General features: G+C 40.0%; 4 protein-coding genes across 4 annotated transcripts; 2 read left to right on the forward strand and 2 right to left on the reverse strand.

Moving 5' to 3' along the window:
• Window positions 1-4,563: 4,563 nt before the first annotated feature.
• On the reverse strand, window positions 4,564-10,152 carry LOC139728266 (uncharacterized). Its single transcript, XM_071639228.1, has 4 exons — window positions 10,003-10,152; window positions 8,364-8,522; window positions 6,428-6,590; window positions 4,564-5,304 (listed from the first exon to the last, which is right to left on the reverse strand). The coding sequence occupies exons 1-4, from the start codon at window positions 10,145-10,147 to the stop codon at window positions 4,767-4,769; spliced, it is 1,005 nt and encodes a 334-aa protein (XP_071495329.1). The 5' UTR covers window positions 10,148-10,152; the 3' UTR covers window positions 4,564-4,766.
• Window positions 10,153-12,199: 2,047 nt separating this feature from the next.
• Window positions 12,200-35,884, forward strand: LOC139728277 (CXXC-type zinc finger protein 1-like). Its single transcript, XM_071639237.1, is given in 15 exon segments — window positions 12,200-12,270; window positions 17,087-17,328; window positions 18,432-18,532; window positions 20,004-20,335; window positions 22,192-22,266; window positions 25,788-25,862; window positions 26,679-26,795; window positions 28,314-28,550; window positions 30,470-30,654; window positions 31,495-31,702; window positions 32,400-32,507; window positions 33,026-33,075; window positions 33,662-33,755; window positions 34,402-34,554; window positions 35,558-35,884. Coding segments are annotated over 15 exon segments (2,169 nt in total). The 5' UTR covers window positions 12,200-12,237; the 3' UTR covers window positions 35,717-35,884.
• A 9,174-nt stretch (window positions 35,885-45,058) lies between these two features.
• Window positions 45,059-64,289, reverse strand: LOC139728443 (NACHT domain- and WD repeat-containing protein 1-like). Its single transcript, XM_071639388.1, has 20 exons — window positions 64,269-64,289; window positions 62,223-62,358; window positions 60,903-61,105; window positions 60,033-60,333; window positions 59,453-59,570; window positions 58,234-58,965; window positions 57,592-57,818; window positions 56,643-56,841; window positions 55,764-55,967; window positions 55,282-55,393; window positions 54,817-54,969; window positions 54,105-54,256; window positions 52,332-52,558; window positions 51,839-51,964; window positions 51,434-51,663; window positions 50,392-50,637; window positions 49,475-49,658; window positions 48,038-48,921; window positions 47,148-47,216; window positions 45,059-45,297 (listed from the first exon to the last, which is right to left on the reverse strand). The coding sequence occupies exons 1-20, from the start codon at window positions 64,287-64,289 to the stop codon at window positions 45,103-45,105; spliced, it is 4,719 nt and encodes a 1,572-aa protein (XP_071495489.1). The 3' UTR covers window positions 45,059-45,102.
• Window positions 64,290-74,301: 10,012 nt separating this feature from the next.
• LOC139728688 (dynamin-1-like protein) lies at window positions 74,302-109,255 on the forward strand. The gene is given in 18 exon segments (XM_071639628.1): window positions 74,302-74,445; window positions 81,950-82,007; window positions 84,541-84,630; window positions 91,113-91,234; window positions 91,417-91,503; window positions 92,544-92,706; window positions 93,668-93,748; window positions 94,425-94,492; window positions 95,146-95,250; window positions 96,233-96,438; window positions 98,557-98,677; window positions 100,840-101,076; window positions 101,544-101,726; window positions 102,196-102,375; window positions 102,377-102,400; window positions 105,702-105,762; window positions 106,685-106,896; window positions 108,165-109,255. Coding segments are annotated over 18 exon segments (2,157 nt in total). The 5' UTR covers window positions 74,302-74,343; the 3' UTR covers window positions 108,222-109,255.
• Window positions 109,256-120,509: the final 11,254 nt, after the last annotated feature.

Here is a 120,509-nt window from a genome sequence, read left to right on the forward strand (position 1 = left end):
AATGTATACTTGTATTTGTATTACTATTCTGTCAGATGGAATTCAAACTCAATTGAACTGAACTGAATTCAATAAACCTGGTTCCCGGACATAAATTACTTCATCTACTGCTTCTCCTTTCCAATTCTCACTTTCAGGGAAGATTGAGTTCTTCTTGAGTGCACATTCACTGTAGTAAAAGGTACTGCTTGCATATTAAAGTTGACCAATTTAAGATTGACAGTCATTCTCCTAATACCCTGCATTGTAGGCCTGAGAAATAATAAACTATCATACACCAATTGTAATGGATGTAGCCTATAATCTAGGCGGAGGATGCAGCTTTGTCTCTGCCATTACGCAAAATGTTTGATGCAGCGAGACTATTGTCTTTGCTCTGCAATATGTCTGATAAGGAGAGACTGCAAACAGTGGATGTGCCTTAAGCATCCACTGCCTATATCCACTCGTCTTGCTTTTAGTCTTGTTCTTGTTACCGACTATGAATCGGCGGCAGTGTTTCGTATGAAAACTGCCACCGATTCATAGTCGATAATAAAAAAACGACTAAAGCAAGACGAGTGGATGTAGCCAGTGGATGCTTCCACTGTTCATAGTCTCGTCACATCAGACATTTAGCCTTACAGCAAAGAAAATAGCTGCATCCTCTGCCTAGATTATAGACTATAATGGATGTGGCTAATAGTCCCTTTGCTCAGGATCCAAGAAGGAAACCACGAATACAGATTAATACCAAGTGCAATATCAAACTGCCTTCACTGTGACTTGAAAAATGATTTGATATCATTGTGCAGTATGTTATATGTGTACATAAACACCCAGCCAGAATATGGATAAAGAAAAGAAAAGAAAAATTACCAAGATATTATATTGAAGTGATGAAAACATACAAATTTGATCTACACTACAATCTGACCATGACAGATTGATGTCTTTTACTCTATGAAAAAAATATGAAAAACAATGACAAAGCCATATTAAAAAGAAACCACCAAAAGTATGAGTTCATATCATGTCTCTTTATTTTTAGATCATTTGGTACAGCCAACTGCTTTTCCTTGGTTTCACGTCAGCATTTCCAATCGCATTTGAAGTTACTTTAATAATGCAAATGATGATTATAATCCTTTGTCCTTGTTTACAATCTTGAGGCACATACCAACAAACAAACAAACACACACACACACATACACACATACACACACACACACACAATATGCAAAAAACAACAACAAACAAAGTTTTGAAGTGCCACATCACAAAAAAAGGGGGGGGGGGGAGGATTACTACACAGCTGCAATAAAACAAATCAACAGTTTCTGCCTTCCATGGCATATTCCAGCCAACTTCTTGTGTGAGAGTAATCATTTGTGAAAAAAATAGAAGTATCTGTTCCATAGCACATATAATACATCAAATAACGCAAATTCTGATTGACTTCTGGTATTCTATAAAGCACAACGCATCTGTGCAGACATAAATATGGCCTTCTTCTCCATGTACAGAAATATGTAAAATACCACAAATGACACAAAAAAATTATGTGCAATACACAAAACTAGAGTCACTGAACCTTTCAGTATGCTCCAACCATGACTACGGCCATGGTTAGTGCCATCGTGATATGAAATGAATTTTATATCATCAAAGCATTTCGCTTTGATTTTAATTCCATTCTTTCTTTGTTTGGGAGGGGAGAGAGGAAATAAGATTGGAAAGAAGTAAAATATTCGAATAAGAGTGTGTTTCTACTGAACACCTTGTTTCAATTTGAATAACCGCAAATGTTTCTGAGCGAGACATACGTGGTAATGCGTAAAGCGCGGGAACTTACAAAATGGGGTGCACCAGGAAGTCACACGTTAAAAGGTCACAGATCAGGTCACTGTGATGATCAATTGAATAACGTGCTGAATCTCTCTGTAAGAATTTGAGACTTCTGGTACACTGCAAATTTTCTGCTTTTACTGGAAATCGTCCCTTGCATTACCTAGCATCACCAACTGAAAAAGGTGGACAATGGATCACTGTTCATTTTCTTGCATCGTCTACTGCCTGATGTGTTTCTACTGAAGGAAATTTAAGCTGATACCCACATTATCTTGATCTTATTTTTTTTATTTATAGTAGAGTAGAAGCCCACTCCATGACACTCGCAATAATTTCTTGTTGGGTGTGAGCAAAAGTGTCGATTAAAAATTGAGATGTTTGAGGATTAACAAAAAAAAAAGGTCAATTTCACCATACATTACTCACAAACTTCAAGAGCTGTCACTACCCAATGAAGCTGGCCATGTGTATGCTCTCTTGCTGATTCACTCATTTCATGTTATAATTTATGGAAGTTTCCATACTTTAAGATTTCAACTGAAGAACAGTTGCTAGAACAATGAATTCATGATTTTTTTTTCCACTTTAGATCAAGAGCCATCACTTGCATTAAGAAGCAAGAAGTGACATAACAGCTCTATTATACTAGTACATTATGCAATTACAAGATATAAATATAAGATCTTCCTCAGATCGTCAGCTTTTCCTTTCACAGACGTGACTTGAGTATAAACATGATAATTTTTGAAGAAAAAATAAATATGACAATAAATACAAAGTAGCGGCAATCACACTAGTCTGGCACAAATTTAGTGAAGAGTGTGAAAATTCTTACCTATACTGGATTTCTATCAAAATTTAAGTTATCAACACAATCCAAGCAATCTTTTGCACATTATTTTCAGCAAAAATGATCAACCATGATTTTACTGTGAGAGAGCCACCACACAATCTCTCCCAATGATTGTTCGGAGGAATTTTTTCCACCAGTGCACAAAAGTATGCACAAACTTGTGCTAAATATTTCATCCATCCTCTGTTTTCTCTTTAAAAGTGCCTGCATCATGATAAGTGGTATAATTCTGGATTCCCTCATTCTGAAATAATGGTGCCATGGTTGGTTTTGATGTTCATGACTGGCATATTCTACAATGTGAAGTAGGCAGCGAAACCTTCTGTGCATGTATTAATCATAGGACCCTGTCAGTGTCTCTATCTCGTAACCACATTTCTGGGCAATAGCGCTTTGTGGTGAAAACGGGAATTCTAGTGTAGTGATCATAATATGACCAGGCCCGTGCAACTCCTTGCCTATCAGAATAGTTTCTTTCTGTAAGGCAGGAGCTTATTTGGATATGCACAGCAGTCAGAAGTTTAGCATCATCATACATTGCCATAGTCCAGCAACCCAAAAGCATCTTAAATGGAGTTCGTGAATGCAATCGCCTCCATCCATGCGTTACTTGGTAAACAGTTACACATTTAAGATTCAAGACAAAATGATGTCCAAGTATGTGCCACTCCAAATTTGGATACATGTACAAATCGACTCATTGTTTATGATGACAAACATTGCAGGTGAAATCTTTAACCAACACGACAGTCAAAGTGGTAGCAATACTGTAAAAGTGGATATTTTCGAGTGACTAATTTTTCATGCTCAGCTGCGTAAGAAAAGTTTAGCGTGTTTTTAATTCTGCGGAATCAAGACATCAACTACTGGAACATATGGCAAGCAAATATATTTGTGTGCTTTTATTTTCGCGCTAACTTCTGGTTGCGCGAAATGCTCGAAAATTTCAACACTGTGAAAATTTCCATTTTTACAGTACACAAAATTAGCATATCAAGAATGACAAACATTCACTATGAATATTTCCACAAAGTAATGAATCAGAAGTGTGGAATCAATGGAAGAATGTGGAGCAAACACTTAATCAAATATGACCCTCAACATCTTTGAGCAGGGTGTGCATGAATAATCACTGTAATGTCTGAATAAAACATGCATTATTTCATCTCTTACAAATAACATGGATTCAGGTAGCAGAATCGAAGAGCACACAAATGAACAGAGAAAAGGAGGGGAACACACAAGGGCATTCAACCAAAGTGGAGTTAGAGAGCAACCCTATCATGAAATGTGTACGAACAATAAAGCTAAACAATTTGCCAGATGAACTAAAATCCAACATTCTGAAAGCAAAATGGCCACGATGATGTGATATAAAACTAGGATGAGTTGTCAGAAAGTGGAATGATCTGTTAAAACAACACAGGGAAAAAGACAGAAAAATAAATCATGCCATTAGATCATTGTTAGTGAAGCATCTTGGTTACATTTTTAGCGAATGGTTTTGTTTGATGATGAGCAGAAATATCAACACATGACAAACTCCGTGAACTTTGTCTCTTGATCATGTTTTAAACTCTGTGCAAACAGATCCCAGTGGGTCAACTCTATTTTGTAATATTTGTACCTTGGAAGAGACGACATGGGGCTTTTGGTCGTCTTGATTGGTGGGGCATCGGAATGCTTGTTGCGTCCGCTCAAGAGATGGAAGGTAGTTTTGGCAGTCTTTGATTCGCTGTGGTTGCAGCAGCTAAGTCTAACCTTTGCCTCTCCATAAAGAAACAAAAATTGCAACCACATGTATTACGACATTGTCAGGCTTTGATGACATGCTTGCTCTACATGGCTATGATGCGAAGATGTGGTAGTCTCGTCGTGATTTGCCAGTCAGCCTAAAATCTGAATTTATATATTTCAACCTTTCCCCTTTCCTCCGTTTTTCTGCCCTTTGGTTACACTTTATGCAGTTAACATCCTATGCATACAAAGTAAGGCCCACTGTTGCCGCAAAGGTTCTTCAACGATCAGAATATCTATCCCCATCACGGAGAAGAAGAGGAGCTCGGGAAATCTGCATGAGACTTCACCGTCCACTGAACTCCAGGTCGTGCAGAACGGACTGGATTTTGATTCTGGCAAGGGACTGTTGGTGCGGAGGCAGGCGTCTCATGGCCGGTGCCAGACTAACAAGAAAGTGCATGACTTCATCGAATCTCTCCGCCTCCTGATGGAGGGAGAAGGAATGGCTCGCGGGGGAGCTACTGGGCACTGGAGTCGAAGTGTTGTTTGGCAAGGTGGTCAGAGACGGTACACTGTCCAGATAGCTCAGGACACGCTCGTTGCCCATGTCCGTGCTGGGAACGCTGATGCTGGGAACGCTGATGCTGGCGCCGCCGTGCTGGCCGTTGTTGAGGTGCTGCTGGTCACTGCTGGTGTGGTGAGAGGACTGTTGGGAGACGTCCTCGTTGGAATCTTCCATGGCAGACCATCCCTGCAGGAGGTCATCGTCGTCATCCTCATCGTCGTCGTCCTCTTCCACTTTTGTGATATCAGTGATGGACAGTGAAGAGTCCTGGTCATGGACACCTTTGCTTTCTCCAGGATACGGGTAGCTTGGGGGTCTGCTTTGACAAGGGAAACAGAGACAGGCCCAAAATGTGGTTAGTTGCACATTCCATTTACTGTACTATGAATCACACCTTATGTAAAACAAACCTTGGTATGAGTATCAGTAAGAGGGTACATTTCAAGGTTCATTGCTTAGACTCCAAAAACAAAAGTTCTGTCTCGACATTAGTCTACTTGACAGAAATGCTAATGAATACTTATTGTTTTACTCCAAACACATCTAAATAACATTGTCCATGCCATCACCTCCTTAGGCTACATAGCTGATCTTTTTTTCAATACAGTCCGCCCTCTCGTACCCAGACATATCAGGACCGGCACTCATCCGCTTAAGGGATTTAGCCGCATAAGGGAGACTCAATGTTTAGATGAAAATTTGACATGAATTTATGTTAATCATATTAAGGATGATATGTATTTCAAATGACTTTGTGTAGGAATTTTGTTTGAGTTTAAAATCCCCCTTTTCCCAGTAATATAAGATTGAAAAACATATCACGGCAACATCGCATCTGGATAATGGAGAAATTCGGATAAAGGGAGGCCGGATAAGAGAGGTTGAACTGTAGTGCCTGGAGCAAGAGAATTGAAATCACATAATGTAAATGAAAAACCAAAATAAGCATATCAGTATTTGAATTTATGCCACTTATTTTGTCTGTCATGCAAAAGGATGGGATTAATTTCTTTAGTGAGAGTAAATCTGATATTGAAATGTACGTTACCATTGATTGAAAGGCCATATCAAATCTCTACACATTATTTCACTTATTACTATGCACCCTCTTGCAGTTGAAAAAAAAATGATAAGCTAAGTCAACAACTCTTGTGAGTGTCAACATAAGAATGAATTAAATGCTGCAATGAATCTATAGTATAAATCAAACTTACTTTGCATTCCAAAGTAAATTAATCCCCCCCCCCCCTGCAGTATATCAGACAGAAATAACTACAGTTCTTGACAGACAGACATTTTGCATTTTGTATTGTGTGTTTTTTTCGGCATGATATGTTTTGTACACTTACATTCTTTGTTGAAAATGAAAATGAATAGATGAATAAATGAATACATGCAACATTACTCTAAGTAACTTCACGCTGTCTATAGTCACTAACCTATTTTGCTTGCGAAGGTGCTTCTTCAAGAATCCCAAATAGTGTGTGAATCGGTACGGCTTGAGGGTCTTCCTGTACCCGTTCATGCCATTGACGCGTATCTCCTTCTGCGTCTTGACGAAGCGATCGCGAATGCTCTTCCATCTGAGCTTGCAATACTCCGCTGAGAAGGGAGAAAATGAATAGGCAGGTATTAAGTGACTGACAATGGTCACCATAAATTTCCTGATTAAGCTGAGAGATTAATGAAAGATATGAAGACAAAGACACAACCATACACGAAGAACTAGCCTTTTTTTTCTGGATGTGATGCTACCGACAGGAGAGGCCCCTCACTGTATCAAAATACTGTAAAACAAGAAAAGTTCATGTGCATTCTAATTTTGTGAATTTCGCGAGGGACAAGATTCGCGAAATTAAAATGCATGTGAAAGTTCTTGTCTATATGCATTGAATGCCAGTGGCAAATTCGCGAAAATTTCATGCCGCGAGAAAGGCCGTCAGCTCCAATTTGCAAAAATTTCAAGCTGCGAATATATCATGTTTTACTGTAGTCTTTGCAATCGGGTACAATCAATAGGGTATCACTGATATACTCAAGAGTGATTTGAATGATCACTGTGATGTAAAAGTCACAATTGTTTATTTTTTCAATCACCTGAGCGGTGTTGTCATCATCACCTCAATATTTGAATGCATGACTGTCATAACAGAGTGACCTTAAAAAATAAAGTAAATCAAATCTAATGGTGAAAGTGTCATCCAAATTTGAATCAAAATGTGAAAATTTGACAAGTTCAAAATTTCACAAAATAGTTCTGTAGTTACGACTACATATGCAGAGTATATGAGTTGATGATGTCATTGGGTGTGTTCGAGCGCTCTATAAATCAAACCAAAGCGTACCGTGCCGTACCGTGCCAGTTTTGGAGGTTCGAGCGCTCCGTTGAGAAAGCGTATCTTATGAGCTATTTTTAGAAGAGGTCACGCGTGTTTGTAGCAAGAATGTCATTCACCTGTCGCTTGAACTACTTACAGCTGTCCCGAACAAAGAGAATGATGTCTAATGCATTGTGACGTATGTGCATGATACGTGCATGCTTTACAGCAAACTTTCGGTATGCTTCTGGAGCACATCGGGAAGTGGTCCACTTTTGGCTCGGTGCAGTATGGTACAGTACACTTTGGGAGTGTTCGAGCACTCCTCTGGTGCGGGTACGGTACGGTACAGTACACTTTAGGAGAGCGCTCGAATGCACCCATTGACTCACCACTTTCCCACTGGCTTACACACACACAAATCATGTTTTAGGGCAATCACTTAAATCTAGCAATCCATCCGCTATGTAACAGTGCCAGTCATCAACGCTTAAGGACACACCTTATCTTTTCTTTTTCTCTCTAGATTAAATTTTAAAGATAAGAATCTACTGATGACTTGTGTGCAGGTTGATGGAAGAATCCCAAGGTCATGATCGTATCAAATATAATTTCCATGTGAAGAGTTTGATCATAAAATGAGTTAACTCCTTTTTTTTTCAATTTGAGATAATTGCAATTGAAGCTGCTAACAGACAAAGAAAATAATGAGAAAATGTATGATATTTTCATCATACCTTCAAGAAAATCCCTAGTTATGTCACAAGTGAGGTATAAGTAGAAAGGTTTTACTTTGCTCTACATTATGATGGACTAACTGTAAATTATATAAAGATGACACTTATCCTGCTCTACAATCATACTTATCATAATATGTTTCTGTGAATAATATCACTGCCTCAAGAGAACATCCAACATGCAAACTGTATAACTCCTCATGGCACGTCTGGTTTTTATGACACCTATAACATGCTGCATTTATTCTTTTTTTATCTTACCCAATCCACAGGAAACAAAACAAATTTGGGGTGTAATTGCATTTTAAATCTGTACTCACGGCACACGTCGATGTTCTGAGCTATCTGTTGCCACGTCTTCTCCTTCACAAGAGGATCCCTGTTGTGGGGGTGCTGGGGGTTGTAAATGCACGGATGACGCCGGACTTCGTGGATGAGTCTAATGTCTGTCTCCCCCGTCCGTACGGCTGCACCGTCACCTTGGAAGCAACAAGACACGTAGATTCCGGCTAACATTTCATGAAAACACTAAGAAATGCCGCTATAGTGACTGGTAAATGTATGCCTCTCACTATATCACATTTATTCTCGCAACAGGCCTGCAGTACATCTTGCCAATGTGAGATGACAGTTTCACACAAATGGCAAGTAATCACTATCTAGTAATTAGTAAATACTAATTCTCATAATATCACTTAGAGCCACTTTTAAAATATGGAAGAATTAGTGAAATTTTAGCATAATCAGTTGACCTTAGACCCCATGACTTAAATCATTCCCTCCAGAATCATTGTGCAGTAACAAATGTATACCACATTTTAAAAGTTATTTCCAAGGTACGTACGGAGAAAATAGACTAATTTCTCCACCGAGTATTGCAATTTTAGCATTTCAACCAGACCTTTGACACTTGACCTCATGACCAAACATAGACGCCTCACAAGAGAATCATTGCCAGGCAATACATAGATATAACTGTATACACTACTACATGTAGTTTCCTGAATATACCTGGAGCCATTTCAGAGATTAGAGAAAAAAGCAAATTTGTAGCATTTTAATGACCTTTGACCCCATGGCCTAACACTTTCTTCCTTGTGAAACAGACTATAATTTCCAGGGTTAAAAACTTTCAGAAACCTTATAAAAGTTGAACCTCCTACTGACAAATGATTTTACATGTTCATGATACTGACTTTACCCCTAATCAGGCTGGGCTTTTTTAGCTATGCCAAAACGAGCGGGGATCCCCCTCCCCCCCCCCCCCCCCCCCCCCTTCCTATCAGGTGTGCGGTTGCAACAAAATTTGACATGCCTGTCACCCACATTGTAAGCTACAAGTTTGTGCCTTAAGATTTTTTTATATTATCAATGTCTAATATTTTTTAATTAATTAATTCTTATATAATTTATTGTTTTTGGAATTTCTTTTGTATTTCTTTATTTTCAAATTTTGTTTTTCTTTGCTTTTCATTGAAAAGTGTCACTGACCACTTTTCTACCATTACTGGCATTAAATTAATCAATTAAAGCGATTAATAGTAAAAATAATCAGGTTTTTATGAGTATCATGACGAAGCACTGTGTTCCATAGAAAATGTACACAAAATCATAGAGAGAGCTTCTTCTTCAATGAATTATGCCACCTAAGTATCCACACAGAGATATGATTTCAAAAAAGCAAAATTTCAATTGGTTTCTGATGTACCCCATGAAATTCAATTCTTTTAGGCCATGCCAACATTAAAAAAAAAAAAAAGTGTCTTCTCTTAAAAGTGTAACTGGTAACAAGAAACCACTGACTTGGATTATGGTTTTCATTCATATTGATGTGGCTGAAAAGACTAAAAAGAATTAATTTTCCATATGAAACAGAGCATTAAACTATGGGATACAGCTCTACTCATCTCTGCAATGTAAGCTTTGTATGAATTTTGCAAGCTTTGTGAGAATACCCACTGTTGTTCTCTGCACTGTGGTCTGCTCTGGTCCTCCTCAGGACGGCACCTTGAGCCTTTTGAGGGGACTCATCGCTGGCATCGGCTTGCTCCTCTGTGTTCAGCAATGTCACAGGTTTACGATCCTCACATTCCTCATCAGACATCTTGTGCAGTCTGAAAAAAAAAAAGAGAGAGGAAAATTTCATCATCTTACCTCATGTCATCTGGTCCCACTGCCTTTTTTACGAGGGATATCTGGCACTGACAGCACATTGACGAACTATGTATGTCTGTGATCCATCAAGAACTCTTTGCTAAAATCATTTTTAGTATGGAACTTGGAGTTTACTCATGTACGCAAGCATTAAGGTGTAATGACAATGTCTACTCAAATCCACTGCTAATGTAATTTAATAAGAAAAAATTTTAATTTCATCATGCCGATGGCTTTACTTGCTGGTTTTTCTCTCACTTTGTCAACTAGAGAAGCACTCTAAGAGCGGAGAACTCTGCCAAGCAGCTCATTTCTACCAATGGTCTTGTTCTTCAAAAGAGATCAGGGATTTCCACTCATACGTATGCACGCTGAAAATTGCCCCATTTCCCAATATAGAAGACTTTTGTTACGTTATCAACTTCAAGCTGCGCGCACGCCTTGCCCTAGCAGAAACTGCACTTTAGTGCAAGTATGAAACCGTCAAAAATGCGCAGCTTGAACTCCCAAGTTCATTGACCCTATGCTCCTGCCAAAATATTGGAAATCCTTCATAAAATCAATAAAAATTTCCGGATCACTACCAAAATTTAATCATCTGTTCCTAGTGTCATTCCCAACCTTTCCTGTAATAGTGTAAGTTTCATTCAAATCCCTTTGTAATTTTGTTAGTTATTTTGTACACAAACAAACAAACACAGATGAAAACATAATCTCCTTCCTCGGCAGCAATAAATATTACTGGAAAAAAAAATGATAATGAACAATAGCAACTGCAAAACAATGATACCATATAGGGTAAGCCTACCAGTATTTGGTCACCTACGTGTACTGTACCGGAATTCAATCCGGATACAACTGTATTTAACAAAAAAATCGAAATTGAGATTAAAGAAATTTGATATATCTAACATACATTGCTGTAGATATGATATAGACATGTACATTGTACTTTTTTAGTTAAAAAAAAATATTGCAGAAAAGCTTAAATGACCGATTACCGGGGGTTTTACCACAGACTATTAACGTAAACAACCCTATATTTACCAGTCAGATTAGTGGCAGTGCAGTGTCAAGTGATAGTATTCCAGTGATACGTTGCAGTTGGTCGTTGCCGTTCGTTCGTTGGTTGGCTTAGCTAAGCGACTATTATACTATTAATCTCGATTTGATGGCCCTCCTTTTCTTCCAATCTCACCCGAAATTTCGTGCAGCGACACACTAGATGGCCTTTTGAAACAGCAGAACGGGAGAGGTGGAAGCTTTAGAACCTTGCTAGAAAAGTTCTAATGCGTTGTACATGCGTCGTCGGCTTGTCCGGCCGCGGCCGGCCTTGTGTTAACACGTACACATACACATATCATCAGCGTAAACCAACACAAACGAAGCCGCAAAATATCGCTCCCGTACGGGCCGTAGCGTAGATAGATGCCCGCACATTCATATTTCGCGTCTACTGTATCCTGGCTGGATGATGAGTGGACGATGAGCATAAAACATCGAAGCAGCGCAAAGCTTTGATTGAAGATGGATTTCTAAATATCCTTGGACGATGATCATGGGAGAGATCGGGTTATGCCAATTTAATAAAACATTTATCTTTCACTATGTTATGGTTAATGTTTCCTTAATTTAACCTATAAAATTTATGTTTTTAGACTTATTCATTTATTCAATATAATTATTTACAATTTATTAAATCTATAGGCTGTTAAAATGTAACAAAATATTTTATTATTTTCTTTTATGATGACATGAAGTCAAATCATTAGCACCAGGATATTTCATTATTCCCGACTCGGCGTCGCACGCTTTTTCAGTACGCTTATACTGTACTGTAGGGAACCATACTGTACTTGTGACTTGGCGCTCGCTCCTTCTGGTGTACATGCACTGTATCGTAAAACAACTTGATTTGTAAGCGTAACGTACGACGCGAGGGAAGATCAAGAGGGTTGTATTCTACCAGGCCAGGGGTGCGTGAATGCCGCGAATGGTGAAATTGTAAAACGTTCGACAGGGCGAACTTTGATTGTGAAAATGGCAGATTCGACGGAGAAAGGAGAATCTAGCGTAAGTCAGCTATCATAAACAGTCTTTACATCCATGAAAGAAATGTAGTAGTGTACATGTAATTTATGTTGTATGCATGTAGACTTTTCTGTTGCGATTCTGTAATAATGGATTGAAATGTCGTTCGACTCGTTTGCGTAGGCGGCCTACCGCCCGGTATGGATCTAACGTTAGCTAGCCCGACCAGGCCTTGACCGAAAGATCGGTCTGTATAGCTGTCCGTCGGGGAATGTTCCGCGGAGACTGCGTCTGGCTTCACGGATCCCCTCAGTATGGAGGACAGCGTTAATGGCAAAATATCAGTCCGGGAAACCCGCTCATGAGGACCGCTCCCGCGTACGAGGACTGTCCCTCCTCATGAGGACCTCCCCCCGCCTCATGAGGCCCCCCGGGGAACGCCTCATGAGGCCCCCCATTCACTTCTTATTCATCTCACATCTGACGTTAACTGCGACCAGCCCCAACACGCAGTGTTGGGGCTGCGCATTGTAGCAGACATGATCATGACAGGCGAAGTGTAGCGCCTAAAAATCAATATGAAATCGCAAAAATTCTGCAATATGAAGACTTACAGGTGAAGATGTAATGTTGAAGACTGACTGCGTTCAACTTTTGGTTCTGGCAATAGTCCCTTTCTGCTCGGTTTGATGAGTTAAATGCGACTCGGTCGAGAGGAACTCGGGAGAACTACATCTTATACGGTCAATGGATTTGAGATTTGTGCGCATGCGCTGGCCGTCAAGTCGTGTAGCTTTGTGGCAAGGCTTTATCATACTGTTGGCAAACCCTCTCGCTGTATATTGCGTTGCTTTCTGGGTGGGTGCGCGCGCGCAGGCCTTGTCAGAAGGCTAAACGCATTGCGACTCCGCCAGCACATGAATATTTACGTGCGCAGTGTACTGCATACTGATTTCGAAAATGGTGAATGGGATGGGGAGCTAGGACTACGGACCCGTATATGGCCGTGAAAAAAACGTTTTTTCAAGATCATTGGACCAGTGTGAACAAGAACAAGGTGAACGAAGGGTATTAATTAGATAAGAATCTTATGTATACTATAAAAGTACGTTTTTTCCTCGTGATATTCGAAACTTACGGAGGTGCGAAAATCTGTGACAGACTGTGTATGTTTTTCAAGCTTACCGATATAGCACTCTATTGACTCAGGACGCTCCCACAGTGTGTAACTGTGTATACGGAGCGTCCCGGGGTTAATCTGACGTATAAATTGTCGCAACTTTGCATGGTGATTTTTTGTTACACACACATGTCCACTATCCATGATGAAAAGAAGAAAAAATCCTGTCTTTTTTTTTTCAAAAATCGAGTTTTAATCAACCGATGCAGAGCGCCCATCAAAACACGGGCGCCAGCGCGTTCGCACAATGCAAGACTGCCGCACCTAGCGACCTGATCCGACTAAATATTTTCAATGCTTTTTTCTGCGGCTCTCACCTCTCCGCGCACGAATCAGCCTCGTGAAGCTGAAGTCTGACATCTTTTTACACAAATTCGTAACGAGAAAAATTAAATCAGTATGGTAGGTGTTCAACCCACCGACCGGGTCCATAACGACCGGCCGCGCATTATAATGGCATTGCGCGTACAGAAAGAAAATGTACGCATGGGACTACGCGCAACGGTGTTCGATTCTTCACTGGGCTACGCTACCGAGTAAAATGTGGCGAAAACAACTAAGTATTCCTTCTAAATTACTGAAATTTAGCAAAATCGAATAAGGTTTATCGTGTAACTACATATAACTAGGCCTACCTTTGCTGACTCGTTGTTAGAAGTAGAGTATCCTTCCGTAATAAATTTGACGATTTTGACCGCAAAATTGTCACCGCCGCTTGTACGATCGTGCACACACGTTAACCAGTTACACAGTACACATGACATAAACATTTTGTCGCCCGCTACGACCGTACGAGTTGATGCAGAAACGAGAAATGAATGTGAAAAAACATACCAACTCATCTAATTTATTTCAATTACGATGAAAAGTTTCCTAATGAAAATCAAGTCAAATTCATCAAACAGTCCTTCAAAAGTAATATCGAAGGATTCAAAATATATTCAAATATTATTGGGGAAAAAATGACGGCTTGAAAAAAACAGCGGCCTGTCGAAAAAACGCATTTAAGTGCCCTTTATACGTATTGTCAGGGTGGTCGGTCGATATGAGCAGGGCAACTGAGTGCGGAAAAAATGACACCCCACGCGTTCGAAGCCGCCATCTAGAGCGCGTACCTCAGATCGCATTTTCAGTGCGCGCTTGTGAATCCGGAGTATTTTCTCCACACGTGAGTAAAATTTCAGGCAAATTGTGAGATTTTTCACGTTTCTATTGATAGAAAAACGTTAGGTGTCCGGTATTATGAACACCCAACCATACTAACCTGATCTTGTCCATATATTCCAAATTACTATTCCACACTGATAGAGTAGGTGGGTAGATGACATACTCCAGTTTGTTAGCAAAATAATCACTTTGTAGGTATGACGCGTTCACTTTCTTCGTCAATTCCGCCCACGATTCCGCCGCCCGCTTACCGTTTGGGCGCTTTTTCTGGAATCATCCCGCGACGCGACGTATGTCGCATCACATCACGCATCCAGCACATACCAGTCTGGTATGTGCTGGATGGTATGTACCAGTCTGGTATGTGCTGGATGCGTGATGTGATGCGACGACGTGCAAAGTTGCGACAATTTATACGTCAGATGTGAGATGAATAAGAAGTGAATGGGGGGCCTCATGAGGCGTTCCCCGGGGGCCTCATGAGGCGGGGGGGAGGTCCTCATGAGGAGGGACAGTCCTCGTACGCGGGAGCGGTCCTCATGAGCGGGTTTCCCGGACTGATATAAAAGAGTCCTCTGGACAGACGGATCTTTCTGTCTAGACCAGTGGGGGGCGTTTCATCAACGAGTTCGTCGGAGGTTTTCACCGACAAATTTGCAATCAGCCAATCAGACGCAAGGATTTCAGTAGCTTTTCAAATTTGTCGGAGAAAACCTCCGACGAACTCCTTGATGAAACACCCCCCAGGCCTTGACCGACAAGTAATTTACATCATACATGTCTAAGGCGAAAACTTCTCATTTATAATGACATTTGCTGGGTCAGTTGTTCGCTTCTTGACTGACCCAGCCAATGTCATTATTATAAATGAGAAGTTTTTCGCGGAATTTGACATAGACTACTACTTGTCTGTCAAGACCAGGCCGCCCATGTCCATGCCACAGACGCCGTGCTCCGTGCGACTTCTGCCTGTAAAATACAGCAACAGAGCTACCAATACCATGTACCAAGTCTCACGCATTCTGCGTGAGACTCAAGCATTTAGGGGCCATCTCACGATCTAACGCATGACACCCATTTTTCTCACGCATGCATCGGGTGAAGTCTGCATTATGGGCCTATAATAATGAGCGTAGTTCAAAAGATTAAAGTGATGGAGTAACTGCGGCAGTAAGCGGCCATGCAGCTGTTCGCGGCAGGTACAACATATTTGGTAATATACCGCTAAACACAGCATTGCACTGTTATATGCACAATTACTAACACATGTCACTACCAATCAACAAAAGCCAACGGATCAAATGGGCACGATCTCTGACGAAAGTGAAATTTTCTCACCTAAATGACAACATATCGCATCCCAAAAAAAATTTCGGTACTTCTTAACATAACAATTAAGAAATAATGGTCCAAGAAACTTGATTTTTTGTCGTTTTCCCGATGTTCATCTGACATGGATTTTGAAAGCATATCCTCACATAAAATAGAACTTTCGCGAGCCGATGTGGGCCGCCACTTTTTTTCGGAAAGTGGATGTTACCATTAAAAAAATTCAGAAAAACACGAGAATGACATCAAGATCAACAACACCGCCAGAATTGCGATCTTGTTTGCGGCCAATGCATGTGCGCCCGCTATTTTCACATGCTTTCGCAATGGGAATTGGTGCTTACGCAATGTTCGTGAGACATGTGAAGGCGTTCAGCTAAAGATCGCGGAGCACGCGCGTATTGCATAGGGATTGTACATCGTGCCGCAAGCAGAACTACTACGTCGCATATCGCCCTTATCGGCGAAAATTGTGCCGGGTTTTGCCGTGGTAAATCATGAAAACTGCGTTTGTCAATGGTAAATTTCTTTTATGAAAACAATTGCGTTAATGAATAATCTTGTCTGTGATATATGAAATGGTTGAAAATAATTTGCCTGATTTGTTTACAAGTTGGAAAAACCCTTAACAATGCTTAAACTGCAGCAAACGGGATATTTTACTCTAGTTGCAATTGAAGGTATTTCCCTTTTGTCTGTCAAAATAAGTAGAAAACAGTCACTTAAGTATGCACCTGATCGCACCATTAAGAGCTAAAAATTGAAAAGGCTCCCTATCATGGGAGGCCACAGGGAGGAAAAACCCCTCCCACACCCTCGCTCGCGTGCACATTCGCATGCCGAGATGCCGAGTCATGAAAATCTCACTCATAATTTTTTTTTTAACTTGGCATCCCTGCAGCAATAACATTTCAAAGGGCTGTGAATAATTAGCGGAGATCTTTGAGTAATGTTAGACATAGTTTCTAAATTTACATGTAACTATATTAGAGAAAACACAGGAGTAACGATAATAAAATAGGAATACTCATAGATCTAACCGTTAGAGCGAGCTTAGTTAGGGTTGGGCGTGGGGGCATAGATAACTACTACACGCAGCCGCTGTCTCCAGCTCATCTGTTCATGAATCCATAAAGTCAATGTCTTATGTTTGGTGTCCATTTGATTGAACTCTCTGGTTAGGATGACTCCCAGCTCCAGATGTCCTCATCATACCCCTTTGCCGTCTTGCCCGAGAGAAAGGCAAAGGTGGCCACTCTGGTCAGCATGATAGAGAAGACGGACAAGGACAAGGAGAGGGAGGTGAAGGTCAAGGCGGAGAAGAAATCGGACGACAGCAGCGGGCCAGGGGGCGTCTCCACTGCCGACGATGAGCCAATCATCTACTGTCTCTGCAGAAGCTCGGATTGCTCTCAGTTTATGATGTGCGTACATTGCTCGAGTATTTCTCTGTTTTTTTTATTATAGGAAAACATGTCCCTTTAAAGGACATGTCCACCTTTGTATACATGTGGATTGAGTGAATGCAGCAATATTAGTAGAACACATCAGTGAAAGTTTGGGGAAAATCGGACAATCCATTCAAAAGTTATGAATTTTTAAAGTATCTGCGTAGTCACTGCTGGATGAGAAGACTACTACAGTGTATGATGTCATATGCGTACAACCATATAAAGAAAATAAAAAGAGAATTTCACAAAACTTTACTTTTTGAATAAAGTGCACATTTCCTCGACTTGTTACTGACATATGTTAAAGGTAATATTATTCCCCCTGCCTTCTGAAAGAGAGAAATCATGTGTTCGTTTGTTATGCGAGGAAAGTGAAATATGTTGAAATTTCTTTATTCTTTCTTTATATCGTTGTACTCATGTGACATCACAAGCTATAGTAGTCTTCTCATCCAGCCTTGAGTGAGCATAAACTTCAAAAATTCATAACTTTTGAACGGATTGTCCGATTTTCCTCAAACTTTTAATGATGTGCCTTACTAATATTGCTGCATTCACTCAACCCACATGTCTATGAAGGTGAACTTGTCCTTTAATACGGTGTGCTAATTTGTGTACACCTGCACGATCTGAAAATGCTAGAAGCAACCTCCCAGAGTGATTAAGTTGTCAAAGATAGATACAAGTTGGTCATTCAAGACCCCTACATGTACATGCAATCTTTTGTGATGTTCTGAAAACAATACTGAAAGTTATCAGGAGACAAGACAGTTGTCAAACAAAAAATGCTACAGTTATAAGTCACAGACCTCAGTGTTATTATTGTGAATGAAGGGGATCTCATTAAAGGCTGTCAGATATTTTTCATACAAAGATAAAATGTGCTCGATGCTCTTCCCTTTACAAGACGCGATAACAATAAAAAATACTGAGTATGTCATTATTTGTGCCTTTGCTTTGTACAATTTCACCAAGAGTGCCACATGTACTAGGCCAGCAGAAGAAAGCTATAGATATGAACTAATCATTTGAAGTGAATGATTCACAGTCATGCCCTCTATGTTGTATCTTGGCAGAGCCTGTGATAACTGCGAAGAGTGGTACCACGGCAGATGTGTTGGCGTTGAGGAGGCAGCCGCCAAGTATATTTTGAAATATGCATGTCCACCTTGTAAAGGTATGCCATATAAAGTGTGCTATTCTCTTCCCTGCTGCTCTTTCTCTCTGATTGCATTGTTATATTTGTTCTGCTTCTCAAAAGACAGAAGCTAATTAGTTTTTCTAAGATCTAAGTGCTGGTGCTTATGATAAATCTTCAGTATCATGTCACAAGCAGAGCTTCCAACTGCTACGTAAAGCTTGCATTTGTTACAAAAGTTGGAAGGGAATCTGAAAATTTGAAGGTGCATCCAAAAAGTACTTATTCATAGGGGGAAAATGTTTATAGATAGATTAATAAATGTACAAAAAGATTGAGGCATGATGCATGCATCCAAGACGTGTGGACTCATGTTCATGAGATTCACACCTGAATTTCTGTGACATACAGCATTGCACTGAATTCAAAAGCACACTATGCACAAGCAAGCCACCACAATGAGTGACTTCCAGTGCTAACTTCTTGAATAACTCCTTTGGATGTCGGTGTTGGGTTGATGGGATAACTGTTGAAACTAGCTTCCCTGCATTGCTTTTTCTCGAGCAGAAAAAGAACACAAGTTCAGATGTTGGATTTTGGATGTATTTCAGACATCACGTAACAGCAGGCCTCGAATTTCGCCAGTTTTAGGGACAGGCAATTTTTGGTTTTAGGGGCACTCTCTCAAGATTTTTTAAGGGCAGCAAGGAAAAGTTGCAGTAAGCATGGTAATTTTGAGAGAGGCATTGGGGCAAGTAGATAGGGCATTGCGGCAAATTGCCTTTTGCCTCCCGAGTAATTCGAGGCCTGTAACAGTAAACATGATTTTTAAAAATTTTACTGGATATGTATATAGAATATTTCATCCACTATGATTTTGTATCTGACATACAAAAATTTTGTTCTGCCTGCTGAAAATGCGACTATTTTCTGAGCGCCTGCTTGCACTGCTTCCACGCAAGCTGAAATGAGCATGAATCTTATTGTGTGATTTTGAATTCCTTTCAGGCATCACTTATTTAATGGAAAATGAGTTTTATATCAATAGATTACAGTGTACATGTATATCATTCAGTTTCTGACTTTTCATCTGACATATTGGAATTTGGAGCTTATCTTATGACTCTTGTAAGACACTCTCACTTGCTGACACAGAAGGCGATGTCTTTGGCATCAGTACATTTATGCTCTGAAACAACTTTTTCAGATTCACTTTGACCACTGATACTTTATGCTCTATGCTCATTGAGACTTGTACGTTGTATATATTCTTTCCATGTCTGTTGCCTGTTATTGATGCCTTTGACAAAAGCCATAGTGATCACTGTGACTTCTGTTTATGGTAATAATCATTGTGATTAAACAAAACCATCATCATAACCTTTTTGGTCATCAGCCTAACCTGTGATAAGTTTAGATCATATGTAAGATTTAGAATTCATTCATTGTTCAGAGTAACGAAAGTGACATTCATTCTTTTGATACTATATTTTTTGTGTCTATCATACAGAGAAGCATCCAGATCTTCACATAGTGTACAAGGAGAAGAAAGAAAAGAAGGAGAAGAAGGAGAAGCCGGAGAAGCCGGAGAAGCCGAGCGGCAAGAAGATCAAGAAGAAGAAGAAGCAGCTCCTCAAGGAGAAGAAGATGAAGATGAAAATGAAGATGAAGATGAAGAAGAAGGAGCGGGAGCGGGAGAAGCGGCGCAAGAAGATGAAGCTGCTCAAGATGTCCCAGAAGGAGGGATCGACCGGAGGGGAGAAGACTGGTGCTTCGGAGGCCGACGCCTCGGAAGATTACACCACCTCAGCCCCCGGACTGAAGCTGTCCAAAGCCGCACAGGTGGGCGGGATTGCTATGTGTGCTTTTTCTTTTTCTTCATTTGTATGTCTGTGTGCCTTTAATTTATTCTGCATAATGGCTTGAAAACAGGAATTGGTTTGACTTGTGCTAAATAACAAAATATTTACCATATTGGTTTATAAATCTCGGAATTGGCCCCAGAAAGACCAGTGGTCTATGTTGATCGCCCCACTTACTGAAATACCTGTTTTGTCTCTTGTCAAAGTGGTAGAGTACTTTTTATGCCTCCGCAACGAAGTGGCCGGAGGCATTATGTTTTCGGGTCGTACGTCCGTCCGTCCCGTTTTGTTTTTGTCGATATCTCAAGAACCGTGTGGTGGTTTTACATCAAACTTGGTATGAGGGTATATCCTTGGGGGATAATACTTTGTGTGGATTTTAGGGTCACAGGGTCAAAGGTCAAAGGTCACAGGTTATTTTGTGAAAAAATTGAAATTTCATGTTTTTCTCCATATCTCGCAAATGGTTCAAGGTATCTTCATGGAACTTAGTATATGCTTGTACTGATGGGCAGTGATTATCTAGGGAAGTTGGGGGTCATGGGTCAAAGGTCAGGGGGGTCAAAGGTCAAGGTCAACTCCTCAAAATATCACTACTTTCCTTAAAATGCAATATGCCTGAAGGTTTTTTTTTTTCTAAAACTTGATGTATGGCATGTATTACCCAATATATATTTTTGGGGAAGTTTCTTGCCAAAAGGTCAAAGGTCAAAAGGTCAAAGGTCAAGTGAAAGTGCTAAATTGCACTTTTTCCTCCATATCTCGAAAGTAAGTCAAGGTATCATCATGAAACTTACATATTTATGCATGTTCAACCTAACAGTGATTCTCTTTGGAACTTTGAGGTCAAAGGTCAAAGGCCAGGTGTAGATAATGCTATTTTCCCATTTGATATTTTCCCATTTGATACTGAAATTATACTTTTTCTCAATACCTTGAAAATTACTCAATGCATAAACTTATAAAAGGGTCAAAAGTCAAGTAAAAATCATCAGTTCCCCAAATACCTGTACTCTGACATTTTAATCATTCATCCAATTGAAGCTAGTTCTAGGAAAGTGAACATTCAGCACATTTGTGTCAAACCTGTCATTTTAATAGTTTGCCAATTGTGTGAAACTGTCATCACACATTGTCAAGACATTGTACTATAGACCTATTAGGAGAACCATGCATTAAGGCGGAGGCATATCAGTAGCCGTAGCGATATATCTAGTTTCCTGTATTCCCCTATGTTCTATGTATGATTCTTATATCCTTTGTTTATGCTTTTTATGTGTTGTCGAAATGAAATTAAATGAAATTAAATATTGTATGATCGTATATTGCTGACAATCGGTGAAATAATTAGAATGTATTGTTTAAAGGGACCACTGGTTACATAGTCTTTTAACTTCAAGGGTACAGAATACACATACCCCAAAGACTTCTGAACATTCTGTGAGTGTAGTGTGACAAAAGGAATGATCAGAGATTCATTACAATATTTCGATGCTATCAAGTTGAAGAATTGAATAATTGGCTGTATGTTGGAGTAAAATAGGGTTTTATGATACACCAGGATAGATGGGTTGATTGAATGAGTGCTAGATGGTTATATGATTACATAAATGGGCCAAGGCGCTTTCAATAAACAGTTTTATAACTGCTCTATTCTCTTGTTGACATTGTTGAAACTTTCAGTCTGAGCCTCATTATCTTATAGGTGGCCTGTTTGTCAATGAAGCACACAGAAAAAAAAAGCAGTTTTACTTGACTGGGAGAGCAATTGTATTTTGACTTAGGTGTTTTATAATTTTTCATTATGTTCTTCCCATATGTTTCTTCTGCCCAAAGAGAGCAAACAGGAGGTGTGGGGACTGTGACGCATGCAATCGAGTAGAGGATTGTGGAGAATGCGACTTTTGCAGGGTAAGGTGCTGAATCAGTGCTTTTTAGAGTGATGCAAGATTTGTCAATGCCAGTGAGGGTTGAGGTCCTTTGTTTTTGTCATGTGACATTAACCCGTTGAGGACGGACTGATTTTGCTACAACACGCATTTCCCATAGACACCTGCCCGAGTATACTCGGGACTCGTCCTCAACGGGTTAAAGGTACTAGCCCACATTTGTAAACCTGCAGCAATTGGTCTCATAGTTAGCATGGAGTTTGGGTATGATTGCAGTAACACCTGTGCAAAATTTCGTTCCAATTAGTCCATTACTTTCATAAAAATAAATGAAAATGCACCGTATGCATGCGTATAACGCTCGCTAGCTCCGGTCCACGTACGTACTACTTGCATGCGATACATGTGTAAGTTACATGTACGTACTAGTAGCTAGCCCCGGAGACCGCGCCTTGCGGCGCGGTCCTGGCGGCTACCTCGCAGCTGAGCGGGAGCAAAAATCACTGCCACATTCATGGCGACTTCACAAATAAAGCACGGCTAAATTTCTATCATAAACACAATGACAATTAATACATAACCTTTTCGACTTGGTTTTTCTCCCCCATTTATCTAGAAGCTGCAAAATTTTCTACATTTTTTAGCTCACCTGAGCCAAAGGCTCAAGTGAGCTATTGCGATCGCCCTTCGTCCGGCGTCCGTCGTGCGTCGTGCGTCGTGCGTCGTCCGTCGTCCGTCGTCCGTCGTCCGTCGTCCGTCGTGCGTCGTGCGTAAACTTTTTACATTTTCATCTTCTTCTTGAAAACCCCAAGACCGATTTTCATCAAACTTGGCAGGTAGCATCCCTAGGGGGTTAGGAACTCAATTTGTTAAAATGGGCACCATGCCCCACCCAGGGGGCCCCCAGGGGGGCCCAAACCCCCCAAAATTAAGGAATCTGTAAAAATCTTCTTCTCTAGAACCAGAAGTGATAGAGCTAAGTTAATACTATGAGTTAGTACATTGATGACTGTAGTTTCAAGTTTGTTCATGGCAAAATTAGGGGTGCCCCCCTTGGGACCCAGGGGAGGGGGGTGGGGAGGGGTTCTAATGGGGCCTAAATTGTACATTTTCATCTTCTTCTTGAGAACCCCATTACCCATTTTCACCAAACTTGGCAGGTAGCATCCCTAGGGGGTTAGGAACTCAATTTGTTAAAATGGGCACCATGCCCCACCCAGGGGGCCCCCAGGGGGCCCAAATGCCCAAAACTTAAGGAATCTGTAAAAATCTTCTTCTCCAGAACCAGAAGTGATAGAGCTAAGTTAATACTATGAGTTTGTACATTGATGACTGTAGTTTCAAGTTTGTTCATGGCAGAATCAGGTGTGCCCCCCTTGGGACCCAGGGGAGGGGGGTGAGGAGGGGTCCTAATGGGGCCTAAATTGTACATTTTTATCTTCTTCTTGAGAACCCCATTACCCATTTTCACCAAACTTGGCAGGTAGCATCCCTAGGGAGTTAGGATTTCAATTTCTTAAAATGGGCACCATTCCCCACCCAGGGGGCCCCCAGGGGGGCCCCAAACCCCCAAAATGAAGGAATCTTTAAAAATCTTCTCTAGAATCAGAAGTTATAGAGGTAAGATAATACTATGAGTGAGTACATTAATGACTGTATTTTCAAGTTTGTTCATAGGAGATCAAGGGGTGCCCCTCTTGGGGGCAGGGGGGGGGGGGGGGGGGGTTGGTTGGGAAGGTCCAAATGGGGACCTGAATTGTACATTTTCATCTTCTTCCTGAAAACCTCATGATGTATTTTCATCAAACTTGGCAGGTAGCATCCCTAGGGGGTCAGGATCTCAATTTATAAAAATGGGCACCATGCCCCACCCAGAGGGCCCCAGGGGGCCCCAATCCCCCCCCCCCCCCCCCCAAAAAAAAAAAAAAAAAAAAAAAAAAAAAAATTAAGGAATCTTAAAAAATTTGGGCCCTTATTGTACAGTTTCATCTTCTACTTGAGAATGCCTGGTCAAATTTTGGTAGAGCTGTGAATAATTTAGATTAGTGACTGCGTGAAAGGTGAACTTGCGATACTCAGGTGAGCGCTAGACCCGCGGGTCTCTTGTTTAGGAGTAGTAAGCAGCCTGCCCTAGTGCAACAGTGGAGAGACTTGCTGCTATATCCATTAGTACGCATTACGCATGCTCTCAATGCACTGCACTGCATGCATGCTGTGCGCCTGTGCAAGTGATTGTGAGTTTCAGTGAGCATCGGTGAGCTGAAGATATTCGCGTTATAAGACAACATTTTCTGCATCATAAGCAATGAAATGCATCAAACAGTCGCCGAAATTAATCATTTAGGTTATTTATCAATTAAGGAAATATAGCGCCGAAACGGCACCCGTTTTGTACAACTCCTCAATCTGAATGCGAAAACGGCACAGCCCCAACGCTGCACGTTGGGGCTGGTCGCAGTTAGTACGTAGCTAGCCCGCGCTCGTAATTCGATTTTGGGTCAGGTTGACCCGGTTTGAAAATTGATTTTAAAACGACGATTTTCTCTCTTTTATCGAATGGTATAGACAAAGAGCAACAGGTGAGGTATGTTACTGTTATAACTTGTACTTGAAGTCATATTGGACCTGTTTTATGCAGTTTTGATTTTCGTGGGTTTGCAAATGTGGGCTAGTACCTTTAATGATGGAAATGGAAGCATTCACATTATCCATTCTTTTTCTGTCATGAAATGCCTCGTAGGTCAGCAGATACAAAGTGAGCATCTTAATCATTGCCATATGCCCTTGTGCTTTGTATCGTGAAATCTTTGCTTTGCATTCTTGTATTCTTAAGTTGTTGTTATTAGGGTCAAACTTAAAGGGACTGTACAGTACTGGTTGAGGTGGGGATTCATGGTTTGAACATTCCTAAGTGAGATAATGAGAAACCTCTTATAAAATATGAAAGAGTATGTAATTTTAAGAAGGATTCAACGTTTATTTGATGAAAATTGGTTTTCAAATGGCTGAGATATAAAAAAAAGTGATAATAATAAAAGGCAACAGGCCACACCTTTTATTAGGATCTCTTTGTTTCACCTTGTTTTTGGATATCTCAGCCATTTCAAAACCGATTTTCATCAAATAAACTTTTGATACCCCTTAGAATTGCATGCTCTTTGACATCTCATAGAGTGGTTTCTGAATATCTCGCAAAACGTTAAAAGCTAAATCCTCACCTCGACCAGAACTGTACACACCCTTTAAAGGCATATAACGTTGCTCAAGAGGAATTTGATAGTGGTGTTATGCACAATTCAAAATTTGTATGTTATATGTTATATAATCCTTCCTCAGTTTTCCTAAGCATGCAAGTGAATGATCAATAACAGTAAGAGTTTCAGGGATGCATATGCTATCAACTGTAGGATTGATGCAACAACATATCAATTGCTAGCAGCAAGTTGTTTCAAGTGACTACCGTGATACCAATATTTTGTTGTTTCCTTTCGTGAAAGAAAAATGCTTACAGCATGTGATACTGTACCTCTCTGACTATTACAGGATATGAAAAAGTTTGGAGGGCCAAACAAGATCAGGCAGAAATGTCGTCTGAAGCAGTGCATCAGAAGAGCAAGCGTGAGTACATCGAATCCCCATACCATCCAAAGATATGAATCCCACATCTCAATGTGGCTGCTGTGACTTTGAAAAATCTTGATGTGACATCCTGGATTTTTGATGCCTCTAAGATACATGATTCATAAACAATGAAAGGCTTGCTTGTTGATGTGTAGTGTAACTTGTTTGCAGTTCAGTGCTCTGAAAATCTGTTGCTGGTCTTGGCTCAAGAATTTCGAGTAATGTGATTACCGTTTTACTCTTCAGGAGTGGATTGGAGCAGTACAATATGGAAATGTAATTTTTGATCATAAACTGCTTTGAAACACATGTGCTTTAGCTGTGGAATGTCATTCTGGAAGTAACAGAAATGAAATGACAGGCATTATTTACCATTTGCAGATGAAACAGTAACCCAGCTTTAGTGCTTCAAAATAGTTCTAAAATGTGGGTTAGGGATAGAAACAACCAATGTAAAAATTTGAGTCAGTATAATCAATACTAATATTGTTAAATATACAAAATGAGAACAATATATATAATAAAAATGTTTCTTGACTAAACTGCAGTTATGGTTTATTGAGAAAAATTGGGATATCTTCTTTATTTAAGGCTTTGTTGTGAAATCTTTATATGGTAGGATATTTGGTGATACAACTGACCTACACATATGTTTTGTGATACAACTGACCTACACATATGCATCAAAAGTGATATCTCGAACATTTTTAAATCACTGCTGCGAGAGAGGTCTTTCAAGGGATGGTTAACTTGACTGTTTTGATACTTGCTGTATTTTGCTGTTGACTTTGGCTGTGTGTCCTGTCCCCACAGAAATCTTTCTTGAGGCCATTCTCCAACAAGAAGAGCAAGCTTATGGGTGCCGACGGCAAAAAATATGATTCTGCCACCAGTCATGATACGGACACAGAGGGGGTGAGTTAAATGTTTGTTTGTTTGTTGTTTATTTTTTATTTATTTATTATACCCCCGCCAAATGAAGTTTGAAGGGGCTATATAGGAATCAGCGGACGGTCGGGCGGTCGGGCGGTCGGGCGGGCGGTCGGTCCGTTGCAAATCTTGCGTCGCGAACTACTTCCTCAGTTTTCAACCGATTCCCATAAAACTTGGCACAGATGTGTGCCTTGGGTTGTAGATGTGCAAGACGTATTTTTTGACAGTACCCAAAAGTATGTTGCCATGGTAACGGCATATTATGGGCAAAAATGGGTACAAATCTTGCGTCGCGAACTCCTCCCACAGTTTTTGATCAATTTTTATGAAATTAGGTACAGATGTTCATCTGAATATGTTAATGTGCAAGACACATATTTCCGCAGTGCCAAGAAGTGCGTTGCCATGGTAACGGCATGTTATTCGTAAAATATAGGGCAAAATGCTTCTTGGCAAAACTGCTTCATCAGTGTTCTTCCAATTCTCATGGAATTCATATTGAATGTTTGTCTTAGGATATAGGTCAGCATGACACATTTCTTGACAGTGACAAAAAGTATGTTGCCATGGTAACAGCTCACATATTATGAGCCAAAATGATGGAAAATTTTGTGTTGCAAACTACTTCCTCAGTTTTTGCCCAATTTCCATGAAACTTGGTACAGATGTGTGCCTTTGGTTGTAGATGTGCAAGACGCATTTTTCGACAGTACCTGAAAGTACGTTGCCATGGTAACGGCATATTAATGGCAGAAGATCAAGGAAAGATCTTGCGGATTTAACTACTTCCTCAGTTTTTTGACCAAAGCTTATGAAATGTTGTTTTGACCAAAGCTTATGAAATGTTGTTTGGCGGGGGTATAACCAGTCGCTGTAGCGACATTTCTAGTTTATTTATGTATTTATTTATTTATTTATTTATCAATTCATTTATTTATTCATTCATTTATTTATTCATTTATGTATTCATTTATTTATTTATTTATTCATTCATTCATTCATTCATTCATTCATTCATTCATTCATTCATTCATTCATTCATTCATTCATTTATTCATTTATTCATTTTTATTCTTATTAGAATGAAAGATGTAAGTCTGGAAATGATTTCATGTTCCTATCTCTTTTTGGCAAACTCTTCAATTTTTTTTTTCTGTTAGTACAGTCTCCTCGGTTGGCCTTTCACTCTAAACTAACAGACAATTTGGAAGAAAAATGCCATTTTTTCCCCCCGAAAATTTAGAGAGTAGGGTACTAACCGGGAATTCAAAAACACACAAAAATGTTGACTGTGATCATGACATGAATGTGTCATGCACGCATACATATCTCTATTCAATACTGTACTCCTTAATTGTGAATCTAGCCATTTGGGGAAATTGTTGGGAAGTCCCGATTCATGCACACACACACAAAATCAGACTTGCTAATTATGTGGCCTGTACAGTAGTAAATAATGCAAAGGGCAAGGAGTGGATTAATGTGGAACTCTTGTGTTTCTGTCGTCTCCTTCAGGCTCGCGCTTTGCAGTTAATGCACCACCACCATCACGACTACGCCATGCCACCCGAGTTCAACCCGGCGATGCGAGCCCAGCTGCTGATGCAGCAGCAGCAGCAGGAGGAGAAGAAGGAGAAGAAAGTGGAAGAGAAGAAGGTGAAGAAGAAGAAGAAGATGAAGAAGGAGAAGCTGCAGAAGAAGAAAGAGAAGAAGGAGGAGAAGCAGAAGAAGAAGTTGAAGCTGAAGAAAAAGGTAGGGCTCGTGACAAGGCATTGAACTTTTGAATTATTTCCCCAGCAGACTTATTAACAAGCACTGTGGAGAGTGGAGGACAATTGAATTTGATGGTGGCTGGTACACCTGATGCCAAAAAGTTTTTGTGTGTGATTGACATTCCTGTATTTTTCTGAACCTGTGGATTTTAAGCTTCAGCTTCGAGGATGAAGTAAGCATGAAAATGTAGCTCCACAGCAACTGTGCATGAAGCGAAAATGTGGAGATATTGTGTGGTGAAGAAATGCGAGAGAAGCATGACGGACTAGTAGGAGACGAGGCAAGATTTTCAGTGGAGGATGGATTTTTTTGCGACAACTCCGGTGCCTACGTGCAATACCAAGTGCCATGAAAGAGATTAGCGTGCATTAGAGAAAGAACATACTTGAGACAAGACCCTGGAGGCATGTACTGAAGGATGGAGATCGCAAAGTGATTAGCTTCAAAATGTAAAACAGGAGAAGCGCAACCCTCCCAAAGTTGTCAGCTGGTAGTACAGCAGGAGCGCAGAGGGCAAAACGGAGGTGATGGAACATTGGATGCAATTACAAGAAGGTGTGTGCATGCAGACAGAACAGAACAGCTGGACAGGAGAAAATCACGACAGTGGCACAGGAAGGCCAAATGCAGAAGGTTTCTATGATGTGTGGATGTGTGCTGTAGTGACAAGGGTTGCACATTTTCTATGCCACTAAATTACCGCAGTTGCCCCGCATTTCTGGTTCAGATAACTTTCCCTGCTCTTGGGGGCGGCTTTTATCTAGACAGTTCTCTGCGTGCCACATTATCTGAAAGATTCAACTAAGCATATTCAATATCTTTTTTTTTTTTTTTTTTATTCCATCTCATCTTGAATGCCTTCCCATGAATCATGGCAGATGGAAAACGTTCATGATGTACATCTTACAAACTCTGTAAAGCCAGGCGTACCATGCACCATGATAATGGGCTAGATTTTGCCTCCGGTATCTTCATCTGGCTCCGTTGACCCCCAAATTATTCTCGTAAGTGTTTGACCTTGCAGTGACATTGTCCAAAAATGAGTCCCTGTGTCTGTGCATGGTACAACGCCAAACAACTCCAAAACATTGTCAAGTATCGTTCATATTTTACACATCAGGGAAACAAATAACAGCCCTACTAAGTATGTTGGTGTTGAGACTACCAAAGATTATTTTGTTCTTTCTGTGGTTTCGAATCTCATGTTATTTATTTTGTTACCACATCCATACCACTGTCATTGCTGTGATCATTTTTTTTTCGTATTGAGTCATAGTCAACTTGAAAAAAAAAAAAGAAGAGAACTGATCAAAACGTAGGAGGGATTTGAAGATTGATTTGTAGAACAATTTAAAAAACAAAGAATGTTGTGTTCCATGATATGTGGAGAAACTTTTGTATCAAAGCCTAAAATGACAGTACCAAAATTGGTTTTGTGTTCCAACTTCAATTTTCGTAGCTGATATAAATCTCAACTGTGATGCATTTTTGACACAAAGGAATGCTTACATACATGTATTAGATAAATTTTCAGAGTAGATAAATTTGTCGAGATTTGAACAACATGTTCAAGATGAAGGGATACTGGCGAAATTTGTCCAGAATTCAACAGCATGTTCCAGTTGAAAAGATGATGGGAAGCTGCGGAAATTTGTCCAAAATTTAAGAACATGTTCCAGTTGAAGAGATGAAGCCATACTGCTGAAGGGTCAAAGTATCCAAAGAGAATAGGGCAGATAGTCAAGAAATAAATGGAAATACAGATTATTGATTTAGGCACAAGAAAGCAAAGATGTGCATAATTCTTCGAATTTGAATGCGATGTAATTGTACTTAATCAGATAAGAATGGTCTTTGTTCACATGCTTTTGTGCTGTTTTTTTTCATCTAATGTACAGGTGAAGGTGAAAAAGGTCCAGGTCCGGGAGCTGCGCAAGAGATCGGCAGACGGTGCAGTGAAGCGCTCGCAGGAGCAGAAGTCCCTCAAGAATCAGCAACAGTGCTACGGCCCCGGCTGCACGGAGGCCGCCCGATCCTTCAGCAAATATTGCAGCGAGGAGTGTGGTCTGAAGCTGGCCACAAAGTGAGTTGCCGTTCAAAGTTTTGTCTATCTGATAGCGGGAGAAGCTATCAGTGGCTCGTCAAGAGCAGTTGCCAAGATTTCCAGAGTCTCACAAAATATACACAAGATCTCCTGATGTATTGAAAATGTATCTCTTCATGCCCTGATGAGAAGGTGTAAAAGCCTCTCTGATTTTGATACCATTCATCATCGTATGAGTCCATCAAATCAGCAAAGTGTATGGGCCCATTAGCTCTGCACTTGCCATATAGTGAGTGCATGTTTGATTTTTTAAATTTATCTTTTGGCATTATTATGTTAATGGAAATGCTCTTAGTGGCAAGCCATTGGAGGATTCGTGAACAAGATAATATGTGGGGCTGTAGAACACATCATGATGTCTGTCTGTTGCATCAAATGAGGCTGCAGTTGCACTCGGGAAGGCCAAGTACGTCAGGGTTTACGGGAAGTAATGCTGGTGCTGTCCTGAAACAGTTGCCTCGAAATCAATTCCTGTGTCTCATTCTGTTTGCTCTTATATGTGATTTGCTCTTATGTGTGATGTTTGCTTTGTAAGGAAGGGCTGTATCACATGAAATTGATTATATGTTCTTACCAAAAAAGGAAAACAAAAACTTTCATAAGTGAATATATACAATTTCTTCAAGGTACCTACCCAAGTACAGGTCTGTCAAAAAAAGCCAGAACTTATTGGAAACACTTTCTGATTAGATTGATTTTGAAGAAAGGCATTGATTTTGTTGTCCCACCCCAATTTCACATATTTATTGACGGGTCTCTCTTTTTTCTCTCTCTATCTCTAATCATTCTCTACCTCCCTTATCGCTGTGCCCGACGCAGCCGCATCTTCGAGCTCCTCCCGCAGCGCATCAAGCAGTGGCAGCAGAGCCCTTGCATCGCCGAGGAGAACAACCGCAAGTCCCTGGAGCAGATGCGCAGCGAGATGGAGAAGGTGAAGCATAAGATCGCCGAGCTCGACGACAAGATCGTCCGGCTGCAGAAGATCATCGCCCGGGCCAAGAGCGTACCGATCAGTGCCGAGCAGGACGTAAGCACAAACGTGTCGATTGCCACTGCTCATACCTGAGAATGTTTGCCTAGGGCCAGTTTTGGCTGAGGGAGTGACTGCAATGCAATAGAGTATCTTTTGTTAAATTGCATGTAAATGCAAGAACCATCATTAACGTCTTTGTGATCTGTGCAAGGCTAGAGTCAGATGTTGTTATGTCAATGCATATTTTGCAAGAAAATGCTATGTAGTCATGCCCTCAAGTTTGCATATCTGTAAACTCAAAGTATATATTGATGGATTGCTCTTCTGTTACTACTTAGTCTCTATTATGTCATGTTCAAGAAAATATAGCGCTTTTGTACAAAAGAGATTGTCTGTGTATTTCAGTGAAAATGAAGGAAAACTTCTGTGAGTACATGTACTTGTTGGAAAAAAGTGACTTTGAAATATTGCTCTAGCCCGAATAGGTACTGTACTCACTTGTACCACTTGAATAATGCCATTAAAGAAACTGAATCTATAAAAATGACACGATCTTAAAGTTATACTATGTGCAGGAAGTAATTCATTTGTTGTTATTTCGTTCATTCTGGATACACCCCTTGCTCCCCCACCCCCCCACATTTACACTCACATGCACACACACACAAACACACACCTGCTTATACACTCCCTTCTCCACACACACACACACTCATGCACAAACACGTATACACCAACCGCCCCCACACAGAGTACGGACAATGAGGATGAAGCAGAGGCCAGCGTCAACTGCGTCACGTGCGGGCATTCCATCAACCCGGCCAAGGCTCTCATGCATATGAGCAAATGCTTCAGAAAGGTTAGTCTGGTTTCACAGGAAATTGTAAAACAAATACCAGCAGTGTTGATGAGGATTAATACCAGTGTCTCCATCATAGATTGCCATGTTCAGTCGATTTTGATGATAGTTGTGCCACTGATTTCTGCTGGTTGTGAATAACATGATTTTAAGAATCTGTGCTGGGAGATTTCTATTCGAAGAGAGGAGTGCATTTGTTTGTTTGTAAGTAAGAGAAGTAGAGCTACTGCAACATACGAAATGCGATAAGGAGTAACCAAGATAGTACTTGGAAAAAGCGGGAGGCAACATACTCGAGAGATGAAATTTCAGAAATACTGGTTTACTCACAATATCTGCAAAAATGAGACTATAGGTCTATCACGTATATGTTGATATGTAGTGGTATCAAATCAGTCACAGCTTGTCAATCAAAATAGATTTAAGGGAAGATAGCACCTGGACATTCTATAGTATCTATCTGTTGCTGATCAACGTTTGATGTGAATGTATTTCTAACTTGGTACACATTATCACAGTATGAGAGCCAGACGTCCTATGGATCAGCCTACAAGACCAGAATTGTAGGGTAAGTCCCTTTGCGTTTTGTTTTCTGCTCATTTGAGTGGAAGGGGCATGTTTTCTTTGAGAGTGTTTCTTGAACTAGGCAGCCACCTACCTGGAGACAAATGAAATTAGTACATAAAACAGCAAGGGAACGAACCAAAACATGACCTTCCCCACCCCCACCCCCCCCCCCCCCATACTATTTTATCCACTTCCATTCAAACAATAAAAAATAAAAAAAAACAGCAGTTGATTTGGTATTTTTAGTGACAAAACTGACCTTGCCTACCAACACATATTCACACACACAAAGACACACACACAGACACACACACACACACACACACACACACACACACACATGCACTTACAAAACAAAACAGTAACAGCAAAGCAGACAAAATATTTGTGAGATCAAATTAGTATGAGATTTGACTGCTTGGAATTATCAGCACATTGTATTTCATGTACTCCAATTGTCTGTATATCTCTGCCTTTATAGTGGCTTTGTTCCCTACTTCAAAGTCAGAATGCATTTTTGTGGTCCATATATTCTGCCAAAAGTATATCTCACCACATTCCCACTGATTCACATTTTTCATCCGCAGGGAATCAATGTTTTGTGACTACTTCAATGCCCAGCAGAACACATACTGTAAGAGGCTGAAAGTTCTCTGCCCAGAACACACCAAGGAACCAAAGGTACGTAGGGTGGCAGTGTGATCACAAAATGCTGCATAATTTGCCCATGGTTTGTTACTTGTGTGTCATAGATATAGTTTTGCTTATGCATTTGTTGTGACTGCATGTCATGCTTTAAAGTAGTAACAAGAAACTCCCCCCCCCCCCCACCAAAAAAAAAGTAGTATTAGATGAGTGAAAATGTATGAAATTAACAGAAGTAAGCTGGCAATTGTGATGCTTTATTGTATGGATTTGAGATAAACAGTTCTATATCAGTAGTGGTGACACTGATTACACTTTCAAAGAATAAAGAAAATTGTGTATTTAAAGCACATAACATGATATTGGCTGTGAATGTACCCAAAATTTGGACCTGTCATTGACTGACCTCAGTTAATACCGTGATGTATAATAAGAAGGCAAAGTTTACCAGTTCGTTCTTCAGTGCATTCTGTAGCAGTAGGTAAGCTCCCAATGCAGATTAAAAATATCCCATTATTTCTGTTTGAGCATATTTTATTTTTCTGTTGATCTTTCCATTTCATATGGAAAAACTTTTAGAGGAATTTTTTTGAGAATCATTTATTTCAGTATGTTAGCATCTGAACAGGTCTTCAAGTTGCACTTTGCATTCAGATGAACTTCTTCATTTGCGTCCCACTAGGTGAGTGAGAAAGAGGTGTGTGGCTGCCCCCTAGTGGCCGATGTCTTCAAGGACACTGGTAAATACTGCCCTCTACCCAAGCGGAAGTGCAACAAGCATCACAACTGGGAGAAACTGAGGAGGGCAGAGATTGATCTGGAGAGAGTCAGATGGGTAAGTTTGATCTTTGCTTGAATTGTGACGTAGTAAGGCATCAACACAAAGAATCTGGCATTATTAGGCCAAGTGAAAAACAAAAGGTTATTAATTTCTTGTCCTAACTTTTTGAAAAAAAAAGGATGAGGGCACTTTTTTTCCCCCATCTTCCAAAACAACAGTTTAATCCCTGAAGAAAACAAACCCTAGCCCAGTCATTTTTAAGTACAATACAATATGCAGTCTGTGCTTATGGGAGGTTCAATGGCTGGAAATGGCAAAAATCTATCAAAATTTCTTCGTTATCTTGTAAAAAAAAAAAAAAAATCAACTTTTGATGCAGTGGCAAAAACTGATGTGGGTGAGTACGAGAAACTAATATTCTTTTTTTCTCTTGGCCTTATATCTATATGCCTAAACACAGGATTCTCCATGGTTCCTGTAAGGTGCATGTTGGATATTAAATGCTGTGTTTAATGACATCAGTATTTTCTTGCGTAGGTAGCACTCTTGATTTTTTTTTTGTAATTACAATCAATAAATGAAAAAATAAAATGATCAAAAGTATCCTTTCCACTATTCCTCCCCCCCCCCAAAAAAAAAAAGAGAAGCAAAGAATTGTAGTCAAATGTTCGACTACCGGTATTTTATGCTGTCTTCTGTAGATCTTAACCCGCTGAGGATGGTGTGATTTTGCTACAACAGGCATTTCCCAGAGACAACTGCTCGAGTATATTCGGGACTCGTCCTCAACATGTTAACCAGCCGAACAATTTCCATAAACTATGCTTGTGGTGCAACATGGGTTGTTCAACCTGTTCTTATAGCCTTCTGAGCTCAAATCACATGATCTCCCAAAGGGAAGTCTCTTGAAGAAGTGCTGAGTTTTGTCCTATGGTAGTAATCTAGCTCATGATACCTTGTGCAGAATCTATGTATTGCCAGTGGCAAGATGCAAAGTTATTACTGATTCAGGTGTAAGTAATGGATGAATGTTTGCCACCCCCCCCTCTGTCCACAGTGGTTACGGCTGGACGACCTCTTGGAGCAGGAGAGGAACGTTCGGACGGCGATGACCAATCGGGCGGGCGTCCTGGGTCTCATGCTGCACCAGACCATCGACCACAGTCTCATCAGGCAGGTCCCCCAGCACCAGCAGGCTGACGTCGCTGCCAAGTAGCGGCGCCACGGCAGAGCCCTCTGCAAGACTCAGTTCTCTGGGGATACCATGGATTGGGAAGGGTAGCCCCTCTTGGATATATTCTAGAAGCTCCTTAATGAATTGTGTACATCTTTATCACTGATCTCCTGTTTGATTACACGTATGGCTAAAGAATCTTGACTGGAGGTGACCGTTACTGATGGGCATATGCTTTGATGCACATATTTGCTGACCGGTGCTATTTGTGGCTTTTTCGAATGTGTCACAGTTTGCAGCGAATGAAATGGGCCACCCATGAACCCCCACACCGCTGGGTCAAGGGGGGAAGGATGTGATTTTTGTTGCATGAAGTGGACACTGCATACTCTGATCTGCTCCTTCATCACTCAGCCTAGGGATGTGCACTGCCTTATACAAGCCCTCCACCCCCACCCCCTTCCCCCACACACATGCACATGCTGTAGCCATAGAGTAATAGTGCTGCTTAATGTGTGTTTTCCATGTGCAGCCTCTTACAGACACGATAAAAGCCAGTTAGTGCAGATGGGTGTGGCAACCCTCTGCCCTTTTCATGTTTGTTTATTTTTTAATATTTTTTTTGAAAGGGGGGCACAAAATCGTTGCTACTATCATAGGAGTTGAGGTCATCTATTCCACACACCATCACCCTGGGAAGAATTGTCAAGCAGTGTATAGAACTTAGTGGAGCATTGTCCTCTCTGTGTGTCAAGAGGCAAATGTGGAACTTCAGAGGCAGAAGTTGCTGTTGTGGTGTCCACTTTGTTCCGATCCAGAGTCGTTGCCTCACCTCCCTTACCCTTGGCAGTGGCAGTGACTTTCACGAACTGGTTTCCAGTGGAAGGGCAGCCAGAGCACCCCTCTCTGCAACAGCGCCCCCTGTTACTGGCTGTATCCAGTCCCGTCGCCTGCTTGTGAAGGTGACGCACGAAAGTGGTGCTAACAGTACGGGAGTACCTCCTTTGTGATTAGTCCAGGGTAGAGATTTTCAAGCAAGGTTTGCACAGCACAAATCTGAAAAACTGCCAGTGTAAGAGGAGTTTGTGAAGATATAGCAGTTGAATGAGATGTTCCCAAAAATGTCTCATTTACATAGTATTCATCAGTGATTGTAAGTAGTCTTGTTTTGCAGACATTAGACCAGTGAACACTCTGAAATACTAAAGGTAAAGATCACTTGCATAACACACCTCCTGAATTAACTGGACCAAAAGTTTTTGTTGATAATGAAGAATTTCATAGTTTTGTATGGATATAGAAATAAAAAAAACACCTCAAATTTGTCTTTCCAATGGAGTAACTGCCCAAAAATCACCATGATTACAAACTTAAGGTATATATTGCGGTTTGATAATTGTCTCGTAAATGTGAATAGTTGTGCATCAATAAATGGGCGAATTGTAGAAGAAATGTGTTTAGATATGGATTTATGGGCTCAGCTAAAACACCTGTTTCGTATGTTTGATTATTCTAATTTTTCTTTTCATAAAGCAATATTGCAAGACAAACAAAACAAAATAAAATACATGGTCCACAACAGTATTAAAATCTTTATTAATTGATCCTTGTATAGTCTGTTGAAAAAAAAAAACATGTCTGGCCTTTTACCTATCTCGAAAGAGGTGTGTCTGGGATTATTACGGTCAGTAGAGGGCAGTTTTTGATCCATGCAGAATTGCTCCAAAGATATATTTATCCCTGACCACTGTTATGCATGCATTTTGTCTCTTTGGGGTCAGAAGAAAATGTCACGTAATGCTGTGTTGTGCTGCGCATGTCTTCAGAATTTCATTGTGGAGTTTGTGGGTTTTTTTTTACCCCACATTAATGTCTATCACATTGTTGAAATTTCTCAAACAATCTGCAAACTGTTGTGTTTTTGCTATGTAAGGAGTGCAGACTATTAAGAACTCAGTTTGTTTGTTTGTTTGTTTGTTTGTTTGTTTGTTTGTTTGTTTGTTTATATGTCTGTTTTTGGACGAGTGAGAAGAAACAAAAAAATGAGCAGACAAAAAATAAGCAAACAGATGCATAATCGCGTGCCGTATATACACTGTGACCCGACTCTGATCCCCTACGACCAAATGTAGAGCCATTATGATGTGATAATCTTGTGTGTTTGCCGTCCATTACAAGTGGGTATCCATATCAACTTTGTTGTGAAGGCTGTTGTCATTCCTTGTAATGGCACGACGTTAACCACTTGGCAGTAACAACATGGAAGCACTTCCGGGTCTCACTTTATGAAAGATGTTATTGTGGCAGTTCTTGCTATAGAATGGCAACTTCTCTTAGCGACAGCCAGTCAGGAAGCAGGATTCTTGTAATTTCCATGACTCTTGTCATTACATCAAAGCAACTTTTTATGGTTTTGTTGGTGACTGAATTGTTGGCCACATGCACATTGCGGAATGACTTTGTGTACACCTCAGCCTGTAGGTCTGAAATACATATAATATGTTGTTCTATCTGGCGTGCTGAATGATTGAAATTCAGACTCTTCCAGTTAAACATCAGCAAGAAAATGAAAGACAACCGAAAGAATCACTCTGTATGGCCAAGATCTGCGGCAACATTTATAATCAATTGCATTCATGACAACCATGGTACTAATGCACAATTTCATGCCTAAACATACCTGAACATCAATTGATTAAAAAAAAAAACACAACAACTGTGGAATAATCTCCCTTTATGATATTATCTCTGGAATTTTTAGAGAAAATTTGGCATAGTGTGTAACTGCAATGATAGCGTGAAATTTCCAAGTCAGCATTTGCCTCTCTGCTGTGAACACAGTTTTGAAGTGAGAAACTTTGCCATGGGATAAGGGATTGTTCTTGGACTGTACAGCTGTACATTTGAATGGCAGTACCTTTGTTTGCCGGGTCGACAAGATCTTATCGGTGACATCCGATTTATAAGCGCAACAAAATGCAAGAATCTGTCTTAATCTCAGATGACCACGAACGTGTCAAATGGTTGACCCATCATGCTGTATGTGAGGAAACTGGTAGTGACTGCTATGTGTTTTATAGTTTTCAAAATTCTTCCAAGATGTCTCATCTTGACCAAAAAGTGTTCACAATCACAGCGCATGAAAGTATGGCTGTGCTCATCTACCTGTATTTGTCACTTGGCTGCGTTTTGTAATGCTTTAGCCTCAAAGAGGAAATGTAAAAGCAGGCAGTGGTGGGACTGGTGTTAAAGGACAAGTTCACCTCTGTATACATGTGGATTGAGTGAATGCAGCAATATTAGTAGAACACATCAGTGGACATTTGGGGAAAATCTGACAGTCTGTTCAAAAGTTATGAATGTTTAAAGTATCTGCGCATTTACTGCCGGATGAGAAGACTACTTCAGTGTATGATGTCACATGCGTACAACGATATAAGGAAAATATAAAGAGAATTTCACAATATTTTACTTTCTGAAAAAAGTGTACATTTCCTTGACTTGTCACTGACATATGTTAAGGGTAATATTAATCTCCTTGCCTTCTGAAAGAGAGAAGTCAGGTGACCCCTTTATTAAGCGAGAAAAGTGAAAATATGTTGAATTTTCTTTATATTTTCTTTATATCGTGGTACGTATGTGACATCACAAGCTGTAGTAGTCTTCTCATCCAGCAGTGACTGCGCAGAAACTTTCATAAAATTCATAACTTTTGAACGGATTGTCTGATTTTCTTTAAACTCTCAATGATGTGTTCTACTAATATTGCTGCATTCACTCAATCCACCTGTCTACGAAGGTGAACTTGTCCCTTAAAAAGGATGAAAAATCACTGAGAAGTAGAATGAACTACAGTTGTGTGTATATATAAGCATGTTGCCAAACAAGATTGCTACATATTCAACTACTTTGTCTTTTCTGTAAATTTGTTGGATTGCTCTGTACAGTATGTAGATATGTAAACAGTGTTCCAAAGATATCACTTTTGTTGTTGTTGTTTGTTTGTTTATTTGTTTTTGCTGCCAATGACTGCACTAATAAATATTGAAATGTACTATATATGTCTTTTGCGTGAGTTAGCTTGTTTGTATTTTGTGTGGAAAATGGAACCCCCAAACTTCAGCTCCCAATCATTGTCAAAGTAAAGTCCCACCTGGCATGCACTGTCTTTAGTACACAGGGCTCTTTTATCATCTTATTTTCATTCCACATCATGTTTTTAGTTGGCTGGTACTGAAAGTTAACTGTGTGATTTGAGTGCCAATGGCACCAAACAAATCAAAGCAAAACACACACACATACACACACACACACACACACACAAACAAACAAAAACAAAAACATGGAATTGTACTTACTGTTTGAAGTCCCTGGCACAGAAAGGGTTAAATCAAGACAAACAGATTGGTAGAGATTTCATAAAAAATTGGATCTAGAGTAAGAAAGTTATGGAATTCTAAAGATTCACATGTTTTTAAAGGAAACAATGATATAAATAGCAACAGTGCACTCCCGTTGTAACAAAGACAGTTATGACAAAATTCTCTATACTAGTAAAAATTCAGGTCCCAAAATTATCGTCCATACAATATCTTTATGTACTTCACAGTTCAGCTATAACGAAATTTCGATAAACAAAAGAAAAACGTCGGTCCCAAGATCTTTGTTATAGCGGGAGTGCACTGTTCAAGTCCTCTTCTCTTTGGCCCGAATTCACAAAGGTGGTACACATGAAACCATGGACAAAAACCATGGAGCGCCAAGTGTTGCACGGAATATTTTGTTACGAAATTGGTCATTTCGTCGACAAAGTGACCGTTTTGTTTACGAAATTATCATTTCATCGACGAAATGACTGATTTCGTAACGAAATATTCCATACTACACTTGGCGCTCCATGGTTTTTGTTTATGGTTTAAACCATGGTTTCATTTGTACCATCTTCGTGAATTCCTGCCTTAATGTTCTATTGATTTTAACCCCTCATAAGTCGAATTTTCTTGGAAGTCAAAGCTATTTCTTCAGTCCGATAGATTCAACTTTAGGCAAGGTTGACTTTATACCGTGCTTACACAACCCTATGCTGTGTCTATGCTGCCCAAGTAGCTGGCATCACTCTGCTGTGTGTTCAACCCTTGCTTCACCTTTCTTTACCATGATAATTTAATCTCGAATCAGTTACATGGCATGGAACGTAAACCCAAGTTATGAGGCCTGAAGAAAAGGCTAATACTTCCTTAAAATGCTGCAAAAACTGAGCAAACACATAAAAGTTCAATGGGACACTTATTAGTTCTTTATGAAGATATCTTTGCAGAGCAGGAGAGAAAGAAAAATACAAACTTTTGTCAAGACAGACATCAAGCACAATAGACAACAGATTTTTCATGCGTTAATTGTCAAGTTTATTCCAATACTTTGCATAATTCAGCAAACCCTGATTTAAAAGAGATATATTCTGCATTCTTGGTAAAAAAGCATTGTAGATTGCATTATTTTCGAAAGACATGGTAAGACAACAAAGTGCTATGAACATATTAATAGATTGTTCTGGTAATCATTTGTCACCTGTTCAACTCATTCCATATCAACAGGTTTGTATATCAACACAGGAGGTCAGATGTGTGTATGCACAACACTTGTTAAGTACATTATCACTGGGAGGTATAATCACTACATACAAGGTATCTCGCCGTTGCTCTCTTAGTCTTATTTCAGCCTTTTGCATTAAATATATATTACCATGGAAAAGATAATTTCAAAGACAAAAAAAAAAGAAGAAGAAGGTAACAGCTCATTTCCAAAACTAAGTTGAGGATGCAAATAAACAATTTTCATATCACAGATTACCATAAATGCATCAAATTACTTATCTTTCCAACCAATCTATTTTGCTTCTACAAGTGTACGTCTAAGCATGGTCTAGGCTCAGTCTAAATACATATTCATTTCATGTAGGAGAGAAAACAGATTAAGGTAACACACGATGTGAATTTGCTCCAAAACAAAAGATATTTCTGACAAGCATTATGTTTTAAACTCAATTTGTTTTTGTCATGTCACTTGCTATTAAACTACAAGGTGTTAGTTTACACATCAAACACCTTATCTTCTACTCAAATGCATGCACACATGCGATAGAAATGCCTACCTGTACAACATACCAGTGAGAAAACCCTGCTACAGTATCAAACAGCAAATGTCCCAAACAGTGAAAAATAAAATGCACCTTCGGTACAAATGTACACATGCTAAATGTGCTCCTATTTCATAGGCAATTTCTCACAAAATAGTTCAAATTCATACCAAAAAAACCCCAAACAAACAAACAAACAATGCAGTGCCTTGCACAGATATTTAATACACACTATTGACAACATAATAATTGAGTTGCAAAATGGCGTATGTTACAGAAAAATAAGTGTTGTACACTTTCCTCTTTGGCAGTGCACAATAAATGTCGAAATGATAATGCACTCTAATAGAAGTAGTAGATAATCGAACTTTCTTGAAAGACGCGAACAGCGAAAGACAAATCATGTATTGCATACACTGTATGTGGCCACATATTTCACAAGCATACCAGTATTTCACAAACATGTGAGCCAATGTAATTCAATGTGGGTAAATTCATGGTAGAGAATCAGGGCCACAGAATGAGAAATAAGTATTACTCCTCATAAGGAGAAAAGATAGCAAATGTCCCCTTTGGAGACAATAAGACACTGTATTCCGGCACAGAGGGGCAATATTTTCACATTGTGTTAATTTCACAAATATGAATAGTTAACTCACAAAAATTTACAGAAATAAAAACATAAGTGTACAAACAAATATATAACATATACAGTATCATGCATCTTATCATGTTCACGAAAGGGAAAGAGAGAGGGAGAGAGAGAGATAGAAGGAAAAACTGCATGAAATGTGTATTCTCTGGCAACACAATCGGCCCAAAATACTTCCATATCATTATCTAGAGAAAAATCTGATGGATATACGATACAAAATAATTATGATATCCAAACATTTCATACAAAACCAATTAAAACAAACCACAATTACAGTATTTTCAAATATCATACATAAATAATACATCAGCCTCACAATTTCAAGTACACGATCTTTCTTGCATTATTTTCTTTGGGTGACATGACATTTAATCCTGTGACAATTGTTCCAGTCTTACTTTCTCCAAGGACTTAGGGTTAGGGTTAGGGATGTGATAAGTTTTTCGGTTTAATTTGACATGAGGATTAGATTTAGGGGTAGGGTTACATGTATGTTTGTGGGTAGAATTTATGTTTGGCTCAGCGTGCGGATATTTCATGGGAGCAATTGTTGCAGGAGCAAATGTCATGGAACCCTTTCTTTTACACATCACACTTTATCTGCAGATTGCGTGTAACAGTTGGAAAATAAAGCATATTTTTCCCTTCTTTTTCAATAATATGTTCTCACATGCCAGGAGGTCTTCAAGCTGGGCGGTGTAAGGTCGTTAAGCTGTAATTCTTAGTTTTCCAAGAAAATAGAGTAAACATGAACTGAATAAAGAGACATTCCTGTCACTAACCAGCCATCAGAGTTGAACCTATAGCAGGTCTTTGTCTATTTCAGAGCTTTTCTTTCTATCAACAAATAATGGTTACTATAAAATCTATAACAAAAACGCATAAACAAAAAAAGACACTCTAACTAACTTTCCCTTGATAAGGCTGGAAGACATTTTGATGCATAGATTGGATTTATCCAATGACAAAACAACAAATTTTCATCATCTTTTCCTTTAAATACTGATAAATATCCACAAGCCTAAATATCACAAAGAATTATACAATATTTTCAATTTCCAAAGACATGGCTGCTCCATTCCCATTAGAAGTCAGCCTAGACACACAACAAGTACTAATTGAAAAAGAAAGTGAAAATATCATTAAAGCTCTGACTGCCTAAACCTTTGTACTACACAGCTTAAAGTGCAAACACACTAATTTCTAATATGTATTGCACCCTCGGGGATTGTCAATAAATGTCACATTCTATGATTGCAAAGCAAGTCACGTTCCATTGAATGATAATACAAATACGGGGCAGTACTCTCTGCCTTTTCAGGCAGGGTCATCATAACATGTGATATTTTCTGCATATTTGTAATCTCCGCCATCAGCTACTATGAGCCACAGGTTTGGAATACCTGTCTAAGGCTGTATGTATAGTTCCTGCTTTTAAAGTTCTGCCACTCAAAACAAATGTCCCCATGTGCATCCATGTATATTGCTGATGGTTAGGTGCATATTATTGACTCAGGGTATATTATCTACTAGACACTGGGCACTGGGCAATGAGGTAGTTCAGGAGAGCCTGACTGCAATTATCAAGAACTTTCACTTGAGGGATCACCACCTCACATTTAAACAGCACACACTGCTCAGGATGAGCTGGCTTCATTCACTCGTAATTTGCCTGGCTTGCTCTTATCACTATGAGGCACTCCCTCACTTCCTGGGAAGGTGAACCTTTCAGTTTCATCCATCACATGTCATTAGAGGTAGTGCTTTCTCATCTTTGTGAAAAGTACAATGTAAGTCATGGAAGACGGCATGGGATCTGTGATATCAACTCCACAGTAAGATAACACAACATCATTTATACAGAGGATGATTCCATCACTCTCACTACGAGTAACTAATCTTAAAATCCAAAATGGTATTACAATCACGGTAAGTAGTATAAATATGAAAATATATACACATCACATTAATCACAAAATATTACAGTCAATGAACATGTTTTGCACTTTGGAAAGACTTACCCTGATAAGTATATCACAAACAACAATTATTTGAAGTATCATATATGCAATTTTGTACCTGGTTCAGGCAACAAAAGTACAGCAAAAAAAGGACATAATTTACTTTGATTATACATCTAAGATGCCTTTGCATCCAATGCCATACATCCATCCCATTCTGCTTCCAAGAAGCATTGGCTGCTTGAAAATTACCAACCAAATGCAGTCAGTTCGCATTTGGTATTGTAATCCAATTAATTTATCATGACCTCTATAAAGTCATTCTCAAGTCATCAAAGCAACATGAATTGAATATGACAGACAGACAGGCAGAGATACGGACAGACAGACAGACAGACAAACAGAATGACAGACAGAAGGGCACCCTGAAGACAGGCTGTCACTTGCACCAATGCTTGGAAGAATTTTTGAAAAATGTTACAAAAAGACCTGAATATTTCCATGAAAGCACAAGTTACAGTATTAAGTTTAAGCTCACAGTATTCCCCATTATCAAAAGGAAGCAAGCTTTACTCAGTTACAGTCTATCAAAGCCCATTAAGGAACCTTGATTGTCGTGACGATTACCCGTGTTTAACACAACGTGCCTACCAAGGAACCCTCAGTACGGCAGATTCTACAAGATGGCGCAAGTTCTTGACATCTGCCTCTTCAGAGCCCTCCTACGGACCTTGATCGTCATGGCGACGACCTGACCGATCAGGGTGGTACCTACCAGGGCGCCCTCTGTGACGGCCAGGCTGGTCAGGTTGGAGTAGACGTAGGTCTTCAGCAGATGGCTGCCGTTGCTGCGGTGCCAGACGTGGATGGACTGCGGGAAGTACACAGGGAAGAGATGAACAAGGTAACAGCAGGCAGAAAAATGTTTGAAGGGCGAGCCAATTTTTCTCAGATTATAAAAAAAAACAACTAGAAATGAACACATACAAACAACAAACTGAGGGGAACAGCTGCAAATGGTGGAGCACGCTGTCCTGCAAAGATTACTCAGATCCATTAAAGAACTAGATATATCGCTACGGCTACTGATATGCCTCCGCCATAATGCATGGTTCTCCTAATAGGTCTATAGTACAATGTCTTGACAATGTGTGATGACAGTTTCACACAATTGGCAAAATATTAAAATGACAGGTTTGACACAAATGTGCTGAATGTTCACTTTCCTAGAACTAGGTTCAATTGGATGAATGATTAAAATGTCAGAGTGCAGGTATTTGGGGGAACTGATGATTTTTACTTGACTTTTGACCCTTTTATAAGTTTATGCATAGAGTAATTTTCAAGGTATTGAGAAAAAGTATAATTCCAGTATCAAATGGGAAAATAGCATTATCTAAATCTGGCCTTTGACCTTTGAACTCACAGTTCCAAAGAGAGTCACTGTTAGGCTGAACATGCATGCTGTAAATATGTAAGTTTCATGATGATACCTTGAGTTACTTTCGAGATATGGAGGAAAAAGTGCAATTTAGCACATTCACTTGACCTTTTACCTTTTGACCTTTGACCTTTTGGCAAGAAACTTCCCCAAAAATATATATTGGGTAATACATGCCATACATCAAGTTTAAAGAAAAAAAACCCTTCAGGCATATTGCATTTTAAGGAAAGTAGTGATATTTTGAGGAGTTGACCTTGACCTTTGACCCTCTGACCTTTGACCCATGACCCCAAACTTCCCTAGATAATCACTGCCCATCGGTACAAGCATATATACTAAGTTCCATGGAGATACCTTGAACCATTTGCGAGATATGGAGAAAAACATGAAATTTCAATTTTTTTTTTCATAAAATAACCTGTGACCTTTGACCTTTGACCCTGTGACCCTAAAATCCACACAAAGTATTATCCGCCAAGGATATACCCTCATACCAAGTTTGATGTAAAACCACCACACGGTTCTTGAGATATCGACAAAAACAAAACGGGACGTACGGACGTACGGACGGACGGACGGACGGACGGACGGACGACCCGAAAACATAATGCCTCCGGCCACTTCGTTGCGGAGGCATAAAAAACAAACAAACAAACACACAATCCACTTAACTCTGGGATGGGCTACTGATACCACAGTAAATGCAACCACTGTGTTGAAATCTGCCAAACCTTTCAACACCGGGTCGCACTTTCTTGCCCATATTATACAACAAGATTCCTGCAACCAATCTGGTCAATTGCTCAACATATCACATTTTCAGGAATGAACCACGGCACGCTTTGCTATCCAGCCTGCTACCACTATCAAGCAGTTTAAAGATAGCACATGCTAATGTCTCCAACCATGTACATTACTCCCACTGGCTATTTATCAAACCGGCAGTTTCTTATTCGCCTTGCGCCAAGAAAGGGTTGTTGATGTACCCGTCCTTGGCTTAGAGCATGACTGTTTTCATAACATACTGTACAAGGTTTTGTGCAAGACAAACAGTAAATGGTCTGTATTCATGCCATGGAACAAGATTTCACCCTCTTGATGAATGCTGTGATGCTCTCGACCAATAACGTGAATGGAGCATTTCATCTTTAACCCTGAGCACAATTTCGTACCATATACTTGTGACCATTCACCATTCACACACCGTCGTTAGTGTCACCCCCTATTGACTCCAATGCCACATTCTACAATATATTACACTGTTAGGCAATGCTTACCCGGTCATTCCCGGCTGTAATGATGTATGTGTTATCCAGGGTGAAGCATAGATGATTCACTGACTTGGCCTGCAAGTTGACACAAATAAAAATATTGATCTAGTACATCCAGTTGTTCTCTTTCTCATGTCACCTGCACCTCAGTACATTACATCCAGGATGTCTAAATGAAATTTAAAATCGAATTTCCCAATACCATTAAATGATCAGAAACCAGCATTGAGCGACTTATTTCAGATTCAATATTAGTGCTGAAGCATAACTATTTATGCACTAGAGCTTTTGCATGTTATTGCTTATGATTCAAGATAAACAAAACCTCTTTCCAACAAATTCATGCAACAAGAATGAACTACAGATTAACATCTGGAATACTACCATAAATGCTGCCTTTCAAAACAAATCTTCATAAAGGTAACAAAATGTAATAAAAAGATTCAATTTCTTCAACAGCAGTAGTACAAACCTAAATGCTTATATTTTGCAATCTGGTTACTGTGTTGAATACAAAGTTGCACTCATGACAGAAACACTACAAATACCAAAATGTCTGTCTACTTGAATTCTCCCTTAATACATCAGGAAATAGTGGCCCGTGTAAAGAGCAATGATTAAGCTCATTAACATAAATCTCCAACCAGAATTTGATTACTGTAAAGCCAGAAATATTTGTGGCATGAAACTTTCATGAATCAGACTCAACTGCCTTTTTTACGGCATAAAACTTTTGTGAACTGCCACTGGCATTTCAATATAATGCGTAGACAAAAACTTTTGCTTGCATTTTTAATAATTTCATAAAGACTGGGATCCCATGAAATTTGCAAGTTTCGTGCATAAGAAAATTTCTTGTTTTACAGTCATTTTGAATTGGGCTTATGTTGTCTTACTTTGATCTGGAGGTCAGCTCTTGTCAGCTGCAGATCCCAGACGAGTGCATTGGCCTCCTCCATACCACAGGCCAGCTGCTGCTCGTCTGGGCTGACGGCCAGGCAGTTCACACGGCTCTGATTCCCCTCCAGCTTGATCAGCTCGCTGGAAGCCGACAGCTTCACGTAGACCAGGCCCGCATCGCTGGCCATCACCAGTGCGTCCCGCGGCGTGATGCAGACATGCGATAGGCTCCCCTTCACGTCCACCTGGTGCTGGCGCTGCACCTTCAGCGAATTAAATGCCAGGATGGCGATCGTGTTGTCGATGTGCGCCACCACCATGACGCGGTCGCCCGCTGGCAGAAAGATCGCAGTGACCTTACTCTCTGTGGTGCGGGCCGAACCCAAAACTTTCTGTGAGGCGATGTCATACACAACAACACTCCCATCCTCGCATCCGACGGCGACGCACTTGCCCGAGTTGGTGACGGTAAAGGCGGAGACCGCACTATTGCAGCTGCAGACTTCCACTGCGCGACCACTTCCCGTCGAGGTCTCCCACACGCAGATCTTGGATTGGGCGACATTGTCCTGGTGGATGACATACTTGTAGTCTCCGGTGATGGCGGCCACGCCCCGCTTGTCGACGAACTTGTGCTGCTGCTGGGAGAGATACTTGGGCGATATGTCCCAGAGCTTGATGTAGGGTGAGACAAAAGAGGCGGAGGCGATGAAGTTGCCATGGTAAATGAGGATGGAGATGTCTGTCTGCTGGCCCTCCAGCATGCCAATCCTGAAGCCCTGGGACAGGTCCCACACCATAATCACATCGTCGTTGCCCCCGGACACTAGGAATTTGTTGCCTCGGGTTACCCGCATACAGCTCACACACTCATCGTGACCTGGTGACAGCAGAAACATTGGAGTCAGAGAAATGCCGCATCAGTGTGAGCTGCAACAAAATTTCTTCACTTCACTGTGTATGCACAAACTGTAAGAGCTTGTGAAGAGATCCAAGTCAACATAAACATCAACTTATTCAGTATTTATTCTTGGTGACTGGTAGCATTTTCTAAATAAACTGAAATACTGGTATGTTGTACAATGACGAATACTTAACCACATCACCACAACATGAAGTCAATATAGACAGACACTCACCAAGAACCAAACAATAATTGACTATGATATTCATGCTGGTGTTTCACAGATATTTCTTAGAAGACAATTTCAGAATTCATACAAATGCACAGGTTTTCTTACTCATGAGGCTGATACACTTTCCTGCCTATGCTCAAAACTATTTCAACAAGCCTTAAAATCTGATTTTTTTTTTCTCTCTCTCTGTAGTAAACTGAATATTAATTGAGAAAACAAATGGGGAACAATTCAATGGAATTTCTACATCGTGATTTTCCATTTCCATTCTCAATGGATAAAATGTAGTTGACATACCTCTCAGCTCATGCTTCACTTTCTTTGTGATGCAGTCCCAGACATAGATTATTTTGTCAGCAGCCACTATCACCAGGTTTAACTCTTCTTTGATGCACAGACAAGTGACTGTGTCACCAGGGACCTTCTCCGCCAGATGGACATTCCATCTGTTGTTCTCTTGGTCGTCAGGGCGAACATAGCACTGCAGAGAATTGTAACAAAAAATGTTTAATCTGTTGCTGTCACGTTTGGTAGTTTCATTATTAAATGAGTTAATGTCGTTGATGATTCTGTAATCATCTAGTTGTGGACATCAAAACTGACATACACACTGACAATGCTCATTTGCAGATATTGATTAAGTTTACTTATGCTGTCATCATTGGTGACACGACATTTGCTCCAGTGATAATTGCTCTGGACTTATTTTCTCCAAGGACTTATGGTTAGGGTTATGGTTGTGATAGGGTTTTAGGTTTAGTTTGATGTGAGGTTTAGGATTAGGGTCAGAGTTATGTTTGTGGGTAGAAATTATGTTTGGCTTTAGCATGCAAATATTTCATGGGGGCAATTGTCATAGGAGCAAATGTCATGGAAACGTCACTATTATAATGTCTTCTTTGTGCCTGTTTACTGTGTGTGCTTTCAAACTGCTTTGTTTCAAAGCAACTTTCTCTAGGAGGAACATTTTTCTTCAGGAAATTTAAAAGCAAAATACTTCTGAAAGATGACCGAGAAAAACTCATGACCTAAATGTGATACGTTCTAAAAGAGGTAGAGGTGAAAAAGGAGTGTGCGTAATCCAGGTACAGGCTAGCTTTCACACAAGGGGATCATTTTGGTAATTTAAACAAACCAACATCCAATCCTGAATTTTTCCCCACATACATGGTTGAAGTATAGAACACTCTGCCACTGACATGACTCCAACTTACAAATGTCCCATCTTTTTGACCCCAGGCCATCTGACCACTCTCCGTGCTGGCAAAACAGGTCACCTGCCCCTCATGAGGTGAAAGGTCGGACACCAGGTCAAAGGTGTCGAGGTCATAGGTCAAGCAGCTGGCCTTCTCAGTCATGACGTGGACAAATTTGTCTCCGTGGGATAGGCAGAGTCCCTTGATTGGCCCGTTAGAAATGGCCAGTGTGCGATAGCATGATCCAGACTGGATTGAAAACATCTAAAAGTAAGGCATGAAGAAAAGCATTCCTTGTTAAAATCTGAAGCAATGTTTCCAGAAGTGAAAAAAAGAAAGAATTGGGCAACGACGCCCCATAATGTAAATGAGTAATACTTCCACGGATCTAAATCTTTATTGTAATCTTCACCATTTGGCAGAACAGTTACATTGTAGGTATTAAAAAAATAGATTAAAGAAACAACTGCAACTGACAGAGTGTTCCAGTATTAAAGCAACAACATGGATAAGGATATGACGGACTACAAAGTTTGAATAACTTACTATGACACTGTCGAGTTTCCCAAATTTCTGTAAAATGGTTCATGAACAGTTGATATGAATATGCAACTGAGTGAGCTGATGTCATATTCTAACAATTTTATATGGATCCTGTACAAAAAATTGACAAAAATCATTATTTCTGCTATAAAAAAAGTAAAACATTATGGTATTCCTGGCAGAATTACTTTAGAATAACTACCAGACAGATATATTAGAATTTGAGACTGGAGCATAATTCGAATTGACAAAAAAAAAAGAAAAAAATTTAAGGATGTTATGTACAAAGTATATGGCAAGTTGTGAGGTGATGACATCATCAACTCTTTCATTTGCATAATCACATCAACAGTTTGAGAACTGTTGTTAGTAACACTTTTTCATAAATTCCTTAATTTTCATCTAATTTTGATCAAAGTTTCAATGTTGCGGTTATAAAATTTTACTCTTTATTATCAGACTGACTTTCAACTGTTCCGGAATTCCCCCTCAAACTTCCCCAAGCTTTCCAAGTCACCTTAATTTTGTCAGACACACCACACACGATGGTCTGCGAGTTACTGGTCAGAGCAATTGAAGCCTGGTGCCCTTTCTCCTTGTTAGAGTCCCCAGTCCCCTCGCAAACAGACATCCTCGACATGGGATCACCACTCTGCATACTCCAGACCTGGAGGGTCGCCGAGTCCCGTATCCATCCCACAATCCACCTGTTGTCTGCTGAGAAGATCACCTGATCGACTGCTCCACCTGAAAATGGGGAAACCGAAGGTGCATAGACAGAACTATGTGAAAATCTTCACCGAGGCAGTACAATGGCACAGACATTAAAAAGCAAAAAGTTTGCACAGCATGTAAATGCTCCATTACAACCATTACCCTAAATTTGAAACTTTTCACTCACGGTAAACGGCAAGACTCTTACCCATTGGGTCTCTTAGTGAGTGCATTAGCTCATCCAGACCCAGCTCCCAGATGTACATGGTCCCCTCCTGGTCCGACGTCGCCAGGAACTTGCCGTCGTTGCTTATCGCCAGATTAAAGATGTTGCCTGAGTATCATAACGGAATCCAGAAATTGTTCACAATATGTTAATTGCAAGCACGCACATCTTAATTGCTAAATTGATGACAAATTTTTCAATTGGTATCATATCAATGATACTTAAATTGGCAATATATTTAACAGACTAGACTGCTTGTTTCTCTGTCAATCTGATAACTCTAATTTTGTGCAGATGAAATGAACTTAATACCACCATCTAATCTTTCTACAGTAAAGTCAGTGTTGCCAATTTGATGAAGCTGAGATTATAATTTTTGCAGCAGTTAATTTCCTCCAGAACTGTATGGGTTAATGTGTCTTTCACTCCCCAACATACTGGAAACACATGTGTATTCCCTTGAGAGCATTCTCACCTGCATGCCCAATGAGCGTGGTGCGGAGGGGACCTCCAGGGGTGGGGAAACAGCTGATCTGTGGAACCAGGTAGGGCTGGCTGCTCTCCCGGCACCACTGGTGGCACCCGGACACCAGGCGACCGATCAGGGACGGGTACTGGGTGGCGAAGTTGCTGAGGCGACCCAGGAGCTCTACGGCGAGGGGCTGGAGGTTGTTCTTGAACTCCAGGGTGGGTTTGGCCAACCTACAGGAAAGCAGGAAAAGTGACTACTAGTATAAAGAATTAAAGGGAATCTCTCCCCTAAAATTCAAATTTGAGAGGTGTGAGAGCATGTCCTAAGAACTCTAGAGAAAATTTTATCCAATCACAAAAAATGCCCAAAACTGTGAAATATTACTTTTATTAAATCAGCACACACTAGTGCGCGCTGCAATGGTAGCCAGATCTGAAAATAGTAGCCGCGCGTCCACCATCGGTGTGTGCACGTTTCCTTCGTTTGCCTCTGTCTGCACACAGCTATATCGAATACTGTCTATCGGTATCGCCTCATCGAGCCACATGCATCCGCATGAGTAGAGGCTGCCATAGCTGCCTGGTCAGTGACCCGGCGCGGCGCGGTAGCACCAACCTAGCTGCGTACATGGCGTGGACATTTGCGTGCGTTTGCGTGTTTCGAGAGTATCGTAGTACACTGATCGTACAGAAAATTATCTAACTACGCAATCCAATGCAGTCGATAAGGCCAGAAGACTACTCTTAGATCAAGGCGCATGTAATTTTTGGCATTTTAGAGATGGCTCTATGTCTCTTTATATATTGCTGTATCTCTGTATGTGAGTTATGTTGCACTCTTATATTTCATTGGGATATTACCAGTACAATAACCTACAATGTCAGAAAACTAAATTTCTGGGTACAGATACACTTTAAAGTCCTTTGATACAGGACTAAGGTGTCAGCCCTTCCACTACCTGCACATACTCCATGCTTTCATTGGTATAAGCACAACATGGTCTCTGTCATAAAAACATTATTGAAAAACAAAAAGAACTCTGGTTAGCTCTTCCAAGGGAAAAGAGTGTCAAGAAAGCTTACAGTAAAAGTCCTAATTTTTGCACTACTAAATTTTTCCACTAAGCGGCTGAAAATATATTTGGGTGTTCTTCAGTTAGCTCTCTGTGATTGCTTGCTTGTACATTTTCATCCTATGCACAAATGAAAAGACTGAATTGATTTGACATTTCCATGGATGAAAATCACCGTATAATACTTTCTAACAATCCATTTGAGTGTAAGGCCTGCACAGAAAGCTACAAAGATGCACATGCACAAAGAATTTTTGTAAATGAACACTACAATCACAGGACACATACAAATACATGCTCATGCACACCATGTGCTATCACTGCAGTACTAATTATCAGCTGACCAACAGCACAATTCAACCTGTTCAAAATAAGCACAGAAAATATCTTTTCTTGCCAAAAGCAGTACAAAGTCTGCAAAAATCAGTGTATTTTTTTTGTATACTGTAAAAGTGGAAATTTTTGCGCATTTCGCGCAACCAGAAACTAGCGCGAAAATAAAAGCACGCGAATATTTTTGCTTGCCATATGTTCCAGTAGTTGACGTTTTGATTCCGTGGAATTAAAAACACGCGAAACTCTTCTAACCCCGCCGAGCGCGAAAAATTAGTCGCGCGAAAATATCCACTTTTACAGTAATTACAATATTTATGCATTAACAGGAGTCCAGTATGGGTGGGGAACTGCCATGCGGTGCCACATACCTGAGTGTGTCTTGCAGAAGAGCCAGCTGGGAGTGCAGGTCAGGCCCCAGGATGGACGGGTGGGTCAGTACCCACGACAGCTCCTCAATCAGGTACTGGGTGGAGTTGGCCAGGAAGCAGGTGTGCAGGAACTCAAAGTTACCAAACGTTTGCTGTAGAGGCAAAGGAGAACCACTGACAATGAATTCAAAACTTTCTTTCGTTCATCGCACTTTTTTGTCGCAGTAAATGAAAATCTTGCATTACAACCTCTTCCATTGATGACTGTGGCAACAGGGCCTGAATGCAGAAAAGATAATTGACCTTGAAAGGCACGAAATATTTGAGTCAAGTTCTCGTCCATCACTGCAAAATATGTTTACCACAAACACACACCTCTCCAACACTATCAAGTATGACTGTACTCTTTTAATATGAATTAACTTTCTGGTAACTGTTAAAGAATTGTCAGAAAAATTTATCCAGCAAAGATGCCAGAAGAAATACCTGAAGTTCTCGGCAAATGTCATAAACTACTCTGAGAAGGGAAATCATATTTTGCTCTGTGATGGTGCTAGTGGACACTTGAATGTCATGTGGACAGTGTTCCCACCAAGTCATAAGCCATTTCTCGGGAAAATTTGCAAGTTTAGTGTAAGAGCTTAAAAAAGGAAATCCTAACAGAGTGAAGCAATGAGGAATAGAAGGGCTATAGCATGCATTTTATCCCTACCTCGATGAACCTGGGGATGTCTTGGGCAAAGAGCAGGCAGTAGGGCAGCTCGCTGATCTTCCGACGGTTGAACTCCCTGTCGAAGCGGAGCGGCTGGGAAGCCACCTTGCGGTACGCCTGGAGGACTTCGTTCCTCTGGGTCAGAATCAGGGTCTGCAGGGTGCAGAGAAAATTGAGCATAATAGGTAATGATGCACATGTACTCTTACACATCTGAATACAGCAACGGGTTTTAGATGCAACTGCAAAAAATTGCTCACGGAAACTTTAGATAAAAATGGTGCAAGACCAGAAATGTCTCAAAATTCTTTTATACTTCCTGATCCTTTCAACTGTGTTGCATTTATTCAACTGCATTGCATCAACAAATTCCACAAGCACAAATAACAGCATTTCATTCAATCCACGATGCAACATTCGTTTTTTGAACGAGTGCTTGAAAGTTAAATACAAATTTGTGCTTACCTTTGGGGTGTCGCACCATCTCGCCTGAAAGAAATCTGACAGAATCCTATAGCGCTCTCTGGCAGTCTCCGGGTCATTCAGATATCTGGCTTGGGCAGCTTCTTTGAATTGCCTTTGGAAGGATCACAAACATCATACGGTAATTGAGTTAATGTCTGGGTGTAGGGAATAATACAACATGACGGAAATCCTGCACTGATTTCGATGCTTCATATAACAATAATCAAATTTCACAGGAAATCAAATAATAAAATTCGACAATAAAACATCCCATAGGACAAAGAGAAGCATTTTTCAGTTCTGCTAACTGATTTGACTATATCCTATTGGTCATAACTCTGAAAAACAAAATAAAACCATATAAAATCAACATTCACTTTGATGATGTTGCCTATTTGACAAACCAGAAATAAATGATTTTCTCCCTCTATTGCTTGTCCACCAGACTGTAGGAATGGGTGAGAGCCACCAAGCCTCCCTACCTGTGGTAGAGGACCATCACAGCCCTCCCGTCAGCCTGCCTCTCCACCAGATACTCCTCAAGCTCGTACTTGAGCCGTGTCCAGAGCAGGGACGGAATCCTCACCGTGGTCGGGTCGACCGGCGACCAGTACTGGTAGATCTCGTCCAGGACGTCGTCGTCGATGGACAGGATGTCCTCCAGCTCAGCCTCTGCCAACCCACTCCTGCCAGGGATGGATAGGGGGGGGGGGAGAAGAATTTTACTTGGTGTTACGTAATCAGAACACATTAATGAAAGCAACTACATGGTCATATCATAAGAGATAAAAAGGCACACATCCCCCAGTGCCATTATTCTACAATATCAAATAGCAAAGGATCAAGCCACTTTCTCTGCATATCAATGCAAATACAAAACCCAAGTTTTGCCTTTTCGGAAGTTTGGTGACACAAAATTAATTTTTGGTGGCCAAACATCAAATTTTTACAGCCCTGGTGGCAACCACCATTAAATGTTGAGCCCTGCCTTAGGCATTGCGCATAATTACATATGCTGTTCTTGTAATAAGAGTCACCAATAGGAGCAATATAAAAACAAAACGATTGAGAAATATGAAAAATTTCATCTAATTATCTTCTTCTTCTTCCAATAAGTATATCACTCTCAAAGAGTATTGTCGTACTGGGTGCTATAGGTGTGACTACAGGAACAAACATCACATCTGGTGCAAGAAGATAAACTTAATGGTGCAAGTAAAAAAAAATCCTTAGTATGAGGGTTATCGGAGTGTAAGTGGTTTCAAACTGCTCCGAAAGGTCTCAAGAGATGGAGCTGAAACCACAGTTGTGTGAAGGCCATTCCAAATGCAAACAACACTATCTCACACCCTAGTTCTCACCTAGCTGCTGTGATGTATCCAAGAGCATGAGAAACAAGGCAGCGGCCATACATCCTCTCCAGCCGCTCGAAGAGCTTCCAGATGGCTGCCCTGACCGTCACGGCTAGATCCTCCTCCCTCACTACAGTGTAGGACTTCCAGCGGCGAGCCTCCTCGAATAGGAGCTTGAGGAACAAGGGCTGGGGGCACTGCAGGAAAGCTGGATATCGGAAGGGAAACAGAATCACCGTCATGCTGTGATGGAAGACACACGTCATCTCCACAATGGCGTCACCTTCTAATTTCATTCTACACCAAACTCTTATCCGACTCTGAATATGCAGTGAACCTTGTTCATCCTCCCTTTGCCAGACAAAGATCTATCCCATATATGTCTACTGTGACAAGCTTACTTATCTGTGGTACTTGGTATTTCTGCTGCATAAAAACAAAGTATGTGTACTTTATCTTAGGATAAGCCTGTCAAGCTGTTGGTTTACCTGTACGAAGGGCTGGCGTTTATTCACATTTTAAGAGCAATATAGCTTTCTATATGTTTTTTCTTTTTTAAATACCATGGTCCAAATTCACATAAGGTGGTTTAAATTCAAATCATTGTTTATGCAAATTTCTTCTGCATAAATATGATTGACCGATTGAGTATGCCAACAGACGTCCAGTTACAAAAGCGCATTGATACGGCCTATTTCAATCATTAATATTTTAGTCCATGGTCCAAAAATGGAAACCATGGACTAAATTTAAACCACCTTCATAAATTTGGCCCCATGTGTTGCATTTGCTTGCCTGATTGGCAAGAGGTGTTCACACTTGTTGCCACATGAGCAAAATCTGCCATTGATACTGTGCGATGCAGGCAAATACATTTTCTTGGTTACTGGTTGCAAGAACCCTACACTATCGAAAACATCTCCACATCTATGGGCACAAATCATTACTGAGTACCTACCTCTCTTCAGGATGTTGTTCTGCTCATCTGTGACTCCTCTCTTGATGCCCCTCATCCAGTTGTGCATGATCTCATCCCCGGTGCCCTCAGATAACGGCTCCACTGGGAGGAAGCAGTCCTGGTTGCCTAGCAGCTGCTCCAGCTTCTGGAGGATGCCATACATGTCCGGGAGGGTGGAGACCACAATGTGGATCTTGGGCGGCAGATTGCGGGGTAGCCACAGACATCTTGCCAGACATAGATGAGAGAGTACACAAAAAGATGAGTGATTGCATGACAGACTGAAATATATGAAGAGCATCGAAGATATGACACCCTGGCTGGATTGATAGTATAACATCTCCATGTATCAAGTGATGGGGACCTTGGACCTTCTTGTCCAGAGAGGAAACTTTTAAGATATTTTTGGATATGTCTTAATTTGTCTGAGCTTCTTCAATAGAAATTTGATAACTTACTCCTTGATCATTAGCTTTTTTTTTTTTTGTGTGTGTCCAAAGCTGACAATTGCAATTTCCATTTTCACACACTGGTTGTTTAAAACCAAAAGTGTCTGTATATCAACACTAAAAGTATTGATGGTCGTCATAGTGACAGAAACTATATCCTCTGGAAGAGTACAGATGGAATAGAGTGAAGTACCTGTGAGCCCCATGCACACTCTCCAGCTGGTCCAGGGAGTCAAACATGACCAGGAGGTGACGGTCCGATGTGGAAGACACGTGGTGAAGGAGTGAATGGAAGTAGGGAAACATCTCCTTGGGGGTCCTCTTGACGGTCTCGCTGGTGTCCGGCAGCTGGAAGGCCGCGCAGATCTGCCGGGAGATGGAGAGGAGGACGTTGATGATGGTGGAGCTCTGCGAGGTGGTGCCGAGGAACCGCGCGATGACCACGCACGGGAAGTCAAGCCGCTTTGTCGCGTTCTGCTGCACCATTGCCATGATGGAGGTCTTCCCGCTACCGGAGGGGCCGTGTATGGCGACCGGCTTCTGGAGGGTGTCGTCTCTGATCTTCTCAAAGATGGCACCGATGATGTCATCGCAGCCCTGGAAGTTGGCGCACTTGTCGCGGCAGAATTGCGCGTGGTGGGCGACCTCGAGGAAGAGCTCGTCCTTGCCGAGCGCGTAGTGCTTGTACGTGCTCTGTGCCGTTTTGATGAGGTCAATAGTGTTGTTTGTGATGGCGGCGGCAAACTGATCGAGGTAGGCTCTGTGGTTGCTGTTGGCAGGGTCAATCCCCTTGGAAGACCATCTCACGTCAAAGTGGTGTACGTTTTGTGCATCCAGACGATTAAGCACATAGTTCTTTTTGAGGTCTGACAGAAGGACTTGTTCATCAGTTCGGATTTTGCCATCAGCAGACATGTCACAGAATCTGGGCCAAGGAAATTCATCGCCAAACAGATTACAAAAGACTCTCAATCATGGGAATATATATTTCAGACTACACAGAGCAATTCCACAGTCGTCTGACCTATCCCTAAACAGTTAAATTTGACGTTTTCAGTTTCAAGTTAAAATGATATCTTCAAAATGAAAGGAATGAAATGAAAGTTTACAAATTGGAAACAATTAAGAGTGCTAAGCCACATGTTTACAATAAAACTGCTACTCAGACATCAATCTACATCCATGAAGCATACACCACTTCTTACAATCAATCCTAAAGTTTCCAATTGCATATTCAAATTGAGGTCTATTGCATGTCATGACAGAAAAGAAAGAGGTAATTCATTATCCTTTGCTCAATACCTTAGAATGATTCTTTGAAGAACTATTCTTCTCAAAATAAAGCTGTGGGTTAGCACAAGGCACAATCCTTTCCCCTTTTGCATTCTGATTCAGTTCCATCTCACACTCACTTTCTGGCATTTCTCTCTCCAAGGTGCTGTTCAAGATCTGTGAAGAATCTCGTCACACCCATGCAGTGCTGACTTGGATGACCGGACTCTAGAGCTTCTCTGATCTCAAGTTCTGTCACTGAAATCAACACAAACAAACACATTTACACAACAAATAAGAAATGACAGTTAATGGACTAATTTTAAAGAAAACAATACACAAACTCGCATTATGTTGTACTGAACATGGTCACAATCAACACTTTCATACCCTTATTTCATTTATTGCAAAGACTTAACAGGGTCCATGACACACATAAACGCACTGGAAAATGGACAATTCATATCAACCCCCTAGGGTCCTCCCAAACTGCCTGACAATAGTTAGCAAACAGAATAAGCCAGGAACAACATGCAATAAGAGAGGAAGAAACTCATTTGGACCAGAGAGTACAATAAAATGCTCAAAGTGTCTATGGTCATCAGTTGTATCTTGCACTATACAAAGAGCCATGGCTTGTGATTCCATTCAAGCTATCTTCAGTTTGTACAGTATCTGTCGGATTGCCCAGGAGAATGGTTGTAATTAACCCGTACACACCTGATGTAAAGAAAGAGTGCTTCTCAATCGATGTTATCTTTCCACCCTGCTCCGCCTCCATAGCTGCCCTCCTCAGGATCGCACCCAGCTGCTCCGAAATGTCCGACCATCGCTCCCTCGCATCCTCCGAGATGGGCTGGAGGACAAAGACCGGAGGCACCGAGTTATCATCCCTGAGGTACCATGACGACAGGAGGGCGATGTTGCTCTCGTCGGTGACGTGCTCTTCGAGGAGTCCATACGTGGATGCTTTGATGGTTGCCGGCAGAGGGCAGTATCCGTATCGCTGTCCCAGCAGGAACTGAGAGGCAAGGCACCCAATAAATGAAGATTGTAGAATCGCTGATCGTTGCATCAATACATTATACATGTACAATGTATGCATGAATTGTGCAAGACACTCCTGCATTTTATGTTACACTGCAAGCTTAGTTTTTGCTAATGTCTCTCGCAAAGTGCTCTAAACATCATCGGAGCTTTTGATGACAAACATCCCTCAGGAGATTTCTATGTACACCATCTTGAAGGAAACATCTGCATGTGAACCACCCTCTTCCCTCAGCCACAATCAGGCTTACCCATACATGTTTTCTCAACATAGCTTACAAAAAATTAATAAGCTACTAACTGTCAAATCCTCACATAAACACACAGAAATTTGCCAACATCATTAAAATACTATTAACAAATGTAACTTGCTCCCATTTAAGGTCTAAAGATAGAGTATCCTTCAACAATTTGTCCAGTTTGAGCTTAAACTTGGCACGATCCGATTCCATTACAAAGCAGACCTTGAAATGTTGGGTCAAACGTGTGAAGATACAATGTCGAGAACTACTCCATCTACTGCACTCCTGACAGACAACTCACCAGAAAGTTTGGGCCCATGGAGATCCGCTGACACTTCTGGATCTCCCGCAGGCAGATCTGCGTGGTGGCGTGGTCGGTGGACGCCTCGTCCCGCACCCCCCACCGCATATCCACCAGCTGGAAGTCCAGGTCATTGTGCTTGCACCACCACCAGAGGGTGTTGTTGACCTCGTTCAGCAGGACGTTCCTCTCTGCCTCCGCATCTACAACATGAATGAGAACACTTTCTGTTTAATCTGAGAAGTTCAACTCTGACTGCAAATTTCACCCAAAAGGGAACAGCGGACCAAAGTAACGGTTAGTCTGAGCATGAGATTGCCATAGAATTAGGTTATATGCAACAGGGCACTGTTGAAAAGTTGAAAAACTGAAAATATGGTTTGAACTGAATCGATCTGAAAGACACACACAGTAATATAAATATATACAAACATACACACACACACACACACACTCACAACTCATACTGCAACATCTTGGACTTGTTGCCTTCTTTATCAAACAGTCATAGCACACAAATTTAACCATAACTTTTAGAATGCAAAAACTTACGAACAGATGGTCTGATTTAAAGGGAAGGTAAACCCAAAAAGCAATGTGGATTGAGTGAAAGCAGCAACATTAGTAGAACACATCAGTGAAAGTTTGAGGAAAATCGGACACTCGATGCAAAAGTTATGAATTTTTTAAGTTTTGGTGTTGGAACCGCTGGATGAGGAGACTACTAGAGGATATGACGTATGAGTGGACAACAATACAAAGAAAATATAAAGGAAATTCAACAAAAATTCACTTTTCTAGAATTATGAAAGAGCAATGGACCAACCTCTTTCAGAAAGCAGGGGGAATAATTGCTACCCTGAACATATGTCAATATCAAGCTGATGGAATTTGTAATTTTCATGAAAAATGGATTTTTGTAGAATTTTCTTCTTATTTTCTTGGTATTGTTGTCCACCCATACGTCATAACCTCTAGTAGTCTCCTCGTCCAGCGGTTCCAACACCAAAACTTTAAAAATTCATAACTTTTGCATCGATTGTCCGATTTTCTTCAAACTTTCACTGATGTGTTCTACTAATGTTGCTGCTTTCACTCAATCCACATTGCTCTTGGGGTTTATCTTCCCTTTAAGGGTACACTACTCACAGAATCTCCATTACATGTGTGTTCCTTGAAGTTTTAAGTCATCAACTATCTTGCTCTTTTGCAGACTGAAGTAAATTTGATGGAAACTTTGAACTCTCCATGGGCTAAACTGCCATTATGATGGGAAGAATCACATGCTAACAAGCGCTTACAATTGTCATCCCAACTCACCAACAAACGTGGAGCTGACAAATATCCTGACGACCTTGGGGGGCAGCTCAGGCACGGAGGTGGATCCGGCGTAGATCTCCTGTTTGATCTTCACCTCCTCCTCATCCATCCCACCGCTGCTGGTCTTGATTACTACCTGAATGGTATGTAACACAACAAAGCAACTCTGATTTGAATTGATTTGAATCGATTTGATTTGATCTTATCTGACTTGAATTCTGCACTTTCAAAAGCATAAACCCTCTGATACATAAGTTGAAGAAGAAATACAGAGAGGAACCAGGCTGCAAAATAACATGTACTCATATGGTATTCATCAATACATTACTGAAGAGGTATTGATTTCTGCAACTTCAAATAATGCCGCAAACAAACAAACATACAATGTACTGACACGAATAAATACTGTAACTTGAAGAAAACAATAGAGCAGAACCTTGCGTATGATTGCTATTATAATGCTATGGACAAATACACTTAGTAATACACAATAATAATTACGTCACAATTGATTTTACGTCACTTGCCCGAATTCACACAGGTAAATTACATCAAATCCATAAATTCATGAATTAAATGAAGTGCAAAATATGCACACAGGTACTTTGCACATTATGCTCTTGACAATGCACATAACATTTATCACCTGCATAGACTACACAACTGAAAATTTGATTTATCCAGACTACATTCAAATTGCTGTAACTGTGAATTCTGACCTTTCTCTTATGAAAAAAAGAAAAGGAAATTGCCTTTAAGGGATGTTCCTTGAGAAAATATATGAATTTCAATATACCCACCCTACACAACATACAATGTAATATAATTGTGACATTTTACAAACTAGAGAAGCACTCTGAGAGCGCAGATCTCCGCCAAGCATGCAGCTCATTTCCACCACTGATCTTGTTCTTCCATAGAGATATCAGTGATTTCCACCCATCCGTAGTTATAACATTGTGTGCTGAAAGTCGCCCGATTTCCCAATATAGAAGCCTTTGTTACATCATAAACCCTCAGCTGCACGGCGTGCCTCACCCTAGCAGAAACTAGAGCACGCACTTTATTGCGTGCATGCAAACCTTAAATACCCGCAGCCTGAATTCCCAAGTTCATTGACCCTACCTGCCAAAATATCAGAAATCCTTCATAAATTCCCCCAAAATTCTTGGATCACTACTAAAATTTAATCATCTGTTACTTGTATCATTCTAATCCTTTCCTGCAAGTTTTATCTTAATCCGTTAACTACTTTTTGAGTTATTTAGCACACAGACAAACTAACTAACTAACAAACAAATCAACGGCAACAAAAACATAACCTCCTCTCTTGGCGGAGGTAACAATAAGATATTAACATGCATACATTGTGCACCATAACATTTATATCCACATTGTACTTGTTGTATTTAATAACATGAACACTTCTTTGGTTCAGAATTATTCAGAATTATGCAAGTCACTACAAACCCATACATGCCCTCGTGCTTATTATAAAAAGTACAGTGGTATGGGATACTTGCCCAAATGGAAATGGGAAAATATATCATTTTGTTGTGCCTCATTATGATTTGAAGAAACACCAAGTGCAAAATCTGCAAAAAGTGCTCAAACACACTCTATCCACTCCCCTGTGCATGACTTCCGAATATTTTCTAGGAAGAGACGTATAGCTCATCTCATAAATTACAAAGTCAGACAAACAAAATTGGGCATGACCTTCCCGGCCCAGATTTCCCTTTGTAGCTAAACACTGCACATGGCTTATTGTTGGTTTTGTCACATACATTGGCTGTCACAAGAGTATATAGTTTTAGGTAGACCCTGTGTACAACAGTGTATGATCATGGCAAAACACTATCAAACCAGTGAAACATTTCCTTTTCCTTTTGTGATATATTGTAGTCTATGGGAGAGTATGACAAACCATCAACCTCATAACGAGGCTATAAAAATATTATACAAATAGTAGAATCACTTTTGAGACCAAAATTATGATTATCGAACAACCAAAAACATGATCACTAAGATGTGATACATGCACACGTCCAAGCCAGCAGCATCCATTATGGAAGATGTGTTCTTTATGGATGCTTTGTTAGTTTTCTCTGCAATTGACAAACAGCTGATTAAATTCATCATTACAAAGGTTTGTACATAACAAATATAAATTCAACACAAATTTCAAGCGATTTTGTCCAAAATTGCTCAATTATTGTTTTCACACATAGAGGTTTTCAGTCCTTTCAATATAAAACAAGCTTTGAAGCCATAACTAAATGCAATGGCTGTTTGTGTTTGAAACAATTAGAGTCACCACGGCCCAGCTATGCTACAATGTATACACCTTGTAAAAGGTATTGTTTGGTATGTCTTACAGAGTATCACCATAAAACTTTCTGAATCCCATTGGCATTTACAGCAATCATGTATAAGTTCACCAGACTTGAGTTTGTGTCCAAGATTCATCACTATCATCAATTCATCACAACTATTTTTACAGCAAAACTTTCAAACACATTGCAGTTTTGTGAATTACATTTGTACCTGATGAAATTTTAAAGTGTATTGAAAAACCAGAAACGTTTTACGCATTCAACTTTCGCAAATCGCCACTGGCATTCAATGCATTGTGTAGACAAACACTTACATGAATCTTGGCTTCTCGCAAAAGTTTCATGCACGCAAAAATTTCTGATTTTACAGTACATGTATATTCAAGACTTACATGTAACATTGCAAGCACAACTAGCTATTAACAAGCCTGGTTAGTGACTCTAACAAATCATCACTAAGAATCATCAAATGCGTCAATCAAATAATTATTACACACAAGCACACACATTCAGTAAACTTTTCCTATTTTAGGATACCAAAGTCAGATTAGCAAAATTGAAATAAATATATAAAGAGATGTACATCTTTGTAATCAACTCATGGTCATCATATTAAAATACATGCTGAAATCATACAAAGCAAATAACAAGAAAATATCACAAAAATCACATGAATCGTTACTGGTTTTTACGACTCGGAAATGACAGAGCTGCTACCTGAGTGATAATACGGACTTCGAGCCAGGCTGATCAGCCGCTGAATTGCTTCCTCTGAATTGCAACACAATGTTCAGCAGGGAAAGGCAAAAGTTACAATGATGGGTGCATGACAGAATGAAACCAAGCAGGAAATTCACCGGGCTTATACTCAGGTCCAACAGGAAATGGTTCATGAAGGTAACATGGGGCGGAGACTAATTCAGTTTTAAAAAAAAAAGCATCTAAAAAATGCCAAGCGCTAATCAACTTCCAACAGAGGATTGACGTCTGTACTAATGTCATACAGGTACTGCAAAAACACTTGCCTTTTATGTGATATTGGTGTAAACACTTCAGTATATGAGGCATACACCCACCCACACGCCTACGATATCTTTTGTCTTTTGCTCAACCATCTATTACCCACCTTTCTCTGCACTAATCATCGAACACTAGTCCAATCAGGGATTTAAAAGTCACTCTTACCGGAGCGGAATGCATCTATGATATTCTCTTTTTTTTTTTCTTCTTTAAACCATGCTTGGATGCAATCAACTGCACACCTTACAGAATATTGTCCATGAACCCTTCAGTCTTTTGTATGGCCAACAATGACTGGTCAACAAATTGGGTGCATGATTGAAATTGTCTGTATTTGCACTGTTCCGCTCCCACTCACTCTACCCTCCCCCCCCCCTCTCTCTCTCTGTCTCTCTATAATCTATCTATCTATCTATCTATCTATCTCTCTCTCTCTCTATCTCTCTCTCTCTCTCTCTCTCTCTCTCTCTCTATCTATCTATCTATCTATCTATCTATCTATCTATCTATATATCTATCTTTCTATCTATCTATCTATCTATCTATCTATCTATCTATACTGTATTGCCTTTCAATAAGTTTGTATGCATCCTATGCAGGACTTTATAACTGCCATAGAGCATAGTGTTTACAAGTGATGCTTTTATTAAGTTCTATATTTTGAGCCACATTTAAAAGAAAAAAGTCACAAGAATGTTCAAATATATATATGTGTGTGTGAATAAACACTTTATATCGAACATACATGGTAAATGATGCTGACAAATCCAGTTAGAGTTGATAAAGAAGATTCAATCCAAGCTTTTGTAATACATGTATGGATGAAATAGGTGTGGCAAAACACATCAGCTATTGAAAAGTGAAGTACACTGTATGATCTCTGCTTAAAAGATTTAGAATCTATAGGTAATGTTTACAAGAGATTAGCACTGATAATATTTATCAGTTCTACATGTATATCAGCTCTATTTTGATAATCAAAATCAACAGTTTTAACTTTATACTGTAATTTTTTTTACTTATTTTACTTCAGATTACTTTTTACAAATGCCTGAATTTTTCAACTTTCCTGACTTTGATTATAAATCATGGGATGCAGAATTAGAGGCCCTGGAGGAGGCTAACTTTTCCCTTCCCCAACACTCAAACACAGACACACTCACATCTGTAATGGCTTAAAGGGTGTCTACAGTTCTGGTTGAGGTGAGGATTTAGCTTTTAACGTTTTGCGAGATATTCAGAAACCACTCTATGAGATGTCAAAGAGCACGCAATTCTAAGGGGTATCAAAAGTTTATTTGATGAAAATCAGTTTTGAAATGGCTAAGTATCCAAAAACAAAGTGAAACAAAGAGATCCTAATAAAAGGCGTGGCCTGTCGCCTTTTATTATTATCATTTTTTTTTTGATATCTCAGCCATTTGGAAACCAATTTTCATCAAATAAACGTTGAAACCTTCTTAGAATTACATGCTCTTTCATATTTCATAAGAGGTTTCTCATTATCTCAACTTAAAAAAAAAATCATTAAAAAGTTGAAAAAACCTGAAGCCCCATCTCAACCAAAACTATACCATTCCTTTATTAAAAAACAAAAAGAAAAAAAAAATGTTGGCTAAAAAAGAATCTGAAACCCCCCAGAAAACTCAGGATTTGTAATGCCTAATCTGTATGACCCAGGAAATTTTAATCCCTCCCTCTTGTCTGTTCTTTACCAGTGCAAATGTAATCTGCAAAGATAAAGCGAGTAAGCTTAGTGGGGTAACATGCATGCCATGGTTGTCATCTATCCATCCTGATATTGAAGCTTGGAAATACAGCTGAATTAATTATGATTTGCATTGGACTGGAAAAGTATTTCTTGTCCAATGCCACTAAAAAAAAAGAAAAAAAGACAAATCCCAACCTGTTCTATGTGATACCTGAATGTCAGTATTCCTTCGATTCTATAAGCCACATATTCCCCAACAGAGCATACAGTGCTACAAAATGTGCATTAACCCTCACAGTGGTCAGGCACCTGTCCTACAGCCTATGGCTAGCAGCCAAGGACTTTTTTTTTCCTCTCATGGACAATGGGGGTCTCTTCAATTGTGTGGACGGGGATGCCGTTCTCGTTCTCTAGCGGTGCCAGGTTGTTTTGGTCCACTCATTACATCTACCTACAAGCAGTTAGAACCCATTTCGATTTTCACTACGCACGTTGCCATCATGAACTCATGGTTCGGCCCCCAGACGGTCTGATTTTCACGCCGGATGTCCTCATCCATCCTACACTCAAGGAGACCACGAAATCCCCCATGGACACATTTTCCATTCTCATACTGATCGTGCCAGAGAACCCGAGCATGCGCAATTTCTTCAAATTACATCATCATGTCGCAGTCCACTGTGTGGACATGAATATCAAAAAGTCCTAAATACCTGACAATCACACAAATACACACACTTTATATTATATGTACACCATATCATATAAATTAGAACAAGTAGTTAACCCGTTGAGGACAAGTCGCGAGCATACTTAGGCAAGTGTCTATGGGAAATGCGTGTTGTAGCAAAATCAAACTGTCCTCAACGGGTTAAAAGATGCAAGATGTACAGGGGCCTTTCACTCTCAAACTTTCATCTTTCTCTCCTTCTTCTTCTCCTTTCTATTTTTCTCTCTTCTTCCCCTCCAGCAATTCCATCTGTTCATTCTTTTCTTCTCCTTCTGCTCCTTCTTCTAGTTTCTTTCCCTTTTACTCCACCGTTTTTCACTACAGTATAACCAGAAACAATCGCAGGATGAAACTTTTGCAAATTGGAGTCGATGGCCCGTCTCCTGGCATGAAACTTTTGCCAATTGCTGACCGTGAAAAAATTACAGCATATGACAGCTACTTGTAATACAGGAATCTGTTGAACACACACTGCTGGTTGATGTAAAAAAACAAAATTGGATGTGCACTCATAAACATGCATAGTTGTTGTTGTTTTTTTAAAGCACACAACAAATAATGCACAAGACAAGTACACATTGTACTTGTATGGTGTAAGTACATTATTGTTCTGGCATTCAATGTGCATTGTGCAGGCAAAACTTTAGCGAAATCTGGCTTATTGCAAAATCCATGAAAGTTTCATACAGGTGATAATTTCTGGTTCTACAGTACTCTCTTGAGTATTACAGAGACTCCAACTCTCCCGTTTTCGACGGGAGATCTCCCGCCGAAAACCCATTTTTGCAAAATCTCCCGTTCTCCCGTTTGAGATTTAATTTCTCCCGCCCTGGCTCTTTGTCTCCCGTTGGAAAGGATTTCTTGCATATTTCTATCGTATGTTGAAAAAATAAGCCTTAGATAGCACCAGAGAGCATCTAGAACCCTGGGAATTTCGCGCTTCGCACACATCAACTTTGAGTCTCCCGTTTGCTTGGGGTTTCAGGCGGGAGAATCTCCAGATCAGAAGGTACTTTGGGTTGGAGTCTCTGGTATTATCAGCATTCATACAAAAAAATAAAGAAGAAAAAAGAGCAATTATAATGGATGATCATTTCACAGAATGGGAATGACAATTTGATGCTTAATGTACATGTACGTACACATTAACTAACACATGAAATAATAAGTCAGGAAAACCTCAGTTGCATCACAATATAAAGGATGGGATAGAATTTCCTTCTAAAGCTCTCAGCATAAAAGCATTATGGGACCAGACATACGTAATATTGAACAAAACATTTCCTGGCTATTCAGAGTACACTGTACATGCACAACTCGTGATCAAACACTACGCACTTTCTTCATCTGGTCTGATATCAGTAATAGCACATTACATGGCATTAATGGGAACCCCTGTGGAGTCTACATATTTAGTCACATGATGTTAAAGGGTGTGTACAGCTCTGGTCGAGGTGAGGATTTAGCTTTTAACATTTTGCGAGATATTCAGAAACCACTCTATGAGATGTCAAAGAGCATGCAATTCTAAGGGGTATCAAAAGTTTATTTGATGAAAATCGGTTATGAAATGGCTGAGATATCCAAAAACAAGGTGAAACAAAGAATCCTAATACAGTTGAATCTCTCTTATCCGGCCTCCCTTTATCCGGATCTCTCTATTATACGGACGCAATCTCGCCGTGATTTTTTTTTTTTTTTTTTTTTTTTTTTTTTTTTTTTATAATTACGGGAGGAAAGGGGGATTCCCAACTCCTTGAGAACTCCTACACAAACACACATGAATTACATATACTTGATACATTTCTTAATAATTATTTAGGTAAATCATCCCAAGAATTTATAAGGCCAAGTAAAAAAAGAAACCAGTTTCTCGTCCTCGCGCGCATCGATTTTGGCCGCCGCATCGATTTTTTTACTATTTACTATTTTCAAAATGGCGCTGAAAATACCAAGAAATTCATAATTCTCGTCCCAGCCCGCTCCCCGCCCGCATCGATTTTCAGTTGCCGCACCGACTTTTTTGATATTTACTATTTTTTCGGCCGCCGAAAAAAAAAAATCGACAATTCACCTACCAATTGTGATGTCTCATTTCTAATTACGCCTTGCGTCCCGCGTCCTCTACTTTGCTGGAGTACAGCTGTAGCTTCTGTAGTGCGTATGTAATAACACATGCATTTCACACTACATGCACCTACAGCACCTGTGAGCTGTGTGTATATTTTGCCTGGCATCAACCGGCAAATATAATTGTATATCTAGACATTACATAACACTTGTGAACTGGCCGTGCACCCGTGCTTGACCCACACACACGCACACACACACACACATGCACATGTGTGCACACATGTATGGTGCATGCACTAAACTAACTCACCTGACTAACTTTTTTTTTCCACAACGATATTTTATTCACTTATCAACATTCAGGTACAAATAAATGTCACAGGATGATACATAAAACAGGAAAGGCAGATACAAACAATCTGAAATAATATGAATATCATTCCAGTTAAACACTGAAGACAATTCCTTCCATTCTTTTAGACATATATTCATTTACTTTCTACGCTTGCTTTAAGTGATGACAAAATTGGCAAAAACCTTATGATTTCTTTTTATTCCTGGAAGAAAATAAAAGTACTTTGCATACAAATATAAATCACATTGTAACACTTGGTTTTCTGCAGAAACAAAAGTTACAGTAAAATTGCATTATAATTCCAGACACGATTTTCGTAATGGAATAATTGACGTCTTTCGCACCTTGTCCTTGCACCAGAATCACAATTCATACCCTCGATTCACTGTACACATTCCTAGCGAGTGGACGACAAAGAAAAAAAAAACGGCAAATGAGGTAGAATATCTACTGTAACATGAACATTTCGGACAGTTCATGTAATAAAATCTTTAATCTTATGTTAAATTGACATCTTCTAAAGTAGCATTTTTTACATTTTTGTGTCGCATTTTTCGCGATTTCTGTCCATACACTCTGTGAGGATAGTCTACGAAGTCCCGCCCATATTGAATGTCATTAGTACAAGTACGCAGAAATGTACCAGATGTTGTGTGCAAATGTGTGCTAATCCGGAATTACCATACTGTCTGGTAATACCATATGGTTGGGTACGGCACATGTAGCCTCCCTAACGTTCAACCAGTGATTGTAATGTCAAAACTGACGTAAATCGGCTAAAAATGTACTCATATTGTGGAAAAAACTCTATATATTCTGATACTGTTCTCAAAATTAAAATTTGAGGTCGCCTTACAAGAATATTGCCACAAGTTGCGCACGGTGTAAGTTTCCTTTTGCTCATTGTTGGTAGGCCGGATATCGCCACCCCTAAACTTTTACTGGGATTTTGATGTGAAAAAAAAATTCAAATGTAGGCCCTACCTGATTTTCGCCTCACCAACGTTAAAAATACTGCAGGTTCAGATCCCGATCTCACACACTCATTTTGGATTCCATCGACGGAAATATCGTTGTCTTATTGCATTGACGCATTCCATGGCATAGACCTGTGAAATTTTTAGAAAACTGGCTAAATGCCAAATTGAAAACTCCAGAAAATCAAAAATTTCAGCAATTTGATGCCTGTTTCCACCTTTTTTCTCAACAGCAAATCAAACCAATGCATGTTTGCTGCATATTGGGCCTATCTTACCGCACACTTTTGTCTTGCTTTACGTGCAAGCAGTAAATTTATACGGCTATGGCGATATAGGGCATGGTGGCGAGATGTGGCTTAACTACCATACCTGTATATTACCGACTAGCCCGACCAGTCGCTGTGTGGGTCACGTTTTTACAGCCACTGGGCTGCATATAGTTCATTACCTGGCCTGAGAAACCTGAGCTACACAGAACGACTGAGGACACTGGGTCTCCCAGCATTATCATTTAGGAGATGCAGAGCAGATATGATCCAGACGTTTAAGATAATTGAAGATCTTAAATGGCCTACACGATTTGCATAGCTCAGATTTCTTCCAGCAATATACATATTCCAGGACGAGAGGTCACATACAGTGTACTTAAGCTCAGAAAAATCAACACAAACTCAAATGTAAGCCTAGGCAAAGGAACTTCTCTCACCGAGTAGTTAACTTATGGAACAGCCTACCACCTGAAGACATCAATAGCAGCAGTAAAGTTTATTAATACCTTCAAATCAAATCTCGAGAAGTCATGGAAACATAACTTCAACTGTTAAATTTATGAACCGCATACGTACCAAATTCCCATAATTCTCCTGCCCTACGCATACAAAGCCCAGTGCAAATAACACTTGCAGCAAGTCTCAGGAGGATGCAGAGGGGCAAATAAGTCTAGAGTAAAATATCCCGTTTGCGGCAGTTTAAGCATTGTTACGGGTTTTTCCAACTTGTAAACAAATCAGGCAAATTATTTTCAACCATTTCATATATCATAGACAAGATTATTCATTAACAAAATTGTTTTCATGAAAGAAATTTATCATTGACCAACGCAGTTTTCATGATTTACCAGGGCAAAACCCGGCACAATTTTCGCCGATAAGGGCGATATGCGACGTAGTATTTCTGCTTGTGGCATGATGTACAATCCCTATGCAATACGCGCGTGCTCCGCGATCTTCAGCTGAACGCCTTCACATGTCTCGCGAACATTGCGTAAGCGCCAATTCCCATTGCGAAAGCACGTGAAAATAGCGGGCGCACATGCATTGGCCGCAAACAAGATCGCAATTCTGGCGGTGTTGTTGATGTCTTTCTCATGTTTTTCTTAATTTTTTCGATGGTAACATCCACTTTCCGAACAAAAATGGCGGCCCACATCGGCTCGCGAAAGTTCTATTTTATGTGAGGATATGTTTTCAAAATCCATGAGCATCGGGAAAACGACAAAAAATCAAGTTTTTTGGACCATTATTTCTTAATTGTTATGTTAAGAAGTACCGAAAATTTTATTTTGGATGCGATATGTTGTCATTTAGGTGAGAAAATTTCACTTTCGTCAGAGATCGTGCCCATTTTATCGGTTGGTTTTTGTTGATTGTTAGTGTGTTAGTACATGTGTAGTGTGCATGTAACAGTGCAATGCTGTGTTTAGCTATATATTACCGTGTATGTTGTACCTGCCGCGAACGGCTGCACGGCCGCTTACTGACGCAGTTACTCTAGTATAATATGCCCAACATCAAGGAAAATCAAGGCAAAAAAAATACTAATTTTTTAAAATTTTTCTTTTTAATCTGTAGTCTACTCTGTCTATGTATGTCAGATTCAAATCTACCAAATCAACGCATCATCCCAGCAAATCACATCAGCATTTACAGCAAGGACCTTGTCCTTGGCTTAAGACTTTAAGTGTCTTGGTACTTGGTAGACTCTTTCGACATATTGCAAGCAAGTATGAAATGGTGCAAGACGGGTTCTCAAACCCTTAGGCCTTACCAAAAGTATGTCACATTGTCATTTGACCAAATACGCCAAAAAAAGTTAAGATTTGGCAATACTAAGGTAAAGAACTCCTAGTTCGTGTGCAATGCGCGGCCGGGGAGCTGGCTGCGCGGCAGCAGTGCAGTGCAGGGCGGGCAGCGGGCATTGGCAAACTAGGCCACGGGCGCCACCGGGCGTCTTTGGAACAGCTTGTCGGCAAGCCCCTGCATCACTCGCCTCTGCGCGAGGGGCCGGAGGGGGAGGAAATTCAGTACTCAGGTAATCGTGGCTTACCAAACATTCAGTCTGTCGGTTTCTAAGTAGCGATAACTGAAGAGTAACACTGTCCCATAGTGCTCATATGAGATTGTCAAAAGTTAGAATATGCGTGAAAGTAGCAAAACTTTGGCACCTCTTTCCTGGTTGAGCTGAGTGCAGTTGTTGTTGTATCTCGTTGCATTAGAAACGTCCAGTCGTTTTCGTGCATTTATTTGTCTCACGCATGTATAGTTCGACAATATTACACACGGAGTGCTACTAGCAGCCAACTGAACAACTGATAACAAAGCTAGCTCTACTCTGTTGCCTATTTTAAGATGGGTATTTGTCTGTTTTTAAAAACACATTTTTCACAATATTGTGAACTTGAAAACATTAATACAGTTATTTGAATAATTTATATAATATATAAAACTAAAGATTTAAATAAAAATTTAGCAGTGGTGTCTTTATACATCGATTATCTTAAATCTTAATACTGTAATAGTACATTAACCGTGCCCATTTCACTTTTTACTTGCTTGCGCTTGCAGCGGATCGGAACGGACACCGGACCCCTGCCGAATGATAGTTGAAGAAGACCGTGTCAAACGGTAATTTGTTGAGATGGAAGCTCTAATACCAGTCATTAATAAACTTCAAGATGTCTTTAACACTGTTGGAACCGATGTTATCCAGTTGCCGCAAATAGTAGTTGTTGGAAATCAGGTAAATATTGATTGAGAGATCTTTGCATTTTGTTTCTTCCATTCATTTACATTGCATTTGCCATTGGCACTGGTGTGTGTGTACAGCACGCACTGTGCAGTACCTGTACGTAGGTCAAGTAAATTTACGTACAATACAATGCAGTGTGGTGTGTGGTGCAGTAGTAGCCCGATGTTCACAATGATGTAGTCCGATCCGACCAGACAGACGGGGCCTCAGCTCAGGCAGACGGGTCTCGCCATCAAAGTGGGGAACCACAACACAACTACAAAACTTATAACAATTTATACATTACTTAAAGACATTTGTACGCTACTCACGTAAAGTGCATGTGCATGCTTACAGAAGGAGAAGGTACATTTTCTAAGTCCATTGAACAAAAAAATTGCACGTTCTAACATTTAGGGCAATCCTCGACCGTCGGGGTGCATCATTGCAGAATTCAAAATGGCACGTTGACCACTCGGCAAATGCAAATTATGCGTGGGCGTGCGTGGCTGGAAGGGCAGCGATCTACTGCGTGCGTGCGCTCTTTGGTAGCAGCAAGGTCGACAGCATGACCTTTGAAAGTGCGTTCCTGATTGCGTGAACTCCCAATTATCAGATGTACCGTTCGCCCATGCTGCATTTTATCTTCATTTTCGGTAAGTTGTTAAATGTGTATGTCAACATCGATAACATAATAATAATAATAATAATAATAAGGCCAAGTAAAAAAAGAAAGTAGTTTCTCGTCCGGGTTTTTTGAGCAAGGCGATGAGGGAGGTCCTTACTATTTGATATCTTACTATTTTTTCAAGGATCGTCAAAATGAAAGTAATATGTGTTTCTCGTCCGGTAATTCTGAGAAAGGTAACGAGAGAGGGCTTTACAATTTTCTATATTCAATTTATGAAATAAAATATCACTCTGGTAGCTGTGTTATGAGACCAGGTCCCAAGTGTACGTCTTGCCTGCACTCTGTGCATTTTCAAACAAATAGATATATGTGCCATACTTGAAATGAAACTTCATGCATGCAGAAATACATTTGCTTTTTCTTTCCACTACAGATGTCAAGGGAACATGACCATCTTAATACTGGTATTTAGTGTTGTAATGGCTTTTCTGATACCAGTGTACTTGCAATTCTGATGTATTGTGCTATAAATTGAAACAGGTATAAAAACATGTCATTCAACAAATGTACGACTGAAATAAATTCCATGATATTCAAAACACTGCTTTATTTATTGGTGATTGTGACTTTTTGTGTCCACACAGCTGGTATGTATATCTGCAGTTCTTCACAGTACAATTGTAGCACATTCAACTGGAAACTGGCTTGTACAATTGCAGATGGATGTCAAAATGATACTGATATGGCATTCTAGCATTAAACGTTTAAAGATGTTTTTTCATGTTCTAAAAAGACATTTGATAATCACTCATTATTTGGATGATGAATGATTGTATAACAGTACACTATACAGATGATACCCAGTACCACTCACGGCTGTGTCCGTGAATTTACATCGTGAAGAAAAGTATCCCGCAGAAATACGAGACAAACCAGAATCCGTGGAAAAGTTATTTATTTTGTAGATACACCCATTTAATAATTCTACATTTGCTGGAAAAGCGCATTCATTTTCTCTTCAAAATAGAATGTATCGCCGTGACAGACCAGGGGATGGGGACCCTGGACAGCTACAAAACACGCACACTTTGCCGATATACGGTGCGGCACGGCCACTGCACTGGCACCAGGGAGGTGTGGACCTCCCTGCTGGCACCGTACCTTCTGACACTGCACACACATGCACATAGTCACAATGACATGAAAATGTATACAAACTCGATACCGTACAATCCTCACAAGCATTTGTACAGTACAATTCATCCGCTTAAAAATATCAGAAACGGGGAAAAATACGAACAACGCGCGAAATATGCGTGGAATATCAGCGATTGTTCGCAAAAATGTTGCCGCTATCGCGTTCACGACGTACCGAGTGCGCTGTACATCACAGCCCAGTAGGCCGGCCCGCCGCGCCGCCCATCCAACTACAGTGCAGTTCGACGCTTTGTGGGTCATTCCTTCTTGCCGATCGGCCGAGCTCGCAGTGTGAAATGCATGCGTTATTACATACACACATAGAGATGTATACTATAATATACTAGAGCGCGGACTGCGTGTTGCGCGTACGCAGTGCTCGTGTGCCGAGATGAAGAGGCCTCGCGCCATCTTTGTCCGGGCAAAAACAAACATCGCGTCCGGGCAGCGCAGTAGTGGTGGACACGTGAACACGTATACAACAAGCGCTCAAACACGTATTGGCTTTCAGTAAGAAGATGAGGGGGTCGGAGATGAGAGAAGGAAACAACTCAAAATTTTAAGTTGCTATCAATCTCTTATTATGAGTGGTTAAGAAAATGAAAATGAAACAAAATTTTACTTTATTCTCAACGAGGTAATACTTTCAAGCCGACCAACACGACCATGGTCCATGCAATACAAAGGGTTCTCTTGCATGGTCTCTAGACAGCCGGATGCCCCTTGTGATACATTACTGCGTCAATTTTTGTATTTTCTTTTTTTGCAATTATATTTTTTTCTGTATGAGGGGACTGCATTCTATAGTCCTATCTGTGTATACGAGTGTTTCATTGTATTTCTATTTTTTTTTTTTTTTGTGGTGGTGGTGGAAATGGAAATGAAATCAATCATTTTTATAAGTACGTGTAGGCATATTGGTTCCATGACATATTATGTTCAAGCTCGAAATGCTAATGTTGAAGCTTATATAAACCCTAACCAAAATCATAACACCTATCCTAATCCTCACCCTGCCTTGAACCAAAAGCCCAATCAGACCCATGATGCTAATTCTATTTTCAGAAAGATATCAATGCCGGAGCATAATATGTCCTGTCACCAGGCATTACGTATTCTGAGCTTTTCTCACATCACCATAGTGAAATTAACTGCTGGTATAGCAAAGGGTGGAGGAATGATTTTTTTTTTTTTTTTTTTTTTTTTTGGGGGGGGGGGGGGGCTCAAGGGCCAAATAGGGCACTTAGCAAAGAGCACTTTTTAAACTTAAAAAGGGGATGGTTTTTGGTGTGTTTTTTTTTGGAAATGGGGCAAATCCCCCCCCCCCCCGTTCCGCCGACCTTGCATAATATATGTACTGTATTAGCTATCTATATTAGCAATAGATCGAGAACAGCTGAGGGAGGGCGGAGTGCCCCTGACGAATTTTGCAAGACCTTCTCTTTTCTTTTCTTTTTTGTCTTGAATCAATCTGTTTAACACACACTATAAATGTAATTTTAGTTATTTGTGAAAGGAAACTCCGCTCCCCTTCTTTTCTCCTGTTTCTACATCCAAAAGCAGCACATGAACCAGGCATTTTGCAACATAGATCTATGCTACTTTAAGTAAAATTTGCGAATTTAAGAACATTTTCAATTTCCAAACTCCGATGGAGACCTTGGCATAGATGCTAGCCTACTGCCGTTGCATCCCGTCGTCGATCTCCCTGCATGCTCCGCTAGCGCTACACGTTATCGGTACGGTCGCTAGTCGAAATTTGCCCGGACCAAAATGGCGAACGCCTCCTTCTATCGGTCACAGGGATTTTACGGAGTCCGCCCTCTAGTGTTCTTAGTATATATCTCTATGCATACACACTACACACAGAAGCTACAGCTGTACTACAGTCTACAGCTAAGTAGAGGACGCAAGGCGTAAAAATTAGAAATGAGACGTCACGATTGGTAGGTGAATTGTCGATCTTTTTTTTTTCGGCGGCCGAAAAAATAGTAAATATCAAAAAAGTCGATGCGGCAACTGAAAATCGATGCGGGCGGGGAGCGGGTTGGGACGAGAATTATGAATTTCTTGGTATTTTCAGCGCCATTTTGAAAATAGTAAATAGTAAAAAAATCGATGCGGCGGCCAAAATCGATGCGCGCGAGGACGAGAAACTGGTTTCTTTTTTTACTTGGCCTAATAGCTGGTTTTTATATAGCGCATTTCACACTTAAGTGTCTCAATGCGCTTTACAGACTATCATTACCCCGGTCACTGGATACATGATTTCCAACCAGCACTAAACAGTGCTCATTCTCCACTCCCTGGGGAGCATTCCAGCCAGTCGCAGCCATTTTACAGGCGCGCACATGCTGATCAACCAACATAAGCTTTCTCATCCTACCGGGTACCCATTTATACTCCTGGGTGGAGAGCAGCAATGTGGATAAAGTGCCTTGCTGAAGGGCAAACGTGTCGGGCTTGGCATGGGCTCGAACCCACCATACCACGCTCATGTCGTTCACAGACGAGCGCTCTTATCCACTCAGCCACGACACCTCCACGTAGCTATGTAGTGTCATTAATGAAGAATACATTTGATTTAATGAGTTTAAGGTGACAAAAAAATGATGTCAAGTTTCAAAACTCAAAGCGATCGTAAAGCGATCGCTGAGCTTTCTTTGTGTTGTGGGCTATTTCGATACAGCCCTGTCGCTATTTATACAGCGACTGGGCTGTGTATAGTTAACAATGATGTTGTTTGTGGTTTTGGGTATCAGTACGGCGCTTTGCGACACACGCCCTTTCGTCCCAAACGGAGGACGCCATTTCATTTGTCCCTTTTGATATGCACTAATGTAATAGTTTTCCATTATGCACTTGTCAATGTAATGACGCACCCCACTACCCCCGGACATGGGTGCGTCATGGTCATTTTTTGACTGACCACATGGGGTTTTTGACGCACCCCCACAGTCACTTTTTGACGGACCACACGGGGTTTTTGACGAACACCACAGTCACTTTTTTGACGGACAACACGGGGTTCTTGACGAACACCTAGGTCACTTTTTTGACGGACATCCTCGGTACATTTGACGCACCCCCGTAAATACTGAAAGGATTTTTGCATACGCTTTATTCAAGCAATTTCATTTTCTTTCGGTTCGTAAACACAATTTGTCAAAGTTTCGGCAAGTTTCCCTTACCCTGGCCCTGTAAGCACCGTACCGTCATTCACCGTACATCACTCTGCTGCTACGATTTCCGAATGTATGTGCATGCAATCCATAGTCACCTGGCCATACATTATGACTTGTCTGCAGATGCGCTGTATGTGCGCGGCCATTTCTAGTCCGGTTGAATGCAACACATGGACGATGTACGTATACGTTCGATGAGGAATAACGAGCACGCTGCTCACTTGCGAATTGCACAGCGTTAGCGAGCGAGTCGCGCACCACTAACACTCGACTTGCCTGCTACTGCAAGTACGCGCAGTACGCACCACGCAACGGTATATACCAAAGATCGTATACGGAATTCCGTATACGATCTTTGATTTTACTATTTAGTACTGTAGGTTGAAATCGTTATATCGCTACACAGTCCGTCTGGCTTGAGATTGAGTATGCGTGATTTCATGAGTTTGTTGGAAAGAAAATGTGAGGAGAAAGGGTGGCTTTTAAATCATTTGCTTGCCAGATTCGGGCAAGCATTTTTCCCTCTTAGGCCTACTCCAAAACGCTTCCCGACTTTGATTTTCACTTGCCGCGGGAAAGCGCTCACACTGTAAATTCACTCGCAGTACGTACGTGTATCCGGTACTGGTAGCGTGCAAAAATGCGTGCAGTTTTCCATAGCCAAGTGCATACCATGACGCACCCCTCGGTTCAGAATAATGCGTGTTATTTTCCATAGCCAAGTGACGTACCATGACGCACCCCTCGGTCAAAAATTTGACGACAATGATGGGATTTTGACGCACCTCTCGGTCAAAAATTTGACGGACATAGCTGGTAAAATGACGCACACCTGGGTCACAAATTTGACGGACCAAACGAGGAAATGACGCACCCATGTCCGGGGGTAGTGGGGTGAGTCATTACATTGACAAGTGCATTACCTTAATTAAGAACAGTCACATTTGTTTCATTCAAAACACAAACTGTCCTTCTTTGCCTAACCAGTCAGCAATGCCAGCGCAGTGGAACAACATGGTGTGGTCTCATTTCAGCAAAGGTTCGACCTTCTTGCCAAGCCCAAGGTTTGACTTCGCGCAAAAGCATGGGTTTCTACATGTAGCGGGCAGTCAAAATTTTGGACTGCTTTGTGGTCGAATTATGGACAGCTTGCTTTACAATGACAATCAGTGCACGTAGAAGAATCCCCATAGAAAGCCGTGACCAGATAGCTGGGCTGCTGATTGGCTGATCGCCCGGCCGTTCGCTTCACCACACAGCGCGGTGTGCGAGATTGACTACTCTGTGGATTGGTGTGGTGTACACAATGCGTTACACTCAACATGCATGCTCGCCGTCGTAATATCGTGTTATGTAGCGGCCATGTATGGCGGTGAGCTCGGCTGAAGAGCTCCCAAGTACACATAACGCTACACAAACCACACAATATGGCGACCAATTTGCATTGTGGTGTTTAGCTTCTTGTGTGTGTCGCTCCACACCCGTACATGTTGCTACCATAAATATTGCATGTATTGATACACACACACCAAAGAACACATCGAACTACTTCACAAATTCATATGTGAAAATCATGTAAAAATATGACTTACCAAATATCAAACACAACAATAGCTTCGCTGAACACATGGTTACACTGAAGGAGGAAAATCTGTTTACCAAAAGTCGAAAACTTGATGTAAAAATGCCGAGTTTAGTATCAAACTTTTCCGTCGATCGTGCTGGAAATTGTCGCACACATATGTTATAAAGTTGTGGGAAAATATGTAAATGACGGGGGTAAAGAGCCAATGATGATGCAGCTGCAGTGTAGCTCCAATTCATAAATGAAAAAATGACGTCATGCTAACACGAGCTTGCGTAGAAGCGATTGCTTTTTCTATCTACAAATGACTCTAATAACCGCCAAGACCTCATCCAAAGGTATCATCCGACTAGAAATCTTCGCTCAAAATCCAAGTCTCTCTTAGTTTGTCCCCAGACTGTCACCAAATTTTATGGAGCACGAACATTTGCTGTAGCGTCAGCAGAATTATGGAATAGTCTACCTGATAAAATCAAAGATGCTGAAACAATTGATTCATTTAGAAGAATGTTGAAAACATATTTATTTCTGCAATGATAAGGCTCATGGCCATCAGTGTTTCTCAGTGTCAGCTTAATCTTAATTTTCTATTGTTTACTTACCTGTCCCATTTTCACCTTACTTCCTTTTCTTGTATTGTTTCATTCTTAAAGTGCATAGAGACTTCTCCCTGAATGTGATATGCGCTATACAAGCACAGTTTATTATTATTAATATGCGATGTATTATGCAAAGTGTATTATTTCAGTGTATAAAATAATAATTTGTCAAAGTTATCAACAATGCCTACAAAAAAATCCCTACAGTCGATATGTTCCTATGTTTTTCATTAAGTATAATAATCTCAGTACAGCTGTATGTTCACTATTTTGTGAAAATGTTCATGGTGGAATTCATGTCATTTTTATCTTGTTACAGAGCAGCGGCAAAAGTTCAGTTCTAGAAAGCCTGGTTGGCAGAGACTTCCTTCCGAGAGGTATGCCAAAAATTTGACAAGTGTGCATACATGTACACTATGAGTATTCTACATTACATCCTTCCCCCCCCCCCCCCCCATTAAAGGCATAATTTACCATTTGTAGATGAAACAAAAATCCAGCTTTAGTGCTTCAAAATTGTTCTTAATGTGAGTTAGGGATTAAAAAAAAAATCAATGTAAAACTTTGAATCACTATACAATTGTAATTAATGTTAAGTATTGTTAAATATACACAATGTGAACAATAGTTATAATAACAAATTTTGCTATACTTAACAGTCTACAGTTGTGGTTTATTGAGAAAAATAGTGATATCTCCTTATATTTTAGGCTTTATTGTGAAATTTTTACATGGTAGGATGTGTGATACAACTGACCTACACATATGCATCAAATGTGGTATCTCAAACATTTTTTAAATCACTGCTCCCAATGGTAAACAGTACCTTTAATGTCATCTTTATGAGCAAATGCTATTTATTCATGTCAGTAATTGTTCACATAAATGTTAAAGATGTACGTTGCTATAAATTCCAAAGCGGTCTTAGCAAGTAGTGTGATATATTTCCCTTCAAATTGATATCTCAGAAACAATGCATTCTCTTCTGTATGTATACTAGTAACTACTGTAGATACAGGTGTATCATTTACCCAGTGACAAAATTTGCACAATCCAAACATCTATTGAGTTAATCATTTTAAGCAAGCTGAACAAACGATCTGTCATGTTTTTTGTATCTTTTGGCATAGGGTTTACGCTTGGGTAACAATAAGTAACTTTGTGGAAAGACAAAAACAAGACATCCATTTTCTGTTTAAGTCAGTGTGAATTTGTTGTATATTTACATTTATTTGTTATAATATTTTATAACTGGTCAAAATATAGGTGCAGTATTCTGTTTTCCTCTTGGTGCTGTAATTATGATAAAGAATAATGAATCCTTTGATGAACTTGTTTGTCAGTCATGTTTTTAAAAGGAGGTGTCAACTGATTTTTTTTTTTCATACACATGTCTTTTCTTTAATTATCAAATTAAGAAAATAAGTCTGTTGAAATGAAAAATATGTTTTTATGTGAAATTGTGTGTAGTGTGCTCACTATACAAGAGCAGTTGTTCCCATTTTTAAACAAAAATACTATCTTTTTTTGCCTTTTAATTCCTGCCACAGTGTGCATCAATAGTATTTGATCCAAAGAGAGTAGTAGCCTTTTATTCATGTCCTATTTGGGGTGGATTTGTTTGTTTGTTTGTTTGTTTGTTTGTTTGTTTGTTTGTTTTTGTTTTTGTTTTGTTATTTTGCTAGTTAACAAACTTCCCAAACTACACACTGTAGTAAAGTTTAAAAAAGAAATAAAATGTATGAGCTTGAGGCAATAGTGTTGTACAACTGTAATTTGTTACTTTTAAAATCCTTTTTCATATTACTGTTATTCGCACAGGAGATGTGTTGTTCTTTTTTTCTCTATCAAGAGCATGCATTTAAATGGGGCTCGTGATAAAACATCTTCTACAATTTGACTATGTACAGAGTAACCTAACAGCATCCTATGTAATAGACAATCAACTGCCTTACAATACATGTTAGTTCACACAGGAAAAAAAGTTAACTCACCATGTTTCCGTAGAGACTTCAGAATTCCTGTCCTCTTGAGAGATAACTTTGTTTTAAAATGAATATCTTCACTCACAACTAGAGGGAATTTGTCCCAGCAGGGTGCCTTAAGTAGCAGGCTTGTCTACATTTCTGTCAACAAGTGTATTTTATAGTTGTTTTCATAATAAATGTTACTTTGACATGCTTTCAAGAGCAGATTTATCACTAATTAAACAGTCGATTGCAGTGACCGGATTGTGGAGAATAATAATGATCTGTAAAAACAACTACAGGGATTTTATTGCTGGGTTCCTTGAAAAACTACACGTGTATGAAGGTAACCACACAACACATGTGCGGCAGGCAAGTTTGTGTTACACTTGATGAAAGATGACTTGTTCATCTGTCGGAGTGACAAGTGTACATAATGTATGTGGAATGTGATCTTGAATAATTGGCTTCAGTTCCAACAAATTGTTACAATGCAGAGAGAGAGAGAGAGAGAGGCGGGGGGGGGGGGGGGGGGGAGGGGGAGAGAGAGAGAGAGGGATGAGTACAATATACCCACAGTAGACTGCAAACCCATCTGAATCGCCAAGCACAAACAGCTGTCGTTTCAGTTTTTTTACAGAATTCAAGCTAACAAGGATAACTCACAGACTTTATCAGCACTACATACAACTCGTACAACAATTTGTACCTCATACACGGTGTGCCACAAAGTTTCAACAACCATATCACATCAATTTTTAAACAACCAATAATGACTACATGTAAATTGATTCATGTTGATTATGGCCTTCTGTAGTGGTATAAAGTGGACATGATATGTGTACATTCATTGTACAATATATTGCTCTGTCAATAATTCATTGTCATTTCCATCATCAATGCCATTGAGGTCTACCTGTTTTTTTGGTTCGTCGTTGCACAGGAAGCGGCATTGTGACTCGACGACCTCTGGTCCTGCAGATGATCCATGTTGACCCTCAGGATAAACGGGGAGCAAGTGGGGATGGCGAAGGTGAGTTCCTGTAGAGAGGTCAACAATTCATGCTTCTCTTCCCTAATTTGCAATGTCTGGTGGACAGATCTGTCGATGGACCTCTGACATACATACACCTTTAGATGATCTGGCACTGAGAAATTTAGACTCTGAGAGGAAGACTAGTTCATCTCAGGACTTGTTCTTTTCAGGAGCTGTTTTTTCCCCCTCATGTTTTGTACCAGTACACACAGACATAGGTATGTCATATCTATGTGTTTTATTTTGTTGTGGTTTTTGTGTTTTTGTGGGTTTTTTTTTTTGGGGGGGGGGGTTGACAAAGGAGTTATACATTATGTTTTCCTTGGTTTATCCCCTCTCCCAAACAGGTTGCAGAAATGGTACTTTCTAACTGCACTGTTGAACAAAATTTACTGTCATTTGTTCAAGATGTCAGAAAGTATTGTGTGCAGTTAAGGTGGTACAAAAATGGCACATACACACATATCATGTATACTATTCAAGATTAGTTTGTCTGAAAGTGTAATCTCCCATTTTCTCCTCTTGTATAATTTTTTTTTTTACATTTACATCATACCAAGAAACTTGTCAGATGCCTGATTTATCTTGATTCTTGCAAGTATACAGAAGTTTGTAAAGTCTTTGTTGTTGTTGTTGTTCTTCCAGAGATAAACGTTGCAGTGACATTTAACAGTAAACTATTGTTTTGGTCTGTGCCTAATATACTGACTTACAATACTGAAGTATTCAAATTTTGCTGTTTGCATTTAAACATGCTCTTACACAAATACTATATCATACATGTGGAACTAATTTTGTATGTGGGTCTGTTGCTGATGAACTGGCATTCAACTCACAGTATTCACATTTGTCAGTATGGAGAGTGTATACTTTGTACATCATACATACTTTTGTGATAGAATAGGCTATGTGTGATAACCAGGAAGCTGTAAGTAGCCAGAGATTCTTCTGGCATAGCAATACTTAGAATAGCATACATAGTGCCATGTACATGCATAGTAATGTAGATGCCAAGTTTTGAAATAATACAGTCAAGACAGGTGAATGTAATAGTTCAAGGTGTGTGTGTGTGTGGGGGGGGGGGGGGGGGATTACATAGATATTGCATCAACACAAAGTTTGAAAAAATATCAATAGTAAACTTGCCTATTGTAAAATTACATTGCTGTACCAAGTTTTTGGCCTAAAGACAATGAGCCATGCAAAGTTCCCTCTACCTATCCCCCACCCTCCCTCCTCTCTCAACCCCCCCCCCAAAAAAAAAAAAAACACCCCCAGAAGAAATATTGTACACGATAATTGATGGCAAGTGTGTGTCTTTTGTACCCACCCCACCCCTTTGTCCCCTACCCAATGCACAGGGACAGGAAGAATCAATGATGGTGAGTAAGGGTGCCTGTTGTTCCCTGGAACAGTGATAGGGTCAGCCCTCAGCATGTATGCTACTATAGTGACATAGCGCTTCTTTTGCCCTTTTTCTTTCCCAATACGTTTGCCAGGGAGGTTATATCTATATATTATATTTTTGCCTCCATTTGTTTGTCAGTTTGTTTGTTTGTTTGTCTGTTGTTAGCAATATTACCCGCAAAAGTTTTGAACAGTTTTTCGTGAAATTTTTGGGATGGTTCCACTATGGTACAGTAAATGGAACAGGTGATTCGTTTTTAGTGGTGACCCAGAATCCTGGATCCAAATTCATTTTTTGTTTTTGTTTTGTGAGATAAATATGAGAAACAAATTATGAAATATGATAGAGCATACAATTCCAAGAGGAATTCCAAGTTATTTTGATGAAATTTGATTACTAAGTGGCTGAGATATCCAAAATCAAAGAAGTCCTAATAAAAGGCGGGACCAACCTTTCATTATGACCACTTTGTTTTACTTTTTTTTATATCTCAGCCATTTCAAAACCAATTTTCATCAAATAAACTTTGAATTCCTCTTAATTGTATGCTCTTTTATATTCCATAAGTGATATTTTTTATCATCTCTCAAAAGACTGCAATCAGAATCTCCCATCTCAACCAAACTATGCCATCCCTTTAAAGTGAAAACATAGTTTTGGTAAGGGTTTGAGAACCCATCTTGAATCATTTCATATTTGCTTTCAATATATCGAAAGAGTCTACAAGAAACTTACCAGGCTGATGAGATTTGCCGGGATGATGAGTTGTTTTGGAGTTCTTTGAGATAAAAAGTAAAAGTTGGTATACCAACATTTATTCCAGAAGGATCCACGTTAACTCGGCCCTATTTTAGACAATTTATGCGCAGATCATGATTGCCATATTCATACATAGGCATTGTATCAACTCAGCCCATAACTGCGACCAGCCAGAACACGAAGTGCTCCCATAGTTCAACACTGTAACAATCCAGAGGGACAACTCGGCCCCTCCATCCAGTGAGGCCGAGTTATCCCTGAGTCCGAGTTAGCCTGACCCCGATCGCGTAAGTTCTGAGATACGAACATTTTTGGTTGATATATCAAATTTTCATCGTTGCCCAATAAAAAATCCTGTTATTACAGCGTTATTCCACACATTTCTAAGGCATATGTGTACATTTTGGAGCAAAATTTGACAATTTTGCAGGCGTACCAGAACTATGTTTTGCCTTTAAGCTTGAATTGAACGCACATGTACATACTTACCCACACACACACCCACACACACACACACACACACACACACACAAGCATGTACATGCACTCATGAAAACTGCAAGTTGCATGTTTCTGAGTACCAGTATGTCAATGGTGTAATGTTGAAAGAGCAGGATGCCCACCGATAGTTGTGGTTTTGGATGGAGCTGTACGCATGTACAACTGTATGTGTCTTTTGCATCCTTCCTGCTGCAGATTTTTTTTTTCTTTTTTCCCTGTTTACTTGTATAATACTATTCTCTGTAAAGAAAGTGCTAGACTTGTGACTTTGAATGACTGTTATATGTTCTTTCCTGGTAATATGCTGCTTTCATTTTTTTTCTTTGAAGGAAATCAATTTTGGCCGGATGTTTCCTATGTTCTGACATACTATTGTATTGTTCATTTCCTGGAATACACATTTCCTCTCAAATCAGAAATTCTTCAAAATGTTGATGATGTCAGTTTTGAAATGACTGCCATGAGTATGTCAAGATGATTCATACTAATTTAAAGGCTGTATTTCTACAGGTCTGTATAGTGGATATGGTATTTTTATTGTTTGAATGTGCAGTTAGTATTGAATGCAATCATATATCAGCATCCAGAGTCACATTGTGATCCCTCAGATTTTACACAGCTTAGCTATCCAAACTTTCCCATCAGCATTAAAGTAATCCATCCGAATGTGGCCTGGTTGTAAATTAGGAAGCCTACTATTCAGGTATCATAGCAATGAGCCTCAGTCCAACAGGAAGGCCATGGTGACACAATAGGGACTGACAAATTATTTCCCAGACATCTGTGCCCGTCAGTGAAGAAAAGCACTCCCAGCATGTGTGCCAATCAGCAAACAGGGCACAGTAAGGGTTAATTAGTATACAAATGACTGCTATGAGGGGCACAGTTAAAATTATGGGCCCAAGGTGATGTGAAAACCGTAACCATGCCCGAAGCGAAGCTGAGGGCATGGTTATGGTTTTCACATCACTGAGGGCCTACATAATTTTAACTGTGCCCAGAATATCAAGCAGTCATTATTTGTTTTATATACCGAAAATATAGATTCCGAAATAAAGATACCGAAAATATAGATTCTAGTCTCTTTTACAGCACTCGTAGTCATCGCTGATCGACCGTATCATTGGTGCGTACATGAGTGATCATAAGCTATGTGTACAGTGTACGGGGTTGCGACTGTCTCCAAACCAGTCTGCTAGTCTCTTTTACAGCACGCTGATCGAATGCGCAGCGGTCGTATCATTGGTGCGTACATATGAGCGATCTATGTATACGGGGTCGCGACTGTCTCCAAACCTATTTACTAACTGTGCCCGGGCCCCGGTCACACTAACTCGAAAATAGGGCACAGCTATTTTCATGACTCCCCTTTTAACCAATCAGATGAGAGGATTCTAGAAATGAGGTATATAACATTTTGTAATTCATGGATATGTCCTGTCATGGCTGTTGCTTTGCTTGTCTATCTGGGTTAAAAAAACAGCAACAAAAAAACTGCATGCAGACCCGTGCATGTCGTAGGGCCTACTTCAGCAAATGTGTGGATGTACAGCTCACAGTGTTCTATGAGATTGATATTTTACTAAACTACAATAACTATGCACGGAGTAAAGATTAATTGGTTCAAGATGCTACAATTGTACATTATGCACAGGAACTTAACATTACTGGTTGATAGGGAGGCATGCATACAATACTGTACTCTAATACATGTATTTGTGATTATCATTAGACATCCTTGTCCTTTATAGTGTACAGTAGCTTCAGTCAAGTAATAATTTCTGTAGATGGTTTCTGTCAAGTGCACTCAAAATTGTGCTGGTACTTGATTGGAGGCCTAGAAATTCCTTCAAAAATGCATTCCCACACCACAATTCTATTGTTGAGGGAATTACATGCTGTATCCTAGAAATTTTGAAATTGTAACAGGTACAAGGTGTATTGATTTGAAGCCCATATCAGCATATACACTGTAATATGAGAGTAGCATTACATTTTGTAGGGCATCCATAGTGTTTAGGAATATTGTGAAAATCAACACTAATTAGTTATAAACACTTTTGACTTTACATGTATGTGCTACAAAAAAAACCCAACCTGATGCACAGTTTCTTATGGAGTATGGTATGATTGTATCAAACATGGACAATAGTGTTGGTTGTTGAAGCATTGTTCATAGTTTTCTCACCTAAAACATAAACAAAACACTACACACACACATATGAAATTAATGTGCTAATTTGAGGCATGACTTTTAATGTTCTTTATCATATTATTTGAAACAAGGAACAGTGTTAAAGGGGAAAAAAAATGTTGACAATTTTTTTCTAAAATATTTGTCAGCTTTCAGATTCTGTTTGTAACACTGTGGGTGGAGAGAAGTTTTGTTCAGATCTGTACTTCATGTAGTAGGAAATGAGATGAATATTGGAGATCCCTGTATCATTAGTGTAGTTATTGGCATTTGTAATTGTCTTGAAATTCTGTAATTGGGTCATACTTGTATAATGTGGTGTAAACTCTTACTCTATCTACTATATTGTCGCTGGGGTGACAAGACCTTGTATCAGAAATTTTGGTGAAAATGACTATTTTGGATTACTGGTCAAATAATGGGTTAAGTGATGTCCTGGCCAAATCCCAACTGTCTTACTCCAAAAATGAAGCCACCACGGCATGTCAAAGGAAAGGCTATCCCATTCGCCATAGTGCTTTGGCCGCCATGTTTTTTGGCTCTCCTGAACATTTGACATTTTGTAGATACGAGGTCTTGTCGCCCCAGCGACGATATGTACCTTCTTATTCATCATACTGTCAGTGAATAATCCTTTATGCTTCTTGACCTGTATCTGCCTCTCCCCCTCCCTTATCCCAGTGGAATGAGTTTTGGCAGTACTATGTATCTTATCTTCTTTTTTTTCCTCCAGATTAATATACCTTTTATTTTTGTCATATTACAGTAGTATCATCATTATTACTCTTTTTCTTAATAGTAAGTGTTATTTGTATTTAGTATTGTTGTGATCATCATTATTATCATCATACGCACAATGTATACAATCTGAATATGACAAGATTTAGAATGGTCAGTACACAATCACTCACAGTAGACCCAAAAACAAATGTGGTAGTAAGGCAGTAGTATTATTGGTTGGATAAAGGGATTGGAGGGGGGGGGGGGGGAGGGGGGAGGGACCAGGCATGAGCTGAGGATCTGACTATCCCAAAAGCTAAATCTAGAGTCACTATTCAACAGGCAGCATGGGACCCTACATATTTGTACACACTTTGCATTGTTAAAGGGTGAGTATCCAAAAAGCTAAATCCAGAGTCACTCACTAACAGGAGGCATGGGACCCTACACACTTTACATGTACATTGTTAAAGATCTACATAAATTGTATAACCTTTGTAGTGTACAAATATTTACAGAAAACAAGGACTGAGTGACTTCTTAGTGAATATAACAAACATGCATTTCGAAATGATAGCACATGACCGACACTCCTAAGAAGCTGAAATTGCATGATGTGGTTGCACATGTAGTTGAAGATAGGGTAGATTTTATGACGGTAATCTTTGTCACAATTATGAAAATTGTAGAAGTTTATACCACGGCATGTTTGTCAGTCTGATGCTCAGGGGTGCATGTGATTATCATAATTGTCTGGAGTTTGAGCAGCATTTCTCTGTTGGGTTTTCCTCGCTGTTTACATACCGTTTGAATTTGTCTGAACTTCGGTCATGAAATACAGTTGTATACATTATGCACAAATGTATGTTTGTTTGTTATTTTTTTAATCCCCTTCAGAGGAGATCACGTCAGACGAATGGGGCAAGTTCCTGCACACGAAGAACAAGATCTACACAGACTTTGAGGAGATTCGGGAGGAGATTCAGAATGAGACGGACAGGATGGCGGGAACAAACAAGGTACAGTTGTGCGCAGAATAGTACCCCCGAATTGGATTGTAGGGAGTAAGGAAAACAATCTTGGTTTGAGTGTTGGAAGGTACACATTAACTATTCTGTTATAAGTGTCATCAGAATAAAGACATCATATGGCATGATTGCTTGTTGTCACTCTTGTGTCCGGAAAACTTTGCTCTTTACAGGGAATCGTTCACGATGCCATTCACCTCCGGATCTACTCCCCAAAAGTCCTCAACCTGACACTGGTAGATTTGCCAGGCCTGACAAAGGTGAGCATTTATTCTACTCAGAATTTTTTCATGTGTGCGTTACATGTCGCAAGCACTGCAAAGGCATTGCAATTGTCATTCATTGTGTATGCCAAATATTTCACAATGTTTGTATTTTCGCAAGTCGGATGCTATTTGCGGATTTAAAGACACGCAAAAATATTAACTCTGATCCCGACATGACTGTGACTTGCACGCTTACATTCCTCTGTTGAGTGTTGTGTCGTACTCCACAATGGCGAGTTTATCCATTCACAAAATTGTCGGGAAGTCCCAATAAGCAAAAAGTTAGACTCGCTATAAGATATTGTTTTGACATGCCAGTATTAGCAGATATCAAATGTCCGATATAAATCATCACCTTGAAACTTCATGAGAAGAATCTGAAGTGATGTGTCGTGTTTTAATTTTGATTAATTATGTGATGGCACAACACATTCGCATGTAGGATTCAGTAATTAGCAGGGGTTTTGGTTGTCACAGTACATAGGTCCAATGTAAATGTGATAAGCATACCATCAATAGGCAAACTGTTTGACATGGAAACTCTCAATGATGATATTGACACTTCTGCAAACTTTTTCTAATATTTTTTGGTTGTCCATCTAACCATCATAATCATTTGTGACTTCAAATGCATGAGAGCAATGCATACTATTGTGATAGAATTGAAACTCTTTCTGTGTTGTGTTCCCCACATTATCATTTCAAATATATTATTGGATGTGGAAGTAATGGAAAATTGCAATGATGGCCTTTGTTGTGTGTAAGTACAGGTACCTGTGTTCACTTTTAAGACACAGATAAAATGTAAGCATCAGTACTTAGGAGACTTGTAGGAATTGTAATGCTTTCTAGAATAAAAATGGAAAAAAAATTCCCTCCCACCCCCCTCCCCCACCCCCCGGGGAAAAAAAGAAGAAGAAAAATCAGATATGTACAATATGATATTCATTGCCAATGTATAATATCTGATTTTGCAACCTGTAAGTTGAGATGATCAGCATGTGTGCAATGGATCTTTCCCCTTGCTCATCTAGGTGCCGGTCGGAGATCAGCCGGAGGACATAGAAACCCAGATCAGAGAAATGCTCCTGAAGTACATCAGCAACCCCAACTCCATCATCCTGGCAGTTACAGCAGCCAACACAGACATGGCCACCTCAGAGTCTCTCAAGCTGGCCAAGGAAGTAGATCCAGATGGTAAGCATCGCGAAAGACTCTGGCAATGGTGTATACTAGAGTGCAGAGCAGGGCAACATTCACATCTCTCCTCTCTCTCTCTATCTATATTTCTCCATGTGTATTTCAATCTATCCTTCCTCCTTTGTCTAATAACTAGGCAGTGTTATGATGTTACTCATGAATGATTGATTAGTAGTGGCCCCTCATTTTGTTTTACTCATTTATGCATTTCTTTCTTCAAAGGATTCTACAAGTTTATTAAGTTCAAGTTCAAGCTGCAGCTCCTCTGTTTTCTTTTTCTTTTTCTCTCAAAAGGTTTTATCAGAAAGTTGTTGAGGAAACTATACCAATTATCTTCATTTGATATAGAATAACAAGGATATCATTCAATTGATGGATTAAAAAAAAAAATCCAAATGATTCAAATTCTTTGTTATGTTTGTGTTGTTTTTGCAAGATATTCTTGTTTTAACCTGATCGATTAGTCTGAAGTAGTGCCACCTTTTAGGTTGATAAGAAAGACATGCTCTCATTCTCTGTACTCCATGTTTATGTAGTATATATTTAGGGTACAGTTCTTGTAAAACCAGTTGTTGTAAAAGAGGGAAGTCTTGTATTTAGGGTACAGTTTTAAAACCAGGGGCCCGTTGCATAAAAGTTACTATTATGGTAACTTTGCCATCCAATGGCAACTACCATGGCAACAGTACTCAACAGCCAATCAAAATCAAGAATTCCATGGAAGTTACCATTGGATGGCAAAGTAACCATGATAGTAACTTTTATGCAACGGGCCCCAGTTGTTGTAAAAGAGGGAAGTCAACATGGAAATAGCAATGGATCATCGATATGTTTGTCAAACCATACACAACTTTACATTGTGACGTATGGCTTGTACAGTAAGTGAGGGGATTGAGAAATGGACAGTTAAGAAGGGAAGAAATGAAGAATGCATGGTCTTGCTTTTTAAATTTGGCAGGGAGGCGAACACTTGCTGTAATCACCAAGCTGGACCTCATGGATGCGGGCACCGATGCTGTGGATGTTCTATGTGGCAGAGGTGAGCACACATAGGTCTTGGGTCTCTGCAAAGCCTTGTACTGAACAACTCTGCATGGCTGATCTCACAGATACCGTGTTCTACCTCCCCCCCAAAACAAACAAACAAACAAACAAAACAAAACAAAACAACAAAAACAAAAACAAAAAAGGAGTAAAAGCATTGTATAACTCAAATAAATCAAAGGTACAATATATGCATTAATGTTTGTTGTCATACTTTATTATGTGATGAGGTATGATGTTCACTGGTATGTGATGGGAGGGCAAGTTTTTGTCAATGCATTAGTGCCTTTTACCCATGCCTATTGTAATATGTCATTAAACCTCTCTGGATGGACACCATTCTTGTTTTTTTATTTCACTGTTATTTTAAAAAGCAATACTTCTCTTATTTAGCGCATTTACTATCAGGACCATACATCAAAAAAAAAAAAAAAAAAAAAAATGCTGAGAACCTTCTTTTGTTTCTTTCTTCTCACTTATTTGTTGATTATTCAGTGGGAAAATCATTTCTAGTTGGGCTCTGTCTCCAGTATTGTAAGTCTTTGTGCTTTATAGGGCAGCATATCACTGTTGTAATCTGATCATTTTCTTTATAAATGGAAGTACATACACCAAACTGGTGATTCATGGTAGGTTCTAAGTGTGTCTGTGTGTTACTCAAATTGTTTCAGTGATTCCCGTCAAACTTGGAATAATCGGCATTGTCAACAGAAGTCAGATGGACATTAACAACAAGAAGGTTGGTCATGGCTGATGTCTGCAGCTATCATCCCTCATGCTTTTGTATCATCTTAGAGAGTGACTATACTGAAAGGATTGAATAATGTCAAACATGAAATAATGTTTATAGTAATAGTGCCAGCACGTCTGGAAAGCCACTGATATTTGTATATATAGCATTCTTTTTTTCTTGATGCATATCTTACCTGGTAATTACATTTACATCTTGATTAGAACCAGGAAGAGTGTTGTTGCCATGGACCATGGATCTAGTAAGTCAAATTAGTATGTAGTTAGTGTTAGATTGATGACAGTGAGCTTTTTAAAATTATAATTCTTTCCTCATCCAGTTATATCATGCCACTGTATATGTTACTTGTTTCATCTGTTTATTCATATAGTTCATTTGTCAAAAGTTGTCCTTCGAGGCACCAAAACTGATTCGCACATTGTTATATAATTTTCTATATATTGTGTTTTATATATTTTTTTATTTTAATAAGTACACATGTATATCTACAGTATATATTAGTGGAAGAAAGAGAGAGAGAGAGAGAGATAAACATAGCGGTGACCATGCTAGTCCCTTCTCTAGTGACACTATGCGATTATGAAGTATTCTCTCCTTCAAATAAATGATGATGTTATCTCTTCATTTTGTTCGCCCCGCAGCAAATCGACGATGCCATGAAGGATGAGGGAGCATTCTTGCAGAGGAAATACCCAGCTCTTGCCAGCCGCAACGGGTCCGCCTACCTGGCGAGAACGCTGAACAGGGTGAGAAAAAGAGGATAAAGACCCTCTGAACAATTCTGCATGGTCCAGGGTTTCCCAGGCCATATCAAAAGGGTCCCCTTGGGTAAAAAAAAAAAGTGTGCAATAACTTCATAAGACTCCTATAGGGGGAAGAATGAATGACTTGCAAACCAGAAATGTATTAAAAGTAGATTGGGTTTACAGCTGCAATTCATTTTACCACCCTATTTCAGTTTAGAATGCTGGAGTCGCCAAGACTATGCATCTGAACTCAATTTATTAGTTACAGAAGTGACAGTCCTAGTTTCGATTTGTGCGGGCATCTCGCACCTCCACTCCTTCATTCCTTCTTATGCCAAAAAGGACTGTGTTATGGAGTCATCTTTTTATTTGTACTCTGGATTAAAAATGTTTTGACATACTTTCTTATTTTCGTTGCTCTTCTTTATAATTGATGCATTTAAAGGACAAGTTTTCCTTGATATATGTGTGGATTGAGTGAATGCAGCAGTAGTAGTAGAACACATCAGCAAAAGTTTGAGGAATATTGGACAAACTGTTCAAAAGTTGTGAATTTTTGAAGTTTCACTGCTGCCATCGCTGGACGAGAAGACTCCTACAATTTGTGATGTCACGTGTGTAGCTTGATATAAAGAAAATATTTTGAAAATTCAACACAACTTAATTTTCTTTTTTCTTACATAATAAAAGAGCACTTGACTTGCATCTTTAAAGAAGACAGGAGAAATGATAATACCCATAACATAAGTCCATAGCAAGTTGAGGGAATGTGTACTTTTCAACAACAACAACAAATACTTATGATTTATTTATATTGTATCTTTATTTGTATTGCAGGCATATTGAGGAAACCCTAATTGCTGTACATATATCCAAATTTATGAACAGTTAGTAGTAAGCAATATCTGTAGAAAATTTTCCAACTCTTAATTTACAATGTGCCCTCTGATTCCCCCCCCCCCCCCTCCCCAAATCCTTCCAGCTGTTGATGCACCACATCCGCGACTGCCTGCCTGAACTGAAGACACGGGTCAATGTCATGGCATCCCAGTTCCAGCAGCAGCTAGCATCCTTTGGTGAGCCCGTGGACGACAAGAGCCAGACGCTCCTCCAGATCATAACTAAGTTTGCTGCTGAGTACTGTGCCACCATCGAGGGCACATCAAAGAACATCGAGACGTCAGAGTTGTAAGATTTCTCTGCTTTTTTTTTTCTTTAACCCCCTGTGTACCACGTGAATTTCTTGTCCACTGGTACGTTGCATGTGAGAGAAATTGTGCATGTTTAATACTCATTGCTGCAAAAAGAGTTAAAGAGGGTTGGGTCTCCGAGAATTAATTTTCTGTAAGCCATTCTTTTCTGTCAACTGTTTACAAATTTGTAGAGGTTTGTAGATATTGTCAGAGCATTTTTTCTTTTAGTATAACCATTCTATTTTGCAGAGCCTTCTCTTTTTTAACCTTTCTAATTTGATAGCCATTTTGTTTTATTCACCACTTCCAGTTTGAAACCTTTGTGTGAGCCATTTTTTGTCAGAGCCTTCAATATCTACATATCCATCTAGTGAGGCGTTTGCTTTTTAAAGTCACCATTCTATTATCAGAGTCTTTTGTTTCCCCCTGTCAATCTGCAGGGCCTATTTTCATAGCCATTCTTCTTTTTTTATGCCTCGGCCACGAAGTGGTGCCGGAGGCATTATGTTTTCGGGTTGTCCGTCCGTCCGTCCGTCCATCCGTCCGTCCGTCTGTACATCCGTCCGCATTCGTTTACACGATAACTTGAGTAATATTGACTGGAATTTTACCAAACTTGGTCCAAGTATAAAGTATGATGGGGCAATTACTTGAGTAGATTTTGGGTGAAATCGACCAAAGGTCAAAGGTCAAGGTCAAATCATGAAATTGTATCTGTTTACGCGATAACTCAAGACTGGATCGCACAAATTTCACTTAACTTTGTCCGAGGATAATGTATGGTGGGACAATTACTTGATTGATTTTTGAGTGAAATCGGACAGAGGTCAAAGGTCAAAGATCAAGGTCAAATCCTAAAATTTATGTTTATGCGATATTTTTTAAACTCAAAACTGGATGGAGCAGCTTTCCCCAAACTTGGTCCAAGGATGATGTATGATGGGGCAATTAGTTGAGTAGATTTTAGTGACATTGGCAAGAGGTCAAAGGTCAAAAGATCAAGGTCAAATGCTAAAAATGTTGCTATTTCCCCCATATCCATGCCATGCCCAAAGGTATTTTCTTGAATCTTAGTGTAGACATGTAGTACTGCCTAAAGATTCTCCAGAGAGAGTTTCATGTCATAAGGTCAAAGGTCAAAAGGTCAAAGGTTAGGTGAAAATGTTACAATTTCACTTTTCCCACAAACGGTTCAATGTATCTTCATGGAACTTGGTACATACGCATGTACTGACTGGCAGGGATTATCTAGGGAATATAGGGGTCATGGGTCAATAGTCAGGGGTCAAAGGTCAAGGTCAACTCCTCAATATTTTACTATTTCCCTCATATACTAGTATATATATGCAATGCTTGCATTATCATTTTTAAAATTCAATATATAATATGTACCTGTATTACCTAATGGAGATTCTCTTGGAATTTTCCTGCCAGAAGGTCAAAGGTCAAAGGTTAAGGGTCAAAGCAAGGTTTTAATGCAAAAAAAATAATCTGTTTTGCACTGTTATTACACTCTTTCTTCATACCTTTAAAATTACTCAATGCATAAACTTATAAAAGGGTCATTCAGAAGTTAAGTAAAAATCCTCAATTCCCAAAATACATGTACCTGAAATCTTTCATAGACAATTATAGCAAACCTAGTTCAAGGAAAGTGAACATTCAAGATGTTTCTGACAAGCCTGTCATTTCAATATTTTGCCAGTTATGTGAAACTCATTACACATTGTGAAGACATTGTACTATACACTTACTGGGAGAATCATGCATTATGGCAGAGGCATCAGTCGCCATAGCGACATTTCTAGTTTTTAGCTCTACTGTTTTAATTGCTCAGATCTCTATAGCCTATTCTCATAGCGCTTTTTGTTATCCCTTGCACTTTTTTTCTTACGCCTTCTTTTCTCAGATTATTTGCGTTCACTCTTCTATTCTCACTCTTCCACAAGTTAACTCGTTTTAAGAACTGTTTTGTTAACCCTTATTTTTTTAATGTCCTCAAAGCTATATTTGTGAAGCCTTACACTTTGAATTACCTCTTGTTCTTGTGATTTGTTTTATTGATCCTTCAGGTAAACACTCACTTTAATTATTTGATTTTGTCCTTTTTCAGGTGTGGTGGTGCCAGAATCTGCTATATTTTCCATGAGACCTTTGGCAGGACATTAGACGGTATAGACCCCCTTGGTGGGCTTAGAACCATAGACATCCTGACAGCCATCCGTAATGCAACTGTGAGTTGAACACAACTTGTGGTCTCATATTTTAGGTTGATCATGCTATAGTGCTTCCTTTTAAAAACCTGATTAGACCTACCACCGAGTTGCAGTTTTCAAAACCAAACATTATTTTCTTATATCTTTACTTCCTGATATTAGATCTATAGAGATTTTTTTTTTTCAATTGCCAATCTCTGTAAATACGATCGGAGGTTCAATGCAGATTGAGCATCTGTCATTTACCAAGGGCAACAGTGGAAAGAAAACCTCTATAACCACATTCTTTCTGATATAACAACAACAACAAACAAACCAATTCCCTGGCGTTAGATCCATACCCTGCTTTATTGTTCAGACGTCTCATTGAAAGCTGATGTAAAGAACTTCAAAGAAATTGCCAGAAAAAAAAAAAAAAATTATGCAGGCACTAATTTACTGCTCATTTTGGTTTGGTTTGGTTTATTTCTGCATTTTAATGCAATAACAAATGAAAACAAAGTGATTCAGAGTATGCAAAAAAAGGAGAGTTTAACATACAAATCAATACAAGAAATGTCACTTTCATAACAACATCAGTCTGTAATGACTTACGAATGAAAACAACATATTAAGGCATTCTGTATTTATGAACAAAGGAGAAATCAACACAGGGGACCGTCATAAGCAGAACTTGACGTGGATGAGACCCTATCTATATATGTAATATGAATATAATACGACATAAATTATAGATCTCCTCATAAAACTCTTAATCTTAATATACGAAACACAGTTTGCTAAAGAAAGAAAAAAAATAACGGAAAAGAAAAACAGTGACTTGGCGCTTTAAAGGGAAAGAAAAGCACGCAGCACTATTGACTACTGGTATAGTAGAAAATAGAAGTGTAAGTGTGTTCGAGTGACAGTGCGTCGTGTGTGCAGGTGACAGTGCAAGAGATAATGAATGCTATAGTTCGTATATTTTTGGCGTAAGGTATGCACTTTACCGGAAGGTATACAATATACAAATAAATGCCCCTGTAAAGTCATTAGCAAAAAGAACGGGAGGGAATGGAAAAAATCGATGAACATTTGGTATGGGTCAGGGCTGACCAAAACTTGAGAAAAAAAGAAAAATAAGTACATTGATCAAAGACAACTCACTGGAAACATATTTCAATAACAGATACTGTCTTAGATGAGCCTTAAAGGAAACAAGTGAAGTACACTGCTTTAGTTGATCAGGTAGGTTGTTTCAGATGTCGGGACCGTAATGCCTAATTGATTTCTGAGCTAAAACAGTTTTGGGGTTCACAAGGTGAAAGTCTGTCGAACGGCGAGTTTGATATGTGTGTATATTCGAGTTTAAGTGAAATATATTACGAAATAAAGAGGGAAGTTGATTTGTTGCGTACTTGTACATGAATATACCTGTTTGTAAAATGTGGATGTCATGAAGCTTCAAAGTATTCAAACGATGAAATAAAGAATCTGTATGAGATAAGTATGTAGAATTAGTAATGATGTGAATGGCATGCTTTTGGAGTAAATACAATGAATTCAGTTTAGTAATACTGCAATTTCCCCTCACAATATGTGAATACAATATGTGAGGCAAAATTAAAGAATTACGTAAGATAATCAGGGATCGTTCAAATAAAAGATCTGTCAACTTCCAAAGTACGCCAATATTCCTTGATAGGGTCCTTTGTAGGCAGGATATATGTTTGTTCCAGGTCAAATGAGAATCGATTGTATGACCTAAAGATCTAGTAGCCTGCTTCTCGCAAAGGGAAAACCCATCAATTGATATATTGACATTAAAATCCGGTGAGTAGAGTTTTCTGAAATGAACAATTTTTCTTTTTTTTGTGAACGTTCAAATATAACTTGTTTGATTTAAGCCAATACAACATATTTAATAATTCACTATTCAAATGATTAACAAGGTTCCTATATCATGATCTGATGTAATAGTGGATGTATCATCAGCAAAAAGTATAAAATTCAAAGATGACGAAGAATTTATGATATCATTTATGATATGATGATATATAGAGCTAGCGTAAATGATATCATTTGTATAGAAACAGTCTTTTGTTTTTATGTTTTCTTTGTGATATGCAAATGCTAAGATGGCTTTAGAATAAGCAGAAGATTACCCACAACCTCTTGATTCATCTCGAAATGCTCATTAGGGTCCGAGACCAGCCCTGTTTGTACCCGAGGTCTCGTTCGAACTTCTGGTCAAGCGGCAGATCAAGCGTCTGGAGGAACCCAGCATGCGGTGCATTGAGCTGGTGCATGAGGAGATGCAGCGCATCATCCAGCACTGTGGTACCCAGGAGCTGCTGCGGTTTCCGAGGTTACACGACCGCATCGTCGAGTGTGTCACCTCACTACTCAGACGGAGGCTACCCTCCACAAATTCAATGGTACAATTACACCTGTAAAGCAAGATTTTTGTGAGCTTGGCTTTTAGTGAAAAAAAAAAGGAGGGGGGGGGAGGAATTGATGGCCACAATTTATATTCTAACCACTTCATACTGATTATATGAAGTAACTATGTGTGTAACTGTTTTGATTAAATCATCAGCTGTAGCTCACACACTTCCTCGATCCTTCAGTTAAGTTGGGCAGTCGTTTTAAAAAGATTCATGAATTTTTATTGTTTAAACTAAGTTTGATAGGGGGTTTCTGCCCCCCTCCCCCCCCCCAAAAAAAAAAACAAAACTTGCACTTAGAGAAAAACCTGGTACTCTAATGTATCTTAAGTGTTTTTATGATTGTTCGCTTGGGTGCCTTCTGTAAAGGTGAAAAGAATGAATAACAGAGTATGTTCTGTTGTAGTATAAATATGACACTTGCATCAATTCGCTTGTCTTCTGTGTGTGCATTGCAGGTCGAAAACATAGTCGGTATAGAGCTAGCATACGTCAACACTAAACATCCAGACTTTGCCGATGCCAGTCTTGTAAATGTACTAGTTGAGCAGAATGACCGGGAGATGCGGAAGTCGACAGCCAGCAGAGTACCAGAACCAGTACAGGAAAACCACAGAGAGAAGAATGATAGACAAGCCAAGGTAGGTATCAGTTTGTGCATCTTTAAGAAGGGAAAACTATTAACCACTGAGTCTGTAGGAAAAAGATTAATGTGTTAATAGTTTTCTCCTCTTTTTTTTTTTCAAGACTTAAAATGTTCTGTAGTTGACCCACTCTCCTGTACACAGGTTTGTACTGGATGAATTTTATCATCTACTGATCAATGATATATATTTATTAGGTTAACATGAGATTCACTCCTTGCAGCAGAGTCAAGAAAGTGTGTGAATCCCACTTTTAACTGCCAAGAATATTTCATCAGATGAAAATATTAGATGAAGAAGATGGTATGAGAATGGAATATAGAACTCTTATAAAGTTTAAGTGGCATGCAACTCGTTTATGTTCCAAGCCTCCACAGCAAGTTTGAAATGGGGAGTTAGCATTGGTAATCCCTCTGTGATCACTGGGCTCTGTAACCTGGCATCAACACTATTTCTGTCTTGTTAGCAGACTATTCAGGCTGCAACACAAGAGGGCGCTGTTCCACGGAGTGATAGTAGAGACAGTAGTTCTTGGATTCCTTTCATGAGGACAGCCCCTGCAAGCAAGTCTGCCAGTGTCGAAAGCCTGGCATCGGTCAGCACACCACCCCAGATTAACAGTCCCAAGATCGACAAGCGAATGCCGGGGAATTAATCTCCTTCCAGATGTGGTGAGTCGACACGACACCAACTTCTCTTTCACACTCTATGCTTTACCTGTGTCATTTCATTGCTATATGCTGCTACCCTGTGCTATTTATCAAAGCAAATGCCCAGAGAACACTCTCCCCTTTGGTAGGCGTAATGTTTATAAAACTGGGCAGAAGTCAGTCTTGTCTTGGGGGCAGATGGATAAAAAGTTGTTCTAATTAAACGGATGACCCCAGTGGGGCCCTGAGGTACGGTCCCAGGGTCAAGTCTGTATTAATTTTAAAAAGCATTTCTTTCAGATCCAGAAGTAGTATTTCTAAGAGCGACCCCACAGAGTCAGCATGTTGGAGAGAGTGCAAGTAGTTGCAATGGACATTTCCATCTGCAGGTAAAAAGAGTAGCATGATCAATGCTTAGTTAGAAGGGATCATTTTAGGGTGTCGGGATATACAGACTCAATTGCATTTTGCTCCAGAACCAGGATTCCAGAGTCAAGTCCCAAAGATCTGAAGCACTGCTAGAGATGGCATCTTCTACAGATCAAGTAGTACTCTCTTATATTTGATTGTCTGTGTTGCAGACCTTTCAATTCTAATTCCCTGAAATCCTTTGGCCTTTTTGTCAACTTATTCTTTATTTTCACTTCAATTCCCAGTGCCTTATTGCTTACATTCTGTTCAGGTATTCTTGAGAAGCTTTTGTAATTCTTGGTTTTGTGATATTCCTTTGGATATCTTTTGTAGTTTACAGAGCTTTTTATAAAAATATCTATCATTTCCATAGCCCCCCCCCTTTTTTTAGCTCACCTGAGCCAAAGGCTCAAGTGAGCTATTGCGATCGCCCTTCGTCCGGCGTCCGTCGTGCGTCGTGCGTCGTGCGTCGTGCGTCGTCCGTCGTCCGTCGTCCGTCGTCCGTCGTCCATCGTCCGTCGTCCGTCGTGCGTCGTGCGTAAACTTTTTACATTTTCATCTTCTTCTTGAAAACCCCAAGACCGATTTTCATCAAACTTGGCAGGTAGCATCCCTAGGGGGTTAGGAACTCAATTTGTTAAAATGGGCACCATGCCCCACCCAGGGGGCCCCCAGGGGGGCCCAAACCCCCCAAAATTAAGGAATCTGTAAAAATCTTCTTCTCTAGAACCAGAAGTGATAGAGCTAAGTTAATAATATGAGTTAGTACATTGATGACTGTAGTTTCAAGTTTGTTCATGGCAGAATCAGGGGTGCCCCCCTTGGGACCAGGGGAGGGGGGTGGGGAAGGGTTCTAATGGGGCCTAAATTGTACATTTTCATCTTCTTCTTGAGAACTCCATGACCCATTTTCACCAAACTTGGCAGGTAGCATCCCTAGGGGGTTAGGAACTCCATTTGTTAAAATGGGCACCATGACCCACCCAGGGGGCCCCCAGGGGGCCCAAACCCCCCAAAATTAAGGAATCCGCAAAAATCTTCTTCTCTAGAACCAGAAGTGATAGAGCTAGGTTAATACTATGAGTTAGCACATTGATGACTGTAGTTTCAAGTTTGTTCATGGCAGAATCAGGGGTGCCCCCCTTTGGACCCGGGGGGGGGGGGGGGGGGGGGGGGGGGGTGGGGGTGAGGAGGGGTCCTAATGGGGCCTACATTGTACATTTTTATCTTCTTCTTGAGAACCCCATGACCCATTTTCACCAAACTTGGCAGGTAGCATCCCTAGGGGGTTAGGATCTCAATTTGTTCAAATGGGCACCATGCCCCGCCCAGGGGGCCCCCAGGGGGCCCAAACCCCCCAAATGAAGGAATCTTTAAAAATCTTCTCTAGAATCAGAAGTTATAGAGCTGAGATAATACTATGAGTGAGTACAGTAATGACTGTAGTTTCAAGTTTGCTCATAGGAGATCCAGGGGTGCCCCTCTTGGGGGTGGGGGGGGGGGGGGGGTGGTTGGAAGGGTCCAAATGGAGGCCTGAATTGTACATTTTCATCTTCTTCCTGAAAACCTCATGATGGATTTTTGTCAAACTTGGCAGGTAGCATCCCTAGGTGGTCAGGATCTCAATTTATCAAACTGGGCACCATGCCCCACCCAGAGGGCCCCAGGGGGCCCCAATTCCCCCAAATTAAGGAATCTTGAAAAAATTGGGCCCTTATTGTACATTTTCATCTTCCACTTGAGAATGCCTCGTCAAATTTTGGTAGAGCTGTGAATAATTTAGATTAGTGACTGCGTGAAAGGTGAACTTGCGATACTCAGGTGAGCGCTAGACCCGCGGGTCTCTTGTTTAACTCACATTCCTCATTGTCATTCTTTTAACCCTACCAGTTCATTGCACAGCTTCTTTAACAATCCTTTCATTTTTCACTTTGAAATACAATGTATTATATAACTCTTTCTCTTAAAACCCTTTCATACTTAAACGTAACAGTAATTCATAAGAGCTATTTCTTAGCCTCACAACTTTTAGGGCATTTTGATTACATGATCAATTATATTGATCCATCAATCTTCAGAGCTTATTGCTAACCCTGAAATTCTCTTTTTTGAGTACCCTTTCATTTTCATAGCATTTCTTTATAAATCTTTCTATTCTTAGAGCCATTTTTCTGTTACCATTAAATTGTCTGAGCCTCTTCTTTGTGTGCTATTTTTCAGTCGCAGAGGCTTTGTTTTTGTTGTTCTTAACCTTTCCATTCTCAGATCCTTTGTTTTTGTTGTTCTCAATGCTTTCATTCATTATACCATTCTGTTAAACTTTCATTTCTCAGAACCTGTAAAGTCCTCATTGATTGGGGCTTTTCCTTTTTTACCCCTTCCATTCTTCAGCTTTTGAATGCTCTGTTTTATTCTTAGAGACTTTATAGCCTTTGAGATCCTGTAACCATTATCATTTTCATTGCCCTATCAATGTTGTATAGGTATTATGTTAATCTAGAGACCCCTACCAGTAAAGACTGACAAGTATTGATATACACCTGTGAAAAGTACTTACACGTCAGAGGTTTCAGGTTGCAGGTAATGGAACCCTAGTTTTTTTTTTTCCTCTTTCTTTTGCTTTTGGCCAACTTATTTTTCCCCCAAATTGGCTTTCCCACTAATATTTTGTAGAATAACAAAACTTTCTGCATTGCGGATGCAGACTTCTTTGAGTGAGGAACCCCCATAGACTTAGGACTACTATTCATGCTTGACTTATGAGTTATAAACCAAAAGCTTTTATAGAAGCCCACATGGGTATTTCCACCGAAGTGTAGGGCAGCCTGTTGGGTTCATGCTGCTACCGATAACTTTGTGGAAAAACAGAGAGTGATGTGCTTGTAACTGAAATATTGTACTCTCTCCTTAGCCGGATGTACCTGCCACTAGGAAATTGTCGACGAGGGAACAGAGGGATGTAGATGTGATCAGTAAGTATGGAAACATTTTTCTTTTCTTTTTTTAAAATTAATTCACATGTATAGGAAAATCCCTGTGGAGTGCAATGTTATGTGCGAAGTATGCCATTCTTTGTGGCAGCCAAGACTTTGTGTTGCATTTGTGGTTGTGGAAATCTTCAATGGTTGCCAAAGTGCTTCTCCCTAGATTTTGGTAGATTTTGTCTTTTGTCTCAATTTTCAGTGTCCTACACTTTCCTTCTGTTTCTCAAGTTTGTTTTTTTTTCCCACCATAATTTGCATACATGTTGCCAAGATGTTTTACATAAACGATTAAAGTTATCCTTCTTTTGGCTGCGATATGGTCTATGCGACTTGGAACATGTGACAGATTTACCTTCATAAAGGGAAAAGAAAATGTCACCTTTATTTTGAATTATTTTGTCTATCTGGTCATGTGAACCAGCCATGAGTGCACAATGAAGTTTTCTTGCAACGCTAGTCATTTTCATGTGGTGACCATGAGAGCAATATCTGGCAGAAATGGACAAAGTGCAAAATCCCTGCGATTCATTTAAGTTGACAAGTTCATGCATGGTCCAAGTTTACAGGTGAAACCCATTTATTGCAATTGTCAAAACCAGAAGTAGCATTGCTTCAGTGTCTTCATGACTGTAATAGAAAACTGACTTTGCCTTTTGTTGGTTTTATCACCTGGCAGTTACACAGGTGGAGACAAATAAACTAGGCATAATATAATGGCTTAGTGATTTACATGTCAAAGAAAGATAGAGAGAGATATAGACAATGAAGAGAAGGGAATATGAGGATTGTATACAAACAGGGTTGCGCAACCTCAGTCCATCACATTTATGTTTACGAGAGAGTATGCATGAGTACCCAAACAGTAGCTGCAATGCTTGCTTACTTGAAACATCTTCTGTGTTACCCGCAGAGCGGCTCATCCAGAGCTACTTCCTGATCGTGCGCAAGAACATCCAGGACAGCGTGCCCAAGGCCATCATGCACTTCCTGGTCAACCATGTGCGGGACAACCTGCAGAGCGAGCTGGTGGGCCAGCTGTACCGCCAGACGGAGATCGACACCCTGCTCAACGAGTCGGAACACATGGCCCAGAGGAGGAAAGACGCTCAGGAAATGCTCCAGGTGAGTTTTGGGGGAAGCTCGAGTGAGGTGAGGCGTGCACACGAGGTACAGTGTTTGAACCAGCTGTGTGGTCGTCCAGAATGAGGAGTGATGCTTGCATCAAATGTGTGCTTGACCGAAATGAGGTGTGCATGCTTACCAACTCAAAAGAGGTACAGTGCTTGAATCAACTTTGTAGTTGTCCAGAATGAGGCAAGATGCTTGCATCAAATGTGTGCTAGACTGAAATGAGGTGTGCGTGGTTACCATCTGAAAGAGGTACGGTGCGTGAATCAGCTGTGTGGTCATCCAGAATAAGGCAGATGCTTGTGTCAAATGTGTGCTTGAACCAGCTGTGTGGTCGTCCTGAGTGAGGCATGATGCTTGCCTCAAGTGAGTGCTTGACCGAAATGAGGTGTGCACGCTTACCGTCTGAAAGGAGGTAAAGTGTTTGAATCAGCTGTGTGGTCATCCAGAATGAGGCAAGATGCTTGTGTCAAATGTGTGCTTGACAGAAATGAGGTGTGTGCGCTTACAATCTCATAAGAGGTATGGTACTTGAATCAGCTGTGCGGTCATCCAGAATGAGGTGTGCTGCATGCGTCAGATGTGTGCTCGACAGAAATGAGGTGCAATGCTCAAATGAAAACTATGTGGTTGTCCAAAGTGATGTGTTATCAATGCCTGAATCAAATAAGTGAGTCTTCTGAAATGAGGTGCAATGCTTGAATCAAATGTGTGGTTGTCCAAAATTTGGTATGATCCCTTGACATCAAGCGTGTCAGTGTGGTAGACACTCTGCTGACATTTTAAAAATTGAATTGATTTTGACAAATTATGTAGCTTTGTGTTGTGTTGCTATCATCAAAGTAAGAAAACAAGCCATCAGAAAGGATATGCAAATAGTCTCTTGACAAATTTCATTTTCAGTTAAGTTTTTCCCATTTTGCTTATTATGGCATTTTGTACGATGGACCTTGATGTGCATACATATGTAATAAAATGTTCACTGCTCCTTATGATAATGTTTGTTTTGAGAGGAAAGAGTGAATGACTGCAATGGACTATGGGACTAACTAAACGAAGCATCTCTAACGTGATGCAACAGAGAATTGTCTATCATTAGTCGCAGGTCACTACCCACAGCTTCGGCTGCAAATGATTTATAAAAGCAGCACTCCAAATAGAGTGAAAAGAAACCTAAAGAACGCATTGCCATAGCTAGGAAGTGAACAGCGTATGGTATACGTACATCTTGCATCTTTTCTTACTCTGTTTGTGTTTGACAGGCTCTTCAGAAGGCGAGTCAGATCATTGGAGAAATCAGGGAAACACACCTTTGGTAGTGACCACATTGGATGGTAAAAATAGAGCAATTTCAGTAAGGTAATGCGATGATAATGTATCTAAAATGTAATGAGAAGGAGGCGGTATGTGTAATGCCCTGACTTGGTACGAGAAATCAAGGTATTTATGGACGAATTCGTATGTTTCTATCCTGGTGTAGCATAACGTTGGTGCAGCGTTACAATGCCACTCCAAAAATAGTTTCTGCACTGATACGAATGTAAAGTAGTATGTTTCTGAAGATGAGTGAGAAGCTGGTGCATAAATCATTGTAAATCATCGTTTTTATCCGAGCTGTGACGTGCTGACACATTTTTTTCCCCCTGGTACCCGAGTTATAGTAGACCCAGGTTTGTCAGACAGATACTGTACTATAAAGTCATCAGTTGCCCAGTAATATGTGTTATTTTCACCAACTTCTCTGCTGACTGGCCCATTATTGCTCGAGTACTAGGTGCAATATAATCATAAATGATATGCCACAGATCATTTGCACTGAAAAGCTTTCATTGTCAGTTCTTGTCGAAAGCATAGTAGTTGTGGTGCCACTTTTTGCAAAAATCATCGTAATTCTTGTCCGCAGCTAAAATGTTCTAAACTGGTGCTGTCACTTTGTCTATCCTTAGTTTGCCTTGCTTGTTCAGAATCGCGAGCTGCATCTCAAAAAGAAGAAAAACAAAAGATACCTGAAGTACATATATAAGTTCTTCCTTCTATCTATAGGAGGAACTCTCATTGAGTGGATGGGCAAGTTCTCAGTCATGTCCAAAGTATACATTTTCATGTATTTTTTTGTTTGTAATAACCTATGTATAAGTGGTCCCGTTCACATGCACCCAAATTAACAGTTTTTGAAAATCGAATCTGAATTAGATGTGAACACTGTGCGAAAGTGTCAAAGTGTTTCATTTGCAGCCGAGTGATTTGTTTTTTCTCTTCTTTGTTTTTCCATGTGTGGATGGTGACAAATAAGTGACAATTAATGTCAAATTTCACATGGCGATGCAAAAAAACTTTTTCTCCTGTGTGTGAATGCGGCTGTTATCTACATGTATTTTGTGAACATTTCGGTAGCAAAATTTCTTTGGTAACCCAAGATAGTATAGGTCAATGTCTATCAATACAAAAAAATTGATGCCATTCCTAGGTGGGACGAAGGGTGATCCGTGACCTTGAATTTGGCACATTTTTCATTTTTGTCAACTTTGAGGGCGCTCTCCGTAAAAATGGTGGGCACGAATCCGCTGATTTTTTTCAAAATTACTGAGCAAGTCAAAGCCTTCAACAGCATAATATTTTAGAACCTAAGGTGATGAAATGTGGAAGATATTAGCCTCTAAATATGCATTGAAATTTTCGAAATTAACATTTAACACCATTTTCGGTGACCTCGTGCACGTTAACAAAAAGTCAATTTTGCGTCACAGTCACTTTTTCTTGCAGAGACTATAAAGTTCTTCCAATTTCCAGATAATGAACACTTTTGCATAAATATCCATGCTACCACAATCAATCAAAAATGCATAATTTTCTTTTAACTAATATTTTGGATTGCGCATCGGTTGCTATGTGAGGCTGTATCTTAGCAACCAATTGACTTTGGGGCAAAATATTTTGGGATTTTCCGTCAGACACTTCGGGGAACATTTGGTGCGATTTTAAAGAAAATCGGAGGTGGTCGGGTGACAAGCACTGGATGATTTGACATGGATTGACCCGATACTGAGTTTTAATATAACTTGTAATGCTGAAGAGATGAATGTTTATTTTGTTGTTTCTACCAATTGTCCCCTGCAGAGTTCTGTTAGAAGAACTGGTGCTGCAAAGCCCTGCATTCAATGCATCAGGGATGATATGAGGAAGATTTAATTATTTACAAACATTTTTTGCTGATTTGTTTCATATTTACCTGAAATACATTCAACATTAAGAGAACATGCACATGTCAGTGTATTGACCGATTCGGGTTCGTTGAGGGCAGCAGACATTTTACGGCACAGGGCGCAGCCATAGTGGGTGTATCGGTGTGTAACAGCCGACCCCCCTTGCTCTCCCCCACCCCCGGGCAACATGTTTATCACACACTTGTAACAAAGGTTCGCGCACTAGCAAGCATTCGCGCACTCAGTACGAGACGCCCATTGGCTAACGCAGTTTTTCATTCTGCGCGCGTGCTAATGAAGGGAGAGGGGTGGGGGAGTGCGGAGGGGGGGGGGGGTCGGATGATACACCCAGTATGGCGCTGCCCATGCCAAAAATACACATAGCGCGTCACAGAATCGGTCAATAGCAAAAATTAAGATTTGTGCTTTTTGCATTTAAAGAATGTCCTGAGATCTGTGAATATTTCCCATTTTTCCTCATTATTTTTTTTATCCGTATCCATTTATTATGGGCTAATTATCTTCAGCAAAAATGGATGCCCTAGCCCTTCAGAGTCTATCCCTAAAGGAAAGTACTACCAAGTTGACCTTGACTGCATACATTCAGATTTCATGTCATTAGACTTGCACGTGGATATTAATCTCCGTATATTATATCTATGCAAAAGATCATTAAATTCATCATTTGTTCTTGAGTCACTGGTTTGAGTGTATTCCTGCATCCAGAGAATGCGGTATCTAAATTTGATTTGAGATGCATTGTGCTTTTTTTGACATGTGTTGTTTAGATTTGCTCCTTTTTTTATTCTTTTGTGAAGATTTTCGCTGAACAGAACTTAGTACTGGCTGTATGAATTTCTTAAACTTCTCCAACCCCCCCCCCCCCAAAAAAGGTTTTGAACTGAAATGGGTCATTTGTACGCTATAACAACTTCAATGACAGCACAGTGTGATTAAAGAGAAGCATTGGTCCAGTTTGTTCCATATCTGTTTGGTTGAAAAAAATGTGAATAAGATTAAGAAAGCTTTCTTTAGAGAGACTGATAATCAAACTGGTGCTTGGACATCCTCTACGGCAGTGCATATGGTTCTGGTGAGATGTCTGCCCTATCTTTAATGATGTGCATTTCAATGTTACTTACAAAGCTTGGTATGCACATTCTCAGCATCCTTTTTATCATTTTAGATGATTTAACCATTTCCAACGGTATTGCTGTGTATCAGGATGTTAAATCATCCCTTATGGTGTTTTGTGTCTAAATGTGTCATATGACAAAAAGTCATCATCTTCTTGAACTTATAGACAGGCACTTGCTAGCTCGACCATGAATTGCCATGTACATGTGTGCCAGCAATTCTCGTGGAATTGACAATGCCAAATATCCTGTGTGGATCATATTGAACACATAAACACATTCGCACAGTGCCTTCTCTGTCTCCCCCTCTTTTCTTTTCAATATTTCTTCCAAAAAAAAAAAAATTGGCATTAAGCGCTTTAGGATCATTATGGATAAGCATTTCACATGCACAGACACGTGAAGGTCGGAGTGGAAATGTATCCCAATTTAGGATTTTTTTTCCCTGCTATCTCATTAATCCGTTTCTCCTAGAGCCTTCAATGTCCCCAAACAGGATTTTTTAAATGTCAACAGAGAATGGACAGATTTGTAATCCACCTGTGCGAAAAGCAGTCAAGTGGTACATTTATCCCCTTTCCACGGTCAACTGCATGTGCCATCGAACAATGCAAAATATCGATCGGACGTGAGGTATTAATAGAGCGTGCACTGATGGCCTCACAAATTCTTTTGTTGTCCCTTACAAGGGCACAAATGGGGTCAGTGAAAGTCAAAATCTCTTGAGCTCAGCCTTCATAGCTACGTACGTCTCCATCCAAGTTTTATAGCAAAACGAGCGCACTGCTGCATTGGAAAAAATGTAAAGTTGACAAAAATACGCACAGTTTTGATACAGAAAGAGAATTGATATTGAGAGGAGAAACTTCAATCTTTCATTCGGTGTGATTTTTCTGGTCAGCATAACACAAACAAACATGAATTTAGGCCATGAATGCAGACACTCGTGTCTACATTTTGGGAACCTGGTATACATGGTTCCGGTATATAAGTTTACGCCACAGGAACATGATATACCAGGTTCCTGTTAGGAATGGGTTAAAATCAATAGAGAGAAATTAAAAAAAAAAACAAATAAAACAAAATCATAGCAAGATGACATAATGAAGTTAACATTTATGTACTTTTTTGTTGTCTTTTGCTGTTCAGCGCAGTGCATTGAGTGCAATGTCAATTTAGCATGTTGGACATGCTGTGAAATGTAAATGTAGATATATGCAAATGCAGGGGCCATGTTAATGTACATAGATTCATTATGGAGTTAGTGTGGAGCAGATGTTCATTTACTCTTTGTCCTATCTGTAAAATGTCCTTTATTTTATGTACAAAAGTGTAAAGTTTGAATACTGGAAATACCTTAAACATGATATATATAGTGTTTTATGTCTCATTTAAAGTGTCCATTCGTATCTTTTTTGATTTGTTTGTGTATTCTTTCGGAAAATCAACTGTCTTCAAGTACACACAGGTAGAGGGAGTAGAAAGATATGAATACTCTTGTGACTCAAAAATCTGCATTATTTGTTGTATTATGCCTACATTATGTTATTTAAAGAAATAAAATTGTATTGACTATATTGCACATATTTCATGTGCAGTTTTGGTACTTACTCTTTTTGCTGCAAGACATACTTTTGAAATACCTTCCCCATGGCAAGTGTGTAGATTGAATTTCCCTGTTTTTCTCCTTTTGAATACCTCAGCCCAATGATGTAAAGGGATCATTAAGGGTGAACAAGAAATGAGGGAAAAGAAAGGAAACGTCAGAGAGAATGAAGAGGTAAACTGTATATTCAATTGTCAGATTGGGAGATGTGTCAAGAACGTAAAATTGCTCTACATCACAGTTAATACGCACACACACAGTGGACCTTGAGAGAAATAGTGGATTTTTCCTTTCCTTTTAGATCCAAACAGCATTTTACATGAATAAAACTAACAAAATATTTCTCTCATGTTCTTTGCTGTCTTTCATCATTTAAACCATCATACCCCTGACATAGATGCTATCATTAACAGGTACACATACATTTTGAGAGAGTTATACTATACTTTTTATTGTTATTGTTATTTTGTGTTGTGTTGTTTTGTTTTGCTCAATGAACATGATCACTTTGATGATGCGGAGGGCAAGTTTGTGTCTAAGATCAACCATATTTCAACTCAACAACCAGAGCTGTACAAGGCAGAAAGAGAAAGTCTTCTTTTCCCGAGCAGTAAGACGGAAGAGAATAACTCTGTAAGAGAATAACTTTTGAATGAAATTGAAACTGAGCATCTGTGCACCTTATGTCTTGATTATCCATTTAAGAGTACGACAAAGGAATTTCCCTAATCTCTTTTACTGGGCCAAACAAGACGATGTATTCTGTGACCGTGAATGCAGTGCTGGCGTGCCGTGAACAAATGAGTCAGTTGGACCCTTTTATTTCAGCGCTGAGAGGCGGTAAAATGTGTGTGTTATTTGCAACCCATTTCACACTCTAATGCACAAGTGAACAAGAATGCGTTGATTCACAGTTCATGCTTTGAAGCTATATTATGCTTCTGCACACACATTTACAATGGTGTGCTGTTCTGAACATGAAGAATGTGTGTGCTTTACAGTTGGACATTTTCGTCCTGTTAAATAATAGGAAATTTTCTTGTATGTATTTAATATCAATCCCATGCTCTGGCCATTTTTTGTATGTCTTGCATCGATTTCTATGCTACTCTTAAACTACTGTGGGGTTTGGTGATATTATCTAGCTGTGATTAATGTAAGTCATTTCATATCATCAATTGTATGTGTTTACAATATGGTCTCTTTTCAATGATAATGCATATCAATTCTTTGGATTTATCTTTTTTCCTAGGCAGTTGATAAGTCTGGTGTATAGGGCCCAGCTTTTCCACCTCAAAGTAACCTGTTGTAGAAACTAGGCCAGCTTCCAGTGTAAGTACATATGTCTTGGGGGAGCGTGGCATTCTGTAAATTGCTCTATTTTAGGGAGATTCTTGTGGTATGAGGATATGTGTATCTTAATCTTATCACTGTTATGTGTCAAGCATGTGGTTGATACCGGAGTATCTGGTCAAAAAGGTACTTCCCTTGAGACCTCTGAGCCAACGACCACACAATAGTGTGGCCAATTTGAATGAATAAAACAGAGATATATGAAATAATTGAATGCGAAAAAGGAGAGAAATGGATCAATGTCTACTTTTTGAGTCATTCAAATATTCGGGTGTGAAGTATATCCTCATATTCTGTGATTGTTGTGTGTTGAATGGCAGAAATTTTGTTAGAATGTGGACATGGATGTGATTAAATCTAATGTGTGCCAGGGATACTTTTCCCCTTCCTGCAGAAACAATTGGATGGTGTCCAGAATGGTAAAGATAGTGAAGAGTTATGAGAAGGGGGGGGGGGGGTTAAGCCCCCACCCAACACACACACATACCGGGGTTAATAACCAAAGTAATAATACATAAGTTACCAAAATAATAATAATACATAATAATATTACAAAAATAGAAAATAAAGAAAATGACAAATCGCAAACCACCAAGAACCCCCACCCTCTTTCCCCATTTCCAATCCCTCAAGGGAGGAATGGTGTTTACCATCAATGTCACTATTAGCAGACAACCTCACCCCCAACCCCCCCCCCCCCCCCCCCCCCCCCGAACCCCATACACACCAAAAATGTTCGGCAGACCCTGCATGGGTACCACTTTCCTGTTTTTAATATTGGGTCAAATAGTCGTTCCAAGCTGGTTTGTGTAATATTACCCTTGATACGCTACAAACCGATATGAGAACAGCCCCATTTTGACCATAATCTCAACTATCTGAAACATACAATTGTGACTTCCACATTCAACATACGTAATTGGCATTATATCTTGCCAAATGATATTGCATAATGATTTAATTTATATAATATGTGTCTCTCAGACATCATTTGTTAACATAATATCACTCCATGTAAGATTTAGAATTTTCTTGTTTGGCGCCAAGATCGGCCTTATAGATTGGAACAAATCAATGTGTAAACTCTTGGTTTATTTCTTCCGAAATCTTCGTCGTCGCAGTCTCGCACTGATTTTACACACCTTCAGTGTAGCTTCAGATTGTTGCATGGCAAACATCACAACAGCAATGATTTAACTGCTGCTAAATGATGAATGAACGCCGTTCAATTCATATCATGGCAACAGGGGGTACTGCGCGGGGTACTGCTTAGAAAGGAATTCGAAAATTACCCTTCATCATCTCTAGACCATGTTTTAGATTAAACAGGCGAAAGACACTCGCGCTATTCCGTTGCTACGCACCAAATTGCATTTGACAGAAATGCCAGGGATTTTGCATTTGGTTGCTGCCCTCCCTCCACCCCACCCCCATGGCACCCCCTCTTTTTTTAAGGTAGCAAAAGCTGCTCGGGAAAAACGAGAATGAAAATCGAATGAAAATGAAGTTCCCCTAAATTACCAACAGTCATTAATGGTAATTTTATACACCTCATTTTGCGTTGACTCTGCAGCAAGTCACTCGTGGATTTTATGGCATCGATAATATTGATATTTTGTTCTATGGTTTTACTGTTGTTGTTTGGGGGATTATTTTAGTGTGTGTGTGTGTGCGCGCGCGCGTTAAATCGAACGAGTGTGGAGCCGCAAGCGCAGACTGTCTCTTTCATCGCCGTAGATTGAGGCGGTCTCGGAAGGGGCCGGAAGCGGGAGGAGAAAAAGCACGCAAAGCAGGCGAAAAGAACACTGCGAGAAAACTGGCAGGTGGTTTTCTGGCTGGGTGACGATATCCACCGAGCAGACGACAAAAACCTCTCCTTGAGGCGCGAATGGTTTCCAGGCAACCGCCAGGGTGGTGCACCTGTCACCTCACTTTCGACTTCAAGTTCAGCGAGAATCGAGCTATGTGTGAATGGCTGCTAAGGAAATACATTTGTATAGTATAATAATAATAAGAAAAAAAAACATGGCTTGTATGATGGTGCTGTTTTCACTTAGTTGCTCCTTTCGCACATTATTATTCCACTTGACTGCGCTACATTATCACCAGTATCAATGGTGATATAAAGGGTTACAACTTTGAAGGTTTAATGAGAATTGCTGTTACTGCTGGTATTTAAATATAGCTTTAGGATATATGTCGCAAAATTGTGGCGATGTACGTGTATCTTTAAGACGACTCAGCGAGCCTTTCCTCTTTAGAATATGTAGCAATACGCCGAAGTTACGGCATAATTAAAAACGTGCCAGTAAAAAAAAGGAAAAAAATGACCAGTGTGAAGTCGCGCTATCTTGTACATTATGAAAGGAGTATCGTGAATTCTGCGATGATGCATCGGTCACCGAATAGATTCATCCACTGTCTTGTGAAAGCGAGGGCGAGTAGAATCTCCTTGGGTGAATCAAAGGGCAGTTTCCATTTGAAATCGGAGAAAGAATAACACCTGCAGGTGTCAGATATGAACTGTGATCGCCAAGGGCATCATCTCTATATACGTCACCGTAATAATTATTTCTTTCTCCGGGATATCTTCCATAAATCGGAATTGTGTGGGCTGCACTGGTGCGAAAACAAGACACCGTCTCGGCAATAAGTAATGATCGATCATTGTTTTTATTCCTTGACGAGATTCCACAATCAGGAAAAAAAAATCATCAAGTATTGCAGGAAGCTATGACCCCTCCAATCGCCCTTCTGTTCGACCTTCAGGCTACGTGATAATTGATTATAGACAAAACAAAATAATAGCAGCAGAGGCTGCATAGGTGCATGGTCTCTCTTGTGACAACACTGTGATATCGTGCTTTTGAGAGATGAGTTCGCTGTCTCCCGATTCCATTCGAGACGTCGGCTACAAGTGGAAAACCCGGTGGGCAGGGAAAATTGTCCTGGAACCGATTTATAGAAAGGTAAGTACAAAATGTACCCGGATCGTGGTCTGAGTCACATTTGATTGAATCATTCTTGAACGATTTTGTTTTTGTGTTTTGTTTTTGTGTGTTTTTTTTTTTGGTGAGAAATCTGTGACAATAGTCACGAAACCAAACGGGGAGCTTGGTGACGGTAGTTTGCGGGCCACTAAATCGTATTTATTTTCATTTTCCGCTGTTGACGGCACATTGCAATTCCTTACGCAGAATACAATATCGACACAACGACCCGTTTTGAGTCGCTTCTTTCAATTATCATCTCAAAGCATTTTTGTACTGTATAACGATGACAGCACAATGTACACCTTGCAATTGTAGAGTTTTATCGCAGAACGAGCAAACTCTATTCTTGTTAAGTTGAGATATTTGTGATTAAAGTTGCTGAAAAAGCAAAGAAAATACAGGATATCTTTAATCATGACTTCTAGAAAATTCCTTGTTATGTTACAAAAGACATTAGTGAGGTATTACGAAAAAGGTTTAGGTTTTGCTCTGTCTGATGCTGGATTTACTTTGAAATGCTTCACAATGGCGCCCAGCCCATTTTGCAATAAAACTCTTAAATTATTGTTATGACAGACGTGGGTGTGTTCTTCTTCTTTTTATCTCTCTGCTTTCTTCTTTTTATCATCTTCCGTTATTTACAAATATGAAATCTGTGCCAGCTGAAAAATGATCCAAACAAAGTGAATTTAAATGAGATTCGAGATTGAGACTATCAGGTGGTATACTTGTTAATACTTGTATAACAAATTTTGCTGTCGCTAATGGTGGATGACTACTGATATGACAACCTTGAGCAGTGGCGTAACTACGGGGTGGGGGGGGGGGGGGCAGGTGCCCCCCCCCCCCCAATCCGCTGGTAAAAAAGAAAAAAGAAAAGGGGCAATTCAAGGATGGGTAAACTGCTTTTGAAATCGACATGAAAGGGTGATCAAGAAGTAAGATATTTTTTCTAAGACTTCTTTTAATCATAATTAAGGAGGTATGTAGTGTGAAACATTGTTTAAAAAGCCCAGAGCCGACAAAAGATTGTGATTCAGCGTGATTCCTGGTTGGCATTCTGAATAGAAGCAGGATGTGCACAGTGTACTCAAACCATCTGAACGACAAAAAGAGTCACTGCAATGTTGCGCAATATGATGTAGAATGTACACCTTTGTACCTTACGTTTCGTTATATCGCAACTAGACCATTGATTTTGCAGTGTTGCTTTACATACTAGTCTATATTAAAGTGCCTTGCATTGCCAAAGATTCGAACTGGGTTATTTCCTAACTTTTCCATGTATATAAAACACACACACACACATATACACAAACAATAATAGTGGATGCTCTAAAGTGCATATTTTGGACTTCTTTCCCCCGCTTGGTCACTTCGACGCCCCCTCGCTGGTCATATTATACCTCCCCCAATCATGAACATAAAGCGACATCCTTGACTACCACAGTGGTGGATCCAGGGGGCGCACTGCCCCCCCCCCCCCGTCTTAGTTTCCAAAGCGAAAAAAAAAAATAGCTACAAACGGCAGTTTTTGTACTGTAAAATGTCAAAATTTTCAAGCTCGCTCGCTTCGCTCGCTCGCATTAATCGTTATGCCATTCTCCTGATGTTGCTGCCAGTATTTCCCAGCAGTTGCGCCCGATGCGCCCCCCTTAATTTCCAATTGAAAAAATATAATGTAACTACAAACGGCAGTTGGGGGACTGTAAAATGTCAAAATTTTCAAGCTCGCTCGCTTCACTCGCTCGCATTTAATCGTTATGCCATTCTCCTGGTGTTGCTGCCAGTAGTTGCCAGCAGTTGTGCCCGTTGCCCCCCTTAATTTCCAAAGCAAAAAGATATACCTACAAACGACAGTTTGGGGACTGTAAAATGTCAAAATTTTCAAGCTCGCTCGCATTTAAACATTATGCCATTCTCCTGATGTTGCTGCCAGTAATTGCCAGCAGTTGCGCCCGGTGCGCCCCCCCCCCTTAATTTCCTAAGCGAAAAAATATAGCTACAAACGACAGTTTGGGGACTGTAAAGTGTCAAAATTTTCAAGCTCGCTCGCTCCGCTCGCTCGCATTTAATCGTTATGCCATTCTCCTGATCTGAGTTGTTGCCAGTAATTGCCAGCAGTTCTGCCCGGTGCGCCCCCCCCCCCTTTAATTCCCAAAGCGAAAAGATATAGCTACAAACGGCAGTTTGGGGACTGTAAAACGTCAATATTTTCAAGCTCGCTCGCTTCGCTCGCTCGCATTTAATCGTTATGCCATTCTCCTGATGTTGTTGCCAGTAATTGCCAGCAGTTCTGCCCGGTGCCCCCCTTAATTTCCAAAGCGAAAAGATATAGCTACAAACGGCAGTTTTGGGACTGTAAAACGTCAATATTTTTAAGCTCGCTCGCTCGCATTTAATCGTTATGCCATTCTCCTGATACTTTTCCACGAGGTGCCCCCCCCCCCCCCATTGTCTTGACCCACGGTACGCCACTGACCTTGAGTGTCATAGACAATAATTCGTCCAGTCGCATTGTTGCATAAGTAATCTTTTGCAGCATTTGCAAAAAGATAATCTAGTCAAGAAATGGGAAATCCGGGGGAAGGGAATCGGAGAGAATATTTGACAAAGTATAGATCCAGACCATAAATGGCGGATCCAGAGGGGGCGCACCGGGCGCGAACAAAAGTTTAAAACTTTTACCGCACCGGGCGTGAACAAAAGTTTAAAACTTCATAACCTATGAACGGATTGTCCAATTCTTAAAACCTGATGTGTTTTATCACGTAAAGTTATGGATTATTAGAAGATGGGCTTTAGAATCTCTGCAATGTGATTGGTCAATTGCATTGATTTTTACTAATCCACATTGAACCGTAATAATGCATCCAGTAAAATCCAAACGAATGCCTGGCTTAAACCTTGTAGGTGTACCGGACGAATGAGTAGGGGGGGGGGGTGTGAATTTCGTGAATTTACGGGCCCATCTTATAAAACGAATAATGCACGGGCCTAACTCATGGATCGGCAGAGAATTGGATGCTCTCGTTTGACTTTAGAAATACAATGTAGTCTAAAAACCCACTTGCTGTACCTCTCGTGGGTTTGAACAATCCAAAGTTAACTCGCGCATCCAATTTTCACCGATCCACTCTGTTTAGTTTCAACACAATGTCATCAGGGAAATTTGAGGAAAGCTAAAAAGACAATCCGAGCGATGCCGAAACGATGAATTTTATGCTTCTGCAATCACAGAATTTACGTGTTATATGGGGGGGGGGGGATTTCCTCTTAGTAAGGGAAAAATAGAAAAAAGCTGATAAGCCCTGAA

The sequence above is a fragment of the Diadema antillarum genome, unplaced genomic scaffold (genome assembly GCF_040938485.1).
Source record: "Diadema antillarum isolate AM-2024a unplaced genomic scaffold, OU_Dant_1.0 scf00000019, whole genome shotgun sequence".
Lineage (NCBI taxonomy): Eukaryota > Metazoa > Echinodermata > Echinoidea > Diadematoida > Diadematidae > Diadema > Diadema antillarum.

Excerpts from the sequence above, each read along its gene's own strand:
- LOC139728266 (XM_071639228.1), bottom strand. The coding sequence starts at position 10,147 with ATGTCTGATGAGGAATGTGAGGATCGTAAACCTGTGACATTGCTGAAC. Across the intron at positions 8,523-10,002 it reads CCACAGTGCAGAGAACAACA|GTGACGGTGCAGCCGTACGG; the intron begins GTGGGTATTCTC and ends GTTGCTTCCAAG. Across the intron at positions 5,305-6,427 it reads CACCTTCGCAAGCAAAATAG|ACCCCCAAGCTACCCGTATC; the intron begins GTTAGTGACTAT and ends TTGTCAAAGCAG.
- LOC139728443 (XM_071639388.1), bottom strand. The coding sequence starts at position 64,289 with ATGGATGCTGCTGGCTTGGAC. Across the intron at positions 62,359-64,268 it reads TGGATGCTGCTGGCTTGGAC|GTAGTAATCAAGACCAGCAG; the intron begins GTGTGCATGTAT and ends CATACCATTCAG. Across the intron at positions 61,106-62,222 it reads TGTCAGCTCCACGTTTGTTG|ATGCGGAGGCAGAGAGGAAC; the intron begins GTGAGTTGGGAT and ends TTCATGTTGTAG.